This window comes from Solenopsis invicta, chromosome 12 (assembly GCF_016802725.1).
Source record: "Solenopsis invicta isolate M01_SB chromosome 12, UNIL_Sinv_3.0, whole genome shotgun sequence".
NCBI classification, from domain to species: Eukaryota; Metazoa; Arthropoda; class Insecta; order Hymenoptera; family Formicidae; genus Solenopsis; species Solenopsis invicta.
Window position 1 is genome coordinate 18,073,040 of NC_052675.1, and position 139,814 is coordinate 18,212,853.

General features: G+C 33.5%; 19 protein-coding genes across 51 annotated transcripts; 13 read left to right on the top strand and 6 right to left on the bottom strand.

Annotated features, from left to right (window-relative positions):
- The first annotated feature begins 10,801 nt into the window (after positions 1-10,801).
- LOC105195948 (surfeit locus protein 4 homolog) lies at positions 10,802-14,576 on the top strand. 2 transcript variants are annotated; one of them, XM_011161595.3, is made up of 3 exons: positions 10,802-11,026; positions 12,013-12,687; positions 13,082-14,576. In XM_011161595.3, the coding sequence occupies exons 1-3, from the start codon at positions 10,976-10,978 to the stop codon at positions 13,166-13,168; spliced, it is 813 nt and encodes a 270-aa protein (XP_011159897.1). In that variant the 5' UTR covers positions 10,802-10,975; the 3' UTR covers positions 13,169-14,576. The 2 variants fall into 2 exon arrangements, with proteins under 2 accessions (XP_011159897.1, XP_025989173.1); XM_026133388.2 differs by lacking the exon at positions 10,802-11,026 and adding an exon at positions 11,165-11,376.
- Positions 14,013-18,351, top strand: LOC105206927 (histone-lysine N-methyltransferase SMYD3). 3 transcript variants are annotated; one of them, XM_039455511.1, is made up of 6 exons: positions 14,013-14,177; positions 16,479-16,720; positions 16,794-17,098; positions 17,273-17,552; positions 17,671-17,833; positions 18,077-18,351. In XM_039455511.1, exons 1-6 carry the CDS (start codon positions 14,047-14,049, stop codon positions 18,300-18,302), a joined length of 1,347 nt encoding a protein of 448 aa, XP_039311445.1. In that variant the 5' UTR covers positions 14,013-14,046; the 3' UTR covers positions 18,303-18,351. The 3 variants fall into 3 exon arrangements, with proteins under 3 accessions (XP_039311445.1, XP_039311446.1, XP_039311447.1); XM_039455512.1 differs by lacking the exon at positions 14,013-14,177 and adding an exon at positions 15,175-16,307 and having other exon boundaries at positions 18,077-18,316; XM_039455513.1 differs by lacking the exon at positions 14,013-14,177 and adding an exon at positions 15,176-16,372 and having other exon boundaries at positions 18,077-18,316.
- A 1,116-nt stretch (positions 18,352-19,467) lies between these two features.
- On the top strand, positions 19,468-23,719 carry LOC105198537 (histone-lysine N-methyltransferase ASHR1). Of its 2 annotated transcripts, none has more exons than XM_039455514.1 (6): positions 19,468-19,611; positions 21,473-21,738; positions 21,830-22,134; positions 22,305-22,575; positions 22,704-22,878; positions 23,291-23,719. In XM_039455514.1, the coding sequence occupies exons 1-6, from the start codon at positions 19,502-19,504 to the stop codon at positions 23,496-23,498; spliced, it is 1,335 nt and encodes a 444-aa protein (XP_039311448.1). In that variant the 5' UTR covers positions 19,468-19,501; the 3' UTR covers positions 23,499-23,719. The 2 variants fall into 2 exon arrangements, with proteins under 2 accessions (XP_039311448.1, XP_039311449.1); XM_039455515.1 differs by lacking the exon at positions 19,468-19,611 and adding an exon at positions 20,055-20,161.
- Positions 23,720-24,619: 900 nt separating this feature from the next.
- Positions 24,620-33,023, top strand: LOC105198306 (histone-lysine N-methyltransferase SMYD3). Of its 2 annotated transcripts, XM_011164972.3 has the most exons (8): positions 27,774-28,617; positions 28,703-29,090; positions 29,857-30,098; positions 30,191-30,495; positions 30,663-30,942; positions 31,069-31,142; positions 31,880-32,100; positions 32,667-33,023. In XM_011164972.3, the coding sequence occupies exons 2-8, from the start codon at positions 28,981-28,983 to the stop codon at positions 32,881-32,883; spliced, it is 1,449 nt and encodes a 482-aa protein (XP_011163274.2). In that variant the 5' UTR covers positions 27,774-28,617; positions 28,703-28,980; the 3' UTR covers positions 32,884-33,023. The 2 variants fall into 2 exon arrangements, with proteins under 2 accessions (XP_039311444.1, XP_011163274.2); XM_039455510.1 differs by lacking the exons at positions 27,774-28,617; positions 28,703-29,090 and adding an exon at positions 24,620-24,758 and having other exon boundaries at positions 29,988-30,098.
- LOC105198307 lies at positions 25,910-26,721 on the top strand. Its single transcript, XM_039455516.1, has 2 exons — positions 25,910-26,125; positions 26,379-26,721. Exons 1-2 carry the CDS (start codon positions 25,980-25,982, stop codon positions 26,587-26,589), a joined length of 357 nt encoding a protein of 118 aa, XP_039311450.1. The 5' UTR covers positions 25,910-25,979; the 3' UTR covers positions 26,590-26,721.
- Positions 33,024-35,049: 2,026 nt separating the features above from the next.
- LOC105198308 (histone-lysine N-methyltransferase SMYD3) lies at positions 35,050-38,529 on the top strand. Of its 2 annotated transcripts, none has more exons than XM_011164975.3 (7): positions 35,050-35,181; positions 35,300-35,673; positions 36,550-36,794; positions 36,883-37,187; positions 37,378-37,657; positions 37,769-37,949; positions 38,177-38,529. In XM_011164975.3, the coding sequence occupies exons 2-7, from the start codon at positions 35,543-35,545 to the stop codon at positions 38,391-38,393; spliced, it is 1,359 nt and encodes a 452-aa protein (XP_011163277.2). In that variant the 5' UTR covers positions 35,050-35,181; positions 35,300-35,542; the 3' UTR covers positions 38,394-38,529. The 2 variants fall into 2 exon arrangements, with proteins under 2 accessions (XP_011163277.2, XP_011163278.2); XM_011164976.3 differs by having other exon boundaries at positions 36,553-36,794.
- Positions 38,530-39,058: 529 nt separating this feature from the next.
- On the top strand, positions 39,059-43,567 carry LOC105198309 (rab-like protein 6). 3 transcript variants are annotated; one of them, XM_039455517.1, is made up of 7 exons: positions 39,069-39,188; positions 39,369-39,538; positions 39,691-39,868; positions 39,950-40,440; positions 40,849-41,636; positions 42,037-42,538; positions 42,658-43,567. In XM_039455517.1, the coding sequence occupies exons 3-7, from the start codon at positions 39,739-39,741 to the stop codon at positions 42,850-42,852; spliced, it is 2,106 nt and encodes a 701-aa protein (XP_039311451.1). In that variant the 5' UTR covers positions 39,069-39,188; positions 39,369-39,538; positions 39,691-39,738; the 3' UTR covers positions 42,853-43,567. The 3 variants fall into 3 exon arrangements, with proteins under 3 accessions (XP_011163279.2, XP_039311451.1, XP_039311452.1); XM_011164977.3 differs by lacking the exon at positions 39,369-39,538 and having other exon boundaries at positions 39,059-39,188; XM_039455518.1 differs by lacking the exons at positions 39,069-39,188; positions 39,369-39,538 and having other exon boundaries at positions 40,005-40,440.
- A 234-nt stretch (positions 43,568-43,801) lies between these two features.
- Positions 43,802-46,478, top strand: LOC105198310 (ribonuclease H1). Of its 11 annotated transcripts, none has more exons than XM_039455519.1 (8): positions 43,804-43,875; positions 44,400-44,484; positions 44,584-44,659; positions 44,737-44,898; positions 45,023-45,209; positions 45,452-45,582; positions 45,664-45,928; positions 46,061-46,478. In XM_039455519.1, the coding sequence occupies exons 1-8, from the start codon at positions 43,819-43,821 to the stop codon at positions 46,169-46,171; spliced, it is 1,074 nt and encodes a 357-aa protein (XP_039311453.1). In that variant the 5' UTR covers positions 43,804-43,818; the 3' UTR covers positions 46,172-46,478. The 11 variants fall into 11 exon arrangements, with proteins under 11 accessions (XP_011163282.2, XP_039311453.1, XP_039311454.1 ...); XM_039455520.1 differs by having other exon boundaries at positions 44,400-44,460; XM_039455521.1 differs by having other exon boundaries at positions 43,821-43,868.
- Positions 46,479-46,794: 316 nt separating this feature from the next.
- Positions 46,795-47,404, bottom strand: LOC113004042. The gene is made up of 2 exons (XM_026136035.2): positions 47,189-47,404; positions 46,795-47,091 (listed from the first exon to the last, which is right to left on the bottom strand). The coding sequence occupies exons 1-2, from the start codon at positions 47,269-47,271 to the stop codon at positions 46,947-46,949; spliced, it is 228 nt and encodes a 75-aa protein (XP_025991820.1). The 5' UTR covers positions 47,272-47,404; the 3' UTR covers positions 46,795-46,946.
- A 126-nt stretch (positions 47,405-47,530) lies between these two features.
- Positions 47,531-49,501, top strand: LOC105198311 (ribonuclease H). Of its 2 annotated transcripts, XM_026136034.2 has the most exons (5): positions 47,586-47,694; positions 48,026-48,040; positions 48,572-48,625; positions 48,699-48,924; positions 49,165-49,501. In XM_026136034.2, the coding sequence occupies exons 3-5, from the start codon at positions 48,573-48,575 to the stop codon at positions 49,270-49,272; spliced, it is 387 nt and encodes a 128-aa protein (XP_025991819.1). In that variant the 5' UTR covers positions 47,586-47,694; positions 48,026-48,040; position 48,572; the 3' UTR covers positions 49,273-49,501. The 2 variants fall into 2 exon arrangements, with proteins under 2 accessions (XP_011163287.1, XP_025991819.1); XM_011164985.3 differs by lacking the exon at positions 48,026-48,040 and having other exon boundaries at positions 47,531-47,694.
- Positions 49,502-50,407: 906 nt separating this feature from the next.
- Positions 50,408-52,339, top strand: LOC105198312 (DNA-directed RNA polymerase II subunit RPB7). Its single transcript, XM_011164987.3, has 8 exons — positions 50,408-50,556; positions 50,639-50,748; positions 50,816-50,975; positions 51,057-51,107; positions 51,352-51,417; positions 51,490-51,561; positions 51,640-51,673; positions 51,744-52,339. The coding sequence occupies exons 1-8, from the start codon at positions 50,545-50,547 to the stop codon at positions 51,758-51,760; spliced, it is 522 nt and encodes a 173-aa protein (XP_011163289.1). The 5' UTR covers positions 50,408-50,544; the 3' UTR covers positions 51,761-52,339.
- On the bottom strand, positions 52,083-57,076 carry LOC105198313. The gene is made up of 6 exons (XM_039455527.1): positions 56,951-57,076; positions 54,783-55,003; positions 53,616-54,149; positions 53,342-53,430; positions 53,017-53,241; positions 52,083-52,735 (listed from the first exon to the last, which is right to left on the bottom strand). The coding sequence occupies exons 2-6, from the start codon at positions 54,915-54,917 to the stop codon at positions 52,552-52,554; spliced, it is 1,167 nt and encodes a 388-aa protein (XP_039311461.1). The 5' UTR covers positions 54,918-55,003; positions 56,951-57,076; the 3' UTR covers positions 52,083-52,551.
- A 269-nt stretch (positions 57,077-57,345) lies between these two features.
- On the bottom strand, positions 57,346-62,333 carry LOC105198315. Its single transcript, XM_026135991.2, has 6 exons — positions 61,998-62,333; positions 61,388-61,628; positions 60,457-60,792; positions 59,626-59,856; positions 58,992-59,251; positions 57,346-58,748 (listed from the first exon to the last, which is right to left on the bottom strand). Exons 1-6 carry the CDS (start codon positions 62,129-62,131, stop codon positions 58,193-58,195), a joined length of 1,758 nt encoding a protein of 585 aa, XP_025991776.2. The 5' UTR covers positions 62,132-62,333; the 3' UTR covers positions 57,346-58,192.
- LOC105198314 (uncharacterized protein C1orf131) lies at positions 62,297-63,807 on the top strand. Its single transcript, XM_011164989.3, has 2 exons — positions 62,297-62,630; positions 62,831-63,807. Exon 2 carries the CDS (start codon positions 62,843-62,845, stop codon positions 63,335-63,337), a length of 495 nt encoding a protein of 164 aa, XP_011163291.2. The 5' UTR covers positions 62,297-62,630; positions 62,831-62,842; the 3' UTR covers positions 63,338-63,807.
- On the bottom strand, positions 63,654-88,194 carry LOC105198318 (b(0,+)-type amino acid transporter 1). Of its 3 annotated transcripts, none has more exons than XM_011164993.3 (5): positions 87,402-88,194; positions 66,081-67,204; positions 65,633-65,846; positions 64,812-65,117; positions 63,654-64,062 (listed from the first exon to the last, which is right to left on the bottom strand). In XM_011164993.3, the coding sequence occupies exons 1-5, from the start codon at positions 87,424-87,426 to the stop codon at positions 63,998-64,000; spliced, it is 1,734 nt and encodes a 577-aa protein (XP_011163295.1). In that variant the 5' UTR covers positions 87,427-88,194; the 3' UTR covers positions 63,654-63,997. The 3 variants fall into 3 exon arrangements, with proteins under 3 accessions (XP_011163295.1, XP_011163294.1, XP_039311459.1); XM_011164992.3 differs by lacking the exon at positions 87,402-88,194 and adding an exon at positions 70,165-70,308; XM_039455525.1 differs by lacking the exons at positions 63,654-64,062; positions 64,812-65,117; positions 87,402-88,194 and adding exons at positions 65,129-65,297; positions 70,165-70,311.
- An 899-nt stretch (positions 88,195-89,093) lies between these two features.
- Positions 89,094-92,367, bottom strand: LOC105194405 (cytochrome b5). 4 transcript variants are annotated; one of them, XM_011159296.3, is made up of 5 exons: positions 92,190-92,367; positions 91,787-92,069; positions 91,492-91,620; positions 91,347-91,414; positions 89,094-89,513 (listed from the first exon to the last, which is right to left on the bottom strand). In XM_011159296.3, the coding sequence occupies exons 2-5, from the start codon at positions 91,940-91,942 to the stop codon at positions 89,432-89,434; spliced, it is 435 nt and encodes a 144-aa protein (XP_011157598.1). In that variant the 5' UTR covers positions 91,943-92,069; positions 92,190-92,367; the 3' UTR covers positions 89,094-89,431. The 4 variants fall into 4 exon arrangements, with proteins under 4 accessions (XP_011157598.1, XP_011157600.1, XP_011157599.1 ...); XM_011159298.3 differs by having other exon boundaries at positions 91,787-92,005; positions 92,190-92,330; XM_011159297.3 differs by having other exon boundaries at positions 91,787-92,005; positions 92,113-92,256.
- Positions 92,368-95,465: 3,098 nt separating this feature from the next.
- On the top strand, positions 95,466-97,995 carry LOC105198319 (torsin-like protein). Its single transcript, XM_011164995.3, has 3 exons — positions 95,466-95,984; positions 96,837-97,102; positions 97,183-97,995. Exons 1-3 carry the CDS (start codon positions 95,798-95,800, stop codon positions 97,795-97,797), a joined length of 1,068 nt encoding a protein of 355 aa, XP_011163297.1. The 5' UTR covers positions 95,466-95,797; the 3' UTR covers positions 97,798-97,995.
- LOC105198321 (protein vav) lies at positions 97,866-106,050 on the bottom strand. Of its 2 annotated transcripts, none has more exons than XM_011165004.3 (9): positions 105,817-106,050; positions 104,707-105,218; positions 104,502-104,570; positions 103,123-103,312; positions 102,406-102,768; positions 101,633-101,953; positions 101,118-101,522; positions 100,479-100,750; positions 97,866-100,235 (listed from the first exon to the last, which is right to left on the bottom strand). In XM_011165004.3, exons 2-9 carry the CDS (start codon positions 105,111-105,113, stop codon positions 99,863-99,865), a joined length of 2,400 nt encoding a protein of 799 aa, XP_011163306.2. In that variant the 5' UTR covers positions 105,114-105,218; positions 105,817-106,050; the 3' UTR covers positions 97,866-99,862. The 2 variants fall into 2 exon arrangements, with proteins under 2 accessions (XP_011163306.2, XP_039311458.1); XM_039455524.1 differs by lacking the exon at positions 105,817-106,050 and adding an exon at positions 105,764-105,782 and having other exon boundaries at positions 99,863-100,235.
- A 1,141-nt stretch (positions 106,051-107,191) lies between these two features.
- Positions 107,192-112,470, top strand: LOC105198320 (deoxyribonuclease-2-alpha). Of its 8 annotated transcripts, none has more exons than XM_011164998.3 (9): positions 107,192-107,527; positions 108,187-108,193; positions 108,516-108,901; positions 109,547-109,724; positions 110,118-110,297; positions 110,675-110,990; positions 111,481-111,586; positions 111,687-111,825; positions 112,074-112,470. In XM_011164998.3, exons 3-9 carry the CDS (start codon positions 108,804-108,806, stop codon positions 112,197-112,199), a joined length of 1,143 nt encoding a protein of 380 aa, XP_011163300.2. In that variant the 5' UTR covers positions 107,192-107,527; positions 108,187-108,193; positions 108,516-108,803; the 3' UTR covers positions 112,200-112,470. The 8 variants fall into 8 exon arrangements, with proteins under 8 accessions (XP_011163300.2, XP_011163302.2, XP_011163301.2 ...); XM_011165000.3 differs by lacking the exon at positions 108,187-108,193 and having other exon boundaries at positions 108,516-108,652; positions 108,721-108,901; XM_011164999.3 differs by lacking the exon at positions 108,187-108,193 and having other exon boundaries at positions 108,516-108,646; positions 108,721-108,901.
- The last annotated feature ends 27,344 nt before the right edge of the window (positions 112,471-139,814 follow it).

Sequence of the window (139,814 nt, forward strand, 5' to 3'; positions counted from 1 at the left end):
TTGCTTATATATGAAACAATGAATTATTAATTGATTTAATATTAATTTTTTTTCTGTTCATGCACCGATTACGCGAAACTCTCTAGGATTCTGTTCTGATTCTATTCTATCGCACTTGAGCGTCAAGTTAATCGCCTCTAATAACAGCTAATGAATCAAAGAACTAGAAAAATCGAACTGCATTTTATTTTGGTCCATCTTGCGCCTGTTGCATATCTACCCGCGAGCAGCTCTAAACTTAGGAGATTTAATTAATTTCGCAAAGTGAAAACACAAGGTTGAAAAAAGGCTGGATCAAATCGATTATGGGTGCCGAATAGCATTCGTTCTGAAGGAAGAAAAATGCGCACTAATGAAAGCAGGCACGAACACTTTTGAAAGACGCGAGTCTCGCGCGCGTTTGAAAAAGCGGTGAGTTGCAGCGACAATCTCGATTAGTTAGTTACGAGGATGTGGTCCCATCATGAATGAAAATAAATAAATGGAGAAGAACGGGAAGACAAATAAATAGAAAAGAACGAGGAACGTGAAACATGTTCCTCGTGGACTGCACTTGTAGTGCGCGCTAGTCTTGTCTATAGCGCGAGAAAAAGAGGAAATCGATTTAAGCGTTAATCGATTTTGACGCCACCGGAGTCGCGGGAGACACTATTTATGACTTCCACTTGCTTTCCATTTGCAATTAGAGCAACTCTATGCGCGACTTGCGGATGGCAGTTTCGTTGCCTGCAGATGAAGCGAAAGAATCCTGCAGATGAAGCGAAAGAATGCCGACCGGGCAAGTGAGCAGGTGCTCGAAATACAACATCGTGATACGGGCTCTCCTCTCTTCTCCTTCAGTCTTCTCTCACGCTACGAACGTTTCTTACGTTCCTCGTCCTTCTATCGCACTTTCAAACACTCTCAAACGTATCTGCCTCGTGCATCTTAGATATTTTGAGTTCGCGAACGAATGAGATAATAGAGGAAAATTGATACGTTTGAACAGTTTAAATAATATTCCGTTTGAAAAAAACGCATGTTGCTTTAAAAAAAAAACGAGTGACACGAAAAATGGCACTTTCGATAAAAAGCGTTCGATGATCGTGTACCGCTCGATGCACGACCGTTTTCAATAGATAAAGCAAAGAGAGATGAAATAATTGGCGTTTTCTGACTGTGGTGGACTTTTTAAATACAACTCCTTCACTGTTCATCTACGTATTGATAAAGAATCATGAAAAGATTCTCGATTTGAAGATAATTAGAAATAGAAAATCAAGTGGCGGCCACAATCTGCCGTAAAACTACTATTGTCGCTACGGAAGATCGCGAGACGCTATTTTGCGGAAGCGTAACAACAATGAGAACCGCAAGCTACATGCGTGCACGCATCGCGAAGCTGATTATGCGTTTGCAGCGCAAGGACACGCGATCCGGCCCCACGTCTCTTATTTTCGTGAGGGCCCGAAAAGCCGAAGCAACCGTGGGTACGCACCTGCTAAGAGGCAGGCGCAGGTGCATTTATCCGCCTTCATAAGCATTACTTAATTTTCGACGGTTACACACATAGCGCGAGTATAGTAATTGGCCCAGTACATACCTGACTCCGAAAAAGGGATAAAAGGGCGCTCGTTTTGTACGGCTACGTTCGACTTTATGTCGCGGGCGTTCTGTCGGTCCCGGTACGTTTATCGTTCATACATTTTATTTAATTTGACGTAAAACGACTAAAACACTTAATATTGAAAATCGTAAAATGATGAGAAGACGTAATAGCCAATAGTAATTGCCACTCCTGTTATAAAAGAAGACGAGGGGATCCTGGATGATCCCGCTTACCTTGATGTTACAGATATTTCACTCTCTCTCTCTCTCTCTCCTTTTTCTTTCTCTTTCTTTCCTTCTTTCTCTTGTTATAATTAATAATAGTTAATTATATCAGTTTTAATTTAATTTTTATTTTCAATTATAGTGAATATAAATATATTAAATTGTTGATATATGTGTATTTTTTTGGTATGTGTAATAAATAATTTACTTAATTAGAGGATATTGTTTATATCCAAATACGATTCGACCAAAGTAGCCTTCATTTTTTAAATGTTCGTTCGATATGCTCACAGCACATCGGCTAGATCAATTTCAACGAGCGTTTCGTTACAAAGGTTGCCCCATATTTCATTTTGAAACGGAGCATTGTGGAGTTTGAGTACTTGTTTACGCACGCATTAGCGAATTTCCCAATGGCGCATTTCGATCACATTTTGTCGCAAATGCAACAGTATTCGTTGCTTAAACAATTTTAAAACACGCGAAATTATTTGAGAGAATACGAATGACAACAAAGATGAGTTTTTGATAATTGATCCGAATGACGATCCGTGTATGACGATAAATAATATTCCAGAAATTTTCAACTTAATTTCAACAAAAGTATTTCACACAAATTCTAAATTTAAAATTTTAAAGAATTTTTTTCATTATTCTTCGTTAATTTTTTATAATATGCATAATATACACATGTAGTATACACATATGCATATACCTTTATTGTACATCAAAAAAAAAAAAAATAAAACTTACAACATATCAAATATTTTCTTTTGTTTTTTTGTCGAATAGAGTTTCAAATTTTTTCTTGAGGTCTGTACATTGTGACTTTTACCTGAGGATAGGATCTCTTTCATAATTTAACTTGGGAATTCGGCTTAACACTGTTTTAGACGGCAGATTGACCAGCGCAAAGCGCCCATCGTGCCGAGAGAAATCGCGAGGAGGAGCGCCGAGGATGAATCGAGCGAGCGAGGGACTTAGGTGCAACAGCGGCTATAAAGCAAGATTAATGAGGCGAAGTGCGCTCTGGTAGGAAGCTGTCATGGTCCTGGCGCCAGCTGACCAGACGACTCGCACAACCAGCCACGGTATCGACCACACATACACCCGTGACACCCGCACACACGTACACGCGTACGTACATCCGCGAACTGTAATCCAAATCCTCCGCTCTCTTTCACCCCGTCATCACGACAAACTCGCTCGCGTTTTGCGTCCTCCAGAAAATAGATCTCGTCAACGTAATCTAACAACAATTAATGATCCGATGTAACGACAAAAATATTAGGAAAATTAGAGGAAGATGCGATAAAAGAGCGGAGAAGAAGTATAATAATGACACAAGTGATTAATGTGAACTCCCAATGCGTATTTACGTCAAAATGAAGGACTTGAATATAAATATTGTTGTCGTGCGGCTCTATCTCCCCCCTTCCCCCCTTCCCCCCTAGAATTAAGGGATGTTAAGATCCAAATGTCATCTCACTTATTTTTCATGATAGGAAAATTATTAATTGATTACCGCAGGTAATTATAGCAGGGGGATAATAACAGAGGGGATTATTATCACCTGTCATTATCGCCCGTTAAATCGCTCATTAAAATTAACTTGCCACATAAATGAGAAGATTCATATGAAACCAGTTATCAATTAATTCGTGCCTCCTCCATTGAGAACTTCATCCCACCCATTCAATGATTTTCTCAAGCAAGGCAGACTGATTGATCTCTTTATCGGCGATGTGATCGTGACATTCAAGAACGCGGGCTATCTTTCAGATTGCGGGGAAAGAAAACCGTGGCGGTCTCTGCGGTCAGCGTGCATGCGTGTTACGTGTCTCGACGTGCAGTCTTCCGCATCTCTTCTTCCCAGGCTGCCATCGATGATCGGACCGACCATCTCGCGATGGTCGGCGTCGAGAGAGGAGTTCGGGACACCTGTCTCCGACGGTTATCCCACGTTAAGTACATAACCAGTTTCGCAACGCGAGCTCGAGAGTCCAACTATATACCGATCGATTCGCCGTACACGGACGCACGCATCGCACACGCGTAAGAATCGGACGCAGTGGACTGCTCGCACGGACGCATAAGATCGCACGATGCACGCATGGACGGATGGACGGACGGACGGAGGGGTGGACGGCCGAATTAGGCGAATGACTACGTATGCAGGAAATTGAATCGCGATAACGTACAGGGTGTCCTGAGATCGCGCGGTAGTTTCTGTTGATTAGAAATCCTTGGGTAATCTGAAGACAATCATATCACATGTTTGATAGTTTATGTGAGTTATCAAGATACTCATCGAAAAATGCAAAAAGAAATTGTATCAAACTTTTTTTTAAATCTACAATATGTATGAAATGGCTGAGTAAAAACTGAATGTATGTACTATTTTAAAATGTACTCCATTCCGATAAGTAAAATATTTTGCTTAATTATAGATAAAATGTTTTTGACTTTTTTAAAAATAGAAATAAAATAATTTATAAATAATTCAAAATTCAGTCTTGCTGGCAAATAATTAAAATCTGTGCTATAAATGTGTGCTGTGCATATTAAATGACTAATAATTAGTAAGTAATAAGAAGCGCAACATGATATTTTTATAAGCCCTTTTTCCTTGGAAAAATTTTATAAAATGTCTAGGAATTTTCGCGAATTATTGCGCTTTCTCCCAGCTGCGAACTCCTTAATCAATTTGGTGTCGATTTCTCTTTAGCGAAAGTTTAATTGGACGTCATCTTTTTCGCGTCTTCTTTATTTTCAGCATCAAGCGGCAATTAAATGGCACTTCTCAGCGTTTAAACTTCCGTTAAACTGAAGCTCATGAGAAATTGCACGAGAAAGACGACCATCGTTTATTTGCAAACTTAAAAAACTTGGCTCGTGAAAATTTCAAATTATTTACAAATTTTAGAAATAAATATACCTCGATACACAAGAGATAAATCTCGATACTCTTTTAAAAAGTAAATCTCTAAAATATATTAATAATCTAGAAAATATCAGCTTGAAATTGCTCAAAGAATAAATCAATTTATATGTACATATATTTTTTAACAAGCCAGAGAAAAAGGAAACGTACAAAATAACGATTAAAAGAAAATCGAGCAAGAATTGATGAGGGAGAGCATTTTCAAAAAAAAGAAAAAAAAATTGCGCATTCTCTATATTAAAAAACTTAAAAGGTAGCATTTAAATCAAAACAATTATTAATTTTAGATTACAATAGTTTAAAATCTTTGCAAAAAGAAATCACTTTTCCTATGACATTGAATTCTGTACAAGAAAACTGTTTCATCAATTAACATATATGTTTAACGTGTTTCATTGAACACTCAAATGCGTATTGAATTCACTAAGATACTCGATGTTGAAAAGCGCGCGCAGTGACAGATTGCGTTTTCATTCTTTATGTACCGCGGATCATTGGAGAAAATCCATCACCGTGGCGGGATACGATTTCCGAGACACCCTCTACAAGCCGTCGTATATTAGGTTCCGACCGCTACGGCCGGACGAATACAAACGCGAATACGAATGGCAAATGGCGGGTGACAAGGCATCGGCATCTGCGCTTAATTAATGCAACACCGGCCGCAACGATACGGCGAGGAGAAGCCCATGAGAATGCTGCGGAACGATCGCTATGCCCGGGGACCCGGTGAGAGCGGATCGTCGTGCCTCACGGAACGACGGAACGGCGACGAGGACGACGACGGTGCCCAAACCAGTCCAGAGTGTTCAATTATGCGCGCCATCGACCCGCACTCTCCGTCTCCGAATCGACTCGCCCGATGAAAAAGAAAACACGTCCGGGAAACCGATACCCTTTTTCCGCGTAAGCATCGATCGCGACGATAGCGAGGCATCTGTGATCGGTCTTCGTGAAAGAATAATAATAAGAGTCAAGCGGTGATTCATAGCGCTGGCCTTTTTGGAGTTAACCAGTTCCGTGAGAGCTAATGAATCTTGATTTACTAGATTTTATGTAATCTCTCTCCTTGGAGTCAATTAGATTAAATTTCATCTAGTTTAGATGAGAGATTTCTGTCCTAAGTCATTTAGATTGGTTTAATCTAATCGAAAATTTTTCATACCAAAACAAACTTGAGGAATCGTCATTTTCTATAATTTACCATTTATTCGAAATGTTTATTAAATGAAGATTTCTGTAAAGTGTAATTTGTATGTTTTAAATTAGTGCAAAATTAGGATTATTAAAATGATAAAAAAATCTAATTTAAATACACTGCAATAACTCTTCTTATCTCTACTTACTTATACTTGCAAATTAAATACTCAAGTTTGTATCGTCAGTCACATTATTCTTACCTATAACCCAACGAAAAATCGACACAATGATAAATGTCGAACTTCACCTATACACAGCCTTCGCTAAAATTATAAGGCACCTCATATTTTTCAAGTAATTTTAATTGGAAGGATTTAAACGGATAAATTCAAATGTAAATCCTTTTTTCAAGACCCTTTAAATTTACGTATAACGCCAGTAATCAATTTAAAATAATACAGATGGAAAACATTTCAGATAAATGAAAAAGGTATAGGTGTCTCATAATTTTGGCCAAGGCTGTATAAATCTTATTTCCTAATCTTTTCACACAATCCCATTCCTTCTATTTATTCTTCATTTTTCTCACCTGTTCTAAAAAAAAAAACGCTTATTTCAGTTGTCAATCAAGATTTATCCAATTACTGACGATGTCGCGGTTCATATTCTGTCGTGGCAGGCAGAGACACCGATTTCGAATAATAACGCACCGACGCGACGCACGCGCGCGTTACTGAGCATCGGTATTTCGAGATAGCTGTATAGTTCCGATTTTTTTTGCCCCCTCCCCTCGTGAGGACACCCACGAGAGGACCCCGCCGTCCGTGTCTCTGCGCGAAAGCGATCCTCTGTATGGGATGCGACAGCACGGCGCCAGACAGCCTCGCGCGCGCACACAGAGCCGCTGCTCTCAGCCGCTCGATTCCTGCTGCGACACGACGCTTCGAGGAACGAATGCGACCATGTTCTCGGTCTTCGACTTACGTAAGTCGCGATGCGACCTCAGCCGCCGCCACGAGGTCGGTGCGAAGGGATGCTCTTGCAAGCCCGCAGCAGCTTTTCAAGAAAGCGGAAGCGAGACAGACGGGGGAAGTCATCGTTGCGGGGAGCGCGATTTATTTTATCTCAGACTCAGTTTTTGCTTCTTCTCAGAATGTAAATAAGGTAATTAGAATGAAATGCGAGTGTTAATGTACACGACCATGTTATACTTTACATTATAAATCGGGAAAAAGAGGAGAAATTACCAATTTTCTCCATTTGAAAAATTGATATAAAAAACAAAAAACAAAAAACAGCGCGTCTCTAAATCTAGAGTCGATTGCTTCTACAAATGTTATATTGCTACAAAGCAAACGATACTTAATCGCTTTCTTAAAAATATTTCTCATTTTCAAAGTAATAAAATAAATTTTGTCCTGATTATTAAGATAATTAAGTGTATAACTAATAATTTGCAAATTGAATTAAGTAAAAATTATAATGAATCTCTGTGTAAGTGCTGATAAATCAGACTGGCATTCATAGTCGTCAATAATTTTTAACTTTTGATCAAAAACGTAATTAATTATAGATTTATTCATACGTTCATTCATTTTTTTTCATTCAATCAAAAATTGAACATTATTTGCAACTATAAATACCGGCTTCAGAGAAAATATAATGTAGTTGAATCGCTATTTCACTATCAATTGATAATGCACACAAATTGTTCCAGTAATTATATTACTTTGTAAAATTGGTGTCAAGTATTTAAATTTCCGAGTTGTTTATTTTTCAGCAAAATTAATCGAGTTCAAAATATCTAAAGATCTGAATAGAAATCTCTCTCAAATTAAAATTTTAGGTATTTATTCTGTACGCGACACTTACGGAAATTGATATATGCGATGCTAATCTCTAAAGTTACCTGCAAAAGTTTTTGTAAAAATTTTTGTAAAAGATTTGCTCGCTGTATCTAGGCGAGATTTTTTTCCTTCTTCGATTAAAGTTTTCATTGAGATGTTGTAAAACTTATCCGACGTACCTGCTTTGTAAGTTACAGGCGTAGGTACGCGGAAGTTCAGCAAAGTTTCCGCGTTACTAGAAAACTACCTGTGTGTGCCACTTGGAAAGCGTAGATGCAAGCGAGATCAACGGGCAGATGCTCGTCAGTTCTCTTTCCTGTCCACTCCCAAATAGGATAGGGAGTCAAGTAACTGAGTCTGTCGGCGCCTAGTCGCCTACCGGCAGCGCGGCGGCCGGCGATAGTAAACCTACTCGTCTCTATTACAACTTGATATACGCGGCGTACACACGTGGTATTTGTATTCGTATTCGCGGTAGCAGATAGCGGGTATCGCGAAGCGGCATCTCGAGCGAAAACTCGAGCTTCGTCGTTCGCAAGACAAAATGACGACGGTCGCAATTGTCGAGGAGGCTTCGTGTATTTGAGAAACGCGAAAATTTTCATCGAGCGTGAAACGTGATTCGCAGAGAAAATCTTGCGAAACTAAAGGAAATTGAAAGTTTAAGATCGAGAGCGACGAGCATAACTCTTAATCCTCGAGCAAATTTCAAGTAGAATCGTAGATGAAAAAAACATCCTTGATAAGAAAATGAATTAAAGTCTAATTTTGATATTTAATCATCTTGATATAACAATTTACGAGATAATTATTAATTCGCCAGTTTTTGCGTAATAATTATTGTACATGCATACTGTTGCTCGATTGTTTGAAGAATAGTATAAAACATAATAAAATATTTGAGTTCCAAATTTAAAAAAAAAATCGGTGCATTTTCAGAATTAAATAAAATAGTCTCTGTAAACATGTAGTTAAAAGAAAAAATGTAGTTAAAAGAAAAAAAGTTTCTATTTATTCTATACATGTATTCTATATTGAAATATAGTTCTACACTTTGAAAATTTGATAAAATATAATAGGACTTTTTTTTAACTAAATTGATGATCGAGTTGATGATGTATACAGAGACTTTTTTATTTAATGCTGAAAAAGCATCAATTCTTTTTAAAATTTAGAACACAAATATTATTATAACCCATACAGCACAGAAAGCTGCAGAAATATTGTTGCAACATTGCTGCAACGTTGTAACAATATTGTTGCAAGTTTTATGCTGTATGGGAATAATATTCTGTAATTACAAATCTATTTTTCTTCTTTCTAATCACGCAAATATTATTATAATAATATTCTGTAATTACAAATCTATCTTTCTTCTCTTTAATCACGCCAAGATTTTATATACTTTCCATTTCGCAATCGCAAGACTCTTTGTATCGTTCCAATTTCGACTCTTTGTATCGTTCCAATTTTAATATACACATATACGAAACAATATGTAAACATCGCACTTATAAATAAGATTGTGCCAAATTTCAAAATTACATATGGATTATTATATATCATTTGCATATTGTTTACATTAGGTTTACATGGATTATTTAAATATTGTTTATACGAATCTTTTTTTGTAAACAATACAAGCAATGTAAATTATTAAAAATTGAATAATACAGAAAAAAGTAAGTTATAAAATTGTTAATATATCTGTCTTAGTATTAATAAAATAAAAATATAATATTAAAATTTGTTTTAATAGAATATAATTTTCATTATCTCTGAGAAAATAATTAAGTAATCTGAATCTTCTATCCATGTATTATTGTTTACATAAATACAAAATAATTTACATAGTTTGCAATGCATATGTGTAACGTAGAATGTAGATTACTTTTAATAATTATATTTTACGCGCAATGTCCAATCCTGCTATATCTACCTAGTGCTGCCATCTAGTGCTGCGGCGATTGTTCATGCTGCGTTAACAACACTGATGGTACTGATAAAATGAGTGGTACTTACCGACGGAAGACATACGACGTTTTTATCGGCGGAAAAGACGTAGCAAAATCCATGATGGCGGAAACATTGGCGATCTTCTTGGCGACAATATGAATTTCCTGTTTTCTTCTATATCTAGCTCCGATTTCTCGCTTATCTTGCGTCGCATTTTATCGCATCGTCTGCACACAAAATGAGACAGATGTATTAGACAATTAGAAATAAAATATCGGATTTCATTAGTCTTGGCCGCCTCGGCCAGCCTCGGCATCAAGATACCTTCGACGAGATCCGTGATCTTGGAGTTTCCGCGCTGCCAAGGTCACATCGGATTCAACATGTTACGACGAACACGATGACGGTTGACAAGATACTCGCAGATACTCTCGATAAAGACGCGCGCGTAAAACAGCCGCTTCTAAACGACAGAAGACGCTGGAAACACGGAGCGAACGTGACTCTGCCAACCCGCAACTTGTCTCGCAACTGGCTACAGTGGCTACAGCGAAACTATGCGATATTGCGATTCTCGAAATATCGAAACAATTGAACGACGTGAACTCAGCCGCGAGTTTTAGCGACTTCTAGAAATTATTTCAACGGACATTAGAAGAACAAAAGAGATGTTGCGTGATTCGAGGAAGCGTTAAAATAAAATGAGAAAGAAATAAATCTCAAATAGGAGATAAAATAAATAGGATTTAGATCGCAGTTTGCTCAAAAATAGAGCTCCAAGATACAAAAGTGATATCGAGACAAGTACATACGGCAGACAATCCGCGGTCTCACGAGTCTCATGACTCGTAATTCCCAGATTCGTCGCGCGATCGACGAGGAAGCCGGCGGCAGGACTTCACGTCGCACTCGCGCGTACGACGGTTGTCGGCGCGAATCCCAGCGAATCCCAGCGAATCGAATACGCCGACAAACGGCGCCGGCTCTCACGCGACGACCACGTACACCGGAAGTGCTGCGCGCGCAGCCGATCTCCACATCACACTCTCGGGGGCGCGATCGGGCGCAAATGGGACCTCCACAGCCCCTCCACTCGTCGCTGCTCTGCGCTCCACGCTCCGCGCTGCTCCGCTCGCCCTCGTGACCGCCGAGCCGAGCCGCGCTGTGCCGCGTCGCGCTGCTCCGCGCCGTGCCGTGCCACTTGCGTGCGCGCACGTGTGTACGTTGGTGTGTGCATGGGTAGATTTTTTCGGTTTTTGAAAGACGGCGCACCACGATGGTGATCTCGCAGGAGATGCTCTCGAGGGCGGAGGAGATCGCCGACCAGGTGATGATTTTTTTTTTTTTGCGGCGCGGTTGTATCCCTCGAACCCTCCCTTGGTTGCCCTCGCTGGACGACTCGCGTGATCCCGAGGGACCCAGACGTACCATGAGAGGAAGAATGGAAGGGAGTCCGAGTCCCGCGGGAGAGCGTGCCACGCGACAGCCCGGTCCCTGTCAACGTCATCGGCTCGCGTATCTTGCCCCTGGCTCGTGTATTTTTCCACGCTTTTCGCACGCGCGCTTCCTCATCCGTTATCTTTTGTTCGCGCGGTCGCAATCGAAGATTCGCTCAGTGATCGTGTGCCGAGGTTATGAATTCCACAGGTTGTGAATTCCAATACCCCCGGGGCAAAGGTACGCGAGCCGTCGACGATCTTGGCTGCGATGAGTTCTCGCGTCTCTTTCTCAGCAGTCACCTTACTGATATACTCTCGTTCGATACTGACAGATTTTCAAGTGGATCTATTACTTTCACAGCTGCATATGTGTGCAATGATGACTCTGAGTTTTCATTGATATATCGGTCTTATCATCTGTTGTTTTGCAGTTTGCTCCATATGAAAAAATAATTGAGCATGTTTCATTCATGAAGATATTACAAACATGTAAATGAAAATATATTTTGAGTGATATTCATGTGTAATGAGACTGCAATGGACATATGGATCTTATTGCCTACACTTTCACAGACCTACTTTTCATACTTGTGCACAATAATGCATCATATTATTTTCTGATCGGCAAGTTTTAAACTGAGAAGAAAGATTTGTGCCAAACAATAAATTAAAACTTTATAGGAGAAAATGTACAACAAAATTTCTAGAGAATTTGCGATTCATAAAAATGTGACTGTTGAAATGCTAAGGGGACACTAGAAACTATATCAAAATTCTACAAATTACATCTGTTTCTTTGTAATCTTTTTATATAACTGCTTTTAAACTAGATATAATTACAGCACATACTAAAATACTTTATTTATTGTGACAGGTAATCCGTAATGGCAAGCATGTGCTTCCAACGTTGGCACGATTATGCCTGATAGCTACATTCCTAGAAGATGGTTTACGAATGTGGTTCCAATGGAGCGAACAACGAGAGTACATGGATGCTTCCTGGGGCTGTGGAAAAATTCTGGCCACCCTCTTCGTCCTCATAAATCTTGTGGGACAACTCGGTGGATGTGTCATGGTGATTGGCAGATGGCGAGTCAGCATAGCCTGTGGAGTCCTGTTCTTCATTGTAATTCTACAGACTATCGCGTACAGCATTCTTTGGGACATGCAATTTTTATTCAGGAATTTGGCGCTAATAGGAGCACTCTTATTAGTACTGGCTGAATCCAGAGTAGAGGGCAGATCGCTGTTTGCCGGCGTTCCTAGTCTTGGTGACAACAAACCCAAAAATTTGCTGCAACTAGCAGGTCGAATACTGTTGGCGTTCATGTTCATCACGCTAATTCGCTTCGAAATATCCTTCCTGCAGATCTTACAAGATATTGTTGGCAGCATCTTGATGGTGCTAGTGACAATTGGCTACAAAACTAAGCTGAGTGCATTACTACTCGTCGCTTTACTGACTGCGTTGAATTTCTACCACAATGCATGGTGGAGTATTCCTGACTACAAACCGCTCAGGGATTTCCTCAAATACGACTTCTTCCAGGTAAGTTTCTCAGCTTTTAACTAATTGCATTTAATTGTAACCAAAAAGTGTTTTTATTCCATTAACAAAATACAAATTTTTTATTTTTTATTTCTGCAAAACTTTATAATGCAAACTGAAAAAACTGAGAAAGAAAGGCTCATTATTTAAATTAAAAGAATTATTAGTTTTTATATGAGAGAGAGAAGGAAGTTACTAATTTCAAAAACTATAGAGAAAGAATTAATTTTCAATATTTTGAATGGATTTTCTAATTATAGTTTGATTTTTAAATAATTTTAATTTTTTAGTAATGTTAAATTTAATCTAGGTTTGATATAATTTCAATACTTAATTTCATCTTCTATGTAAACATTCTAGCATTCATTTCTCATGCATTTGAATTTCATTGTAGACACTATCAGTCATCGGTGGCCTTCTGATGATAGTCTCTCTAGGTCCAGGCGGTGTATCGATGGATGAGCATAAAAAAGAATGGTAGAAAATAATTCCACTTATGAATAAGAATGTATGCATCATTGGGTTGTTATTGCGCAGGCGAATCACGTCTCCCATTTTTTCCCTATATGCGCTCAAAGAAACTTTAAGCAAATTATGTTAAACAATATGAAACCCATAGATGGACCATTGGTCCAGAGCGATCATTTTTTTATGTTAACTAATCAATTAATCAAATTTTATATTTTAACACTGTGACAAAACGCTCGAAATATTTTAAGATGATCAGTAAAACTATCCATATTTTAATTTATAAAGTTGGAAAAAAAGACAAGAAAAAAAGCATTACACATACGTATATACGTGATGATATATAAAATGGTTAATGGCATTGTACATACAACGTCTGATGTGGATAATGTTGTTTTTTCATGTATTTTTAATTTACCTAATTTTAATCGCGAACTAAACTGATTGTTTTAAAATTATTTTAATACTGGATTATTTTAATACTGCTTCCACTTTTCTGTATTTAAGATTTACGAATTTCCGGGGTGAAAAAAGCCGTCGATACTAGTTCCATTGTAACCTTTTTTTTAACTTAATTAACTGTAAATAAGTGTTACAGATTTGTCTTAATTGTGAAATATAATAAGAGAAAGAGCGGGTTGTTAATGAGAAATCAGCAGGTTAAGGGTTATTATAGTTAGCTCCAATAATATGTCATGCGAAAATAAACCGATCTTAAAATAGCGCGCGTTCGAGCCTCTCTTTACATCAGCAAAACGAGAAAGAGAGAAGAAAGAGAAGGAAGGAAGACTCAGTCCTATAAAGCCAGTAGGGAAAATGCAACACCTTCTCAACGTCTTCATCGCACGAAGCTAGCCGGCGAGAGGGTAAACCTTCAAGAAGTCTGAAAAAATGAGAATCAAGAATCAAGGATATAAGCGAATACCTGTAAACAAAGGTACCTCTATTTTGTACGGGAAACCATTTGCCTATGTTGTAAGATCGGTGGTGCGCGACGAAAAATGCGACCATTGCCTACAAAGGTAAAAATTTTTTGTCATGTGTATATATATATGTGTGTATATATATATGTGTATATATATACATATATATATATATATATATATATATATATATATACATACATATATATAAAAAGATCATTTTAATAGAATTGTTTTGTCCTGTTGTTTCTTCAGTTTTAATAGGCCTTATTTTATGTTGTATTGTATCCTTGTTAAACTTTTCTTATCTATACGACGTTGAAAATTTACTGGAATCAATTCGTAACAAAATTATTGTACAATATTTTCTACGTGTATAAAATTTTATTCTATTTTATTAACAAAAATTGATCCGTCTCATTGAATAGGTGTTGAACAACGTATAAAACAAGTGTTACTGACGAAACATTAAAAAGCTGATATTCTACATATTCTGAATATAATTTTTATTATTTTTATATGGAATTACATGTAATGTATGTTGAAAAATAACCCAGAAAAAATAGTCGAAATATATAATCTATATATATATACATATATATATATATATATATATATATATATATATATATATATATATATATATATATATGTATATATATATGGAATATGTTTTCTTTTTCTTGTATAATTTTTATTTATATATACAAAGAAATAATAAGAAAAACTGAGAAATAATGGAAAGAATCATTTTTGCATTTTTTTAAAGTTTGCAGAAATTTAAAAAATTGCTCGTGAATATAATAATTATGTGAATTATACGTAGAATTATATATAGAAGAGGTATAGCACTATATTACGTTAGAAGTTTCTCAGATAACATTGTTATAATATGATCACAATTTTACTTTCGGTAAAGAAAATGCAAAAGTTATTTTCTATTTATTCTTCTCATTATTTTTTCTATACATTTAGAAAGAAATTATATAAGAGAAAGAAAAAACAGGCATATTTTTTATATGTGTGTGTATATATACTATATATATATATATATATATATATATATATATATATATAGTATATATACAACATATCTTATAAAAATGTATCCATATATATATATATGGATTATGTACGAACCATTTTTTTTTTCAGATAATCATTTAAATCTGAATTTTACATGTATGTATGTGCACACATTTCATATTAATCTGTTAATTTCTCCGCTATTGTAAAAGTTTGAATGTGAACTCAAAATTGAGTAAACGCTATTTTTTGTCAGATCAAAATTTCTAATGAATTATAATACAGTTTATTGAAAATTTAGATTTCTTTTTTACCACTTACACACACTTTCTGTGCTGGCAAATCTTTAACTTTCTTCTATTTTAACAATGTTTTAAAATATCTTAGATAAAATCTTGCCATTTTTATATTATAATATGATATACCACTTAAAACACAAGTAAACAACTTCTATTAAAACAAAGATGACAGAGATAAAAGTTTTGGGGAATGAGAGAGAGAGAGAGAAGAAAATTGTGTACAGAATTCTTTTATAAATAATGTCCCGTATTTTTTTAAATAATTTTAAATAAAATATTTTAATCACGATTGCTGGTTTAACAATATTCTGGTATTCAATTTTTTTTTAATCATTCAAATTTATTTTTTATAAATGGCGAACGTTTCTACATAAAAAACGAAACTATTCGATATAAAAATATTGCTTATAAACGATTTGATAGAAAGAAACATAGAAAATACAATTTAAAAAATCATACGAACAAATTGTTAAAAACAATGTTCTATGTAAATACGCATTTCTATTTTTATACTATTTAGGAACTTTCATAAAAAAATATATCCTGATATAATTTAAATTTATTGAAATTATGTTCCACTATACACCATGATTGAGGAAAAATATAGCAAAAAAATATAACATGTCAGGAATTTGAGGTTACGGATTACGTCGGCGTTTTGGCCCTTGCATCTCTAGTTGCTAGCGAAAGATATTTGAATCAGACAGGTCAGACTAGGTTAGATTTCACCTTAGAATCTTCACGTAATAGGAAGACCAAGTGCTTCGTACAATGTAATTTATGTCTGTGTTTACAAAATGAGCGGTGTAGTAAAAAAAGGAAGCACAATTTTTACCAGTAGACCATTCATCTTTACTCTTAGCTCAAAATATAGAACTACTCGATGTGACAATTGCTTGAAAAGGTAAATCAAGTAAAATTGTGATATTTTCCTTCTAATAAGGGAATATATACGTTCTTTTAAGATAGGTATTTAGTTTTTTGTATTATAAATCTTATTACTGTCATAATAAATACATTTGATGTATACTGCGTAAGTATTCCATAAGCGTCATCATATGATTTATCATTGCAGTGGGAAATTGTTAAAATGCTCGGGTTGTCAGTATGTATATTACTGCGACCGCAATTGTCAAAAAGAATCCTGGCCGATGCACAAAGCAGAATGTGCACGTTTAAAGAAAATATCGCCGAAAGTATTGCCAGATGCTGCCCGACTTATGGCACGTATAATTATCAAGCTGAACCAAGGTGGAGCTGACGAAGTGGGCTATTATACGGAGAAAAAATTTAGGAAATTCAAGGATCTAATGTCTCGTAAGTACCTTCCTCTATTTCCAACAAAGAAAATTACAAATATGTAATCAACACTTGTATCTTTGGACTACAGATTATTCAGATATAAAAGCTGATACGAAGCGAATGGAACATTTCACCACATTGTGTGGAGTTTTATTTCAGTTTCTTGATGAGTCACTCATGCCTAATATTGCGGAATTAATGGGTATTTTTGGCAGAATGTGCACTAATAGCTTTAACATACTGGATGTCAATATGAATACTATTGGAGTTGGCATTTATCTGGGAGCATCTGTGATGGATCACAGTTGCAAACCCAACGCGGTCGCCGTTTTCGAAGGAACCACCATCATCATCAGAACATTAAAGGATCTTCCTTGTTTGGACTGGTCACAGGCTAGTATTGACAAAGATGTAAATTTTGGTAGAAAAACATTGAACTCTTATTCTATGATTAATAAATCAATATAATTGATTCCGTTAACAACTTTTAGTGATTAAAAAAATTACATTAATTTACTTTGAAAATGCTTTTCAATTTTATAATTTAAATAATTTTATTTTGTACAGATAAGAATATCCTACATCGATTTACTTAATTCTAATAAGGACAGACGTGAGGAACTGTACAATTCGTACTATTTCTGGTGTGATTGTGAAAGATGTAAAAAAGAAGAACCAATGGCTGATGCGGCTGCTTGTCCAAACTCGTCATGCGATTCGCCATGTTCGATTGAAGCTGACAAATGCGAGATGTGCAGCGCGAGAATATCTGTAGAATTTAAGAAGACATTTCAAGAAGTTGTTGACTTTACCGCTCATCACTTGGAAAAAATGAAAACTATGGCTTGTATCCTTTTAATATTTATATAAAAAATCTGACCTTTTTATGTTAATCAATATATCGAATTTTGAAGCATTGTACAATAATAAAATATTTATTGATATTTTCCTATTATTTGCAATAGATCTTGACGTTAGCAAGATATGTTTGAAGAAGCAGAAAGGTATAATGCATAAATTTAATATTCAACATGTTCGTACTCTTGAAATGGCGCATATCGCTGCCATGAATCTGGAATGTTGGGAAGATGCAGAGATTTATGGCAAGGAACTCATCCCAGGATATTTGTTAGTGATCATTTATTTAATTTGTATAGATAACAGAATAATTCATGAAATCATTTCTTTTTTTAAATTTAAATATAAGTTTTTTATTTTTACATTCACTTATTTTATTTATTACATTATTATAAGTCATTAAAATGTATATCTGTAAGTAGCTCAGAATTAACATAAAATAATCGCGTAATAACAATTCTTCCTAATTAAAAAAAAAATTAATAATTTTAATTAACGGTATTGTTTCTTTAGATTGTATTATGGAGAAGTACATCCTTTGACAGGATTACTTTATCTCACTACAGGAAAGATACAGTTACACTTGGGAAAACCGAAAGAAGCTCTTCGTGCATTAAACAAAGCAAGCACAATATTAATGATAACGCACGGTGATAAGCACTCTTTGGTGAGGGAGGAATTGAGGCCTTTGTTTTGTCAAGCTGCAATGGAGTCTAACAGTGATACTCATGGCGCATAACGATCTTAGATTTTTGTAATTTTTAGTAATAAATTATTTTAAAAAATAATGACGTATTTTTTTTTTAATTTTTAATATATACAATTTATTATATATTTTCTATCACAAGAAAAATGATAAATGTTAAAATCTATATTTTTATATTATATGTCATAATTCTTGTTTATATATTAACTTTCGATTTGATATACACAAAACCGTACATGGAGTGGCTCCTCTTTTGTATGAACATCACCTCTACCTCTTTTTCAACAGCACCATATTCAGCGATGTCAATTCGAACACTATTTGAATCCCGCCAATTCCGCGTGCAGCACGTGATTGGCAGCATTCGCCCCACTTTTTGGCCTTCTTCGAACAATCGAGAGACTATAGAATACTGCCAGCCATCCCTTCCACTCTCTGGTTGATCAATCAAAAATATAATATTTTTAACATCAAATTAACAACATCTTATTTTCTGTATTTTCATAAGTACATGAATTATTTTATCTTTGTTGTTTGTCATTATTAAACAAGGATAAAATAATAATTCATTATTGTTAAATTACATAGTGTCGCCTGTGTCGTGTAGCTGGAAAGCACCAACAATTAGCTGTTTCGTTAAAACAGTTGAAAGTCTCATCACCGTGTTCAGTCAGTTCAGTGTGATCTCAGTTATGAGTCAGTCTCGTTGAGAGCGCAAACGTGCTTGGATGCGAGTTGACTGACAAGAGTCGTCTTAAGAAAGGGTTGCTGATGCATCAATATCGCCTTGATATTGTAAAAGTGTTTTTATTTTTGCGAACCGTTTTGCGATAGTTTTTTTTTTACTTCAAGGTAATGTTTTTTGTTTTAAAATCCTGGTATTTATGAAGTCGATTACGTGAAAGAAAGTCAAAGTTCTGTTTGAATTCAAAATAAAAATCTATAAAAGAAAATTGTTCTCAGAACAGATTTCGACCACTTTAATTGAGGGCATACCTGGATAATAACAACAGATCAGAAAGCGATTGAAAGTCATCGTGAAAACAAGAAGTATTCGTTAAATAATCGGATATATTTGGAGCCTCGTAAGCAGCCTTGTGCAATTAAAAAAAAGTAAAAGATTATTTAACCAGAGTAATTTAAGGCTGGATTTGATTACGCTTTAGATTTTTGTATATTTCGAATAGAAAGACGGAGTATTTCGTAAATTTGTCACTTGTACTACTTACAAAATGAGCGCTAAAGTAATAAAAAAAGGAACAACAATTTTAACCGAGGAACCATTCGCATTTGTTCTTAACTCGATACATAGAACTACTCGATGTGACAATTGTTTCACGAGGTATGTAATTGCGAAAAACTTGGCTTTTCATAATTTTCTATTACATCATTGTTTTATAATAATTAAAGGACAAGGTCTTCACAATTTCGCAGTTTGAAGAACTAGAAAATATATGAAATTACACATTTAAAATATTATTTAAGTACTATGATCCACTGTAGCATTTCTCCCTTTAATTATATTGTATAATTGTTTTATGTTAAATATTTTGAATCAAATTAGTTTTTTATATATTACATTACTGTCATATACATGAATTTTAGTATACATTATGCATTGCTAATACCCATGCATATATATTTAGATGGATTAAAACAGATCTAACTTTGAAAATTTTTTGTAAAAAAATAGAGAAGCGTTTATGGGGGCTTTCCAGCTACGACACAAGTCGACACTGTGTAACACAGTGTCCATTAGTGTGAGTGAGATAACTAAAATTTTCTCTCTTACACTAATAGACACTGTGTTACACAGTGTCGATTTGTGTCGTAGCTGGAAAGCACCCTATTTCATGGAAAACATATTTCTCTATTTGACATTAAAAATTTTTGTAATTGTTCAGAATACGGACTGCACCTCCAATTTTGACGAAATTAGGCTCATTCGACGCGTTTTCACTCAAAATAAACAAATTTGGCGGAAAAAGTGTCGCTCTGCTCCGCGAACTGAGATGTCAAGCGTAAAAGTTGGCGATTGTATTAGGTTAGAATACCTGTCATCTCGGCGTAATGTAGCGAACTGAGCATGTGCTGTGATAGAAATGTGCACGAAATTTGAAATGTTTCTTCATTAATAATCACTGCCACATCTACTACACTTGAATGTATTTGCCAGAACACCGTGTTGGATTAAAGACTTTATTAATTTTTGTGCAATGTAGATTTTTTTATTAAGGCATTAAAACAACTTATTTTATAAAATTAATTAATTTAATTAATAGACACATCCCACTTACAAATAGAAATCTTGAAACGAGGTCTACAGATGTACTGCTCCCTCCACATGAGTTTGCGACTTTCTACGCTAAGGGAGATCCACCCCATTTTCACCCCCACTCACCCCATCCCCCGCGCGCGCGCGGTGTAAGTGGGATGTGTCTATTAATTAAATTAATTAATTTTATAAAATGTATTCTAATTTGTACAATCACCAAGTTTAACGTTTGATATCTCGGTTCGCGGGGCAGAGCGACACTTTTGTCCGCCAGATTCGTTCATTTTGAGAGAAAACGCGTCGAATAAACCTAATTTCGTCAAAATCGGAGGTGCAGTCCGTATTCTAAACAATTACCAAAATTTTATTACAAAAATACAACATAATATCATTATTTAAGTTTCTTTGAATCATGTTCTTTAGAAACAACTTACTGATTATTGTTGCTTTCATAGGCCTTAGAAAGCATAATGATAATCTTTGTATAGTTGAAACATAGATCCAATGTTTAACATAATTATTTTTTGAAATGTTTCGGAATAAAGTAACTGGTCAAAATCAATAATGGTTTTTTAAAATAAATATTTGCGTGTTTTGGCTGCGACAAAAATTATGTACTGTTAAAAAATCCTACATCAAGCACTAATGTTTAGTGTTTAGAAAAAATAAAATTAAAAATTGATCAGTTGATGAATCGTCCTCAAGTTTTGAAAACAATTCGAATATAATTATTTTATATTATTTTTTAATAAAATTTTAATGTCAAATAGAAATAAGATAATCTATATACAATGGAATAAATATTACTTCTTTATCTCTTTCCTTTTTTTCACAAAAATTTCACAATCATGTCTTTGTTCCGGTATACATATTATGCTCCCTTAAGCATTGCATCTTATAAGTGCAATCATGTAATTTATCTTTATAGCGGAAAAGTATTGAAATGTTCGCGTTGTCAGTACGTACATTACTGCGACCGCAATTGTCAAAAAGAATCATGGCGTAATGTGCACAAAGTAGAATGTGCACGTCTGAAAAAAGTATCTTTGGAACCGTTACTAGATGATGCCCGACTTATGGCACGTATAATTATCCAACTCAATAAAGTTGGGGATGACGTACCTGGCATATTATTATCCTCATATGAATATTTCACTGCGAAAAACTTCAGGACATTTAAGGATCTAATGTCTCGTAAGTATATGCTTTCATCGTTTTCTAGAAATGGAGACAGTAAGGGAAAAAAATCAAAAATATATATTCAACATGTTTATCTGGCCTACAGATTATTCGGACATAATAGTGGACAAGAAGCGAATGGAACATTTCAACAAGATACACAAAATTTTATTCCAGTTACTCGATGAAACACTCATGCCTAATACTTCGGAGTTAATAAGTATTTATGGCAAGTTGTGTACTAACCGTTTTGGCATAGTGAATGAGTCTCTGAACGATCTTGGTATTGGCCTTTATCTGGGAGCATCTATCATGGATCACAGTTGCAAACCTAACGCAATCGCCTCTTTCAAAGGGACCACTGTCATTGTCAGAACATTAACGGATCTCCCTTCTGTGGATTGGTCACAGGCAAATATCGATAAAAATGCAAACTTTAATAATCGTAAAACAATTTATAAATTTCAAAAATTTAGTGTAATGAATCTTACGACTCTTAATATATTAATTGAGAATTAATTAAAAGTAGATTAATTTATACTTTGGAAATGCCTTACATTTTATAATTTTACTTTGCACAGATAAGAATAACGTATGTCAATTTACTTAATTCTAATAAGGACAGACGCGAGGAACTGTACAATTCGTACTATTTCTGGTGTGATTGTGAACGGTGCAAAGAAAAGGAACCAATGGCCGCTTGTCCAAATTCATCGTGCGATTGGCCATGTTCGATTGAAGATGATAAATGCGAGAAGTGCAGCGCGAGAATATCTGCAGAATTTAAGAAAAATTTTCAAGAAGTTATGGACTTTATCGAAGATTGTTTGGAAAAAATGAAAACTACGACTTGTATCCTTTTAATATTCATATTAAAAAATCGGATATTTTTTTATTCTAATCGATATATCTCAAATTTTGAAGCATTGCATTTATTCTACATAATAAAATATTTTTTGATATTTTCTTATTGGCAATAGATGTTAACGATAAGTTGTCTTTGAGTAAAAAGTGTTTGGAGAAGCAGAAGAATGTAATGCATAAATTTAATATACAACATGTCCGTACTCTCGAAAGGGCGTTTATCACAGCAACGAACCAGTTATATTGGCAAGATGTTGAATTTTATGGCAAGAAACTTGTGCCAGGATATAAGTAAGTGATGAATCATTTAATTTTTACAAATAATAAGACAATAATTTACGAAATCATTTTTTCAATTTTAAAATATTAATGTGTTATTTTTTATATTCTTTTATTTTATTCATTATAATAAATTTATAATAAATTAATAAATTTATTATATGTATAATATACATTATTCTCAGCTACATTTACAGTCATATCCCATACAGCACAAAACTTGCAACAATATTATTGCAACATTGCAGCAATGTTGCAATAATATTTCTGCATCCTTCTGAGCTGTATGGGATGTGACTATGTAAATGTAGCTGAGAATAATGTGAAGTAACTGCCAAATAGAGAGGTTTTTTCTGATTTTCTTCCTGGTTTTAATAAATAAATTATAAAATTAATAAAAGTAAAGTAATTGCTTGTGTTTTAGATTGTATTTTGGAGAAGTACACTCTGACACAGGCATGCTGTATATGTACATAGGGATGGCACAGCGACACTTAGGAAAATCGAATGAAGCGCTCGAAACATTGAACAAAGCAAAAACAGTGTTAAAGATATCGTACGGTGAGAAGAACTCTTTCGTTAGCACTCAAATGGCTACTATGGATGTTATGGAGTCATGTGCCATCAATTAAACTATTTTTTGACATATTTATTAAATAATATAACATTTGTCATAAAAATATTATTTGACACAAAGAGTACTTGCTGCAGCCGACATAGGCTTTATCTTTATATTTGATAAAAATATCTCTTACAGAACAATATAATAGAACAAAATGTTAAAAATGCAATAGAAAATATCGGATGTACAAATTGCTAGAAACAATTTAAATAAAAAATCTACAAAAGTAAATGCGTTTTTTTTTTATATTATTTAGGGCCGGTCTTACGAACTTTGATTAATTTAAAAAGTAAGTTGATTAAATTTATGAATAGCTTTAAAAGATATCGATATAATGTATTAAATGTACGTTTTTACGACATTCTTTAGATGAAGTGTTCTATATGTGTACCGATTTTGGATTTTTGTAATCTTTTGAGTAATAAACTATTTTTAAAACTCTTGACACATTTTTTTTATTTACGATATATTATTATTCTAATTCTTCAGACACAAAAATCCGAAAAAATTATATAGTAACTTTTCCATGCATTTTTTAAAAGTGTAGATATAATTTGTAAACAGGTATTACTCTAAATTAATACATATCATACATATTTATAATATCGTATTCATGAATTCATTAGCAAATTAAAACATTAATGTTAAATAATTTAAAATATTAGTGTTAAATTTTTTTATATTTGCCTTTGAGATAAAGTGAATAAAGAATAAAATCCAGCGAGCAGTGTAAGATCTTCAAAATGCGGAACAGATTTGGAAATTATAATTTAGTTTTTTGTTAAGAAAAAGAACTGATAGTGTTTCAATAAACTGATTACTATACTAAGAACTGATGATTACTATTCAATTATCTTAAGAAAAAGAACTGATAGTGTTTCAATAAACTGATTACTATACTAAGAACTGATGATTACTATTCAATTATCTGAAACATTATTCCAATTATTGATATAGTAATCAGTTAACACTTATCAGTTGTTTGTTTCCAGGAGTGTGTGTCCAAGTTTGTAACCTTCATCACGCAGGATTTATTAACGATCGATTTTCTGTGAACGATACGTTGGAAGTCGGTCGGTTGATCGGTCGAGTCGTCTACGCTTTAGAATCTTGTGTATTTGGAATAGAAAGTGTTTCGTAAATTTACTTGTGTTTAAAAAATGAGCGGCGACATAGTAAAAAAAGGAACAACAATCTTGACCGAGAAACCATTCGTCTTTGTTCTTAGCTCAAAGTATAGAACTACACGATGTGATAATTGCTTTAAGAGGTAAGTAACTACTTACAAGCAAAATTGCGAAGAACTTGGTTTTTAATGATTTTCTATTACACTGTTTTATAAGAGCAAGTTCTTCGCAAGTTATTTTTCATAGTTTAAAGAAGTGAAAAAAATAAATAAAATCACGAAATATTTGATCATCCGATGTAGCCGTTATTGGCTTTTCTCGATTTTATAATAATTACATTGTTTTACGTTGAATATTCTTAATTGAATTTTCTATATCATACATTTAATCGCTGTCGAATATATATCTATATATATCCCGGAAACCACTTTTTTATGTATATGATAAATAAAATGTAATTATGTGTAATATATATATGTATTGGATAAGGGAATTTTTGGATATATGTATATATATAAATAGAATAAATACATTTCTATATTAAATTCTATTTATTCAAACAGAAATTTAAATTTTTAACAATAAGGACTTTATTACTTTAAGGAATTTATTTTGTTATATCTCAATGTTCTTCAATCATACAAAGTAAAGTCATTTCAGTTTTAAATATTGAATTTAAAAAAGTACTAAAAGAAAAAATATGAATTCTATAACATATAATTTCTTCGTCGTAATATTAAAAAAACAATTTTGTAGTGAACTGGACTAATGCTTGTCATATTAATTAGAAATTAATCAATACATCTGCTCAAGAGTGGACTTATCTGGAATCTTATAAGAATTATCAAATAATAAAATAATCTATCAAACGTTCTAATTGTAAGATCTCCAATAGAATATAAAATCCAGATATCCCGTAATAACCAGAAATTCTGCTTGGTTTTAGTAAAACACATTCAATAATATACGTCTTGTTAATAAAATAAATTCATTTTTCTCATTGTGATTAGCCAATTTAGAACAATGTTTTTCATTGTTAATGATTTTTTATAAAAAGCTTACAAATCACAGCAATATACATAAATATGTGTGCTATATTATTGCTAATTTGTTGTCAACATTTTGTATTAACAAAAATTAGAAAAAATGATAAAAGTAATAATTTTCTCAGAAAGAGATATATAATTTAAATTTAAATAAGTAAATTCATTAAATTTTCCTGAGTTCCAATAAAATTTCCTTTTAAATTCATAATTTTCAAAGATAAAAGAGAAATTCCCTGAAAATTTCAGGTTTTTTCAGTCCTTCCCTTTTTAGATTCTAACGATAGGAATGATCTTCAACAATTGAGAGATATTTGTAAGATGTGTTTGGAGAAGCAGAAGGGTATAATGCATAAATTTAATATACAACATATCCAAACTCTCGAAATACTTTATATCGCAACATTCAACCTAGGATATTTGGAAGACGCAGAGATTTATGGCAAAGAACTTTTATCAGGATATTTGTAAGTAATGTTTAATCTTTAGAGATAATAAAACGATAATTCATGAACAAAAAATTATTTTTCAAACTCTTAAGTATTAATATAAAATCTCATTTTTATAATATCTCATTTTTATTATTATTGTGGGTATATATGACTGTAATTAAATGAAAATAATCAATGTGAAGTTATTGTTGAATAGGGATTCTTCTTGGTTTTAATAAATAAACTCTAAAAAATAAATGTTAAAGATATCAATGTTTATTTTTTTCAGATTGTATTATGGAGAAGTAGACTCTCACACAGGAATGCTATATTTGACGATGGGAATTATACAGTTGCTTTTAGGAAAATTAAAAGAAGGACTTGAAGTATTGAACAAAGCAAGCGCGATATTAATGATAATATGCGGTGATGAGAATTTTTTTTTGAAAGACGTATTGAAACCACTACTTTCTATAGCTACTATGCAGGCAAGATATTAATCATAAAAGTATTATTTAGCACTAAGATCCATTGCAGATATTGTTTATGGGACGTTATAACAAAAAAAATACAATAAAAAAATATCAAATGTGCAACTTGCTAGAAACATTTTAAATAAAAAATCTGCAAAAGTAAAATGCATTTTTTTAAATATTATTTAGAATCGGCCTTACGAACTTTAATTAACTTAAAAAATCAATTGATAAAATTATTAAATGGGTTTGAAAGATATCAATATGATGTTTAAACACGTTTTCACGTTCTTTAAATAAAGTGTTCTATATGTGTACCAATTTTGGAGTTTTGTAATTTTAGTAATAAACTATTTTTAAAACATTTAACATTTTTTTCATTTACAGCATATAATTATTCTAACTCTTTGTATACAAAAATCCGCAAAAATTAAATATTAACTTTTCCATGCTTTTTTTCAACGTATAGATATAATTTGTAAATAGGTATTTCTCTAAATTATTAAGTATTATATATATTTGTAATATCGTATCCATGATCTCATTGGTAAATTAGAACATCAGTGTTAAATCATTTAAAATATCAAAATTAAATCTTTTTATATTTGCGTTTGAGACAAAGTGAATAAAAAATAAAATCCAGCGAGTAAAGTAAAATTTTCGAAATGAGGAACAGATTCAGAGATTATTATAATGATTATTATTATAATGATTTATAGTTTTGTTATCACGCAGGATTAATCGACGATCGATTTTCTGCGAATGACACGTTGAAAAGCTAGGCATTGGTAACATTGCGGCAAGAATGATAATGCTCTTTTAATATTGATTATTGCTTACAATAATTCTCGGTTTTTAATTCCTCATCTTTAATCATCAAATTTTTCAAAACCTGAACATTTCAATACAAAAAGATATTCAACATGAAATTATTACTTTTGAAACGACATAAAAACATCATAAAGATACTAAGATGTATACCTTACTGGTGATAACTTAAAAATCTGCAAATTTAAATATGCATTTTTATTTTAATATTATTTAGAAATAACTTTCATTAAAAAATGTGTATTCTGCTATTTTGAGTTAGTTAAAATTATGAATTGTTACATCACAAACAATCTATTTAAAAAATACAAGAAACATGTTAAAAATTTGAAAATACAAAGAATGCCGGTTTTTCGCAATTTTCTTTTCCTAATAAAAACAAAATAATTCGCTTTCTTAATGAATACGATTTAAGCAATAGTTACAAAAGATGTGTAGTATGGACAAATAACGATCATGATGTAATTCAAAATCGAAACAAAGTTTCCAGAAGCAAGCTAACATTGTACGTTATTTGTCAGTGTTTTGACGTTAAAAGGCCGACAAAGTCGACAAATAATGTTAGCTTTTTACCTGGGTAATCAATGGTGTATAAGAAATTGTGATATTGATATGTATAAACAAATATAGTACGAGTAAAATGTGTTCGGTGAATTGTTATGTATCAGGTCATTTTATCCGCGTTTCACGTTTAATGGACAATAAAAATAACGCTGCATAGAAATAACAGTGTGTTCCTCGAATTTATTTGTAGAATCGAATATATGGAAAAATACTTTTGTGCAACTATTTCAAAAATTTGTTTAGGCTAAATCTCATTTGAGATATGGTTCCTTCGAAAGTTAGGTAGAGGATACGTACACATGAAAGATAACAAAGAAAAATCCTACGTTAAGCACAAGTTTTTAATATCTAGAAAAAATGTGTAAAATAACGAAGTTGATCGGTCGAGCCGTCTACAAAGCGCGTCTCATTTTACGTTTGCAAGGTTTGCAAGCATTATCTGTTTATTAAACGATAAAATAAGGATGAGATGATTCTAAACCAATGCGGACGTTAGAACTCGTCCAGCCTGGTTTGCTAAACAATTGAAGAGGACCAATAAACGTTGCTTAGCTTTCGTCAGTCTCGCTCAGTCCGCGAATGTGTTTGGATGTATCTTCTAAGAAAGAACTTACTGTTGCAATCAACCACTTTAGTACTGCAAGAGCGTTTTTGTTTTTCAAGGTAATTTCCTTTTTGTGAAGATGTCCTTGTATTTATGATGTCGACCACGCGGAAGGAAACTAATCAATTTCTGCTTGAATATTAGAGGCCAAAAACGGAAGACAACTGCTGTAAGAACAGAATTGAATCAATTTAATCGAAGGCATACCTGGATAATCGCGACAATTCAGAGATTTAGCTGAAAAACATCCTTGAAAATAAAAAGTGTCTATTAAGCAATTGGATATTGAAATCTTTGCGAGAAGTACAATTAGAAAAAAAAAATTGTTTAGCAAGTGCAACTTAAAGCTAGATTTTGTTACGCTTTAGAAACTTGTGTATTTTGAATAGAAAGTGTTTCGTAAATCTACTTATGCTTACAAAATGAGTGGCAACATAGTAAAAAAAGGAACAACGATCATGACCGCTAAACCATTCGTCTTTGTTCTTAGATCGATGTATAGAACTACACGATGTGACAATTGCTTCAAGAGGTATGTAACTACTTACAAGCAAAATTGCGAAGAACTTGGTCTTTAATGATTTTTTATTACACTGTTTTATAAAAGCAAGTTCTTCGCAAATTATTTTTTATAGTTTGAAGAAGTGGGAAAAATAAATAAAATCACGAAATATTATTTGAACATCCAATGTAGCCGTTATTGGCTTTTCTCGATTTTATAATAGTTACATTGTTTTACGTTGAATATTCTAAATTAAATTTTTTATATTATACATTTAATTGCTGTCAAATATATATCTATGTTTATCCCGGAAACCAATTTTTTATGTATATGGTAAATAAAATGTGATTATGTATATGTATAGAAAAGGAAATTTTTGTATATATATATAAATATATATATATATATAAATAGAATAAATGCATTTTTATATTAAATTTTATTTATTTAAACAGAAATTTAAATTTTTAACAATAAGAACTTCATATATTTAAAATAAACTTAAATTCTTTACGTAAAGAAAACAAAATTAATTTCACAAAATGTTCAAATAGTATTCAAATAGCATTCAAATAGTAGAACGTTCGGATAATGGAACTTTGGATTTGGAGGCTCTACCGTACTTATTTTTTAATAAAATTTAAACATCAAATAGAAGCAAGTGTTATTTCCAGAATGGAATAAACACTATTTCTCTTTATTTTTCCACAAAAATTTCACAAAGTTAAACCTGTGTCCAAATGTATGCTTTTATAAGTATCTTGTAATTGCCATCGTGTAAAATTTATATTTACAGTGGAAAAATGTTAAAGTGTTCGGGTTGTTCGTATGTACATTACTGTAACCGTAATTGTCAAAAAGAATCGTGGCCGATACACAAAGTAGAATGTGCACGTTTGAAAAAAATACCGTTGGATTTGTGGCTAGATGATGCACGAATGATGGCACGTATAATTATCAAACTCAATCAAGGTGGGGCAGATGAAGTGGGTTATTATACTGAGAAAAACTACAAGAAATTTGAGGATTTAGTGTCTCGTAAGTATGCTTTCATTCTTTTCTAAGAAAAGACACAGTAAGAAAAAAAATTATGAGTATATGTATATTCAACTTGTTTATCTGGCCTACAGATTATTCGGAAATAATAGTGGACATAGAGCGAAAGGCACATTTTGCCATGATATATAGAATTTTATACCAGTTACTCGATGAAACACTCATGCCTAATACTTCGGAGTTAATAAGCATTTATGGCAAGATGTGTACTAACCGTTTCACCATAACGGATAATTGTCTAAACAACATTGGTATTGGCCTTTATCTGGGAGCGTCTGTCATAGATCATAGTTGCAAACCCAACGCGATCGTTATTTTTGAAGGGACTACTATCGTTGTCAAAACATTAACGGACCTTCCTTCTTTGGACTGGTCACAGGCAAGCATTCGCAAAGATGCATATTTTAGTAGAAAAATATTTAACTCTTTTATTTTATGGCAATATAATTGATTCAATCTGTTGATGAATCTTAGTAGTTAAAAGGGCATCGGCATCTTTAAAATTGCTTTTCAGTTTTATAATTTATATAATTTTATTTTGCATAGATAAAAATATCATACACCAACTTACTTGAAACTAAAAAAGACATACGTGAGAAACTGTACAGTTCGTACTACTTCTGGTGTGATTGTGAAAGATGTAAAAAAGAGGAACCAATGGATGAAGCAGCCGCGTGTCCAAACTCATCGTGCGACGCACCGTGTTCGATTGAAGTTAACGAATGCGTGAAGTGCAGCACAAAAATATCTGCAGATTTTAAAAAGACATTTCGTGAAGTCGTTGACTTTACCACTTATCATTTGGAAAAAATAAAAATTATATCTTGTATCCTTTTAATATTCACTTTAGGAAAGCTAATTTTTTTAAATAGATTTATCAATTTTATAACAATGTGTATTCTATAGTATGCAATAATAGTGTTCTATGATATTTCCTTATTAATGGCAATAGCTCAATGTAGGTACTTCGACATTGCAAAAGAAGCATTTGAAAATTACCAGGCGTATCAAAAATTTTATTCCTCGGTAAGATTAGAGAATTTTTTAATACAGGTTTGAAATAAATTAATTTTATTATATCTTAATGTTCTTCAATTGTACAAAGAAAAGTCACTTCAGTTTTAAATATTAAATTTGAAAAAGTATTAAAAGAAAAAATATAAATAAAACATATGATATTGTTTGTTGTAATATAAAAAAAATTTGTTTAGTAAACTGGACTAATGCTTGTCATATTATAATAATTAGAAATCAGTCAGTACGTTTGTTCAAGAGCGGATCAATCTGCAAATCTTGTAAAAATTATTAAATAATAAAATAGTCTATCAAACGTTTTAATTATAAGATCTTCAATAAAATATAAAATCTAGATATCCTGTAATAACCAGAAATTTTGCTTGGTTTTAGTAAAATACATTTAATAATATATGTCTGGTTAATACAATAAACTCATTTTTCTCAGTGTGATTAAACACGACGCTAATTTAGAACAATGTCTTTCATTATCATTGATTTTTTATGAAAAACTTACAAATCACAGCAATGTACACAAATATGTATGCCATATTTATTACTAATTAGTTGTCAATATTTGGTTTTAACAAAAATTAGAAAAAAATGATTGAAAATTATTAATTTTGTCATAAAAAGATATTTAATTTAAATTTAAAAATAAATTCAATAAATTTTCCAGAGTTTGAATAAAATTACTTTTTAAATACATAATTTTCAAAGATAAAAGAGAAATTTCTTGAAAATTTCAGGTTTTTTCAGTCCCTTCCTTTTTGGATTCTAACAATATTAGGAATGATCTTCAACATTTGAGAGATATTTGTAAGATGTGTTTAGAGAAGCAGAAGGGTATCATGCATAAATTTAATATGCAACATATTTATATTCTCGAAGCAACTTATAACTTTGTATTCACCCTAGGGTGTTGGGAAGATGCAGAGATTTATGGCAAAGAACTTTTGTCAGGATATTTGTGAGTGATGTTTAATTTTTTTATATAAGACAATAATTTATGATAAAAAACATAAATATAAAGATTAGGTCAGAGAAACGAGCTAAATGATTTGGACATTCCAAGATTTATATTTCCAATATTTTGAAACGATGGATCGATCAAAACTATAAATTGATCAAGGTCACTTCGCAGTTATATTTCTTAAAGACTTGTATTTGATCTGATGAAAGCTAAGTATAGCCGAAACGTTCCTTATTAATTGCAATTTGCGTATTAATATGTTTTTAATTGACATCCAAATTATTTAGCTCGTTTCTCTGACCTAATCTTTATATTTATGTTTTTTAACATCAATACGAGTGTTTTTATTATTTATCACTGAATAATTTATCATCATAAAATTATTTTACTAACTTTCAAATATTAATGTAAAAATTTTATTTTTCTTGTTGGTATATGTGACTGTAATTAGATGAGACTAATTAACGTAAAATTATTGTTGAATAGGGATTCTTCATGATTTTAATAAATAAACTTGAGAAAATTAATGAAAGTTAAAGGTATTATTGTTTATTTTTTTACAGATTGTATTATGGAGAAGTATACCCTCAGACAGGAGTGCTATATTCGACGATGGGAATTACACAGTTGCATTTAGGAAAAATGAAAGAAGCACTCGCAGCACTGAACAAAGCAAGCGCGATATTAATGTTAATATTCGGTGATGACTATTTTTTTTTGAGAGACGTATTGAAACCATTGCTTTTTATAGTTACTAGGCAGGCAAGATATTCATCATAAAAATATTATTTGGTACTATGATCTATAGCAGATATTGCTTTTGGGACACTATAATAGAAAAATATGTTGAAAATATAATAGAAAATATCAAATGTACAAATTGCTAAAAACAATTAAATCAAAAATCTGCAAAAGTAAAATGCATTTTTTTAAAAATATTATTTAGGATCTGCTTTACGAACTTTAATTTACTTAAAAAATGACTTGATTAAATTTATTGAATGGCTTTGAAAGATATATCAATATGATGTTCGTACACATTCTTTAAATAAAGTGTTCTATATTTGTTCCAATTTTGGATTTTTGTAATTTTTAGTAATAATAAACTACTTTTAAAACACTTGACATTTTGTTCATTTATAGCATGTAATTATTCTAATTCTTCGGACACATAAATCCGAAAAAGTTAAATATTAACTGTTCCATGCTTTTTTTTAACGTGTAAATATAATTTGTAAATAGATGTTTCTCTAAATTATTATGCATCGTTATTCATATTTGTAATATTGTATCCATGATTTCATTGTCAAATTGAAACATCTGTGTTAATTCTTTTTATATTTGCGTTTGAGATAAAGTGAATAAAAAATAAAATACAGCGAGCAATGTAAGATTATTAAAAGTGAGGAACAGATTTGGAGATTATTATAATGATTTACAGTTTTGTTATCACGTTAGATTTATCAACGATCGATTTTCTGTAAATGATACAAAAAGTTATCAGCGTTGCTAATAACTTTGTGGCGAGAGAGATAATACTTTTTTAATCTTTATTATTGCTTACAATAATTCTCAGTTTTTAATTCCTCATCTTTAATTATTAAATTTTTCAAAACTTAAACATTTCAATACAAAAATTTCAATACATTTAACATGAAATTATTACTTTTGGAACAACATAAAAAAAATCTTGAAAATATTAAAATATATACATTAATGGAGACAGCTTAAATTAAAGATTTACAAATTAAAATATGCATTTTTATTTTGATGTTATTTAGAAATAACTTTCTTTAAGAAATGTCTTCTGCTATCTTGAATTAGTTACAATTATGAATTGTTACATCACAACCTATTAAAAAAATACAAGAGACGTTAGAAAATTGAAATTACGAAGAATGCCGGTTTTTCACAATTTTTTCGTAGTAGAAAAATATATCTGCTTTCTTAACGAATACGATTTAACCAGTATAGTTGCAAAAGTATATAGTACGGATAAACAACAATTATAATATAATTCAAAATTGAAACAAAGTTTCTAGAAGCAAGCTGACATACGTTGTTTGTCATCATTTTGACGATAGGAATTATACAGTTGCTCTTAGGAAAATTGAAAGAAGCACTCGGAGCACTGGACCAAGCAAGCGAAAGGACGACAAATAACGTCAGCTTTTTATACGTATCAATATCAGTTCTTACTGTTAATTATAATCAGCAGTAAGAACTGATATTGATACGTATGAACAATAATTATAGCACAAGTGAAATGCGTTCGGACTAATCGCGTCATACTATCCATGTTTTTCGTTTAATGAACAACAAAGATTGAATGACGCAACAACGCTGCATAGCGTTGACAGTTCCTCGAATTCATTTGTAAAATCGAGTATATGGGAAGACTATATTTTTGTGCAACTTTTTCAAAAATTTTGTTCAGGACAAACTTCATCTGAGACATTGTTCGTTGAAAGTTAGGTAAAAGATACGCACACATAAAAGACGAAGAAGAATCTTACTCTTTGAATTATTTAAAGTGGAATTTCATCTAAAAGAGTGAAATTCCACTTTAAAAGTGTGAAAATCCTGCCACTCTATCAAAACTGGCAGGATTTTCACACTTTTAGAATGGGATTCCACTCTAAAGATTTTAGAGAGTACGTTAAGCATAAGTTCTTCATATCCAGAGAAAGTGTGTAAAATATCAAGTGATCGGTCAAGCCGTCTTCAAAGCGCATTCCATTTTACGCTTGCAAAGTTCGCAAGCATTATTTGTTTCTGTTCATCAGTTGATAAAATAAGGATGAAATGATTCCAAAACCGTTGTGAGCATTAGAATGTGTCCATAGCGGTTTTGAAAATAATTGATTGAAGAGGGGCGATCAGCGTTGCTCTGAGTGGCTCATCTTAGGTGTGTGTTTCCCCTACCAATTTTCAATTTAACGCCGCTCTTTCTTTTTGATATCATTGGCTGTTTCGTTAGTCTCATCGAGTTCGCGAATGCGTTTGGACGCGTTTCTCCTAAGAGTTGCTGATGCAATCAACCACCTTGGTGCTGCAAGAGCGTTTTTATTTTTCAAGGTAATTTCTTTTTTGTGAAGATCTTACATTTATGATATATTGGTCACGCGGAAGGAAACTAATTAGATTTCTGCTTGAATATGTATATGGATCAAAAACAAAAGACGACTGCTTTCAGATTGGAATTGGATCACTTTGATCGAGTGCATTGCATGATCGCAATTTAGGGATTTAACTGAAAGCCATCTCAAATAAAAAGTGTCAGTTAAGCATTTGAACATTGAAATCTTTGCGAGAAGTACAATTAAAAAAGAAAAAATTTGTCTAGCAAGTGCAACTCGAAGCTAGATTTGATCACGCTTTAGAACTTTATGTATTTCGAATAGAACGTATTTCATAAATTTTTACTTGTGCTTATAAAATGAGTAACATGAGTAAAATGAGTAATGGCAACATAGTAAAAAAAGGAACAACGATCTTGACCGATAGACCATTCGTCTTTGTTCTTCGTTCAGCTTATAGAACTACGCGATGTGACAATTGCTTCAAGAGGTATGTAACTGCAAACAAGCAAAATTGCGAAGAACTTGACCTTTAATAGTTTTCTATCACACTATTTTATGATCATTAAAAAGCAAGTTCTTCGCAATTTTAGTTTGAAGAATTAAAAATTGTATATAAAAATTGTGTATAAAATATTGAATAATTTTTAATATGACCATTTGTTAACATTTCTCAATTTTAATTACATTCCCTTTTGTTACATATTTTTAATTAAATTAATTTTTTATATTATATATCAAATTACTTTCGAATATACATGCATTTGTTTTATTGTTTTATCATACACTACATTGCTATAATAATCATGCTCGTCTAAATGGGCTAAAACAAAACCTAACTTTGAAAAATTTTTATGGGAAAAATAGGGAAGTGTTTATTTTATGGGAAAGATAACATATTTCTCTATTTAACATTTAAATTTTATTTAAAAAAATATAAAATGGTGTTATTCAAATTTTCCTAATTTATATTTTGTAAAAACAAAACTTCATTACTGTGATCATTACTGCTTCCATAGGACTGAGAAAATATGATAATCTTTGTAAAATTGAAACGTACATCTGATGTTTGCTATTTTTTTAAATATTTCTATTGAACAAAATATCAAAATAAAAAGTAGTATAAGTTTTTTATTATAAATTTTGTTCGTTTAGCCATGCTACTAAAATCTAAGAATTGTCAAAAATCTTACATTAAGCACAAATTTGTAGTATCTAGAATGAGCAATATCAAAAGTCCATTGACAGAGCAATCTTCAAAATACAATGTTATAGTGTTACCATTTTATATTAAAAAAAAAAAAAAGAGCGAGAGAGAGAGAGAGAGAAATTTACCTTGTAAATACCATTGTGTAATTTATCTTAGCAGTGAGAAATTGTTAAGGTGTTCAAGTTGTCAATATGTATATTACTGCAACCGTAAGTGTCAGAAACAATCGTGGCGAATACACAAGCTAGAATGTGTATGTTTGAAAAAAACATTACCAGGAATGTTGCCAGATTCTGTCCGACTCGTGGCACGTATAATTATCAAGCTCAAACAAGGTGGGGCTAACGAAATGGACTATTACACTAAGAAAAACTACAGAAAATTTGCGGATCTTTCGTCTCGTAAGTACACTTTTACACATTTCTAAAAAAAGAAGACATTACGAAAAAAATCACAATTACACATTTAACTTGTTTATTTGGTCTACAGATTATTCGGACATGAAAGTGGACGCGAAGCATATGCCACCTTTCATTGCATTGTGCGCGATTTTAATCGAGTTTCTCGATGAAACACTCATGCCTAGTATTGCAGAATTGATAAGTATTTATGGCAAGATGAATACTAATCGTCTCGAAATACAGGACGAATTGCTGAAAGTCGTTGGATTTGGCATTTATTTGGGAGCATCCGTAGTGGGTCACAGTTGCAAACCCAATGCAGTCGCCACTTTTGAAGGAACTACTGTCATTATCCGAACATTAACGGATCTTCCTTGCTTGGACTGGTCACAGGTATTGACAAAAATGCAATTTTTAATAATCGAAAAACAGCTCTTATGATTTAAAAAATATTTTGTTATCTTTAACTATTTCATTATTATTCTTAAAAATTCAGTGTAATGAATTCTACTGACTCTTGATCATTAAAAGTAACAATTTTACTTAGGACATGCCTTACATTTGATAATTTTATTTTGTACAGATAAAAATCTCGTACATCGACTTAATTCAATCTAAAAAGGACAGACGCGAGAAACTGTACAATTCGTATCATTTCTGGTGTGATTGCGAAAGATGTAAAGAAGAAGAATCACTGACCGAAGCAGCCGCCTGTCCAAATTCATCATGTGATTCGCCGTGTTCGATCGATGCTGACAAATGCGAGAAGTGCAATACGAAAATATCTGTAAAATTTAAGGAGACGTTTCAGGAAATTGTTGACTTTACCAATCATGATTTTGAAAATATAATATTTATTGCTTGTATCCTTTTCATATTCATATTAAGAAAGTTAACTTTTTTTTTGTCTTAATGTATCAATTTTTGTAACAATGCATGTAAGATTCTATGATGTTTCTTTAAAATGTCAATAGTTCTTCGCGATTTGAATACATTCTCTTGGATTAAGAGGTTTTTGGAGAAACAGAAAAATGTAATGTATAAATTTAATGTACACCATATTTGTACTCTCGAAAAAATTTATATTGCATCAGTGAACTTGGAGTATTGGAAAGAAGTAGAGTTTTACAGCAAGCAACTCGAGGCAGGATATTTGTGAGTGAAATTATACAGATAACGGGACAATTCATGAAATCATTTTTCCAACTTAGTCTTATTTTTTATATTTTATTTATTATAACATTATAAGTCATTATATGTAACTGTAATTAGCTCGGAATAATCTGTGAGAAATAATTGCCGAATAAAAATTTTTTCCGATTTAAAAAAAAAAGCTATAAGATTATTAATTTTAATTGAAAATATTGCCCGTTTTTTTTCAGATTCTACTATGGGGAAGCGTACCCTCAGTTAGGAATGCTGTATCTTACGCTAGGAAGTGCACTGTTGAACTTGGGAAAACCGAGAGAAGCTCTTAGAACATTGAACAAAGCAAACACAGTATTAATGATAACGCACGGTAATAAGCATTTGTTAGTGAGAGAAGTATTGAAACCATTGCTTTGTAATGCTATTTTGTTGTCAAGATTTTCGTCATAAAAATATTGCTTATTGGACGTTGTAATAGAAGTGTTAAAAATGCAATAGAAAGTGCTAGATGATGTGCATATGTTACTATTGAAACTGTTTAAATCAAAGATCTGTAAAAATAAAATGTTTTTCTTTTTTTATTTTATTTGGAGCCGGCCTTACCAACTTTAAAAAACTTAATCGGCCGATTAAATTTTATTTGTTCCGAAAAATATCCATAATTTAAGATATTCATCTAATTGTAAGCACATTTCCATATTCTTTAGATAAAGTGTTTCGTGTGTGTGTAACGATTTTGTATTTTTGAAATTTTTATTAATAAAGTTTTTAAAATGTATTTTTGAATTTTCACGTATATTGGTCTAATTGATTATTCTAAATTCCTCGGACATAAAAATTCAAAAAATTAATTTTTTAAATGTTTTTTTCAAACATAAATATTTGTAAAAAAATTTTTGTAAATTATGTATTATATATTATTTGTAATATCTGTCTATGATTCGATATTTGATTGGCAAATTGGAATGCAACATCTTCAAAATAAAATATTGATTTGGATGAGATCAATGATTTATGGTTTTGTTATCTTGCGGGATTTATCGACGATCGATTTTTTATGAGTGGCACGTTGAAGGCGGTCGTCGGCGCTGCCAACTTTGCGGCGTCGAGAGAGAGAGAGAGAGAGAAAGAGAGAAAAAGAGAGAACCAGCTGCTTTATATGACAGCTGTCTCACAGCGGAGTCGTATTCAACAGCAAAAGATCCGGCTTCGTTCACGCTTCGTTCGAAGCGTGCGACACATGTGGTGAGCGCAATTTCACGCGAATTTCCGACGAATCCTCGGGATGATTTTGACCGCACGTTGCGTGATTTATCGAGCTCTCCCGACGAAAAAAATTCCGTTTGGGTTAGAGTCGGTTTCGTTCGCGCGAGGATGCGTGGGTTTTAATTACTCCGATGCTTGTACTTATCCCCTCCGTTTCAGAAGGATACGATATGTTTCGCAGTAACGACGTGGATAGAATTCGTCAGTGCTATAATAATCCTCATATGAAGCATTTAAGTTGTTTATCATCGTTATCACTCGCAATATGTTCTCAGTTTGCGTCGTAAACCACGAAGTGTTTTCTGATAATTCGTCACGAAAATTATACAGTCTGCATCTTTTGCTCAGTAAAAAATATATGATATATTTATGTTACTATTTCTTATGTTTTACAAGTATTTTTGGTGTTATTTTTGCAAAATTTTTTACTTTTATTTTTGTATATTTTCTACAGGTGTTCATAGCAAACTCTCTTTTTCAGGCATCAAAGTTAATTTCATAAACTAATGCTTCTTTGAGGAAAGATCGCATGATGTTTAATGCTATTAAGAGACTAACTGGAAAATCCGATGGGGTCGGCAATGCATCTCCCAGACCAGCCCATCAATCCATGCCGACGAATCTTCAACGGAAGTTTGCCAAAGGGGTGCAATATAACAGTAAGTACATTGCACATACCTTAGATGTAGATGATTGAGTAGAACACCAGTTGTAATGCAAACTTTACACATTATTTTTAGTGAAAATAATAATAAAAGGAGACAGGAATGTAGGAAAGACATGTTTATTCCATAGACTGCAGGGCCAAAAGTTTATCGAAGAGTATATACCTACGGAAGAGATTCAGGTGGCGAGTATACAGTGGAATTACAAGGCCACCGACGATGTGGTCAAAGTAGAGGTATGGGATGTCGTAGATCGTGGCAGACGCCGACGAAAGTTGGAAGGTCTGAAAATGGACAATGTTCCAACTAACGCGGAGAATGCTGTGGAGGAGCCTGCTCTGGACGCTGAATTCCTTGATGTTTATAAAGGCACTAACGGTGTCATTATCGTCATGGACATCACGAAGAACTGGACGTTCGACTATGTCCAGCGTGAGCTGCCGAAGATACCTAGCCATATACCTGTCATTGTTCTCGGCAATCACTGTGACATGTCACATCACAGAACCATCACCGCGGATCACGTGACGTACTTCATAGATTCGCTGCAAGAAAGATTAGCACAAGTAATTGAAACGATTGTTAACATTATGATTATTGCAAGTTTTGTTATCAACATATTTTCTTATAGTAAATTTAAAAAGGTCAAAATTAATTTGTCTAGCAAGAATTTAATTAAAATCTTTTTTAATTTCTAAAATTCTTTTTTAATTTCTAAAATTAAGAAATTAATTATTAATTCCATTCTTTGTCTCAATCTAACAGTTCTTAATATTTTAATAATACTAGAGCTTTCTGCACATAATTCCAGAAAGTTAAAATTTTTTAGTGAAGTAAAATCTGTATTTTATTAGTAAAATATTTTATTAAACCAACTTCTCGAAAATAACCTTTATAATTCATATCATAGTACTCGTAGCTCCAACTAAAAACAAAAACTTCTCTCAATTTAGAATTTAAATAAATTGTTGCAGGTGAGATACGCAGAGTCATCGATGCGAAATGGCTTTGGCCTAAAATTGCTGCATAAATTTTTTAATCTACCGTTTCTCCAGCTGCAACGTGAGACACTGTTGAAGCAGCTTGAAACTAACGAAGAGGAGACGCGTCTGACTATTCAAGAGCTCGATCTCTTCCAGGACAGCGACGATGCCGATTACAACAAATTCCTAGATAATCTCGTGAATCGTAGAAGAGCCCTCGCCGACTCAGTGTCCGCCAGCAATCTAGTCTCAAATGTTCCGTCATCTATGAGTAATTATCACCTTGCCTCCTCTAGCACAAATGCTATCGGAGAGGTCAAAAGATCGATCTCGATGCCTGGTCCGATCGGCGGTGGAACTCCAATACCAGTGAAAAATTTGGAAATAAAATCCTTACCGAGGAAAGACAACTCGACGGCAAGTACATCGGACAACGTACCCAATTCTAAAACGCAGATTGCAACGTCATCCATTACGCAAAATTCCGCTGCTAAAATAGAAGCGGCTAAACCAGCTGAATCTATCAATAATGAGGGAAAAGATTCGATCAATCGATCATCGTCACTCATGTCTAAAATCTTTGGCCATAAGAAGGAAGACGAGACAGATGGGTCAAAACTGCCAAATAAAAGTGTTAGTTTGAAAGAACCGTTGACTAGTGTTGAAGACTTCGTACCCGATGGAATGCTGGACAAATCGTTTTTAGAAAGCCCGAACTCTAATTCTCTCACTCCAGAGCCAGATCTTGCGCCAACTCAAGAAGACGCAGAATCTGAGAGGTGAGTAAAGAATTTTCTAAACTTGAACTTATACTTCTAGGAAACGTAAGTAGAAGGTAGACTAAAAAATAATATATACAATATTATACTTTGGCTTACAAATTACTTGTGATTTTGTTTAAATTTATTTTAATAGCTAGAGATATTAAAACTTATGTAAATTATTACATTACTGTTCCTTAAAATCTATAGTTTTTTTTTCTTTACCTTCTTTTTTTATTTTTTTGTATTTATCAATGATTACTTTTTATTGTCTTGCAAAGTTTTTTCAGTAATAAAATTCTCTAAAATTCTTTAATATATTGTTACAATTAATACAACTTTAATATTAAAAATTATTTTCCATTTTATAATATATTATCATAATATTAAAGTAACATAATATAATATTTTTACGCAGTGACATGGAGACTGGCAATCCTCTGGTAGCTGGTTACGAGGATGATTTGTCATCGATCGAAGAAGTAGCTTCTCCTGAACAGCCAAAATTAGCAGAAAATCCTCTGTCCAAACAGAAACACAAATTAGAACCATTAGCAGGTCCAGAGATAAATATCGAGAAACCAAAACAAGTCACGAAACGCGATTCTGTTTCTTCTATAGAGCAAGAATTGCGTAACTCCAACGAATATGAATCGAACGAACAATCAGACATAAACTCGGACGCTTTTGATAGTTGGTTGCGACGAGATTCGAAATGGCGACAAAGTCCTGAAGGTGGTGAAGACGTGAGCAGCACCAGTATGAGGAAAGATAGACTGGAATTGAGCGACAAGAGTCTGGACGTTAGCGTGACAAGTTCTAATGTTCACTTAGAGCTACTTGATGACACTAGCATGCGCCACGTAAGCTCTAATGCCAGTAGTCCGGTGATGAAGGAGAAAAAGAAACACAAAGAAAAGGTAATTGTTTCGTATAAGCAGTAAAAGAAAATTTTTATTTGATTAGTTGAGTGCGTGTATTCTTCTCAATTTTGCAATTATCATGACTGATTTTGAATCATATTTTTTTACCACTTTAGGGAGATGAAAAAGAGAAGAGGAAAAAAAAGAAATCGAAAGATAAGGATAAGGAAAAAACAGAGAAGACTGAAAAGAAAAAGAAACGGTCATCGCATCGCTCGAAGGATGAAAATCGAGAGCGTGACGAACTTGAGGAGTTTTTGAACGGTTCGGTTACGAGAATCGGCGTTGATGTGGCCTACGAGGCGATTTAGCGTTCTGGAAATATTATCGATAATGACTTTTAAGTTACGCATCTTCCAAAAAAAGGACTTCGCTCTCTTCGATGTAATGTATGTTACGCTCCCCCTCGAAACAGTGGAGAAAGATTATTTTTCCCGGAAAAGAAATAATGCGTTTCGGGATTGTGCTGTTAACCTGCGAGAGAATATACTCATTTTCCGCGAATTCGGCGAGACGCCCGTTTTACGAGCCGCATTTCAGCCGGATTCGGCATTTCAGTCTGCCATGATAAAAATTTTATCGAGGGATATGTTTCAGCGGTCAAATCTGCACTTATTTATATTGCATTTCCGATTTTGGATATTTGACGATTTTTAATAAGCATTTAAAAGACCATGTACATGGCGATGAGTTTGTTGTATGAATGAATGTAATAGAAGAATATATTATACCTACGTGATATGACGACTATGTGACATTACAATGGCATACTTATGAAATTATTTATTATATTTTCTATTTTTAATATCTGTGTTCACTTAAAGTAAGATTCATATGTATATTTATCGTTGATATCATTTATAAATTTTCTCTTTAGCTTAACGCATGCTCTGTCCTTGTTGAATATAATTCTTTTAAAGAAGTTATTCTATATAAGAATGTTACGTTATTGTTGTATTTTTCATAATGGTGTATAGCATTGTACGATCATTGCAGCTTCATGTTAATAAATGTATATAAAATAAATTTTTTGTCTATTTTTTTAGTTTATACAATGTATTATCAACAAACATGTATATAAAATTGTTTTTAAAAAATAAAAATCAAATACATAAAACATTTAAAACTAAAATGAGAGAAATGCATTTGTCCTTTACAGCTGAATTTCTTGTATTATTTCTTTTCTCTTTTCATCTTTTTCTCTTTAAAATAGTGCAACCTTTGACTATACAATAGTCAAAGAGTGCAACTACGAGGAACAAACCTCTCACTTGTTCATGATAGAAATTCTACCATGCTGTTACTCTCACTCAAATGTGATCGTTTGGTTAAGTGTAATCATAACCTTCACATTTTCAAATTTGTCCTTTTTATTATTTTCTGCATGTGAGATAGTTGTTATTAAAGTTCTTATAATAAGAATTCTAGTTGTTATATGCTGATAGTAAAAAAGATAAAGTGCGTAAATTATAACTAAAACGGTTTATTATAACCTTTAGTTCAGTGCACGTAGGTGCACGTCTGGTAGTAAATTTGACATAGACGAGTTGTAAATTTATACATAATCAAAAATACGAACCAAAAAACTTAAAGTAAATCATAAAAATAATATTAAATTGCAAAATCCTACAAATTAATTTTATTAGTATTTCATTTAAAAATTACGATTATGTAAATTAGTTTTTAATAATATTGTAATGGTTGCTTATTCTATTATAAAAAAATAAATGTTCATGAAAATAAGTGCCTCATAATTTTAAAGATTTATCTTAATTATTCTTCTTCATTGTTTACTGATTATTTATACTTAGTTATTTTTGTGTAATAATAGAAAAATATTTAAATATTATTTATATAGGAACTATTAGTAAAAAGCTGTTCTAAAAGATTACTTGACTTTTCATCAGAAGATTCAGGAAGTAAATACATTAATATTAACACTGGTAGTAAAAATGGGAACATTAATCAACAAAGATATAATTTTTTAGACTAAAAATTATCTGTATTGAATAAATTGATGAAATTAAATTTTGTATCTATAGCAAGGCATTATTTCTTAAGCAAAATGCCTTACTATGCAGTAGCCAGGGGTCTAAAACCTGGAATTTATGCCACTTGGTAAGGCAATTAATTTAATGACTTGATCTAATGATTATGTGTCAGCAAAAATAAATAAGAGCTTTTGTTTTTAATAGGGATGAATGCAAGAGTCAAGTTCATAAATTTCCTGGAGCGATATATAAAAAATTTATAACAGAAAGAGAGGCTGAAAACTTCATAAAAGAACGTTCCTCTTCAATTAAAGGTACAAATTCTACTAGAATCCTTGCTTCATCGAAAATTGTTAAATCCGTGAGGTAAATATCATAGATAAAAGACAGAAGTAAAATATATGTATGTGTGTGTGTGTGTGTGTAGAATTATTACATTTTATTATATCATAAAATTCAAGCCAAGCATTAAAGTTAATATTTTATTTAGCTCTCAAGCCCTGCCAGAACAATTGTTTGCACTTGGTGGAAAGCAGTCTGCAATCACTCATACAAAACCATTATTATTTTCAAAAAGAACTTTATCGACAAGTAATGATAATGAACAACCAAGTAAGAAGAGGAAAATAGCAGACATTTCAGATAATTGCCTCGAATCAGCTCAGTATCTTGATCAGGTTTGAAACAAATAAAATGCTTCTCACAAGAAGCATATGAAACTAGAAAGTCAAACCAATTGATCCATTTGTTCTATTTATTATTTTATTAAATATATAACTAGTTAATAATTTTATCAATTTTTTTCATTTCATGGAGTTGATGGGTTTGATTACTATGATTTTTGAGATTTGTGTGTTAGTTTAAAAATAAGAATAAATTGTACTGTAAAGATACATTGTATAAATTTGACATTCTGTAGGATGACAAAACGAATTTTATTGTGGATGAAGAGGGTTACGTGAATGTTTTCACGGATGGCGCATGCAGTTCAAATGGGTACAAGAATGCGCGAGCTGGTATTGGTGTTTGGTTCAAAGACAATCATCCCTTGTATGCTTTATTTTCTCAGTCTCATTAATTGTGTATCAGAATTTAATAAACCTATGCGTAATACAGTTATAATTTTCATAGAAATGTATCCAAACCAGTGGAAGGACGATGTACCAACAACATGGCAGAAATCCAAGCTGTCACAGTTGCTGCAAGACAGGCAAAGAAAGCAGGAATCAAGAAGCTAAAAATCAACACAGATTCCAAATTCCTTATTTCCTGCATCACAAAGTGGATGCCAAACTGGAAGAAAAAAGGGTGGATCACAGCAAACAACAAACCAGTTATAAACAAAACAGAGCTGCTAGAAATGGAGAGAGAACTGGAGTCTTTGACCATTGCTTGGGTAAGCAATTTTTTAAAGTTTTTTAAAAATATAATTTAATGTTATATATAATATACATTTATAAATGTTTATAAGTAATGTAATATAAATATACACCATTGTGAAAGTATATATAAAATGTCTATTTTCCAGAATCATGTAAATGGACATGTAGGAATTTATGGTAATGAAATGGCAGACAAGCTGGCAAAAGAAGGCTGCTTGCAATGTCAAAGTCAAGATAACAAAATTAATAATAATTAAAAATAAAAGTATTTCCTAAATTAAGGAGTGTCCCATTTGACCATGTTGCAATTGGCAGCTACTTATAGCGAAACTTTTCTCTTAGAACAGTTTATCAAAATATTTTATATTAAATTAGCCAATTAGCAACATTATTAATTGGGTGTCATCCTTAAATTACTTATTTTATTTTTGTGTACACACACCCATATATATGTAAACTTTTCTATAGAAAATATTGTATAGGTATTTATTATAAAATTAATGTAACGTATATAATATGTACTTTCTTTCTATTGAATAGACTATTATGAAAAATATAACACAATCATGGATACAAAAATTACTGAAGTTTTACATACATACATATATATATATATATATATATATATATATATATTAAACTGATTCATAAAAGCTATAATTATTAATTTATACAGAAATCAATCGAGTTCAACACTAGAATTTCACTGTTTTTGTTCAGTGGATTTGTAAATGATAATGGTTATAATTCTCTATAAATTAGTCTGGTTATATTTTTATAAACAGATTTTTGTAACATCAAAATTATAATTGCTGTTAAATTATTTAAAAAAAAAAGGAGCTATATGCTGTTATGTAAATATAAAAATATTAAGCAAATATAAATGCAAAAATACTGAAATATTATTGTTAAATTAAATTTACATAAATTGTTACATAATTTACATGTTAATCTATTTACATAAATACATTCCTTTGGTGTTGTAATAAAGGATATCAATTGTTAAATCAGTGTGAACTTGATAAACAAATATTATTTTTGTGTAGATGAAGCAGAAGCATTTGCATCCTCGTTCGTTGTCTGCTGGCTTAGCGATTTTGATCTTGTTGAGATTTGTTTAAGAAGAGTGTAAATGTCCTCCGGAGACACTTGTAACGCTAATAATTCCAACACGATGCTATAACAAAGAGAATTGTATTATAATAAAATTGAAAGTTAGGTTATGTTTCGTGAGCAAAATTCGATTTTCAATAAATCGTCGCAGAGTGTTTTACCGTAAAACGCCGGGTACCGTAGAGATTCCCGTTATTTCGGCCAGTTCAATCAGTTCCTGCTGATGCGATTGCGAAAATGCCATTTTTCGCAAAATTCGTGAATTGTGCAAATTGTAAGACTTTCAGATTTGCCGCGGGAAATTACTTACAGGAAATAAGCTCGAAATTCAGGATAGGCCCTAAGCAACTGTAGCATTTAAAGATGATTGGTTGGATCCAAAAGTAAAAACCAATTATTTTCAACTGAACAGCACGTCAGGCACCCAATGAAATTTTTCAAACGGTCACGTGCTACGTAAATACTGGGAATCACAGATTTCAAATTTCTATAAAAAATGTTATGTATACATCTACATATCAGCTATATACATCGTGTGTAACGTTTAATCACAAAGAGGAAAAGCGCCATTTGTGTAAGAAGTCCTCTGACCAACGTGATTCAGATGTTTGCACGGCAGACAGAAGGCTGAAGAACGTTAATTGTGTGATAATTGCTAATTGATTAAGTAAGTGGTTTAACAAACGTCACTTTTCGTTCACGAAAAGATAGAATGATTAGAAAGAAAATCGATCCTAGATAACCATATTTTGATTAAATTGAACTGACGAGGACTTGCTTGTCCATGGTCCGTTGCTCTTCTGTCGTAAAATAAATCTTCGTATATGCATGAAATGTTGTAATTGGGATTGCAATTTAGAGAAATATCGCGGAATTGTTAGTCAATATTAACTCGACGATAGTAATGATGAAGGGATAGTTGAGACTAGGTTAAAAATTAATATTATCTTGACATATGTCTTCTTTTATAACTGTATTCTGATGGCTACGTCTTCGAGATCGTAATTATAGACGTAAGTATAAAATAAGAATTTTTGAATGATTTTATATTTGCTAGATGAAGAAAAGAAAAGAAAATATGCAATTTTCATTATTTGGAATTTTCTTCATTTTTGATGTTATCTACCGCCTTCTCCCCCCCCCCCCATTTCTACTTATGATTGTGTTTCTTCTGATTTAATATCATTAAAATAATGAAATAAAAGAAATTTTTTAATGAAAAAAATATAATTGGCATTTTTCTCTTCTTTGATACTAATAACAATCTTTTTTTTTATAATTATGTGCCTTCTGATTTAATACCACATCTTCAAGACTATAATTATACTAATATAGAAAAATAAGAACTGAACAATTAAAATTGTATTCATAAGATGAGAAAAAAGGAAAACGAAAAGAAAATTAATTGACTTTTTTTTCTTTGATTCTATTTTTGATTTTTTTTTTATAATTTTGAGTTAATAGTATAATTATCAAAAAATAATAGTCATAATAGTTATTGTAAAAAAGTTGAGTTTAAATTCTTAAATTTATTTTCTTAATAGAATGCCTTATTACGGAGTAGCCATTGGTCGTAATACTGGAGTGTATGACAATTGGTAAGGAAATTACGAAATAATTAAAACTAAATTATTTCTGATTAGAGTCTAAATGAATGCTTTCTGTTACAAGGGAGGATTGCAGAGACCAAGTAGATGGATACTCGCATAACAAGTATAAGAAGTTTGATACGCCGGATCAAGCTTGGGACTTTGTTGATCAACATTCTTCAAGAAGCGATACTCGACAAACTTATGATTCTAACACTAAAACTGTAGCTTGTCGAAGTAATGACAACCAAATTGCATTAAGAGGAGGTCATATGGAAGCTAATAGCTATCAACGTACTGATTATACGGTATACAGTAAAAAATATTTTTAGTAACATATGCATGTACTTAAATATTAAATAAAATAGATATTTTTATTTTCATAATTATACAATTTGATAAAATATATATTTCTTACATTTTATGTATCAATTTTAGAAGCATATTTGAAATTTTCCAACATTCTTAAACTTAATTCTTTAACGCTATTTCAACATTTCCATTTTTTTCCATGTCCTTTTTTTATAATGATTTTTGTTGATTTACAGACTGGTAGAAACACCACCATCGTGCGCCAACGTTCTTACGCGAGTGGTAGGGATGGAAACGGCTATTTTGTTGAGAAATCTATACGTACTTACTGGCGCAATTGTTAAAAAAAAATATCAGAAAAGAATCTTCCTTTTTCTATATATTGAAGAATTAACTGTGTAACACTTAAGACGTGCATTGAAGAAGTTATATAAGTTTATGAAGTTATAATTGGTTGGAATATATACGTTATCCATTATATGCAAAAGTTACTGATAATTAACCAACTTTACATATCTTATTACTTTTTTTTTTTTAAGCATGTCATGATGAATAAATATTACTGAAATACTATAATTAACTTATTTTCCAGTCCTTGAAGAATTATGATCTTTGATTTAATTAAAATAATTTTTATGAGTAGAATTTGTAAACAAGTTAATATTATCCCTGCTTTCGAAAATTTAGTGAAATTATTGTTTGGAATTTTTTCGTCCTGTAATGAATGATTCTTACAGATTCGCTTGTCTTTAAGTTCCCTTGAGATCAAATTCATGTATTTTTGTTTTTTTATTTCTATTTGATATTTTTCTAGTCAAGGTTATTAGTATTATGTATTGTACGAAGTGGCAAGAATCTGAGAATTGAATATGAATCTTACGTGACAGGTATGATCACCTCAATACCGAGATTTTTTAGCATTTTTAGCGGAATACGGAACATTTGTATGAAATTTCTAAGGGCCACTTGCACCAACGCCGATTAACTTAATCGCTGATTAGTCTATCGGAATTGACCAATCGTATTTGTCGTTAAGTAAAAACGACAAATGCGATTGGTCAATTCCGATAGACTAATCAGCGATTAAGTTAATCGACGTTGGTGAAAGTGGCCCTAAAAGTACAAAAGTCCAGTTCTTTTGCGAACTTCTATGTATGTATGTATGTACATACGTCTGAATTTTTAGGATGTGTACTGGTTTTTCTGTTAAAAAATATGAGTTTACAAAAAGGCCTCTTTGAAATAGAATTTTTTAGTTAATAATAGAAATAAAATTTATTTTTCTTTGTATTCATGTGAACATGAAGGATGCTTGAAGAAAACGAAGCGGTTAGCATTCAGTGAACTGGTTGTTATTGGTGTATTCTTTTGGATCATCCAATCAAACCTTTTAGTTTTAGAAGAATACACCAATAACAGTAAACGCTCACTCAACTGTTAAGTTTGCTGAATAGGGAATTTAGTTCCGTAGAAATTTCTCTTTTCGTCATGTGGTGCCGGAATGTTTACTAACGATTGTATTTTCTAACCTGTATAGATTTGTTTACTGTAACTTTTATCTACCGGTAGAAGGTAGTAAAATATTGTTTAATTCTATTATTTAATACTTAAACATCATGTTTTACCATGTAAGTTAACTTTTATTTATTTATTCTGTATTATTAACTCAATAAAAAAACAATTGTTCGTTAATTTCTTAAATTAATACAGATTTCGTTGGAGCATGAGATTCTATTACATCCTCGGTATTTCGGCCCGCAATTACTTGACACCGTAAAGCAGAAGCTCTACACAGAGGTGGAAGGCACTTGCACAGGAAAGTGAGTATCATGCTTATATTTTAATATCTGGAAATTCTCCGAGATCTTTAATTACTTGTTTGTTCAGATATGGCTTTGTTGTCGCAGTCACAACGATTGACAATATCGGAGCTGGTATTATACAACCTGGACAGGGTTTTGTAGTATATCCTGTTAAGTATAAAGCGATCGTATTTAGGCCATTCAAAGGTGAAGTGCTGGACGCGATAGTGACTCAAGTGAATAAGGTACGAATTATTTTCTGTGGATTGATTTGAGTATTGATAATTGTCAAACAACTCAATGTTCCATATCTTTTACATTTGTAGGTTGGAATGTTTGCTGAAATAGGTCCACTTTCATGCTTTATATCTCATCATGTGAGTAATAATGATAATTGTAAAATTATAAATTAAATATTAGAATGATATGTAAATAACACAAAAAATATTTTTTTTTCTTTCAAAAGAAGTTATTTTTTGGTCAAAGTAGATCTTTGAGTTTAATATTTTCATATTAATTATTAAATACATTTTTAATTATGAAAGTAAAATGGTACAAATTTGATAACTAAATTAGAATAATATATGAATAAATTATTAATATAAATCTAAATTTTTATAGTCAATTCCAGAAGATATGCAGTTTTGCCCAAATGTGAATCCAGCTTGTTACAAATCGAAAGAAGAAGTAAGTTATGCTGTAAAATATTGTGTATGTTGCAACAAAAATTTCATAATTATAAATTTGGATGTCTTTCAGGATGTAGTTATCCAAGCGGATGACGAAATTAGACTGAAAATTGTGGGAACAAGAGTCGACGCTACAGGAATTGTTAGTATTAAGTTAATAATGAAAGTTATTTTATCACTTCACATTAATTTACATATTAAATTACTTATTTTTTTCCAGTTTGCTATTGGCACGTTAATGGACGATTACTTAGGTAATAACATTTTTTTTAACGCTATTATTTACAATGCATTTAAATGCAACATTATTCTTTCTTTTTCCAGGTCTTGTATGCAATTAGTGTATTTACAGTATATCTAAATTTTAGTAATTTAACATGAATAATTTTCTATTCCGGAAACAAGTGTCTTAAAATACTTTCTACTTTATAAGCAGTATAAGATCAAGCATATTATTTATCCAAAAAGATATAATAATAATAAAAGTCATTCAAATAATGTAAATAACCATATATGGATGGAACGATAATAATTTAGATATTCTATCTTTATAATTACATCAAAATAATAATAATAGTATAATAAATTGAATAGGAATTAAACATTGAAAGAATTCATAGGAATTAAACAGTATTTATAAAATAAAATTAAGTACGAAATATATTTACGAAACATTACTTTAATGGTATCTTATGTGTTATTAACAATCCACAGAGGCGAAGCAAATTGATGCTATGATATACAGAGTGCTTCACTAACTCTGTTAAATAGTTCTCATTTTCCAACATTTTTCAAATATACTGCAATATAAATTATCATATTTTACAGAAATATTCTAATGCAAAATTAGCATTGCTACCATTCTGACAATTAAAAAACCAGGTAGTTTGTAATTATATAAAGATACTGTTTAGGTAATGCACATCATTTTAATTCATATCTCTTATTTACTACCGACCATCATTTCGTGACGATGCATTTGTAACGATATGGATACACATCAGCAACATTCGACAACATTGACTTGTGGAAAAAAGCACAACTATTCGTTGTGACGATTTGGATCGATTTTGAATAAAATTTTATAATTCTAGCAATGATTTACTTCAACTGATGAATCTTAAGGCAATGCTCAATTCAAGGAATCCTCATTGCTACCAAACAAACTTGCGAGACCTGTGAATAGTGCTAATTTTGGTGCAATGCGCAGATCTTTTTTCGTGACTGTATCTTGATCAGGCATCATCTTGTCTGTAATATGCTTATAAATTTTCCCATCGGCATTAACATAAAAAGTGGAGAAGCCATCGTACCATCTGAAAAGATTATATATATTAATGTTTTGTTCCCATATTAATGGGAATTTGTTCCCATATATTAGTGTTTTGTTCCATAATTAGTTTCCATAAGCAAAGTTAATTGAAACAAATTTAAATTATTTAATTTTTTTTCAATAAAAAAACACTAAAATAAAAATACAAAAACGAAGTTCTTTTCAAATAATAAAAAATTTTGATTTTAAGTGATTATAAAAATAATTTTTTTATTACAACTGTGTTGCTATTAATACAAGTGTCTATAGCACATTCTTACTTACACTTCTTGGTTAGTGCTTATGGCATCTTGTATCTTCCAAACTTTATACTTCCAAAACATAGAGAATACCTTCCAGCCTGTAACCCCTCGTATACGCCAACGAACTTGCACTGTATCGTTTTCAGGGTGCATTGTGATCTTTATGATATCGAATTTAACGTGCGCAAACTTTATATGACCAATTATCCTTAATAATATTACCTGTTTCGCATAATTCATAAGACCCCTGTAATATTTTTTTTTTTAATTTTTAACACATCATAAGGAAATATAAACATTTAATGTGTGAAATTCTCAAGTGTTTTAAATACTGAAAAATAATTTACCTTGTTGTTACTCCTCTAAAATTGTTGATGAAAATTAGATCCTTGGTATATATTGAAAAATTCAGAGGTTTTACAAACAGCTTTGGTAACTGCAAACATTTCAATCAAGAAAAAATTGTCTGGTGCGAGAGGACTGTTTATACTAGACAATTATGCTTAGGGTGTTTCAGAATTATTGTACTTTGTTTCTGAAAGCACATGATTTTAGATTCTAAGAATCTAATTTACAAAAAGTGCAATAATTCTGATCTATCTTATAAATTATGCGACATACATCTTGACTAAGACAATCAACTATGGATTGCAGTTGTTCTTGCGATGGTTTACCCTCGTTACCCTTTTCTTGTGGTGATGATTGTTGCAGGCTTGTTTTTAGATTGCTCGTGTCGTCGGAGATAAATAAGATATTTTTATCAATATTTGTTTCTTGATTACTGCAGAAGCTTTCTAAAGGAATCATTCTATTATTATCTAGAAATGAATTATTATCATTTCTTATAACACTTTGTGCTTGAAATATTTTAATATTGTCTGGTGCAATTCCTATGGGAGCCACATGTTTCTTGTTTTTCAAGAGGGCAACACTGAGCCTTTGTGACTTAGGTAGCCTGTGTGGATTCTGGACCCAATACATTGTTGTGCTCTTGCTCTCGCCATCAACATATCGCCTGGCCAGCTTTTCATTCCATCGATTGTGAACATCAAGATAAGCTAGCGATAAATTTGGAGGAAAGGTACATCCTGCAAAAGGTACTGATTTGGCTGAGGTATTTGCTCTTACAGACAGTGTTCTCTGTGTACCCAAGAACTGAAAATTTACAGATACATTAAGTCAGTAACTACAATATACAGCTATAAGCTATAAGAACATAAAAATTGGCAATTATTCTTATTAGTAATAAATATAATAAAAATGATTAAAATTGTGGTATAATTGTTTTTACTTTCAAATTTAGAATGCAATTTAGTTTGTCATTTAGTCTTGGTCATCTGTCAGAAGCTTAGCACCATAAATTTGCAAGTCGTTACCTATTGTATTTTTATTAAAGAAAATTTTGCTCCGAATATCTCTAATTGAAAGAAAGAATGCGTAATATTTCTGGGACATCCTGTACATCGCGCATCAACAAACAATCCAGCGTGTACAGGCATTTTAATTTTTTACAATGTGACATGCAACGTCTGTCATTAGATCACTCTTCGATCGTCATGACTCAACCAGGAACCGGAGATTCGAGTTTCACGCAGCGCTGTTGTGAAAATCGTAGCGGAAGTTCGCATTTCGAACTCGGTGAATTTAACGTCGTTTGCTAATAGTCACGCGATTATGTAAGCATTTGGAGGTTAGGACGGTCAGACACCGCGTATTCGTCGCAACGCTGGATACCGGGGTTTGCGGGGTTGCGCAGTATCCACGAGTCGAACGAAATCAACGACGCACCTGCTTCAAAAAGGCAGACGATTCTATGTTCTTCTGCAGCTGAGTACGGTCGAGCTTCGACGGCGGTTTACGACCGCCACCGCCGCTGACGAGCGACGACAGCCGGCCGGGCAGCGTGCGAAAGCACATGGACATGTTGCGCGATCGCACACGATGACGGCTCGCCGTTCAGATCGACATCCTCTGTGACGGACCGCAAAAACACACGGTGCGCCACTAGCCTACTACGCGCTCAGGGGTTACAAACTCCTATGCTTTTTTCGGTACCAGTGTTTGCAGCGCCATCACTTTTTGACACCCTCACAGACGAGAACTAAATTTTATTGTGTGAGTGTTCCGCCATATTGATATACACATACAAACTGAAAGTAGGTGAGGATGGTGAATAAATTGAGGCATTTTTTCTTTTATTAAAAATATTTGCTATTAATATTTATTTACAAATTAGAATACATTGAAAATAAGAATAAGAATATTTATTATAACGTATAATAGATACAATACACAATTATAATATAATATACAATATACAATTTATATTTTATATTTGTCAAATATTTGTATGTTCTTTTTCGTATTGTTTTTCCATTTTATATTGTATTGTATAGTATAAAATTTTTGATTAACAAATTAATTCGGTGTTCAAAATTGTATGTGATGGACATAATAAAAATTTAAATATAAAATTATAAGATGAACGGGATCTACGATAAATGCCCAAACAGAATATCTTATCCTGAATTGTATATCGTCTTGCCTATAACACAAATAAAAAACCAAAAACTAAGCATATGTATTATAAATATTGTGAAAGTAAAAAAATTGCTAAATATATACGCTGCATTTCTAATATTGTGAAAGTAAGAAAGTTGCAAAATATATATACTGTATTCTTTCATGATAAATGCATACTGCATACAAGTATTTCTCACAATTACTATTTAAACATTATATTTATATAAATTATGCCAATATACGTAAAATTTAAATACAATAATATAATTTAAACAGGCACCAAAGCACTTATCAGGGCATTATCCGAGAAAATTTATATATATATATATATATATATATATATATATATATATATGTATATATGTATAATTATATGTATAATATAAATTTTTTTACGGGTTTTTCACAATTATTAGGAAACAATTAACATTGGTTTATAATAGTTGTTAGCGTAAGAAATTGGCCAATCATAATAGATTTATAAAAATATACTCGATTATGATTAACCAATTTTTACTGTTATGGCTATTATAAACCAACTGTTATTCATATGTTAGGATTAAGAATTACCTGTGGTGGAACATCATTATTTCTCAACATCATATTGATGAAGTCCTCTCGTATTTTTGTAGTTTTATCCTCCTTGCCCTTACATTTTCTTCTATTTAATATCAAATTCTTGTAATTGTCTCTTGTTGTATGCTTTGTTCTTGATGCTGTATAGTATTCTTAAATTGTGTTGTACATGCCTCTGTTGTTATGAAAGGAACAGCAGTCCGATTTAGTCTTCGATATTTGGAAGTCCCAGTATAATCACTTTCTTTAAAGTGTTCATAACAAATTCTAAGCTTACTAATTTCATTTTCTTTGTAGGGTTTCAAAATTAAACTTTTTAACCACTTTTCACGCATGTGTACATTTGTTGGAAATACATGCGATGGCATATTTTTCTTTTATGTACAATTGAGTACACAACATGCTCTAACCATTCTGGTACACTTATTCTTTAATCTATAAACAGAAAAAAAACATCGGATATAAACATTACATTTAATTTATCCAAAGTATTTATCCAAATGCAATTGATACTTACAGACGCAAACCTAATTTAATAACGAGAAATACGTGATCTTCTTCTTCTTTCTTTTTATTGATATCCGTCCCCAATAATTCAACAGCATAACTGGACCAATACAGAAACAATAACTGGAATAATAAAACACCGAAATCCGATTGTGATGCACACAACAAACACAAAAATGTTAACGGATTAAAGCGTTCGAACTCCTAGTGCTCCTAGGCTGCCAATATGGCGGAACACTCACACAATAAAATTTAGTTCTCGTCTGTGAGGGTGTCAAAAAGTGATGGCGCTGCAAACACTGGTACCGAGGAAAGCATAGGAGTTTGTAACCACACGGTGCGCCACTAGCCTACTACGCGCTATGAAACTTACGCGCGTGCTTTTCAACGCGGTCCGCCGCGGTGTCGTTCTCTCCGGTTCCGGAACGTTCCTGCGCACTTCGCGAGATAGCGCTTCGCAAGGTAGCGCCAAAAAATATATTTTTTAAAAATTGCTCGAAACTCGTGATATACAATAAGCTTTTTCTTTTTAGCTATACTGGCTGTACTTGTTCATAATTTATCTTATTCCCTTCGCGTCAGAAGAAAGATGAACTTTGAACTAGTGTAACTAGTTCAGCTAACAAGAACAAGCCTATAACTTTTCATCATAAAATTACCTGTATTTTTTACGTTTTATTTCTTGTCTATTAATTATACGTAGTCAATATTTATATTTATATATATATATTTATACTTATATGTATATTTTTAATACATTTTATTTATTTTATATATTTTTTATATATTTCTAATATATACATACATAAACATACCTATAAACATTAAAGCTTTTATCTATAAATATTTCTAATGAAATAAAATAATTTATGTAATAAAATCAAACTATAATGCGTACATTGTCATGTATTTTTAATATAAAGAAAATGTATGATAATAAAACTCAATGCTTAAAATTTTTATATTTCTTAATTCCAACATATTTAAAATTATTAATAATTTTGCATGTATCGACAAGCAACATTCTAATCTTTAATTTTATCTTTCATTATTTCCTAATATAATATACTTTTGCAAGAACCTATTATGAAAACTTTATTCTCAACAAAAACTTCATTCTCATTAATATATGTACTACATGTACATAGATAAATCATCCTTGACTCAATTAACTTACACTTATTTTTTAAATAAATACTTAATAAATATCTTTCTCGTTAAATTCTAAAATCAACTAAATTTTATACATATCTGTACTAAGTTTAAATGCTTATATCACTCATTTCAGATCTTAAATCCAAGCTTTATAAATTTTATCTCTCCTAAAAAATTCTTCCTAAAAGATCTTTCAAAAAGATAACAGACTTATTAACAAATTCAACACTTACTTTCTAATGCCTAATTTAATATCTGTCTTATCGCTCAACAAAAAAAAGGTATATCCATTCTATAATACATCTTTACATTTTTTTTATCTTTTTCATTTTCAGCTGTTCTATGTTTATAAGATCTGCTTCAAAATATGAGATTATGACTTTTCACGTTAATCTACCAAACAAATGTTTCTAGGTATACTACACTATCTGCTACAATTATTCACCGAGATTCATTTTCTGTTTAATTTCCAATGCAAGTTTGTAGCCGAGTTCCGGTCGTCGGTCTCTTCCCTCCACCATAGCTTTGATCTGGCTGGAGTTTACTATCACGCCGTTGCTAGCTATTACGGTGGCTTTGGTTTTTTCAATGTCGACGAGATCTACGCCGCGACTGCAATCGTCGATCAATATAGTGCGGTAACCGCTTGTGAGCGCATCCACTGCAGTAGCACCCACGCAAACGTCGTAAGCCAGTCCGCAGATGTAAATATCAGTGGCGCCTTTTTCCTGCAGCTGCGACGATAGCGTGGTCTCGGTGAGCTTCTTGTTGTCCCAGAAGACCGAGTAGGAGTCGACCTCTGGGTTTGTGCCCTTGTAAATCTTAATCGCGTTGTCGAGGATCTTCAGATCTTTGTGAAGCTCGGCACCCCAAGAATCCTGCACGCAGTGACGCGGCCACAAACGTTGCTTCTGCAACGGTGGACCTCGGAACGTTACAGTGTCGTATACTCGTGCCGCTTCCTTTGAAATATTGCTGCTGATGTCTACCTCCCTAATAATAGCAAATGAATCAACCACTTTGTTTTCGCTTCTTTTTTTTCTTTGCTGACACTTACTTCGTATCTCTTTTATGTCAAAAAATAGAAATTTTATTACCTTAATAAAAAGTTGAACATAGAACTTAGAACATTTTAAACTTAAATTTATATTTATATATCTTTAACTTATATGAATTATTTCTTATAAAACATGAGATTTTTTTTATTTTTGTATTTTATAATATGTTGATAATTACCTCAAGTGCAAATTATCAATAAAGGATACGTGATCCACGGGATGCCAGTCCAAGGAATAAAACACCGAGTCAAACGGCACAGTTTCCAGCAATCGATTAATTGGTTCGATTACTATTGGTTCGATTACTTCCGTACCGTCGTGTTGCGCGGCGCAGTGTTTTATGTTCAAGGAACCTGTTATAAAGTCATTTTGCACATCCACAATTAGGAAGGCGCTTTTGGGACGCGTACATATTTTGATCCATCGATTCCAGCAGACCTACAAGTTGTATCAATAGAAACAATATTAAATAAGTAATAAAAAAATATCCAATTTATTAAAATTTTCATGATTTAATTAAATAATTCATTTCAAAAAGGGTATTATTTCAAAATATTTAAATATAAAATTAGTTGCGTTAATATTATTATTAGACATTTACCTTTCCAAATAAAATAGTAAAGATAAAATTGTTAGAAAAATGGCGTGTTAAGTTCCTAACAATATAACAATATTTCTATTATTTCAAAAGAAAGCTTAAAATTAAATAATTTTCTACATTTTATATTTAACACATTTGCGTGCGCTCTCTTTCTCTCTCTCAAACAATTAACTTAATTCTATTAATAATATTCTAAATATCCTTTACGTACCTCGAATTCTTCTCTGTCAATCACGCCATCGCCTTTAAGATCAAAGATCGAGTACACCTCACGCAATTGATCTTCCTCGAGGCCGTAAATTTTGCCGCGGTCATTTCGAAACAACGCGCGGCATATAAGATCGAATTCCGAGATCGACAGGAATCCGTCGCAGTCTTTATCAAAGGCATTGAAACATGCGTCCATGTCTCTCGCTACTTGCCGACTACCTGTTTCCAAGTTCTACTTGTTTAATCAATACTCAGATTAGCGTCCGTCTGATCACTTTACACCTGGACCGGCTCAACCAAATATAGATCTATTGATGAAAATACTGCAGTATTTTATATATAATACTTAACGTTGTTACTGCAATATGTTACAATCTAGCCCCACTCGATTCCTTTGAAGAGTGTTTCGCAAAAATGTTCCGTAAATACTAACGTAAATGTTACCGTCATTTAAATCGATTTATTGTCAAACGGTTTGATATATTACAAGATTATATAGAAAATTTTTTTATTTATCCTATATTTTACATTTCAAGATTGAAAATAGAAAGGATTAATTTAATTCGTTTACTGCATTTAAATTTAAGCTTTAGCTTCTTAATTATATCGTCCCGAATTACAGTATTATCTTTTCATTTAGACTGCAACGTTACACAGACCGCGCAAGTCTCTGATGCGTCAACAGCGACACGTCAACCATTGGTTCGGGCTCCAACAGTTCATGTACTTCATACTTAGAGGACTCTTCATAAGCGTACGTCACTGACGTATCGGATAATAGCATGTTGCATTGCGCCAGAATTAAGATGCAATTACGCAACCGTGTGCAAACGTTGCGGTTCTCCACTGGAATCTTCGACAGATCCTCCGTGAAACCACCCTCGGATTTATCGACGTTTTGAATATTTGCGCCGATCCACACATAGCCGTTGTAGCCAAGTATTAGAATGGCGCCGCTTTCTAGAGTATGATAATGCGTTTTCTTGCGTTGGATCAACATCGGCGGTACCTTCAACATTATCCCCTGCGACAGTTTGCCATATTTCAACACTCGCGCGTGTAGAGAAAGCGAGCCATCGGCGAAGATCGATTGCACCTCCGCGCATATCAGGTCTCCCTCCTGCAAATACCTACGCATCGTCTGCTCATCTTCGGCGGATCTTCTTCTCTGTGAATTTCAAGAGCAATCCAATACAATATGTATTAGGAACTATTAAATCTTTTTTATTAATTTTATAAATACAAACTAGTATTTTTTAAATAGGAACTGTATAGAAAGTTTAATTTATTACAGGGACATTTGATATGTCTGATAGCAGTATATCTTGGATGAAAAGTATTCAAATATGTTGAAAAGAGAAATGATAATATTCAGATTTTGTTTTCTCTGAATTCTAAATCAATTCTAAAATTATCTTGAATTAGATGTGCAAATTATTTAAATATAAATGAAATCAGTCAAATTCAGATTGAAAATTTATATGATTCAAATTTGAGTTGTTCAAAAATTTTGAATCAAGAGGTTCAAATATAAATTATATATCAATTATATATCAGTGAAGTGATTCAATGTCAAAAAAACTTGATTCATACATCTCTAACTTTGAACTTTGGAAAATAAAATTTATCTTAATATCAAGAGTATCTATAATTTACATGTATTGAAGTAATAACTTATCTTAAAGGAAAAAAAATTTAACTTTCAAAATATTTGTACTAATATTTAAAAATAAATAAAAATGTTCTATTCATATGTATCTTACCAATTCACCACCAGGCAAATTAACACTAGACAATAATAGAACTGCATCAAGCTTGGCATTTACATCAACCTTCCAACGCTTTTGCTGTACTTCTGTTATCCTTCCTACGATAAGATCACCAATTTCCCCATTGTAACGAGCTTTTAATGGCCTGATCGATATAAGTTTGTTCACCTTCTCCAGGATACCAGCGACTGATGCACGCAATGTTTTATCCTCATCGACATAGGTTCCATGACCTCTGATTAAACAATATTAAAGTTTTAATTAAACAATCAGTTCTATTTCACATGTTGAAATTTTTATTATTAAATTCATTTGGAAAAATATATAATTAAACTTTTATGCAAAATTATCATACTTATATAGTATACTTATTTTACTTTTAGATTAATTTAATATTATAATTTAATATAATTAATATTATTAATTATATGTAGAATCACAAATGTTATTTTTGCATGTTTGATGCATTTAATAATACCGGTCACCGATGACCGGAATAACATTACTGAAAGTGCTAGTCACAAGTGATCGGTATGACATTCAACGTGTTAATTGAATAATCAGTTCCCGCAATTGTGTTATGTAAAACCGAAGACTTTGCTACCTTAAGAAATCCGGCTGACTTGATATCTCCTCGCCGGGAGTGTAGAGTCGCGGCTGGACGCCGTCGTTCGTTATTAGATTGAAGTCTACCCTGTTTACCGCCAGACGTGCGTTAATGGGCGGATACTGAGCCATTGAATAATAATATTGACAAAATTCGATTTCCTGATTGTGCTCTCACCTTCCGACGACTCGATTTCTTTTGGTTAAGTGTCACCGGGTCGTAAATATGCTGTCGATATACATATCATGCACCACGTGTGTAGTGTAAACCAATATTCATTCGGGCAATCAAGTCGGACTGACTCGGACTTCCACTCGACTTCTTTCCGAACTGCACCTTAGTTACACTTCTTGCACTGTTCGTCTTTTCTTTTACAGTTAAAAAGAATTCAGATTTGGTAGCGAATCAAGTCAACAAATTAAATAACTACGCTATTAATTTCTTACACGATTAACATTTTCTTCTTTTCTCTCGGCGTTGAAAAAAAAGCGAGGAAAAAAACTGTATACACGTTTTTGTAGTTTTGCGTTATATTCCATGTGAACGTAGCATAACAGATTTTGGACAAGCTCGCGAGTGGCGTGCTATGGCATGTCAACTTCGCTAATGTGATTATAGTAATAGTTTAATGTAAGTTAAATATTTATGATAATTACATAGCTATTTATAAATGCAAATTTATTTTTTATTTTCAAAATATTTAAAACGTTTATTTTTCAATTTATTCTTAAATTACCTTTAAAGTTATATAGTTTTTCTAACCTGTTAACAAAGGTTAGATTGGAGAACAAATAAAGTGCGCTGTCTTTTAAATATTAATTTTTCTTCAGTGCGAGGAAAAGATGGAAGACTTTGTACCAACGCGTGGGTCCCAAGTCAAGAAATCTGCGACGAGTAATTATATCTCTGTGAATTACGTGGCACCAAAAAAGAAGTCAACGTCTGTAGATAACGCTGATAACGAGAATAAATCGTCAATTAAACAAACGCCAGCCGAGCTAAAGGAACAGCAAGAAAAAGAGATGAAGAAATTGCGATACGAGATTATTAAATTCGGTATGTCCGGTTTTGAAAAGCCAAAGGCGAAGAGAGCGAAAGTCGAGCTCGCTATTAGCCTAGGTGCAAAACCTCCCAAGAACAGGAGAATGAATTACAATAAATTAAAGATGCGTCAGACGACAAAGAAGGAAAAAAAGAAGGAAGAGGAGGGACATAAGTCTGGATTGAGCAATAGTTTACGTAAACCTAAGTCCAAGAAAACACGAAAGAAAGATGGTGATATTCTACGAGTTTATGGTAAGGTACCAAAGGGTGTCTTGGCCAAGCAGAAGAGTTGAATTTATTAGTAGAAAGTTCTGTAGCAGTTTCTAAAACATGAAATTTTGCCCATGTTGCTAGAGTTAAAAGAAAGATGTTTGGAATAAATAATCTTGTAAAAAATGTTAATTAAAAATAAAAGCTATATATTTGTAAATTTTATTTTTATTAATTGAATATCTGATTAGAACTTTTTAATTCAATTAGATAATATTATTCCTGAAATGTAGCAAAGAATTAATGAAAAAAAAACCTATATACAAATTAAAAATAGTGTATAACAACTTGTTTGGTAGTCTGGAAAGGGATCAGCATGTGCAAAGAAAAAGACCTAAATTTGTAACTGCAAACATTTAAAATATTTTTTTGTTGATTCATCGCTTTCTCATTACAACATCAACTATCTATTGTCTAACAATAATATCTCTTCTGCATATTGTATACTATGTATGAAGAATAACAAGTAATAAAATAATATATTTTTATATAATATATATGCCTTTTTTTATATGGATTAATTTTTGGGCCAGCCTTGAGCTTTGTAGTACATATAGAATATAACGCTCTTGTCTGCATGTATTTAAAATAGGGTGTATTCAAATATGCATACAGTTCACACAATGCCATAATGGAATGATTCGGCATTTTGGAGAACTGTAAGTTGATCTCTCGAAATGAAATCAGTCGAAGGCAACCGCCGTTGGAGCCACCTCTAGTAACATCTGCAGGAAGGCATTGACACCTTCTGCAATCAGAAAACAAATAAAAATGTTCAATAAAATTTATACTCAAGAAATATAGTGAAATATTTAAAAATTTATAATCAGGAGTACAGTATAATAAAAGCATTAAAAAAAGAACAAAAAGGCGATTAAATTTCAATAATTTTTGTTTTAGAGATTTGGTAAATTTTTGCTTTACAATCTTTACGTTTTTGAAAAAAATTTAAAAGAGTTCTGAGAACCTTATTTTTAAATATAAAGAAGAGACTTGTGAAAATGTAAAAATAAATGTAAAAGCGGCAAATACGAGTCAGGCGCGATAGACTTTATTTGCGCACCATCTACCGCGCCTGACTCGTATTTGCCGCTTTTACATTTATTTTTACTTATTTTCAAACTTTTTGAAATTTTAAATTGCATTCTTATCATTATTAATCTTTTTAAGACTACATATATTTCAAAATTTAATCTCAAATTTGAAATTTAATTCTAAGTTCTTAATTTCTTTAATTTAAATTTCAGGTTTTTTGAAATAAATGTTAATAGGTTTCAGGGTTTTTGATCATTAATAAGGGACTTGGGGAGTTCCAGTTTTTGCTTTCTCTCTTTATTAGCAAAATATGTAATTTATTTCTTTTTTTTGGGTATAAATATATATTTCTTATCACATCACGATTGATAATAACTGATACAGGACACTGTGAAATTTCCAATCGTTCGTTAGTTGTTAAGTCAGTCTTTATTTTGGCAGTGTGACGGCGTATATACCCACCCATGAATTTGGGCACATATCCAAACTTTACGAACGGGAGGTAGACGAGCATGCCCGCACCAATAAAGCCAGCCGCGTACAGGTACTCGATCTGGGGCTTGTCAATAATCGGCGCCACTATGAGATATGCGGAGATGACGAGCACAAGCACAGGTATCACTAGCGGGCATTTGTACGGTCGCGGATGGTTGGGTCTGGTCCTCCGCATCACCAGCAAGGCGACCATCGAGCCGCCGTAGAATATCCATGCGGTGAATGAGAAGAAGTCGATCAGAGAGTCGATGTTACCGGAGAGAACCATCGCGCCTGCGAAATCAGTAATTTGGCTTACAACATAGATACCTTGAAGCCGACACAGTCCATATAGCAACGATCTCGCCTTGGAAGTAGAACGTAGTAGTATATGTTATATAAAACAAAATCTCAAATAAGCCGGAAGAAGGTCCACAGTACAACTCGAAAATTTTTAGGTCTTCTAGAAGATATCTAAAAGACGAGCCAAAACTTTACATCTAAAAAATATTTAAGACTTCTTTGCATCCATATAGATTAACTTTAATCGCTTTAACTTACTTTTTTTTTAATTCCGAAAATAAGTTAAAACGAGATTAAAATTAATCTATGTTGGCGCAAATAGGCCCAAGAGGCAATTTTTAAAATTTAGAGCGATTGTGAAATCAAATCCCGAGTGAACAAATATAAACATACAAACACGAATAAATGTAAACGAACAATTTTGGCTTCGGTGCGATAGTGCTCGTCGAAGCAAATTGCCCGCGTTTGTTCGCGTTCGTTCGTTTGGTCTAGATTGAATTTGATACCTGCTACGAGGGAATGGAAGATGAGGCCTGGGGCAGGAGTAAAGCGTCGCACGTGCACGTAGCTTAAGCAGTCGAGCAGATGACCCTCTCGCGACGCAGCGAAGCAGAGCCTGCCCGCGGCGAATAGGGTGCCGTTAGCGGACCCGAAAGTACTGATCGCTACAGAGAGTGGCATGAACCATGCCATCACGCCCAGAATCCGATTACCGAACGTCTGCAAAAGAACATCCTTGATCATAATCAAATATAGAAATAAATTGATCGGAGCAAAGTAGCGATCCATATTCTCCCGAGATTCTCCGATAACTTCTGCGTGCTCTTCTCGCGCTACTTTGCTTCTATTTATCAGGTATATGCGTTTCTTTTAAAAAAGATTTTATCCTATATATTTCTCCTGAGAGAAGCAATGTATTTTCTAAACTGGCGAACTCTCGTCGATCATGCTTACCACTGCCACTGCCTCGCTCTCGATCATTTCTGACGGTGACATGACCGCCAGGTAGGATATGTTGATGAGCGCGTAGCAGAGCGTGACGAGCGGTATACCGATCATAATGGACCTGGGTAGATTCTTGGAAGGGTTTTTGATCTCTTCGGTCACGTAATTGAGATTGTTCCAGCCATCGTATGCCCAGAGGCCGGTGTAGAAAGCGGTGGCGAGGCGACCGATGTTGATGGTGCTGCCGTCGATGGTATCGAACGCCGTTTGCAAATGCTGCGTGTTACCTTGTATCAATTTGTACGAGCCGCCGATTATTACCACGAGTATGGCCATCAGTTTGGCGGCAGTGAAAGCGTTCTGCACGCCGGTAGCCAGATTGACGCTGTAACAGTTGATCAAAAGTATCAGAACGATCGCCAGCAGAGCAACGATCTTGACCACCTGATCGGGCGGCTCGCAGTCGACGGTGAACGCCTCAACGGTGTACTGGGCGAACGACAGGCAGATGATCGCCATCTGCGACGGCTTGAGCACCAGGGTGGACACCCAGGAGAAAAGGAAGGCAGGCGGAGCGCCGAACGCGTCCATGAAGTACGCGTACTCGGCACCGCTGCTCGTATTCATGGTGCCCAGCTCGGCGTAGGCGAGGGCACCGCAGAGACTCAGCAGACCGCACGCGGTCCACACGACGAAACTGATGCCGACGCTGCCGGTACGCAACAGCAGACCCGACGGTGACACGAAGATCCCGGAGCCGATCATCGTGCCGACGATTAGAGCCACCCCACTGACGAGTCCCACCCGTCTCTTGAGGTGAACAGCGTCGTTCGCCTCTGCATCCGTCCCCTCCAGCCCTCCGCTCCCTCCACCCCCGTCTTCGTCATCCCCCACACCCCCAGATTGGCCTTCTTTTTGTTGCTGCTGCTGTTGCTGTTGACGCTGTTGCTGTTGAGGATGGTGTAACGACGATCTGCCGTTGCTGCTGCCGTTGACCAATTTGCCAGATCGGCAGACCAATCCTCCGCTAGTGTCACCGGTGCCACCTCCCAACCAACCCCCCGATTGTAGTTGCTGTTGCTGCAGTTGTGGCTGACCGCCGTTGCTCGTCTGCGGATCATGTCCCACGGTAGCTGTGAAAAAAACATCTTATTAGTTTGGTACTTTACATATGTCGTTGACAGACTGAATACATTAAAAATTAATATGAGTTTTCGAAGAGATAAACAAGGTTGTCATAATGAAACAGTTATATTTGAAAATTATCATGCATTATTTTTTTATTAAAAAAAATATATATTAAAAATTTGATAAAATGTATATTAATGTTTGAAAAATATCTACACGAAAAAATAATTATTCTGAAGTACCTAAAAACTTAAATACAGATTTGTGAAAATAATTTTGTTGGACAAAATAATGTATAATAATATATGTAGGACGTTCGAGTATAATGAGCAATGACGCAAAGTCATTGAGATTTTAACTTGAGTGCCCTACATAATTATTTTAACAAAAAAATTATTTTTTAGATCTAGCCAATTAAATTTATTAATGCTTTTGCAAAAATGCGTTTCGCGTACTAAAACGTGAATGTTACTAATTAAACATTACACCTAATAATTACAGATTTGTAAATTAGATCCATTGTGCACGTCACTTTGATTAGTCCCACAATTTCTTTAATCGAAGCTGCAAAAAAGCTTGTCCATATCAAGCATCTAAAAAAAACTATATTCGATCGGATAGGAATAATTATGTTCTTGCATAATTATCCGATGAATAATAAGATCTCATTATTTCCTCGATAGATAGATTATTTCATTAGTAACGTTTAAAAGGCGTTCTTCAGTTTTCCATTTTGAAAGCGTCTTTCTGTTATCCAATTATACTTCTTTAGTGCGAATTATGTTAAAAAAGTCAAAGAACCGAGCGACAGTGGTGAATTTTTCATGAATAATATATCGATTCTGTCGCAGTTTCAAATAACAAAGTAGCAAACTTTTCCACTTCTTGAAATAGCAACGGATCAATCCCATATATAGCACACCTTATCCGAGCAATGTCCTGAACTCATCCTTCGGACGTTCGAACGTCCTTATACGATGTTCTGTGGATGCCTTTAGGACATTCCTCGGAGGTCTGTGCCGCATGGGATTACACGTGCCTTATGAAGTAACAAATTTATTCAGAACCTATTCGCAATTACAAACGACCGTTTCAACTTAAATAAAGATATGTCAATTTTCTGAAGGATTCTGATCTAAAGAATAAAGACTGATAATAATAACTTCCATAAAGGAGAGAGAATTGGAAGAATATCAAACATCGCAATAACGTCTACGATATTTATTTCCATTTATTTACCTTCTTTGAAGTCAACAGTCTGACCAGTCTTTTCCTATTTTCTGTAATCTGATATAATATAAATAACCCATAAGGGGACGAATCATATTGATCATATTCACTTGATCGATTTCCTGGTTAATGCTATTTGAATTGTCCTTCACAGAGAAATCAATTTAATTACTTCATAATTTATTTTGGCTACGAAGCTGAATATAATTCTACTCCAAGAGATTGAGATTTAGAATCCTTTTCCATAAAATCTAAAACTTGGACAGGTAACGAATCGAAATAATAGAAGCGACTCGCTGAATCCAGGTCACCTGGCTGATCGCTCGCAAAAGTACCTCTTTTGCTTCCACTCAACGAAATTCCAAGGAGAAACATCATTTGAGAAACATTGCGGCGGGATATCGCAATTTAGCACTTCGTAGTGTGATCGATCGTGCCGAATGAGTACTATAGAAGTTTGACGAATAAACTGCGGATCGATGGGAACTATCGCGCGGAAGCTCAGGCGAGTCTATAGTTTTTGCACGCCAATAATTCGTCGCTCGTGTTTCTATTCACGTGCGCTTCGCACGTTTGCGAAAGGGAAGTAGGAGAAAGAGAAAGAGAACGCAGAAAGCTGCGAAACCGAATGGACTTCGTCCATATTCGATTTGTGCCGGTTCCTAAGTTTAGAAGTCAGTCACTCGGCGAGAGAGAGTAGGATCGGGCCACGTGGTCTCTGCCCTCGTCCGCGTAACTCGTGCGCGCGGCGGAGTATCATTGCGGACGCGCCGGGCTCGAAATAATTCTGGATTTCGCCGCTTCTTACATAAACGCGACAACTGTTACGCGACAGAGTCGCTTCCGATACTGCTCGATGGAAGAAGGAGACTAACCGCGAACGGCGTGCGTAAACTTTTGACGAGAACAAAATGACGTCGGGTGAACGTAATTGTTATGTATTAATCTACCGCACTTAATTGTTCTCATCGATGTATTAACTTTCTGGGGATGACGGTGAATTTACTGAACCTACCATTATTCACAAATCTTGAATTGTTATTATTAAAATAAACTTAGTATTCATGAAATTAATTATTGCCTGCCTTTTAATCAACATAAATTAAATAGATTTTACGAATCCAGCATATCTGTAACTGTGTTATAGATTTTGACGTCAGCTCCGGAATGTTAAAATATACAATGAGAAAAAGATATTTACATTTGTTAAATATAAGTTCATTTCTCTGAAATAAATCTTTATTTAAATACGGCAAAGTAAAATATTTAAAGCAAATAAACTAATTAATAAGAAAAATGAGATGCATTTCATAGAAATATTCTACCATTACAGTCAAATTTTTTTATATCAAATAAGTTTCAAAAAAACATCATATTTAAATAATATTTACTTGCAAATATTTCTATTTTTTTTCACTAAGTACACTCTACACTGAGAAAAATATTTAAAAATCAATTTATTTGCTGGATGTTTATTTCACTACACTAATGTTTATTTCACTACACTAAATTCTTATTTAAATACAGTAAAATAAGTTTTATTTCCAGCAAATAAAACTGATTATCAAAAAAAAAATATTTCACAGGTTTTTTTTACAATAAATATCGAAAAAAACATCACAAATAACATTTGCTTCTGAATATTTTGTCTTTTTTTCTCAATGTATAAGTACTTCGTTGCAGATATTTTACATTCAAATTTACAATTAACGCGCTCGTAGAAGATTCGTCATACCGGGTGTCGAGAACGAGCAGATCGTCGAACGCAGCAGACACTTATTCGAGGGCGCGACGAGGAGACCGACCGGTCCGTACCGCATCCCTCTTGTTTACTGTGGGGTGGCGAACTGCCGCGCGCCATTGGCCCGCGGCGCCGGCGGCCACGTGATCACTCGCCGCTAGCCAACCCCGAGTACTCTCACACCACGTGACGGTGATAATCATATTATTATCACGCAGTCGCCGCATCGCGACCGTAATAGTTCGCGTGGCGAATTGCCAGGAACGACGCCACGCCGCCACCACCGTCGCCGTCGCCGTCGCCGTCGCCGTCGCCGCCGGCTCCTCTTTCGTCGACGATAAATAATCGGATGAAAAATGCGCGCGAAACTCGCCGGCCTAGCGGCGCGGGAATTTCAAAGCGCGAAGCGGGGGAGGGTGCTCGTCCCCCTTCTCAAGGTGACCCCGCTCCATGCTATCGATCTCATCGGATGCGCACTTACATACCCCGCGTCGCTCCGTTTCGACGTTGCTCATGAAAATCGAACTATCCATTGGGGAACAAATTACAAGCAAATAAAATAACGTATATAAAAATCCTTAGAAAAGAGTAATTTTATTCGAATAATTTTGTATTCGCGAATAAATACGTAATTCAATCGATGATAAATGTGTCCGATAGAAATACGATTTTTAGATGGTGTTACATCTTTAGAAAACCGTAATTTTACGGGCAAATAAAATAACATTAGAAATCCTTAAAGAACAGTAATTTTATTCGAGAGATTTTGTATTCGCAAATACACGCGCAATTCAATGTCCGCTAGAAATGCGTCTTTTCATTTAAAAATAACTTTAGCACTTTAAAAAACACACTGAGAGAAAAAAGTCGAAATATTAACAAGCAAATATATTTGTGATGTCTTTTTCGATATTTATTGGTTACAAAAAATTTTATTATGTGATGACGAAATATTTCTGTGTAATATATCATTTTTCTTGTTAATTGGTTTATGCTGAAAATTAAATTTTATTTTATTGTATTTAAATGAAAATTTATTTCAGTGAAATTATATTCCACAAATAAATTTTCAAGTAATTTTTTCTCGGTATATTGACTTTATTCGAGAGATTTTCAATTCGCAAATAAATTCGTGATTTAATCGATAATAAACGTGTTTAATAGAAATATAGGTTTTCATTTTAAGCTAATGTTAGATCTTTAGAGAACAATAATTTTATTCGAAAGGTTTTGAATTCGCAAATAAATGCGTAAGTTAATCGTTGTTATCGATATAGTAAACGTATTCAATAGAAGTATGTGTTTTTATTTTAATGTTTGTTTTCAAAGTTAAAAAATTCAGTGTCAAAAATAAATTTGATTTTCTGGGATATTTTGTGTTTTTGGTAAGCGTGAATTTAAACGCATAATCGATATTCATTAACATAACAGGAATTTTTAAATTATATAATTTAAGAATGTTATTTTCTCGTAAAAAGCAGGGATAAATCATCAGAATTATTAAGAGAATCACTGTCAAGGATCGTAAAGTTTCTACTTTGACCCCTCGCGTGTATTTTTGAGCGACGGCTTGGTTCCTCTCACTTCTTCCTTTGACTTGATTATTTCGTATGACAGCTGCGCGTTTTGGTAGTATAGCCAAAAACATGGAACAGGGACGGCCACTCATGCCAACAAAACAATATTTTCATTGTTTAGGATATTACACGCTTGTATGACTATGCACGGATAACCGAATTCGTGAATTGCGCGATATCGCGAAACGTGCGTAATCATTGACCATAAAATCGATAGTTGTCGATGTAATGTCGGTTACCGCGCTATTAAAGCACGCTTATCGTAATTGACCACATGGATGGCTCTGCAGAAAATTACGAATTCGGTACAAAATTGATGTTGACCTCTCTCTCACGTGCCAAAATTTTATGCCAAAAAGCTTTTCCATTTGAATTCATTGCATTTCGAACGCTGTGTGCCATGACAATTAAATTGTATAGAATATAGATTCTGCTCAACATTTTTCTTGCAAATTTAAATAAAGGTTTGTTATTTGTCTTTATAAAAAATTAAGGGAATACGTATACAAAGTTACAGTAATATGATTAATTATAAAAACAAGTAAAAACTATAAAAAGTATAATTTATTTTATGAGAAAAAAACAAAGAGAGAGAGAGAGAGAGAGAGAGAGAGAGAGAGAAAGAGATTTCAAAGAAAAATGATCGTTTACGGTCTTGCAGAATTTCTTGAAAAGATTAAACTTAATGTACGGTAATTCTTTTAAAACACCGAGCGATGACATTTTATCAATCTTAAGGAAATTAGTTTCATTTAAAAAACGAATCGAATAAAATAGCGTTATCCCCTCTATTTCGTGTCGACAGATAAACATAGTTATTGGGAAAAGGTACAGATGACCTTACTAAAAGAAGATCATTGTACAGCACATAACTTGAAGACTGTACTGTGTGAAAAGAATAACAAGAATCACTATATAATTACTAAAATTTTTAGACTTAATAATGATACTTAATAATTTATTGCTAAAAAAGAAATGTAAATATGTAATTACATTAATTAGTAGATGTAATATTAACATTTAGCTAGATAAGCAAAGAATATCTTGTACATTATAAATGATTAAGTTATCAGCACCATAGAGAACAGATTATGAACAGATAGATTGTCTTAATAATTTTATGTAATTTTTATAATTTGCATTTAACTAATTTTAAATTAATGAGTAAGTCCTTATACAAATTTTTTGTCGAGCAGATGATAAGAAAATGAGTTGAAACTCTAATTGTTTAGATTATGTTATCCATTAAACAATAATCGATTAAGCATCCATTAGTCTTAGACAGTTATTGTTACTGAGCGTCGCAAAGATTATTGAGATTCCTTGAATTCCTACTGAGCGACCTTCAATCTAACGAATGTGTCTGAAGAGATAATTGAAAAAAAGAAATGTAATTTTTAAGGATCATAATCTACAGATCTGCTGGCAAAAGAACAATGACATTTTCGAGGTCAATTTAATAAAACAAGGTTGAGATCGTGAAAAATAATAGAACTGAACACGAGAAATAATTGCTATACAAACACACGTAGAGCCAAATCGCAAGATACATAGATCGTAATTTCTATACATGTAAGTTTGAATAAATTGCTTAAATTTTATATAATTTATTTCCTGTGAAATAATATAGTTTAGAAATAGTATAGTTTGTAATAGTTAAGTTGGGCTTTAAGCTACAGAGACTCGGAATATTTTTTTCCCAAAAATTTTTTATTGTTGCTTAACTTAATTGTCCTTTGTGTAAAATAAAAATTAAAAGAATTAAAAGAATAAATAAATATTAAATTGCAGAATGTGAGTTTAGTTTCTACATCAATGATGTCATTAATTGCGTCCTCTAGTAATTAACATTGCAGCAACTTGTGGCGAAAACGTGTACATTCTCATATATTATCACTCCAATTAATTAAATATTAATTATAGAGTGATAATGTATAGAATTTTTAATTAAGTTTTATTTTCGGAGCTGTCAGATTACTTTGATTAAAATCAACATAGGACAAGAAAATTTCAAGAGAAAATCCATTACATTATTGAGAGAATTATTACGTGTTAACGTGCATGTATTTGCTTGCACGTGCGAATGCGTAGTTTTTAACAGTTGAGTTCGAGTTAAATTACGCAATTAATTTAACAGTTTTTTCCCTAAATGAATTTTTTCAACAAAACTGGAGATTGGAATAACGCTCCCTATTCAGCCATGTAACCTAATCTACTTCTTGTTAAAAGATTAAGTAGTAACAGTGCGAAATTAATCAGACATAGCTATTTTAATTTACAGTTACAAATCGTTCCAGTTCATATATTGAAATATTATCCAATTCTTTCAACAATTTAATAATTAATCATTACATCACTATATCACTATATATATACAAATTTGACGGTTTCTTTTTAAATAAATTTAATTACAATGTAAAAAAGCGTTGCATTTGATGAGCGTTGCGATTCTTTCGCTGAAAACGCTGCGTTAACAATAACGTTCGATTTTACTTCTAACGCATTGTAACTGTAAATAATCCCTTTTGGCCGACTTGAGCTGTCTCATACTTTCGTCAGTATTTTTTAGTTGGCATTGTGAACTGATTTACTCATCGCATCGTCTCATAATTCATCCACCACGTACGTCGTTGCACCACTCGTCGAAACTTAGCTAAATCCTATTGTTACAACTGTCAACTCGTAACAGTGATGTTTTTGTATACAAAATGAGGTTGTGATGTATAACGACACAAACACATAAATACTAAATATAAGAGGTCGGGACGTGATGATAAAACTGGTATTGGCGAGAGATCATTTCACGCTCGTGTTTAAATAAGCTTATTTACTGTGTTACTGATCATTATATACGGACAGAACGGTTTTCCTGAAGTATCTAAATATTTAGCTAAATATAGATCTGACAAATAACTTTGTCGGGGCATCAAAATAATTATGAAGGGCACTTAAGCATGAGCAATGCCGCGAATAATTTTGACATTTCTAGCTACCAGTTTAAGCTACACAATTATTTTGAGGATCCTATAAATTATTTTCAGAATTTGTATCTAGCTAAATTTTAAATACTTTAGCAAAACTGTTCTTTCCGTGTATATTTTTAAAAATTATTTATATACAGGGTGATTCAAAACAACCCATGTGTCCCTGTAAAGACGTGTTCTTGAATAAATTCTGAGACGATTTTGCCTGTACGAAAATTTTATCCGACGCTTACTTTTTGAATAATAAGAGGATAAAGTTAGCGAATCACGGGCCGTACACACGTGGTAGACAAAGGCGGCGCAACTCAACGTCCGACGCGGGCGCTTACCTGTGTCGAACGGTGAGTTGCGCCGCCTTTGTCTATCATGTGTACACGGCCCGTGATTCGCTAACTTTATCCTCTTATTATTCAAAAAGTAAGCGTCGGACAAAATTTTCGTACAGGAAAAATCGTCTCAGAATTTATTCAAGAACACGTCTTTACAGGGACACATGGGTCGTTCTGAATCACCCTGTATAATAATTAATAAGAGAAATGTAGAAAAGCAAAATCTTTGATTAAAAAAAAAAACTACATATGTATTGCATGATTTATTTTCAGTAAAAGAAATTGTTTTTTTTTAACAATTTAGATAATTCAATAACTTAAACAATTAAAAAAAGATGCAACGTCCATTAAGCGCAGATATTCATCAAGAACATAGTACGTTATCGGATTTCTGTTAAACTGATTAACTCCTGTACAGCGACGCGACAATTTTCGACTCTATGAGATTTATTGTGTGAGATTTATCGCGGTGATAAAATGGAAATTGCGTCGCGACTCCTTTTGCGTGACACAGCCGCGTAATCCGGTCTCATTTAAAACCGATCGCGACCGATATTCCGACGTGCCGTTTAACGACGTAATTGCCGATGACGCGAGGAAACGCGTGCGCAAGCGCGTTTCTAATGACTCTAAACTACGACGATGATAACGACGACGACGACGAAAAATGAAGACGATAAAGGCGCAGAGCGAGGCAAAGACCTGTGATTCACTCTCGATTCTTCGTCTCTTAGCGTGGCTAATTGGGCTGGGTCATATTACAAAATTCCGCGAACTGTCAACACGACACGACTACAGCAAAGTGACCGATCGGATGGCATTCATCAACACGTGTCAGAGTTGATAATCGTTGTCGTCGACGCATGGCGCGCCGACATACACGGGGTGTCGCGAAAGACGGCCGATGGAATAAAGAATTATAAGATAGATAATAGCTGAGCTTAAACTGATGAGAAATATGAATATAATCTTGGGAATTTAAAAGCTTGCACCGAGAAAAAAATTGATTGAAAAACTAAAATTTTTAGTCCAATTTTGTACAACTAAACAATGGATTCAACAATTATTTAGTTTAGCACAAAAAAATATAGTTTATTCATGTCAACCGTTATTATTTTTTAAATCAAGAATTAAACCAACTCAATTTTCGGTTGAACGTATCGGACTAAATATTTTAGTTTTCCAACAAATTTTTTTCTTAATGTAGATGTCACTCAAGATGTCCAGGAGGATATTTCTTAAAGCAAGTAATTAATAAATGCGTCTCTGAAAATATTCAATATTAATTCTTAATGATGAATACTTTATTTTAAATCGGAACAAAACTAATTTATTTTGATGTCAATCTTCACAATCTTTGAAGCATTACAGTTAAATATTATGATCAATTTATAATTAAAAATTTTTTCACATTTAAAAAGATAATTAGAAGGCTCTGTATAATTGATAAATAAAAAAATAGTAAGAGCCTAGTTACGTAAGCAATCAATTTTTCAATTACGGGTCAGTCAAACTTGTTCGAAAAATGGACAGTTTTATTAATAATAAATATGCATGTCAATCCGAAAAATTGAAATGTTCCTGAGTGGTCGAATAAATAAAACCAGTGAAAAATATATATCCATCTAATGTGATTTACGAATTTTCGAGCAATTTTACTTGACTTCATATCTGACAAGAAGACTCCTGTTTTCGAAGTAAAGCGTTTATTGTTAATGAAGCTATCCGGTCAGATGATGGATTGACTGGTTAAGAAGATTCGTTGCGTCTCGTTAACTACGTATTAGCTGTTATTGCCCGTTTGTACTTATAGATCACACATTTGCATTGTTTTAGACAGTTTCGATTAGAGATAGGATCAATTTTCAGCTGGACAGCGTTGTATATATTTCATTATGTGCTCCATCGCATCTAGGGAGATACATGACACTGAGAATTATAACAACGCCCATTTCGCAACATTAACGCGCTGTCGCGTTAACAATCATAACCATTCAATGTAAAGTGTCGCAATGATCTCATTGTATCTGATTCGAGACGCGTGCGGAATGAACGAACGAATGAGCGTTTTCCATCCGCGGAGGTGCCGGAAAGCGAATTACTGTATTGCGTTTCATGGACGAGGTCGCGTTGATCGTAAGAATCCCATCGAGCTCGTTGTTGAAGTCATGTCATTGCGTCGAAGTAGGAATAACGTAAAAAAAAGTAATAACTCTCTTGAACTATGTTTCAAGGACAAAGAGAAAAAAACAAAACATTTTTTCTGTATTTTCTTAGTTATATACATTCTAATTGTATTTATAATTTAATTTTTCTAAAGCGTTACTTGTTCACGAAAAACACTATTTTTGGCGGAAAAGTGACGCTTCAGAAAAATTAAAGTTATAAATGTAATTAAAAAAATATAGAATAAAATGTTGTATTTTTTTTAATACGTTATACATGTACAAATTCATTTTGATATTAAAATAGCTATATACGTAATATATTTTATAAAAGATTAAAACACTTCAATTTAAATCTTAATCTTGACTTTATGAGAATTAAAACAGGATTTATTACTCTTAAAATTAATACAAGTTATATTATAAAAAGTAATCTCCCAGTTTTTAGATTTCAATTTTTAACAAATATATCTATTCTCTAATTTTTTTTTAAATACTTTTAGTTAAGAGAAAATAAGGACACTTCTGGGACACCTCGTACGTAACAAGAATAAGTCATTTCCAGTTTTAATTCTCGGCAGACTTTTTTATTGCGACGCGCGAGATCTCTCTGTTTTAGAGGCCACTTCCTATTTGGGTCGCTTTTTGCAATGCAATTTTTTGTTCAATAATTCAAGTGGAAATGAGTACTGGAATAACGAAGAAAAATAGTCAAAATGATTGAAATGACGGTGTCCTTTGTAACACAATTTTTGTGTTGGTGAAACCGTAAAAACAAATTGAAATTTGTAAAAAAACCAGTATAAATAAAAAAATCTGAAACAATCCTATATTTATTTAAAAAAAAAGATTAAACAAATGTATGCATATATCACGTGTCACGTCTTTTTAATCTTTATTTTAAACTCTAACGTGTTTATTCGAGTCGTTTTTTTTAGAGAAATTTATAATTCTCCCTCACACATATTTTCTCTCTCTGCACAGAATTTTCTTTCAACAAGTTTCCACACTTGGCTTTAATAAATTTTTCTACGAGAAACAAATTTACAGTTACCATATTTTGAAATGCCTCGCTTCTCACGCTAAGTTGAAAAAATGCAATTAATTTCCTTTTAAAAGAATCTACTAGGAACATTAAAAACAAATTTTTTGTCGTTTGCAGAACAATCACTTTGGCTCTTTGAGGCGAAAACGTTTATGCACTAAAATTACGTTCGTTCAGAAAGTAAACTTACTTGAATATTCGAGGTAATTGCTGTCAAATTATGATTATCATAATGTATTCCTTAAGAGCTTGTTATTCTTGCGTTACGTATTGAATACCGCAAGACTTAATCCTTTCAATAGTCGAGAAAACGTACGTCATTACAGGCAAATATTGTCTCTCAAGAAGACTTTGCTTAAATGTCAGAAAGTTGTTTCAACTTATGTAATATGAATATTTCCAATTATATGCACCAATCAGTTAAAATGTATAGCATTGCACATTGCGCTTACAATTTCATACGTGTTATACTCATTAATTTTTTCCTACAAGCCTCGTCATATAATTACACTTCATAATTCTATAGATATGAATAATTTTACGTTCTGAATTGTATGCCTAGTATAATTTAAGAAATACATTTTTTCAAAGAGACTACATATCAATATTAACATTCTAATGTGTATATACAATTTTATATTATTTTATGTATGTGTATATGTATGAATAATTTTTTATATTATATGTATATAATTTAAATAAGATTTTTTTATCAATAAGAGAGATATTTTTTAAAGCTCGCGTAATTTAAATGTAATTTGAATTTCTTGAAAGTCTTATGATTGATATTTCATTAAATTGCACTCGTAACTGAATGCATTTCAGGAATGTACGTATATTACGTTAACCGTGGAAATTGTGAAGTTATTGATAGAGAGAAATTGCATTCAAACCCAAATGAAAAAGAACGGACGTGGGCGAATTGAAACTTCGGCGTTGGTAACTTTTATCGAGAGTCGATAGTATCAGAGTACGGTTCGGTATTCTTGGGTTGATATTTTCTAAACACCGATTTGGGAATGCAATTTCTCAGGGTCGCCTTCATTTTACGATTCAACGCGCTGTTTTAATAACGCGGTTGACGCGCATGTTGGTCGCATTGTTCGCCTCCACATTATTCGTTTCGCCTTCTATCGATCGACACGCATGAACGATCGTATAATTCGTTCCGTACGACAGTTCAGAATTTTCTATTCAGTTTCTGGTTGTGCGACGCAAAACTATAGCATTGCGAAAAATTGGAACTTTTAAAATTGCAGGGAGACGCTTCATTAAGAAATCACGATGGCATTTCTATGTACGAGATGTCCTAGGATGAAGATGAAATACCTAGTGTTGTCCCGTGAGAAGCTTAGAATGAATTTTCCATTAGCGAAGAAATGTCAGAAAAAAGCGAGACGGCTCATCAATTTTCATAATCTTTTACATTTCAACATTTATTCATGTATAATTCTAGTTCTGAAGTTTTAAAATCTTATTTAAATTGAAACTAATATAAAAATGTATATGAGGTAATTATTGTTACACAATAGCTAGTAGTAAAGTAAATTATAATTATTATAAAGTAAAATTATTATAGTTGATTACTCAAGAAAACAGAATAGAACATTAAATAGAATTTAATAATCTACATATTACTTATATGCGCGCTCTCTTATTTCACACAATTATAATACATATTATTATAAAAGCTGTAATATAGAATGTTTCTATTTTGCTTCTATTTGTTTATAAGTATTCATTTTGTTTTAGATAAATAACATTTTCTAATTAATCCGCTGTAAACATGATATTTTCTTATTTTTTTCTTGAAAATTACTTGATTGTTTAGTGATAAAAATTTTTCCGAGTTCAAAGAAGTCAACTTTTATAAACTAATGTCATTATATTATTTTTTTTTAAGTATATGCCCTTAAATATTATAGCCTGAAAGGATTTTCTTATCCATTTATATAAAAGTTATAAATATTTAAGCAATATCATGTTTTCCCAAAACTCTTATTCCAATTTAAATCTGTAAAAAATAAATATAATACAATATGACTTTTATGTAAAAACTTATTAAAGGTTTAATAAATACACTAGAATTTTTTCAGATTTTTATATAATTTGGAACAATAAAAAAATTTACTTTGTCCCTCAAAGTCTCTCATTGCACTCTACGGAGTCAAAATTTTATGTTGCCGGTGGAGGATCGATAATTCGATTACGATTTCAAAATCTCCGTCAAAGCTCTTTCCAAACGTATTACGAATCCCTCCCATTTAATCGAATCACTTTGTCATTTAGGCCCTTATTAGGACGACTTATGCAACACGAGATCAAATGTGGAGGTGGCTCTATGTGGGAGTTGCGTCATCTCGTGTAACCAGAGAAACGCCAGGGGAAGAGAGAAAGAGAATTCTGGAGCACGCGATGCTTTCCGTCCGACCGAAACGCGATTCGTTTCAAAAATATCTATGCTTCGTTCACGTGTCAGTAACATTGAGCACGAATGAGGTGAAATCGATTTGCTTGATCCTTCGTTGCTTACGAAATTATGTAGACATTACGTTACAAATGTGCTAACGCAGCGAACCGAATAATACGTGTGACTGATCATTGCGTACAAATGGTTATAACAAATATATATTGTTATAACAAATATACATTGAAAAGTTTAATTATTTATTTCATAACATCATATTTTATTTCAATATTTTATCATAAATTAACTTTCTATAAAAAATAATATTAATATACAAATTACGTATAAAAGTTCATAATAGAATTACTTTATTAATTATTTCTTTGTAAATTATCTTTTAAAATTAGTTAATATAAAGTAACTTTTTCTTTCTCGCAACAATTACCAGGAACTTCCAATGTTTCGTTAGTTTACTTAATTTATACTTTACAACTTGTGTTTCACAATTTATGAATATTTTATCGAGATAATACGAATAGTTCTTTTGCTAGTGTAATAACAGAGATACGTGTCTTTAAAGTTAAACGTTAAATTGAACTGCTTGAGTCTCATCTGGCAAATCACATGAATAAAATTCACGTGATTAGCGTGACCTGGTACTAAATAGTGTCGCGACGATGCAGCTCAATGACTTCTCTGACGTTATATATATATGATATATATGATATATATACACACACATACACACATATATATATATATATGTATATATGTATATATACATACAACATATATGTATATTAAGCAAACTAACAAAATATTGAAAGTTCCTGATAATTATTACGAGAAAGGAGAAGTTAATATTTATATTATTTTATATTAACTAATTTTAAAAGATAAGTAATTTTATTACGTATTTTTAAACAAACATAATTATATTGATATTAAGTATCTTTCATAAAAAGGTATCTTTCATAAAATTCAAGATAAAACATTAATAATAAAATAAATAATTAAAAAATAAAATCTTAAAAAAGATATGTATGTATAATATATAGATTCACACACTCTATGTATATCGTGTGTATGTAAAGTATATTCTCTCTCTCTCTCTCTCTCTTTATACAAATATCTTTTTTCTATAAATTTATTTTCGTATTCTTTTTAAAATTTAATTCAGCAATATGTCACATCTTGCTTTATAAATAAGCTCAATCACGAGCTTATTTTTAACGATTCAAAATGAACATACAGCGTGCTAAAGTGGCCATAAATAGATGGACACAAGAAATAGACTTTTCAACGAACTCGAGTCGATAAGAGATGAGAGAGAAAAAGAGAAAGAGGAAACAGCAACGAGAGAAGCCGCGACGTTCCGTTTAAGCCAATTCATTCCGTGCACGCAAACTCATGCACGAGCCGCTTTTCATCAATGAACGCTGAAGTAACGCACGATAGTCGACAGCATTCTATACCTCTCGTTGGGAGAAAAGATCTAAGCAAGGCTTTTGCTCATAATGAGTACAGTCGGAGGCAAAACTGCTTTTTATACAAGGTGCTAAAAAGCAAGGTGTTAAACAATTGTAACGATGGATAATATAACATGTGTGTGTATGTATAAAATATATAAATTTGAATTTATATGTATATATATTTTTTTTTTATACTAGATCATTCATTTCGTTGAAATTATAGCGAATTGCCTTCTATACGTTAATTTTAAAAATTATCATTGAAAAAACTTATTAATCTTTAAGCAATAAATTTGAGTATTTTTAAGAAAATTTTACTTATGTCAATATTTTTTATATAAGCATTATTTAACATATTTTAATAAAATGAAAAAAAAGTTACATATTTTACTTATTTCTAACAGGTAACAAAATTAATCTATTTCATTCAAGAAACAATATTAAAATTGACAGATGAGACAGATATTATGATGTTAATGTTGCAATAGGGTTTAAAAAATTTACTCTACTTTTTGATCTTATTCATTGAAGTAAAATGTCGTCTAGTATAGTAAAAAGAGGCGTCGCATAATTTTCTTTTTAAAATGTAAAATAATTTCGGACTAAATTTTAGTGTCAAATGAGATTTTCTTAGCGTTTTACCTTTTAGACCAAACGAGATCGAATATTGTCAGCGTTGATAAAACTTGTGAGTCGTTCGCCAGCGGTTGAGCAATATTCGCGTTAATCGAGATTGGAACGTTCCCGTGACGAAAGTTACGAGATATAGGTGGGAAAGTACATTAACGTTACCGGGAAAGTACTTTGTTTTGACGTAGGAAAAGGAGAACATTGTGACATCGCAAATCTATTCTTGGTGTGTAAGAGGTCACGCGGATAAAACGAGTCTTTACGCCATAACGAAGTAAAGTAAACTTGCAAAACTTATTATAGACGTGCGATATTCTCTAACAAAATCAATTTCTTTGTCATTTTTATTGGCTTTTACCGATTAAAAAAAGAACGTCGCATACGAGAGACAGTCAATGAGAGAAAGAGAAAGAAGAAAGAAAAAAATAGAATGTGTTATCTGGATTAGAATTTTACATACATAAAATGACGTAAGACAAATAAGAAATTATATTTCAAGACGCGGAAATGTCATTGCTTCACATGTGCAAGTATCTATAAATTTCAAGTAATCATAGTGTACAAGATTAAATAATATAATTTTATCAATGATGTACAAGATTAAACACTATAATTTTATCGATGAACCTATCTTAGAGGATACATAAAAGACTATCCCTCCAGGCATACTAGTGAATGGATGAAACTCGATAACATCGCAATCGCTTCACTGATGGCGATTAATCACGAATTAGCGGCTGTCATCTATTCAAGTAGATGCTCCGTTTTATCGCGCGTTAAGTATTTTGCAACAATTCCGCCTCAACAATGTGAGAAAGCTGTCGATATTCGAAGCAAAGATCGTTATCGGTTATATGCAGTGGTATTCTCAAAGTGGATGCACGCGCTCGATCTCGAGTTATCATAGAATCGATCGCGTTTCGACGCTCGATTTCAACCCGTCTGATCATAACGCCCTGTTTCTATTGTATTTAACCATAATTGGTATAGTCATTGATTTATAAATTATTATTATACTAATATATTATATTAATATTACACGGTAATATTATTATAATATAATTATTATAATATTATTATAATATAATAATAAAATACAAATAAACAAATAAAATGATCCAGAAAGTCCACTCTAAATTTTAAGTTAAAATAACTCTTATTTTAAATTATTTTAACTTAATATCCCAAACTTTCCCAGACTTTCTGGGACATACAGAAAATGTTAAATTAGCATTTTATTTTTACTGTGTATACATTATAATTATTATATCGTACAAAACTTTATAAGATATTTATTATTAATTTTTATTCAAAGTTTATCGTTTCTGTTTTTTGTAAATATATTAATAACCGATACTGCAATCATCTAAAATCTCACGTCACTTTCAACAAATCGCAGAGTATGACATTCGAGTGACATCGAATCATTTATCATCGTGAGACGATGTCGCAAAAGAGTCAGAGTACTGACGGTCGCACGAGAAATGCCTCTCGGACAGTCGCTCGTAAAATGTATTTTGAGATGCAATCAACTCCTATCCAATATTTGAAAAGAATTACTGTTTAATTGCGTATGATACACACATCATTTATATTTACATTACAACTTTTAAACTTTTTCATTAATAATTTATCGAATAAAATGTTTGAAATGGGAACGATATTAATAGCAAATATAGCTTTATCATGTAATATTAATTAAAGAAAAAATGTATTTATATAAATTCAGTGATTATATTAAAACAACAAAATTCCATTAATTCATTGAACAAACTATAATAAAAAACTATTTTTTTTATTAATATAAGTAATAAGCCCGCTTCAGTTTTAATTATCTTTTGCTATTATTAACTGTCGTTATCATTAATAATTCAAGTTGTTGCAATTATTGTGATGACTGTGTCCTCCGCTAGGTATAAGTTCGAAATTTAAACGCAGGATTATGCAACATGCAGTTTCACGTAGTCGCACCTAAAAATGATCGACGGTTGCGAATTCACCGAGAATCACACCTAGCAGAACTCGTTTTTCATTGACAATGGGAATACGAGCTAGGCTCGATGGCGAGATGTTTATAATTAGCAAACATCTCGGGATTTGAGCGATCGAGAGAGTAACCACTGGACATATCTTGGCACACTGCTACGCTCAACCACGAGGAGACGCGACCAACAGGTTTTTCGTAGCTTGTTAACTCATCCGAGTACATTCGTGACGCGAGATATTCGTTTTCGTGACGCGAGATATTCGTTGCCTTCAATTGCGGGCACACCGGGTGTTCCGAAATTATTTATTACCCTGCCAAGTGGTTAAAGGCATAAAAGGAAAGACTCACGACCGTTTCCATCAATGCAGAATAACTTTGATCTCGGTTTAATTAACTTTTAATCTTTTTCTAGTTCTAAGAATTAGAACAAGATAAAGGGTAAGTTAAACCGAGATCAAAGTTAATTTACATCGGTGGAAGTGGACATTAGGTTCTCACTGAATTCCTATTGCTATCATGAATTCGTAATAGTTTCTATCAGAGCCCTCAACGATCTTTTCACGCGAGGAAAACATTAAATCATAAATCTCTTTCTAAAATGAAAAATTTAAATACATGTTTCACAGGACAACGATATTAAAATTATACTTTTCATTTTTACAAGAGCATGCTATCCGTTTATGCTATCGCCTTTCATCGATTACACCTCGAAAGAAACCGTCTTCGTAACGTCCACGTGTCTCGCTGGCCTTCAACTACTCCTCATGTTTCATAATTAATAAGAGTACGTCTAATATCTTTTAATGTTAGCTGTAGCCGTAAAACGTCATCGATACTCGATATCAACGTCAGCAGCGTTGAGAGCAATTGTTTACTCTGCGTGCTCTCTCTCTCTCTCTCTCTCTCTCTCGAAATAAACTATAGTGAGAGAATATAGATACTCTCAAATGATAGGGCTACTTTATTAACATTCACTATTTTTCCTTCTATATAATTACCCCGTGCACTTCTGTCGCCCTTTCCTTTCCCTTTCCACTGCTAATAAGCTAGATTATATTCGCAGAATGACGTCTATGTCTAATCTAGTATGTCGAATACGTATGGCGCGCAGTATGTTCTGTATACATACACAATTCGACGTGAAATTGTTTTTCATTACGATAACAAGATTCTCAAGATATTTTGAACCTAATAGAATATTCTTGTAAGGGTATTTTCGTTTTCCAGCTCTATTTTTAGCTAAAGGAAGAGAACTCAGCCGCGCGATTGTTATCGGGTTCTAAATACGACGGACAACACTTGCTCGTTTTATTTGATTTATTTATTATCTCATTTTTGCCGACGCGCGAGGCTTTAATTTTTCTTTCTTGTAGAACTTGTTTTTTTTAAACGAATTTTCCTAATGGAAGCTTTTTTCCGCTGAAAAAAAGAGTGCGCGTGAACGCGGGCTAATTTTGTGCTTTTTTCGTTTTCAAACGATAAATTGTCGATCGAAAATTCGTATATAACTAATCATTTTATTTATATATTATATATATTATTAAGATAAACTTATATCAACGGAGATATTAAAAAATTTCTAACAAAAATGTGCGAAAAGCGCGTTATTCGATTAATAAGTTAGTATCGTAGTTCAATCGTATTTCCCCAAAATTCAGGCACAAGGTAAACTATAAAGTTTCAAGCAAAATTAAAAAATATTATAAACAATTGGCAATTAACGTAACGTTTTGTTTAAATAGTATCAAAAAATTTCTATTAATATACATAAATTTCTCATCAATTCATTAATCACAATTCGTTTCTTGCTTCTTTTTTTAGAAACAATACTTTAAACGATACACGCAACGCGCGGACGAAGATAACTTGATCGTATTAAAAATTTTATTGCTCCTAACGTTCCAGCGGTTTTCCTCTAAACGATCATTAATATGATCATGTGCGAGAAGCGCGCCAGTATTGTATATATATATATTCCATTACAAACAAACAAACAAACAAACGTGGGCGTAGACTCGCGTGTAGACCGGCGAGATATGTGACTGTTAATCGCGAGGTTTGCGGCGCAATGATCTAATCTACATCTCTCTAGAAATTTATATTACTGATTAATTTTACTTTCACACGGAATTATCTTTGCGATCGCAAAATCCTCAAGTTCTCACTCAGAACAAAAGCAATATAAAAACCCTATGAATAAATATAAACCCAATGAATAGATAAAGACAAGTTTTTTAATTCATCGATTAATCACTCGCATCATGCAAATGCAGTTTTTACAAAGTTGCATTTGCACACATAACGCGATCAGTTGATGAATTTATTTCTTATATGTGTGTATCGAGGGAGGTCCGATCGCATCGCACTCTCTCACTCTTACTCAGGTGGACGAGCATGTATGAGCAAGAGGAGAAAATTTATTTAATACAATTCCGTTTTAAAAATCTTTTGTACAAAGATCAGTCTGTTAATTAGCCGGATGGTTCGTCTGGACATTAGAAAACGGAATTGCAGAGCCGGTTAAACCGCCGGTTAAAAGGATTACAGCGACGGTTTCGGTGCGACCGGCATCCCTGTCATTAGCGGCGGTTTTCCGCTTAGAAGGAGGTTGCACCTCCGGCGATTACGCGCTTACCTCGTTTGAGGGGCGCGACATGCATGACTCTTGGAGGGACCGATAAGAAGGGCGGACCGTGAGACCGCCTCTCATGACACCACGCCGCTACTTTTCAATGTAACCACCGCCGTTCGCGCCTTCTCGCAGCTGCTGTCCTCGCGTCTTTCGTCCACGTCTTCGTCTACTCGCAACCTCTTCCTCTCCCCGTCCGACCACTGTCCTCCACTTCCGGGACCGGCCGCTGCTGTCTCCTCTTACCACCCTATCAGCGCGCTCGCTCCTTTCCCTCTGTTGCGTGCTATTCTCGATCTCTCGTCGGCTCTCCTCTCGTTTCTCGTTCGACCGAGTGGCGACGACGTCGTACACTCTGTCCGCTGAATTTACTTATTCGCGATGTGTCTCCTCTTTCTCTCTCTCTCTCTCTTTTTTAATTAATTGTCGATGCCTCTGTCAAAGCGATGCTCCACGATGCTCCCTCACCAAGCTTTCGCGCTTTACTGGGCGTTCGTCGGTGGCGAGGTCTCAACCGAAGCCACCGCTGGTGAGGGAGTTGAGAGACGCGAGGGTAGAGAGACGTGAGGGCGAAGCGAGGAGAACCGGCGCGGCGCGGTGCGCGCGTCGGAGAATTCGCTCGATACCGACGACGGAGCGACGCCACCGTGAATCCTTACTCCGGAATGGTGCGAATCATCCATTGGTTATCCCGCGCTCATCACGCGGCTCCTGCGTGTGGGAATACGCAGGACGTCTGCACGCCGCCGTTTAATTTCAACGCCGCTTCGTCGAACTCGCCTTGTGCGTTTGGATTTAGATAAACGCTTGCACATCTTTGTAACAGAATTTCAATTTTTGAATATATAACGTAGGTAATATATATATATATATATATATATATATAATTTTTTAAATAAAAATTTACATAATATATTCTTATTAAAAAAAGAACGATTTAATTAATTCTAATATTAATGTATTTTCCTTCTCTGGATGGCACATCTATTTAAGAATGACACGGTTGAGTAATTTTACAATTAGTTAATTTATAAATATAAAAATGTACATAATACATATTTTGTAAATTAAGAATTTATATATTTAATACAAATTTATATATATTTTTTTATTAAAACAAGAACAATTTTATCAATTTTAATATTATGTTTTCGTTTTCTGATACCATCTACTTAAAAATGACGCGATCGATTGATATTAGCAAGTACAGAGTCGATCCAGGTTGAGATAATTAAGTACTGAATCCTAGGATTCAATACTTAATAATTTTGTATAACATCATTATCTTTTGTCCAAATTATTTTTATTAATTCAAACTTTGCTACACGCGTTATTATTTACCAGTTTTTTCGAAATACACCATACGTTTATTGATAAATAAAGTAAAATAAAAAATTGGTAGAAAAACCAAGTAAATTTGATTGTATACAAATTCATTATTATATAAAATAATATTTTCAATATATATATATATATATATATTTCAAGCCTCTGTTTCTGCTTATTAGTGTCATGGTCGACGCAACCTTCTCGATTAATTTGCTGCAAGATACAGAAATAACATGAATAATCACAATCGTTCTTCTGTACAGTTTGATTGACGATAAAATTACTTCGATTTTGTCCTCTTGAAGTCATCTTTTTTTCGTTTAAGGATTTAAGGACAGGGTTTACTCCTTTGTTCCGGGGGAGTCCTTCTTTCTAAGGAATTAAATTAGTTTATTTCGTTAATTTGGAAAATGACGTCGTATATGAACGCTACATGTACATATGCATATATATATCGTGTATAACAGCATACACATAAATATATAAATGCGCGTTATTTGTATTATATTGTATAATACATCCTCCAACGTTTCATCTCTATCTCACTCTCGCTTTTCAGACCCTAGGCCAGAAAATACGTTATTTGGTTTATAGCAAACAACAGTGCGCGACATACATTCGGAAAAAATATATAACAATTGTTTATCAATACATATGTATATATATATATGTATTAACAAGTAAATAACATGAAAAAAAGGAATGTTTCAATGTGCGCTGATAAAGGTGCGATAGACGATGGTCGCGAGCAGCCCAACAGCGATTGGAATCAACCAGGACCACCAAGAACTGCAATTTTCAATCATCACATCACGTTGCAGCATCGGCTGTTTACATATAATAATTCTTAAAAAAAAAGAACTTTCTGTCTGCTTTCATGAAGTGGATAGTATGAACACGTTCACATTTGATTTTATTCATGCAAATGTTCAAATTATCAAACTGGTGTATTTTATTTATAATTAATAATATAAGCTTAGCGAGTTTCGATAAGTTTGAAAAAAAAAACTTATTGAAATAAGAAGAAAGTAAGCGTACCATTAAATTATTTGTATAAAATAGCTATAGGTTTAGAAAATTGCACTTACAAGTCTTGTAAGTGCTGTCTTATTCACAAATAAAGTTTCTTCAAATATAAAACTAGATTTTCTAACGTAATCTGAATATTAATATTATAAATAAAATATTAGCGCTATTACAACTACTCTTCAAGTATAGAATTTTTAAATAATAAAGGTATGCAAATTGAACATTTGCGAGGTTAAATTGAATCTTTGATAGCACATTCGAAATTGAATTGAATTAAATCTGAATTTTTCATACTGAATCGAATGAAATTTTTTTGATTCAAATATGAATTGAATTTTATCAAATTTTCCCAAATTTATATTACATATTAATTTAAATGTATTTTCAATAAGACAGATTCTTTTTCATAAACAAGAAAATTAATTGCAAGAATTTTAAACAGTAATTACAAAAAATAATGTGCTAAGCAAACATTTTTAATAGATATTAGACAATACGTATGAGAGTACTATATTGATAAATTAGTATTGAAAATATACAAATTATAATGTTACTATTAAAGTGACTGTACTTTAGGGCATTTCATTAGGAAAATATAATGAAACAATTTTTAATTTTGTTTTACAGTTTAGAAAATCATGAAAAAATTTATAAATTATTAAAATAAATTTATAAAAAGATTTATTGTGTACATAAATTTTGAAATAATCTATAACATTTGGAAATAATAAAACAGTTTTGGAAATTGATGTTCAGACACAAGAAATGGTATGCACTAATGCAAGATTGGTTGCGCAAAAGATATAAATGAAACAATCAAGATAATTTATTTGAAATCAAATTATAGATGATTTGAAATTCTCAAACTATTCAAATTTGAACCTTTCAGATTCGAAAACAAATCTATTCAAATTCACACTATTCACACCTTTAATAGCAAATTTGTTTGAACTGGTATGTGCTATATATTAAAAGCACCATACACACAAATCATTGTAATGTTATGTTTAATATATTATACAAAATGAAAAGTTAAGTAAAAAGTGCAAATTAAACCATGAAATCTCTAATTTACGTTATTGTGTTATTTGTTAAATATATATTTTATTATTTAAGGTATTTGTACTTTACTTTTACACTTAGATTAGATTAGTGAAATAAGCAGGAGTAAAGTCCAATCAAATTCATTATGAGCAAGAAAATATATTCTTATTACATAAACAAGTCAATTAAAGACTTTAGTGATAAAATATATTGTATTGATAAAGTATGAAATACCCAGCTTTCACACAACAACAGTATAAGCGCAAAAATATTAAAATCAGATAACGTCAGATAAAGTATTTATGATAGCATCTTCATTTTTCTATATTCATACTATCTCTATGGAATCAGAATTAAAGAAAGTTGAGAAGAGAAAAGAGTTACTCATGTTAATGGAAAATTTAGGAAAGTTTATGAAACTGAAATAGTGTAAAAAAAAATAGCTTTCTAGAACAGTGATAAATATGGTTATTCTGAAATGTTAGAATTGTTTATAAAATCATCAAGTTCTTAAAATAATATAATATAAAAATGGAAATAATAACTCACCTGGAATTGTCCCCCTCATTTTTATTAGACCAGTCTGTAGGCTTTCCACTACCGTGCATCCTATCTTCCTAAAATTCATATAAATAATCAATAAACAATATAAAATATAAGGAACAGATTGACATGAAATTAAATTGATTCTTACTTCTACCAGTTCACCAATTTTGTACTTCTTCATCATTTCCCTGGCATCAGTAGAATGTCCAATATCTTCAAAAGCGTCTGTAGCATCACGTCCATTTTGCTCCAGGAGCACCTCTTCACCACCTGGATGCTATCAAACAAAATTAATATATCGGATTAGTTCTAATAAAAACAGCAAATTTGTTGGACATACATATTTTGGATAAGAAAGACTAAGATTTAATTTTTTACAAATTCAACAAAGATAAATCGATATCTAAATCTCTTTTTTTTCGTGAAAAGGGAAAATTAGCAACCTCATTCAAGAATTTGGTGACATCATAGATATTGTTGTGAATAATGATCCATGTATCCTTAGTTTCAACATGTTTCGCTACTTCATCTCGCGTAAATTGTTGGCTGGCTGAAGAGGAGGCGGCGGCGGTGTCACTTTTAACATTTTTAGTTGCCATCTCGTTGGGATTTTAATTTTTCCTTTAATCTGTTTCGTCGATGGAATTCGTGATCTTCGTTCTCTAAACAATTAGTAACGTCTATTCAGGTCTGTTGACTCAGCGTTTTTCACTCGGTTTCACTGATCTATGCGTCAAATATTAACTGATATTAACTAACGACTACTGACGGAAAATTAGACTTCGGTCACTATATAATCAGCGTTTTCAATAATCTCAGTCGACGCCAGTGATTTCCTGTTATTACCAGTTGACTTGTGCACTTGTGCTGACTCGCGTTGACTTGCGTCCGGAATGTCCGGATTTACTGGAAAAGGCAAACGGAAACTTGTACGATTTTTCAAGCTGTTCCGGATGGATTGGTTTGCGAAGGCACCGCGCCGCTCGGAGGCCTCTACATTCCTAGAGTCCCTAGAAGTAGAGAGTCTGGACATCTGCCCCTAAAATGTCGGTGATTAATATGGGTGCTTTCCAACAAGAGACACAGGCGACACTCCGTTTGTTTTCTGTTCCTGAACTCTCTAAATAAGTGTACACTTAAAATGAAATAGATAGATGTTTTAAAGTTAGCGAAAGCAAGAAGGAACGTTCCAGTGCAGTCTAGTGCAGGAATAGAAAACAAGCCTACTGTGTAACACAGTGTCTACATTGGTGCTTTCCAACTATGACACAGAGAGACACAGAGCGACACTGCAAAACCTGCAAAACCTGCAAAACACAGCTCAATCTTAAGTTTGGCCGTGTCAGCCAACACATCGGGCAAATAAATTATTTTTTCAATTGTGGTACTGGTACATTTTAGTCATGTTCAGTTATGTTTTGTCGCCTTAACATACAAAATTAAAATTATAGTTTGAACTTTTCGTTTCTTTACATACTACATTTTTAAATTAGCACAATGGACTTATATTTTTACTAAAAATGTTTCGTGTTCGAAAATAACGTACCAGACCCAGAATTCTTAGATGGTAATCAATATTCATTATTTTTATTTAAAGAATTGTAAGCCTAAGAAACAATGCATTCGTTGATTATTCATTATTCATGCGTATTTCATCAGATTAATTTGCATGTTTATTCTTTTGTCGGCATTGTAAAGAAGTTATTCCTACGTTGGATAATGTAAAATTCCTTCTTTAACGGGTCTGGATTTTCTACGGATAGATTTCTGATTCAATTCAAATCTGTGTTTTTTACTAAGTCAGTCTTTTACGCACTCTAGTGACCGTGTTTGGTAACTTATCTGTTCCAATTAGACTAGAGTCTAAAAATAGAGATATCTCTATAAAAATAAAGAGAGAAGCGACATCGAACCCCCACCACAACTTTCAGTATCCAATTGAGTCCTCCACCACTATTTTGGGACCGCTCTAACGTCATCAAACACCATTCGTATCATTCTACAAACAGCTGTGGTCACAATATGGCTGCTCGCTTAGCCAATCAAGTATCAATCAGATTACCAATCAGAGCTTCGGACATCAATGTCGCTTCTCTCTTTATATAGGACTCTAAATTAGACTACACAACTGTGTTACACTGGCTGTATTCCGATATTAACTGCCAGTACTGAAAATGTATAGTATATGTGACGTGAACTATAAATTTTCAGTACTGCCAGTAAAAACGGAACACAGCCACTGTGTCTCTGCTGTGGCCCAGTTTCACAACTTTGGGTTTAACCCGAGCTTAGTTGAACTACCGTCAAGTTTAACGCCACGGTTAAACTTCTATCGCGTTTCACAACCAGATTTTAACTCTAGGTTACGTAAACCTATAATCTATGCGAAGAAACTTCAACAGACTTATCTTTCTTCTAGAACAAGTAGTGTGATTGGTTGTTACCGAAGAGTAGGGAATGAGATATTACAGGTTCTATACACCAAGGTAAAAAATAATGAACAAATTTAAAAGTTTTAAGGTTTTCTTCTTACATGTTTCCAAATCAGTTTGAACTAAACAATTAAATTCAATTGTTACTGTAAAAATTTACACTTTATTAAGTACATTAAACATTGGAACACTAATTAGAAAAAAATTTCTCATAAAATAAAGAACAACAGATTAGAATAAAAGACAAAATTGAGTTTTGAAAAAAATAAATAAATCTAAAAGACAGCCACTCGAAATAAAAAAAAATTGTTCTTTGGAAAAACACATATATGGTCATCGTAATTATAGTATGTAATCTATAAGTACTAATTTAATAATATTACAAAACTATTTTTACTGTTCTGTTTTATGAGAAATTTCTTCTTTGATTTCTCTTAAGACTGCAGTAACAGATTCCTTGGTTAAGCGAAATCGAGCATAAAAATCAATGTCATCAAATTCTTCAAAATATGACGGTCGTCTTCTAATTATTCTCGGGCGTCGATTTATTATTTGCACAAAATCTTCATCGTCAGATGACGATAACATATATTCCAGAGCCATATCTTGCAACATAACCTTTTTACAATTCCGTGGAGATATCAGCCATGAAGTACAATTTTCGAAAGATTACTGAAAGCAGTGGCGCTGCAGTATTAAACCTCGGTTATCTACCTTAAACGCCCGAATTTCGCCGTTCAACTTTAACCGCAGTTTAACAACGTTAACCGAGGTTTAAGACAGTTGTGGGACACAATATTTACCGTAAACCAAGTTTAAAGGTTTAAACTCCGGTTAAACTAAGTTGTGAAACTGTGTGTGACACTGTGTCACACTGTGGCACTCAGTGATGGGATATGGAAAGATATTCACTAAGAAGGGAATTTTTGTGCGCATGCGTGAGATGACGTAGATAGTAATTTTCAGTGACGGATTTGGGAGCAACATGGGGTACCTACAGGGAGCTCTGTCATGCGCACAAGACCGCTTACTACTATGTTTACGAGTTTTCCCGCGTTTATACCGCGTCTTGTCCCTTTTGGAGTGAGGATCAGAAGATTATCGCTTCTAAAGGGACCTTGCGAAGATTTTTTCCTCCTCCGTAAAAAAAAAAAAAAAAAATTGTTGCAATATATTTGTATTATGTATTTGTATTTATTCATATTATTTTTTAAGCAGCATTTTATTTAAATAAAAAAATTGAATAAAAACTTTTTCTACAATTTACTTAATATTTCTTCCTTTTACCAATATAAGGGCCCTTATAGTACCACTAAAACTGTACGTCGATGAGGGTATGTAGCATTGCTTGAATGCGCGTGCGCGAGAAAGATCTTTCCATATCCCATCACTGGTGGCACTCTTGTTGGAAAGCACCCTATGTCAGTGTATGTATGTACGTGAGCTTTATGTGTGTGTATGTTTATCATTGTGTGCACTTGAATGTGTTGTATGCTGTTATCGCATTGGCTAAAGAAGATTAAATAGGGATCCGTATTGGTGCTGCCATTTTAGGTGCACAATCACGTGCATCCAATCACGGAACCCCGAGACGTCCAGACTCTCTACTTCTAGGGACTCTAACCCGGCCCGCCTGGCAGCACTGAGCTGCATAAGGAAATTGTTTGGTTCATTTCTTAACCAATGAGCATCCGTAACATCTCGAGTATAACGAACAAACTATTAAACTGAACAAGTATTAAACCGATCTCCGTCCAAATCTCTTTATTTAATTCGTAACTTGTTGAATTATATGATATATTCCACATCATATCGACGAATGTGGGCACTTCCGTTTTTCAAGACAGATCCAGCTAAATGTAAAGGAGAAAAGCGATACTGAGCCATATTGAGCGATACCAGTTTGTGATACAACATAACGTGACATGCTACCGGGAATCTGTCGTATGAGCGATGTTGGTCTGTAGTGAGGAAGATTGTAAACAAAGGAAAGAAAAAAGGAAAAGTACCCGGTAGCCAAACATGAACATCGTCGATCGAATTCTAGTGCCTTTGTTCATTTTTACGTTCCTCGCATCCGTACGATGCGAATTAATAACGCTTGGTATTGCTGGTGCTTTAAGCGGTTTAGGTTATTACGCGTACGACAAGTACAAATGCGCGTACCAAGAATGTTGTACGGACGAGTACATTCATCCTGATTTAGATAGTGAGTGTGAATCTATAATTTTGAATTTCTGTTCTCAACAAAAAAGAAACCCTTAGTTTTTTTATTAAATTTATTATGGACTTATTTTCTCTAATATTCTATCATAATTATATGATCATGAAATTTTATTAAATCATCAATGTAATCTTACTTTGATATTTATTTTATTATCAATTTATGTGAGAAATATTGTAATTTAATTATATTAAAAAGATTTTTTTATTTGTTAATTTAATAACAGTTGTAATGTTTTTTTTTTATAAAGCTTTAGTTTTGAAGATCAATATCCATTTTATAAATATAAGAACATTTCTGATTTATCTGTAATGAGTCCTACATGGTCAATAATACTAATCAGTAATATTAGTCATCAGAATCTAACATACAGGCATTTATATTTTTACAACTTATGATTATTTTTGTAATTGTTATCCATGATTGTGGAACCTGCATCCTTTTCAGGCAGTCAGTATTACTGTCAATACAGTGTATCCTTAAATAGTAATACTAATGCTCAAGAATTAAGAAATTTAGATCACTATCAATATTCTACATCAGTCCAACAGTATTAATCACACACAATCAATATTGTCAGTATTTATTGATACTGATAGTATTATTAACCATGTAAGGTTCCTATAAAATTCAGTAGCCTATATTCAAAACACACTTATAAATATGTCAGCATATTTTTTGTCATTCTTTATCATTCATTAGACATAAAACAAGGATGGGATGACAAAAAAGTAAGCTATATCTTTATAAGTAGGTTTTGAATATAGATCAATGTCTTTATGTATCTTCTGTATGCCATATTAAGATAGAAATGTTAAATAATTATTAAAATTAAAGGATTAGAATACATGCTTACTGCTAAATTATTTGGGCAAGACATTGCTCGTGAAACGATCATAAATGCATTGCGGGGCCACTATGAAAGTCATAATTCACCCAAGGCATTGGTCATGAGCTTTCATGGTACACCAGGAACTGGCAAGAACTATGTGGTACAGATGATAGCCAAAGCTTTTTATAAAAATGGTATGCAGAGCAAGTATTTTCACTTTTTCAATGGCCGTAATGATTTTCCTCTGCAACGAAAATTAGATGAGTATAAGGTACATGTAAATATTTATAATTCATTATTCATTATAATTCTAAATAAAGAAAGTAAAGTAATAAATAAATTCTTTTCTAGGAAAATTTGTACAAAGTTATCTCCATTGCTCTACAACAGTGTGATAGGTCGATGTTTGTATTTGATGAAGTGGACAAAATGCCAGAGGATTTACTAAACGTTCTGGTTCCCTTTCTCGACTACAACAGCTATCACAAATCTACCAAGCACAGTGAATCCATGTATCAGAATAAAGCTGTTTTTATATTTCTCTCGAACACTGGCAGCGCACAGATAGTACAATATCTCACAAACATGTGGGAGAGAGGCAGGAACCGAGAGGACGCGCGATTGCAAGATTTCGAGAAATTGGTAGCAGAGGGGGCGTTCAATGAGAAGGGTGGTTTCCATCACAGTGACACTATACAGGCCAGCGTAATTGATCATTACGTGCCCTTTTTGCCTCTTGAGGAGGTGCACGTTAGAAAGTGTTTGGCAAGGTCTTTCGTTGAGCGAGGGTTTAGTCCAAAGGAGGAGATGATAGAGGAGGCGCTATCACACTTGACTTTTGGCCCTGAGCCGCATAATCTGTACTCGATGGCTGGCTGTAAGAGGATAGAGCAGAAAGTTGCTTCTATTGTATATCGTAAACAAAATGTGGAGTCTAAGGCTATTGAGAAAGACAGATTGACATAATTTAGAATGCTCGAACTGTTAATAAAAATAATATCAACGAAACATTCTCTATTATATAAGCATTTGTATAACATCTCGATAAGATCCTTTATTGATAGAATTTCTTATTGGCACACTCAGAAAAATACGTCTAACAATTAAAAAAATAGTAAAATTAATTTGTCATACTTACAATAAAATATATATGAAAAAGATAAATATATATATTATGTATATATATTTTTGTATCTATATATAGTTGTTCGATAATCAGTAATATAACTAGTAAAAAGAGAATAATTTCTCAATTTTTTTGAATAAATTTCTCAATTTATCATTTCTGTTACTTGGAATAACAATATATCTAGCTAATTTCATAAACTGTTAATGAAATTTGGTGTATTTCCCTCCTGGACTTTTGAACTTATTGTTAGTACCTAAATATTACTATTCTACCCACTGGACAGAGTTTTGATTGGCACTAATTGAGCTTATGATGGATTAAGATTTTTAGGCAGCTTTTCTTTCATGGACTTGTAACTTGTTACTCCAAGCAACAATTAGAAGAGATCATAAAGAAATTTACATATAATTACATTTCATTTTATCTAAATATGTACATTTTAAAAGTCAGTTAAAAGGGACATCAATAATTAATAGAAAAGTGTGTGATGTAAAGATATAATATTATCAATAACATTAAACTTGTAGAACCAATGATATTTTTTTTAGACATATTTAACAATGCAAAAACATGCGAATACAATACATATACACACAGATTAATCGTATTCTATAATGAGAAATTGTTCTCTTTGTTCTTCAATTACCGAACACCCTGTATACAATTTGTGTACGCATTTATTCGCAATTATAATTAGATATACCTTTTATTAATTGTACATACATATAGGATTGTGCACAATTAATGTCTGGCAATTGACTCTGAAGTTTAATCATAAAGAAGAAAGTTGCTGGCAAGATATATACAGTATGCCCATAAAAAATAAAAGAGATCGTTAACATATTCGAAAATTTACTTTTTATTAAAGTTGAAGTGGATAACTACGCATCTATTAAAAATATGTTAATTTGAATTCTTTGGTATAATCTTTCTCTTCTTTTAATTTTCCTTAAGAAAAATAATTAATTTTCAAAGAAAATAATCGAGCTCCTATTTTTGGGGGAAAAGGCATTTTTGTATACACACATATTTTTCTAAATGTATTTTCTAAATGTATTTTCAAACAAACAACTTTAGTCTTTATGACATCATCGCCTAACAATAATTAGGAATGCCGCGTCGCAGTAAAAAATACATGTATATGAAATTATTGTTTTCATAATTCTATACAGTGGCTAAAAATATTTATCTAAGTTGTCTAAGTGTAGCGCCGGGCATACAACGATCTGTATAACACGTTCGAATCTTATTAAACACAAAAGAACAGTAGCATCAGAGTTGCGCATGTGACGCGCAAGTTATGCATACATTTACTTACGTTTTGTTTATACAACGCAAAAAATGCCTCGTGAATAAACTCATCTTCTCATACTTCCCTATTGAGGTATGCGTCAATAGAATTACCATGATTGCACCGTAAGATAATTAACACGGCGTTTATCGGCTATTTCGAAAAAGTCAACAAATTAGGTCGTTGCGTATAAAATGTCGGTTCTATAACTGCTAAAAAAAATTATTAAAAAATATAACAATGTGATATAAATTATATTCTATTATAAAATCTTATTTTATACATTTTACCCTATATAACATTCCTCGTCCCTTAAGATGTAATAAACCTTATGTCATTAGAAGATCAAGATGTCTTTTCCTAAATGTAAAATTTATATTACAAACGTCACATGATTAAAAAAAATAAATAAAATACGCATTTTTTAATAGAAATATTTCACAAATCATCAATTTACTTTAAAATTTTATATTTACAAGCATGCAATTTTGTAAAAGAATCGTATCATTTTATCACAATACGTAATATACAATTATTGAAAGACATCTAATTGAAAACTTGGAAATCCGATATATTATATGCAACGATATAATAATTTGTCTTTAATAATCCTATTCTTCCTCCACATATTCTTTAGGAAAGAATCCTACTTTATCACCTATTTTACCCTTCCACCATCCTTTGGCATCACCTTCCTTGCTCAGCACCACGACTCGACAACCACGTCGTAGGCTCAATTGATTGCCTTCGCAGCCACGGAAATCAAACAACGCCCTGGCCAAGACACGCCGGTACGGCCATAATAGGCGCTGGTCCAGTTTTTCAAAGTTCTCTGAAAGCGACGCTCCTTCGTAGTACTCGACCAACTCAACGACGCTTTTAAAGAACCGGGACTCGCTGAGATAGTATAGATCAGCACCATCCACATCACGCTTGAATACTCCACGCTTGAATACTCGGATATGTTTCACTGTTCCTTCCGCTCTGAAAAGTGTAATTATAATTTTATCAGTATCTAATGAAAAGCTTTAGCAAATAGAAATAATTAGAAAAACAGAATCTATAAGTTTAACTTTAAATATTATATATAATATACATATTAATAAAAATGTAAAAATTTATTAAATATAAATGAGTTAGATATTTTTTTCTCCAATATAATATGGAAATGGACATAAAATGCAATAGAATTTTCCTAGAATAAAAGAATTTTTTATTCAAGCTTACTTAATACTAAGAGCATAATTGGTTTCATGTTTGAGACGAGGTTGTCCAGCCGGACGAACGCGTAGCATGTAGGTGCCATCTTCGCGGGATTCCAGTTTGTTAGAAGCTGCATCTCTGCCCATCTCCCCAACGAACCATAGTTTCACGGTGAGCGCGCGTTCGCAGGGTAGCGGCGGTGGTGGTGTCGGCGACGGCGGCATAGGCATACAGCGACCTGAGTGCGCGATGCACTGTTTGTGCACGGCAAGGCGACATGTCTCACACTTATAGCCCTACATGATATAATATTCAATTAAAAACTTGTACTTTGGATTTCCTGAGATATTCCGAGAGAGATCAAAAAATACAATTGCAAATTTAGGAAATGACTATTCATGTTTATATTTTTGTAATTTTTTTTCGATAAAAGTTTATTAAGTAGCGTGATACTGCAGATGACCCAATGCGAGAATCAAAACATAATCAAAATATAAAATTTTATATTTGATTAATAATATATGCTATTATCTAATATCTAGCGTACAACTCTTTTAGTTCCTTGTCTTTGAATTTTTGAAATTTATTTCTTAGAGCCTTATAAATATTTTTGTTTGTGATTGTTTGTACAAATGTTAAACATTTCACAAATTAATCATTTACCTGGAATATACGACCCTTAAGGAATTTTCCACATCGTTGACAGCTCTTAGGAACATCAAATGTCGTCAATTTGAATTTATGATTAGTATTACGACAGGCTGCGGGATTAACATTATCTATCGCGTCCTGTAATGCCTTCATCCATATCTGCTTTTGTTCTTCTGTTCTCGCGTATAAAGTGTATGCCGTGTACGCCTGCTTATGTACAAGTAACCACTGGTAGGACCAACGCGAATCTCTACCCAAAGTTCGTCGTCCTATGTGGTCTTCCAGTCTGTAATCGTCTAATCGTAGAGTTTCTCGGTAACAGTATTGGTCTCCTCTGCCAGCTTTGCAAATCAATACCACTTGTTCGAATACGAATGCATAACGGGCCTTTATCCGTTGATCGCCATGAGCTTTCACCTATAAAAAATTGAATTAGTCACGATTCAATCGTACGATGCTAATCTTAGAATCTGTTGTAGCATTTTCTTAGAAACTAAACATTTATTTTAAGCTGATATTGAACAAACCTTGAGCTCGCCGTCACGAAGTAATCGGCCGAAATCCTTCAGCTGCGTATCCTCAGGCACATCCCAATCGATTATTGATGCTTGAATGTCATTTATGATGTCCAATGTATCAGAATCGCGTTTTACTTCATTTATATACTGAGCGACATCGACCATCACTTCCCTCGCCTTTGTCAACGCACGGCAGTCTTCTATCCATTCACGAGGAGTTTCTTCTACCAACTTATCCAATAGCAAGTGATACTTGAGTACTCTTTGCATCGGCACAGACAGTATATCGCGCAGCTTAAATTTACCGTTGTTAGCTTCTTGTTGGCACCTCTGTAATAAATATCAATGTTAAAAAGCCACTCAAATCTATTACTCTTTTTAATTGATGGTGTATTTTATAGGCAGAACTTTCTAGAGATTTTAGATACATTTAAATTAAGAAAATAGCTAACCGATCGGAAGCGAATCTTAGTGTTCAATAATAATTTCCTAGGTGAAGTTATATACATTTACTGTTATTCAAAAACTAAAAAATTTGTTGCAAAAAATTCTTAAAAGAATAGGATCGTAGAAATGCCCATAAACATCAAACAATATTAAATTAATTAACAATTTAATTTCATGATAGATAGTAGATTGTCATATTTTGAATATTATACAGCGGAGTATTAAATAAATTTGGCACAATTTTGACTTTTTTTCTCTGTAAAAGATTGAATGTAAAACATAAAGTTTTTAGTTTGCTCTTGATCATTTAATTATTTTGCAGTTATAAAACTTACAATAACTTCTTGATTGACTATTTCGTTACGCGCGCAGCATTCCTGAAGAGTATTTTGTGCTAGAGTTAGATTTGCGCAATAATCGCCATAAATAAGGAACTTCTCCCGCCATTCCAGGAAAACTTGAGCGAGCGCAGCACCATTTCGCGCTTTGCGTAGTTGACTGTGGAAACCCACATGAATCTCCGAAAGCTCTTTGATACCGAAGAATATGCGGGCAGAATCCTCGGGTCGGAGTAACGATGACAGAGGTCGGGCAAAATGTCTAAGTAGGCTACTGAGAACCTCTGTGTAATTTCGCTCGGTCTCCACGAGCTCTTGGATCACGTAATCCCTTTTCTCACCTCCAGAAATGGCACTGCTCTGTTGTACGGAAATTATCTCGATAAAGAGAAACGTTTTTGTGCAAATTACAAAATAGTATGCAAGGTGTGAAGCGCAGCGCATGGTGGATAACAAAATTAATCGTACATAAATGCGCTAATAATAATAATAAAAAAAAAGAATTCACTCGATTTTCCTTCTCAATAGTGAGATTAAACATTTAATACATTCATGCAATCTTTCTGTATTTTAATAGACTGTTTCTGATTAGCTCTTCCTCAAGTTTTTTTTAAATAATGGCCAAAGAAAAACAAAGATGCACTTTATACAGTTATATAGTATAAAAAACTTGTTAGTCAACTGAATAGAAATTAAGGACAAAAAAATGATGACCTGCGCAACTGATGGAGGAGACGGTAAATGTAGACTACAGAGGTCCTGGTAGATCTCTTCACTTTGCGCGTGGCTGCAAAAAGCTCCGTACCCGTCCTCCTCGCCAACCGGATCCTCATTATCCCCCCCGCCGCCCGTTTCGTCGCCCTCCCGTCTCCTAAACCTCCTGCGGCGACCCTCATCTTCGCGGCTTTATAAAAACACGAAAAAAATATGGCCATGCACTATGACATGCATACTGATGGGAATTGCTAAGTTCTCGGCGAAATCAAATCATAATATAGCACAGTTACAAGGTCTGCCAGTGATGACAACTGCAATCGATATGTATCTTCAGCATGAAGAGCGAAACAGTGCCATCATTGTATCACGTTGACAGTATATATACTTTGATGCATCAAATGATGATGTAATTTGATAATATATAATATACGCGTGTATAGATCAATTATATATTTTTTTCTTTTTTATTTTTTAAAATATTATTTCAGAATCTTTATGCTTCATAAAAGTCCTGAAATAGAACCTCTTCCACACAAAAACATCTATGTATAAAAACGTACATATACATAAACGTACCATGCACCACACAATAAAAATAATTTTTTTTTCTTAAGATGAATGTAACTTGTAATTGATTTTCACATAATAAATTTATTGTATAAATAAGACAAAAATTTGATTTAAAGAAAGTATTGGAATAATTTTTACGTTAAAATGAAAACGCGTGCGGAATCGAAAGAAGCTTGAGCTAAAAACACAATTATCTGAGCAATAGGTTTTAAATCACAGCACATCTTGTTTGTGTATACAAGAACGTTTCAATTCGTGCTTTGAATCGTTTATTATTTATAGAATGAAGAGGCCTGAGATACATTTGCAAAAGAAAGATACAATGATGGCTAATATTCTTTCAGAATAATGTTTTTAGGATTGTTAGGTCATAAAATGACGTATACCTCCTCCACGGAAGGCCAGTTACGTTGAGAATTGCTCGAGAAGCAGAGCAATTCCTGATAAACCCGAGACTCATCTATGTCCACAGCCCTAGTTTTTATGGTAAACGCCACCAATCCATGTGTGGCGCTAAACCAATTAATATAAAAATTACTAAACTTTCTGCAGTTATTTTTGAAGGCTGAACAATATATAATTACTTCTTTTATTCTTTACTTCTGATCATTATTTAAAAAGCCATACACGCATTTGTACAACGTGTACAGCTTTTAAGGAAAATAGAAATTTTATTTTAAAAGAGACAAACCTTTATCTACAAGATCAAGATGTAAAGATATAAATTTTAAAATTCAATATTTAATTAATTGTAGATATTTCTAAGTAACCAAAATATAATTATTGTGTTAGCAAAAGATTCTTACCCTGCACCAGCACTTTGTAAATCTTTATAAATATCCTCTTGTGATCTGCCATGACCAACAAAGAATCCACTGTAATAAATAAAATACATTTCCTTATTATTTCTTATCTATCTTATAATTATTAATCTATTTTGTAATTGTAACAAATTGACGGTAATTCAAATTTCTATGTGATGAAGAATACAGAAATCAACAAGCTACTTACGGTATACCCTTTCGCCTCAGTCGTGGACAATTGGACAAGGCGGAGAGTGTGCAGAGAACGCGATGGAAGTTAGATAAGTCGAATAGCATAAACGGCTCAAAGAGCTCCGAGTCGGAGAGGCCAAAGACACTCGAGCATACCGATAAGAACACTTTTATGTTGCGCAAGCATAGAAACTGTGCCATTTGTGGCTTTTGATTCACATCCTTCATGTCTATGCATCCAGAATCCACAATGTTCAATAGATTGCACAGCAACACACCATCCCGTAATGTATAGGCCAAGTCAAATGCAGTTGCCTGTGGCCAGTTGGCCTTGTGATCCGCTCGCAATGCACCACATCTGGTCAACCAGCTGGCACACTCGTGCCATCCTTTACCAGCATCCCCGCTCTCTGCCCTATTCATTTTGATACGATTTCTTGTTCAATTGTTAAGACACTGAAGGCACATTTGTAATTTTGCAGTTATTTCTCGCATCAAGTTCCAAAGTTCAAGTCATCAAGCTGCTACCTGTTAAATAGAAGTAACAGATTATTAAAAAGAACACAAAAAATTTTTCAGTATTTATTGTACCAAAAAATTAAAAGATAATGAGATTGAGAAGCTTCAATAAATTTAGATTTAAGTATTAGCACGAGTTTTTCATGATACTTAATATATGTGACAATTTCATAAAATTTAAGGTATTAATGCAAAATAGTCATATTATTAAAGATACATTGAATATTATTATATTAGAATAATAAGAGATATATAAATGAAATATTCTTTTATTCATATGTATACTCTTTGATATATACTGTAATAATTAAGACAGTACATTCTATGCCAGATAAATATAAATATATATAGTAACATATATTCATATTTTAGTAATAACCAGTAATAATTAGCAATAATCTTGAAAAAGAGAGCAAAGTTGTGCCAACGTTTAAGATTTTATCCTTCTAAAAGTCGCATTCCGTATCACGAGAAAAAGAGCGAGCGAGCACTAGAATTCTTCTAAGAAATAAACTGCGGTTGGAGATCGATCCGTGAGATTAAATCGCGTGTACCGTGCGTGATCGTTATCGCCTCTCAATCTCCCATTTATCGCAAGTGGACTGACCGACGATTCTAAGCAGTGCGTCTGTCGCTCGCTCGAGGAAGGGCCGCCTCGGGACACCGGGACGGAAGTCATCTGTGCAGCTCGTTATTGTCCGGGGGCCAGCGAAACTCGGTGCAACTCAGTGGGCACGGTGCCCACGGTGGACTCGCTGCACCGTGGTGGATGGTGCCATCGGCTATCACGGCATCCTCCTCTTCTGCGAGAAGGGGGAAAGACCGTACATGCACACGCACACACGGATGCAAGTAAAGAAAACGGAGGAAAGACGAGTGAAACACGCCGGACACGCTCACTCGCGAAGCGTGCGTATCCTAGTGCACGCTGCACACCGCGCGTTGCCCGATCATCCTCGTATGGGCGCTTATCGCGTTTACGCTCGCATCGCGTTGTCTCAGCACGGCAAACTCGCGTCCGCCATACCCTGTACCCACGGCACGAATTGACTGCGACCAGCAGCGACCAGCAACGAACAGTGCGACCGACGAATCCGACAATACCAGACAATACTTGCTGTTCCGATCCGAGCGCTGAATATTTTACAGGACCGGCCGCAGGCGCTCGGGAGCCTCGCGCGTGCACCGGATGCGAATCTTTGCAGTTTCGGCGCGATAAATTTTCGCTCCACGAAAATAATTAAGAGGACACCACGAATAATTGTACGAGTAGAAGAGATTGTAGAGATTAATATGTATAATTTTATAAAATGTATAATTTTAAATTGATCAAATTTCGATATCTTTGTTTACATATATATTGCACAACACATTTTTTTTTTAATTTTTTCTGGAATTCTTAATGTTTATATATGATATATTATATAATCTGTAACCTAAATACACACACATCGAATTAATTTTGACTGTTTAAAACTATACATTTATACTGTACTCTTTTGTGTATGATGAGTTTCTAAAGACTTCAATTGACAAGAAATATTAAACTCAATTTAATTGGCAAAATTACTTAAAGCAAAATTTCGAACTATATAATTCATTGTTTCTAATGTATTTTTTCATATGTTATATGACAAAAATTATTGTATCCATATTATAAAATTATATACATATAGTTATTAATAAAATAGCTTGATAAGTTATTGATTAAATTATTCGGTGTTTCGTCGACTTAAAGCGGATGTTTCCTTAAATCCTTATCATTTTATTCACTTGAATGAATAGTATAGTCGATTACTCGAATTCCTTGCATTGCATAGTTTTGCGCTATCAAGTTCAAAGCAGTTTATATTCATTATCTTTATCATTATTTATTATTATTTATTAAAACATTTACAGGCAGGATTCACTTTGGCGCTCACAGTGCTTATAATTAAGTATCATATGATTTTTAAATATATTTAGCGAACAAGAACGTCTGTTCCTTTTGAACCTCACGCACGATTCGTCTTTTCTTTCTTTTTTTGCAACATGAAAAGAAAAAGAGAAAAAGTGAATCATTCGATAAAAAAGATGAACAAGCCTGGATGCATTGTCCAGTTGCATCGTCCAGTTGCATCGTGCGCGTGGAAGGAACCATGCAACCGTGTGACGTCATCAGTGTCTTTACAGTCGCTTTTCTTTCTTGTGCCTTCGCGTCTTGCAGTGTTCTCGGTGGTTCTCGGGGCTCTTGTCACGTTCACGCCGTTAGCAAATGTCTTTCCAGCAACAATATCGATATCATCAGTCGAAGAGGCAGATCGTAGGAAAGGATGTAGGTAAATATGTTTTCCATAGATGCACGCGTTCTCATTTCGATATTAATGAAATTCTCACGCGGCGCTGCTGCCTTCTCAAAGGTTATCGCGTGAACATAGGCGCAGACCGTGTACGGGGGCGATGCGCAACATCGCTCTGACGTTATCTACGTGTGGAGGCGGCGGTATCGCTTTGTTCTCTTCAAATATTTCACGTTTTACTCTGTTATATCACGATTTAAAACGTTTAATTTGGTTTAGCTTTTTATTTGGAAAATGGCAATGCAAATAATTTTTAATATACGAGCGTGAAAGAGATTTTCGACCATTTTTTATTGAATTAAATGATGGAAAAACCAATTTATTGTCAAAAATTCAAGAAAGAAACAAATCACACTTTTCTATTAATTCCAAATGAACTTTGTGTTAACAAGTAATGAAAAATAAATTTTGAAAAATAGTTTAACTGTGGATATTTGTATGAACAATCTATTTCCATTTGTAACAAAAACTTAATAAAACGTTATTCGTTTTTTCAATTTATAAAAATTTTTTCTGAAATATTTATTATTTAATAAAAATTTGGAAATATATAATAAATGTTATTTTATGGACTGAAAATATTCTATCGAAGATAGTCGAAATTGAAAAATATAGACCATTATTTTCTCTTATTACAGATATCATGTAACAAATGCCTTTTATAGCGATGATCAATATGTTTATATTTGTGAAGAATTACAAGCGACTTCTCATCAATTTAACTGGACGCTATATTTCTTTTCTTACGACTTCCGGAAATTGCTTGAACAAATGGTTTTGACACGAAATAGCAATTTATTATCTCGAACACTCTATTTGTATTATACTTTTTTACTGCACAACTGCATTTTTATCGTTATACAAACAATTATGGAATGATAACGATTATAAAAAAGACATTATTTTCAATGCAAATGCCAATGTTATTGTAACTGCAAATGTACACATAAATTCACATGTGTTTCAGAAGGTGCTCCCGTAGGAATATGCCACGTTCGCTTCAATGAGCTGAAAGTAATACAGACCGAACTGTTCATCGGTGCGATTCCAACTCGTAATTTGTTGCTATGATGTAATCGGTCCACAAGCATAGTGGGGATATAAGTACAGTAAAACATGTCTTTGTCGATGCTTTTAAATTGACGCCGTTTTATGCCATAATTGTCTGTTAGTTCAGAGAGAAAGAACAGCGGATCGTGATCTGGTGTGCTTGCGCTCGCTATAGATTTTCGTTAAATTTGGATCATATAATTCAATGATGTTTTCACTATTGTGCATAAGCATTTTATTGCTTGCTTGCGATGCGGCAAATCCTCCTCGGTGCAGGGATGAGAATAATCGAGTCGTTGATTGGTGAGCGCTTTATTGTATCATGTACACGCTTATGTTTTCACTGCTTCACAAATTGTGATAATTTTCATAGATTTAATAATTATTTAAAAATAAAATCAATTGTCTATAGTTGTTACAGTTTGCTGAAAAAAAAAAGTTTAGATCTAAATAAAGTGCTATAAAATTTATAATATTAGAACGTAACAGCGCGCGTCTTCTTTTTTCTTTAAATTTAATAAATATTTATATTATAAATAATTATATTAACCATTTATGCAATTATATTTATATTAATTAAACAATTAAACAATTAAATTAATAAATTTACAACCAATCGAAAACGCAAAACATAGGCTTCAAATTAGATGACGTGCTAATTTTTAAGAAGGATGTAATTAAAGTTTACATTCACATTAATTATTTATAATTATTTCATTTAATAATTGAATGTAAATTAATTCTTACATTTATTTTTCAAAATATTTTCGAAAAATATAAACAGTCATTATTTTTACCAAGTTTATAATTTATTTCAAATTAAAATAATTATGTAATGCTTTTGTATCGTTTATCAATATTGCAATTAATATTGCGTTTTCCTCAGAACATGTTATGCTTCCGCTAACTTTGATAACTTTATCAACAATTATAGCAACGCTATTTCAGGTATGTACTTTATAAGTTGCCGAAGATACAGGAAAGTAGCAATCCTATAATGAAAAGTGGATTAGCGTATTTATATATGACTAGCAATACAGTCGATAAAGGTTGGCAGTTGTCTACGAAAAAAATCAGCGCGAAGAATTCTACACCGGGGAATACTTTAACACCTTTATACAATGACGTAAGAGCAAATAGATTAGCGTACAAATACGTTTATTTATTTATTTAAATGTGTTTAGTACATAAATTTACGCTGGTCAACTATCAGTTCCGCTGCTTACTAGGCGCATAGATGATAAAATTTCATTTTTTTTCTATTAAAACAGTTTTAACCCTAAAGTGCCACTCATATTTTTCTTATATTATATTATCCTGCAAGAAAATTCACCAAAGTAGTTTTTAATTAATTAATAAATTTTTTCTTTGAATTAATAGTAAATTTATTACAACTGACAGTGTTTGTAAGAATTTTTCTTCTTTAAAGTTATAAAAGAATACAAAACTTCTAATTTTCCAGAATATAATTTTTTAAAGAACATGTACATAATTTATTTATATGATTGCGCACGTTTAGTCAGAGGCATCAAAGACTCTCTGGACCATGTACAACGACGATCCGCCTAATAGACCTAGCAATGCAAAAAATGGCCACACGAAAGGTGTTGTATTGGTGAACGAAAAGCAAGGTTTCTGGTTAATACACAGCGTTCCGAATTATCCACCCATACCCAACAGTGGTAACGATTCAAGACGGGTATGCACAAAAGCGTTTCTAATATATCGAATATCGATAATTCCTCTTTCTGATACTCTATATTTTTTTCCATAAATGCTCGACAATTGATCATTTTATTAATAGGCAAAGTCGTTAGATAAATGAACTAGATAACGATCCTCCATTGATTAATGTCATTTTTTTTAAGGGTAGCTTTTTCATGAATTTTCTACAGTCTCTTTAAAACTGTTAGTTAATCTTCTTTTTTTAACATTTTCATTATAATCATTAATTTAATAATTGAAAATAATATTTTTTATTGAAACTGGCTTATTTTACTTATTTACTGATTATGAAGCTTTTATGATACTTTAAGAAATCTTTAGATGGATACCTTTTAACTAAAATATTCTCAGGGACAACACGCGGAAGAAGAAAATTCAGGAAACTCTGAATATGATTACCCGACATCTGGAATGAATTTCGGACAAAGCTTTCTGTGTATCTCTGTAGACGGAGATCAATTTGACAATATCGGTAAACAGTTAATGATCAATCAAATAGTAGTATATAGAAACAATATCCCTTCATTCGCCACAAAGTATCCGGTGCTCTCGGACGCGGCTAAACAAAAGCGTAACAGAAAAGGACCTTTCACCAGCAAAAAGCTCTTAAAATCATCTGGCGGCGTCGAATTCACATCGTTTGCCAAGAGCGATAGGTGGGACAAAGGTAAACATTTTTGGCACTTTTGTGTATCGATATATTGCGTAAAATAATTTAGAGCGAGATACCATATCTTTAAAGTAAACATCGAGATTTCTTAAAATCTATCTTAATATAATATTTGTATATCATTTTCGTTGAACAAATTTTTTACAAGTCTTGTTATGTACTTTTTACATATATTTAGCAAGTTACACATTTTGTAATAGATACTGTATTGTACTAGGGAGAGATACGTAATAATATATATATATATATATAATATTATACTAACTCTAATGCAATGTCATTGAATTAAGGAGCATTTGGTGTTTATATATGTTTACTAAATTTTAAAAATCTCTACCTTTAATTTAAATTATTTTGCAATTAGTAGAATAAATATGTCTCTTTTTCTATATATATATATATATATATATATATATATATATATATATATTAATATATATATTAATATCTTTTACAAAATCCTATCGATAACTAATGTGTTCTATAGATTTATATGAAGATTTCGTTGCGCCTACGTTGCAAACCGATTTATTTGCCGAAACGTGGTTAAACGGACGAGGTAGACTACCATCGGACTGCGAACAAGTGAAAAAGTAATGTCACATATTTCGTTTTAACACTGTTTAATAAATTTTAATTAAATTCTATCTATCTAATTTAATTTATTTAATTAAATTTTCATTGTTTTTGTAGAGTGTACAACGTCGAATCCATTGAGGTGCCCACGATTGATGTTGGTTTTACGAGCAGCCGCGATCATTCAAAGTGGGCAGTGGCTGTTGAAGGTAAAGCTAACCGAAGTTGGGTCTGCGTTGGTGATATCAACCGAGCGGTAAGTACAAAGTATTTAAGATTTATAAAAAAAATTATAAACTAAAATCAATAAAATTAACTGATAAAAAAGAAAAATGTATTAAAATTTATTAAATAAAATAATAACAAAAAAATTTAATTAATTCTATCAATTATGTTTTTTTGAGTAATAAAGATTTTTATGATTTATAACTGTCAATATTTTTTTTATGTCTTCAAAGCTGATCTAATATGATAAAAAAAAGCGTACAATTGAATATTTTGTAGGATACTCAATATACACGTGGTGGTGGAACTGTCTGTTTCAACAATCCAAAAGTATGGAAAAATTATCGGAAATCAGTGAATGATGTCGAACCATGTCCTAAGCAGTATAAGGCAGTTAGAGTTTAATTTTGTTAACAACTTGGCTCAGAGAATAATGAGAGATTTAATTTCCTGATAGATCTAAATTTTATTCTTATTACGTATTCAGTATATAATTGAAGTATAATGAATTATATTATAATATAATGTGCATTATAGAAATATTGCACATAATAATGAAAAAAAAAATTAAAAATAATGCAATAATTAACATACTGCACGAAATAATATTTTTCCACAGAATACCAGCTATATGTTTGAAATGGCAGAATAAATGCAATATATATTTATAAAAATATGTTTTGTGTTAATTTCCTTAAAATCTTATTGATATGTTACCGACGATATGAACTCGATGCAAGATTATTACATTTCACACGAGAGGTCTCGTCATTGCTACATACGGAATACGGTTGTGAAATATAAAAGAGAATTCATGTAAAATAAAGTGCAATAAATATATATAGAAATAAAATGTGTGCCAAAATTTAAAAAATTGATATAAATGATTTCTAAAATGTAATATCATGATTATTTGAGAGAGTTAACACATATTCACTTTTTATTATAAGTGGTTCTGTTTTTAATTTTTTAAATAACTTTAGACTAGTTTAATAATACAAAAATAATACAAAAATGTCTAATTAGTATTCTTTAAGTAATTTATTATTACTATTATTTTAATAATTAAGTAAATCTAATAAAAAAAGTTTTTTGTTTCGAAAAAATTACTTTCCACCTAAAGAAGGATAAAAATACACTATGTTCATGATTCTCTATGTCCTACACATTTTTATTATGCATTAACTACAATCTTGAAGAAAGATGTCCTGTCGGATCTTCACTACTTTAGAAAAATAAGGACGGACGATGGAGCGGGATCAGGGTAGTTCTTAAATTGGATTTTATGAAAAGCCGGGGCAAGTGGAAGGGGAAGCGATGCTTCTCATCCTCGTACCTCATTCTTTTCGCAGTTGTGCTTATTGTCTAGTCGAGGAAATTGTAGAGTAGCCCGACTAAGCCTGGGCCGTTAATGAGAGAGAAAAAGAGAGGTGAGAGACGCGGCGGGTGAAGAGAGTGAAATACGATTCGCTCACTAATGAAAACTGTAGGAAATCGAGCGAACTTTGGCGGCCGCCGCTACTTATCGTCCGACAACTTCGGGGTTTCATCCCTGCGATCGGCAGAAATTTTTCCGTCCAAAGTTATCGCGCGGACTTTATCCCGCAGCAAGATGGATTTTTACCTCTAAGCGCTTTACGACTTTCTTCGACTTTAGCCGAAAGCTGCTTCGCTGCCCTTTCTCTCCCCCCCTCTCCCTCTCGATTCCTGTTGCATGACGGTGCTTGGTGATCCAAGTTATAAGATGTATTCGATTGGCGCAGAGAGAAAGAAAATTTACGGTTTCGCTGTCAAATTTCGTTATATAGACTATTCGAATAAAGTTACTGATCCGAGTTACTTTAAGGATTGGAAAGCTTCTCTTTTTGACTTTGTTTTTTTTCTTTTTTTAATAAAAGAGAATATTCTGAAGCCAATAATGAGATTATTTTGATTAAGAAGAAATCAGTTTAAAAGGTATTCCCGTTCCATAAAACGATGATAATCTTCTTAAATTATTTTAAAATAAGCAGCTTAGAAATCGCCGTTTCAGGCTATTTAAAGATTCCGTTCTGTTATACCGCTACAAGATTATTAAAAATAAAAAATAAAAACATATTGAGAACTCGTTTAAACGTAATTCGTCATTTAATTTCCAATCACCTCTGTAACAATATTTGCTCGTCGCAATTCGCATTTGCCTTCCCGATCCACGTAGGCGCACGTGATTCGCAAAATACTGGCAATAACGGATGATAAATCACAACAGCGACAGCGGATTCTCTTTCTTCGCTCGTCGAAGCCAACGTGCCGTCTGAATACTGCAACTATGGACCAACCCCGTCCCGAGGAATTGGCCCGAGCGGTGTTCGTTGCCAGCTGCCGGCTCAGAACCCTCTTAATCCCCTTATCCTGACGACAGCCAGCTTGTTTTTCCGAGTACTAACTAGGAGCTTCCAGATGCCCTCGAAACTTCCTTTCCGCCCGCTTTCCGCCTCGGCGACTCGTTGTTTTGCTGTTCGGCTAACACTCAAACTCGAGACGTTTGCTCCCGCTTAAGCAGACATCGATTAGGCACGTAAGGGATTCAACTACGTCGATGGGATTACTAATCTTCCATCTATGTAACCCAATTAATGTTGTAAATGGTTTCGTTGCTAAATCGCTCGATAAACATTTCTCCGTGGGAATAATAGCTGTTGTACTACATTGCATTGAAGCGTCCAAATCTCTTCTACTGGTTACTTAACAATTATATAGCTTTACGTATAATAAAGCAGCATCGCGGTAAAGAAGTAGATTTGGGCGTGCGGTTAAGGGTTTTGCGTACTCCGGATCTCGAAACATCGCGCGGCAAGACGACGACGACGACGACGACGATGACGGGGCAACATTGCGACGTTCTGGCGATATTTCAGCATTAAAGGCCGGTCTGTTCCGCATGCTAAAACCCTCGAGCTGTGCACCGGCTAAATGTACGCGCTGCCGGCTCCGTTACATGCATAGACCCATCTTTTCTCGCGTGTGTGCTTAAGCTTTCGTGCAACGCGTGCGCATATCGCAGGATGTTTTGTCTCTGACGAAGGATGTTTTGTCTCCCGATGACAGACTCTCTTCCGCCATTCGAGAAACAATTCTTTTCGATACGGAGATGTCAGAGCACCTGCAGCTTTTTTCACAATATTTGAGCAATTGAGAATAACGAGTATGACGGACGAATCGAGTTATAAAGAGGATGAGAGGTTTACATTATATTTTCAGATTAACAACTTTATATATCACGCTGTGATTTTACGTAGACAGTCTAGTTTAAAATTATTATTCTTAGATTAATTTTAAGTGGAATTTAAGAGTTTTCTTTTATAAGCTTACGTAACGTTAAAGATAAAAATAATTGTGGCGAATAATTTTTTTTACGAAGGAATAAAGATTTCCACGTCGGCTGAAATAATATGAATATAATGTGCCTTCTATACTATACTTGAGTTTACATTTTAGACACTGCATATTAGTTCCTCCCATAAATATAGAGAGAACTAAAAGTACTAATCAATAATATAATTATAATAAATATAAGAAATATCATGGCCTATAAAACATTCAATCGATTAATAAGTGTTCTTTTATACTTCTAATTATCAGCATTGATGTGAAGAGTACTTTATTTTTCAGAAATTTAGATAATTTTGATATTGAAAAATTCAAGAAGGAAAAATTAAAAAAAAAAGAGCTTTATTCCTTACATTAAAAAATTTTTTCATCATTGAATACATATCCCATTTTTATATATACTTTTAAAATGTTTAGCTCGAAAATGTAATTTAAATGCAAGAGGAAATATTGAGTCTCCTTATCCATTAAAACTATGATATATGAAAGAAAAGAGGATACGCATCAAGGAAAAAAGGATTTGTGGGGTCAGCTTTCCGCGTACGGGATGTACGCCATACGGTACACGGTATCCTATCCACTTGTACGCTCCGTTGAAGCAGAAGGGATATATGTATGTATCGCGGTGGATTGCCCTGTGCGAGGCTTAATATTGCCTTATACGTATTCATATCGTGTGCTGAGGGGTTCGGGTCCTTTTAGGTGGAAACGAGCTTATGTCCCGCGTCCCGCGGATGTAAACGGTACACGCGAACTCTCCGATGGAAAATTGCAAACAGCTCGACAGATTGGAAAGCTGTGTAAACGAAGGTAACGCGTATGACGGCGCAACTCAGATTTGCTTGCCTGTCGATCGCAAAGTGCCATAACCGGCACGACGGCTGATCCGCGTTAATTCCGCAATATTAATATAAACGCATAAAATATGCGGTACCCATAGTGTACACGCTATTAACGTTGCGTTAAGTTAGAAGGGTGCGTGAATTTCCCTCGATGCCCTCCATCAAACGTCCCATGCAAAACGTTAACAGCGTTTTGCTTTAAAAACTCAAAATCGAACGTTACAAATTAAATTTTCGTAAAAAAAACGCAGCAGAGCAAAATTAACGATCATTAAAAAATATCTTCGAATGATAAAAATAATTCAACGGCAATACAATATGTATCAAATAACAATGGTTTTCAGCCAATGCTGATAGGATAATTCTCAATTTGGGTTTAAAAATAGATTCGAGAAGAGGTGTTTTTATATGCTCGGCTCTCAGATTTCATTAAATTCGTTGAACGATCTCGCGCGCACAGGCTGGCGTATCCGGTATGCACAAACGAAACGGTTCGAGCAACATCGGGGACTACATCGGACGAAGGGCACAGACGCGTTTAACTTTCGCCCGACCCCTTTCAAGCGAACGTTTCCAGGCAGATGGATGCTCATTATGTAAATTATATGCAACGCGAATGTATGGGTGACGCGAGTTGAAGTTACGGCGGCGCTGCATTTCCTCGTGTTTAGGATGTGGATCATGTGGATGAGCGCGGTGTATGCGTGCCGGCCCCGTTATGACGCATTATAGCGTCCCGGCGCCAACTTTAGTACAGCCTTATACGTATTCATACCGCAGCACGCCGACGAACCGTCCGGGAACGTCCGGGAACGTCCGGGAAACATCTCTCTTCGTTCGTGCGCCGCGCCGACGGGTTACGTTTGCGGACGGGATAAAATGAGCTGCCAAACTTACACCCTGCACCCATTTTCGCGCAAACCTCGTTTCACCGATACGAATAAACGAGCGAGTGTGGAATTCATCCCAGCCTGGCCCAGTCGCGCGAGTCCTAGCAGGTGCGGTCGGATGAGAGATGACGACGCGTTGATGGGACAGTGATGGCCGGGGGCGATTAAAGCGTCCTTCCCGGAGCTCACGTAAAACTAAGACGTAAATAGACGTGATGTGTTTAAAGCAAGTAAAAAAAAAAGTTACATTTTCACATTCCGTCTTTTCTAGAACAATTCCGCACTAAATAAAATGGTATAAAATTTATACGAAAATATAATTTTGTCATCCGTGTTCTTCGAAGCTTTTAGAGGTCCGCTGGAGGTTCTTTATTGTCAATGCGTCAATTATTCGAAAATTATAGGGGTCTCGACATTATCGATACGTTGAAAAAGCGTTCGTTTATCAATACAATAATCGTAGCAATCGTATTCCTTACATAATCGCAGTAAGATATCCGTTTTCCGTCGAAGACGCCGAGGTCGAAGGTGACGTCGCGTGCACCGTTCTCGGCTGAAGTTACGTAAACGGAACGGAACGGTGCGACCGAAGTTTGATATTCATGCCGCACTGGATAACGCCCTAATCGAGCCTTTGCGTCGTGCTTTGGGGTCACCGGCGAAGTCCGACCGGGTAACGACGACAAAATCGCCCCGTGTGCACGCCGCCGTCCAGAGCAACTTCCGGGAGCGGTGCTTCGATTAACAGCGAAGACTATTACCGCGAGCAAGTTTAAGACTGAGTTTGGTTAAGCTCAGATTACGTGAAAGGACAGAGATATATACGCATACGGGGAATCCCTTTACGAGGATTAGAGTGATTCTCAACGGCTCCGTTTCCCGTTGTTCTGCGGGAACTGTCACCGGCATAAGGTTACGGATAGCTTCGTTGATAATTTATCTTACTCTCTCTCTCTTTTTCTGATAGATTTGCGTAATATATAATCTTATATTATGTATAAAAAATATATAATAAATCTATAACAAATGCCATGTACGCGTGTGGCGTGCGAAAAGAATTTAGAAATAGGAGAAAATGGGTAAGACGGTGTAGTTAAGGTTTGATGAATAAAAGCTAGGTTTTTGTAATCAGCAAACTATCTTTACTTTTTAAATATTCTTTGGATGTTAATCTTACTATCATGTAACTACCGTCAAATAAAATCTTTAGAAAATTATAAACTTTATTTTAAAAAAATCAAAGATAGGTATTCCTCCTCATCTTGCGAGTGGAGTATCCCCCGCGAGCAAGATAGGATACACTTTAAAAGTATATTATAATTTAGTATTAATGTCACAAGTGAGTGGGTAATTTTCAACGATCGAGGGATCACATCTAACGCGTAAGTTCGATTGTGATTCTTCTGTTTTATCTCGCCACCCTGTCTTGCTCCACCATCCCCTGCTTTCGCTGCGATGCTTTTCTAATTAGAAATTTATTTTTGACTTTTCCATACAAAGATTTATTCGCATATTAAATTCTTTTACGTGTATGTAATATCCGGTATACTTGATATTTGATTAAACGTTGACATAAAATTTTCTGACACGCGCGCTCGATTGTCGATATTTACTAAAAAAAAAATGTATTTTTGATTTCTCATTCGAGAAATGACGTTTACCTCGAGCTGTTATTCTCTTAGCCATGTAGAACGTCATTCTACAACGTTCATTCTACAACGTTCATTCTGCCACGTATTCATTGTAAAACGGATTACACACACTCTGTATAATCTTGACTGACGCACCTGACTTGATGCGACGCAAACGCTGAAGTTGCGGCAGCTAGAGACTGATCCCGCTGTCCCGTCGAAAGAGAGGGAGAGAGAGAAAGAGCGAGACACAGAGAGAGAGGAAAAGGGGTGAGTTTACGCCATTCTCAAGGTAAATACACGGAACCTGACCAACACTAACGAGGTTACACCGCCGATGACGCGGTTGGGAGTGAATTGAAAGTTTCCGGTATCTGTCGGCGGGCAATTCATTCGCGCGATGTAATCGCTCGGCGTGAGCCGGGATAACCGCTACAGCGAATTCCGTTGTCAGTTATCGCCCCCGAGCCAATTACGCCGAGTTCCGTCACTCAACGGCAACTCGCCCGTGCATTCATCTTCCGGTTTGCGCGCGCGTTAAATCCCCTTCTTTAAACAAGACTACAGAGGCAGCGGCAATGCCGGAGAGGAGAAATTTAATCTGGAAATATTTCCTTAAAAAGAAAGGGAACAAGTGAAGTTTCTAGAGTATAATAGTACTTAGTCGCGAAAAGAGACGCATAAAGATATATAAAATATCTCGCTCTTATATCTGTAATATAATACGAGAATCATTTCTATTAATGCACAATTTACACTGAGAAAAAAAATTTGTTAAAAAAGTAAAATATTTAGTCCGATACGATGAAAATATAAATATTAGATTGATTCAACAGTTATTTGGTTACGCAAAAAAAGGTATTAGTTTATTCGTATCAACTATTAAAATTTTTTAACCAAGACTCAATTAAACCAACTCAATATTTAGTTGCGCGTCTCGAACTAAATATTTTAAATTCTTTTTCTCAGTGTACCTTTCTATTAGTATGCTACATAGCTAGTATTTTTTTCATAGATATCTTTTATCGATCGCGTATGTGTTTATATCGAGTACACAGTACGAGATACAGACGGTTGTAGTCTATGCGTGTTTTGAAATTCAATAGCCGTTCTATATCTTTCAAACGGGAATTCGCCGTTTAATCAATGGAAAGACGCAGATTCGACAGGATTTAGCGTTTTACGAGTAATCTCTATAAAATCGCGTCTACATCGTATTATCGTTTACTTTGACCCAGATTTACGTTCACGGGGAAAACGGGTGCGCGTCGGTACTCAGAAAGTTTTCGGGCATCAGCTCGCTGCCTCGCAGCTAGCGGCGGCGCGATGAAGAGTTACGGCGCCCTTTTAATGGCGCGCTCGTGACTCACATCCTTCAGGAGTTTTCTCCTTCGCGGGCTCCAAGCGGGAGACTTTACCTGACCGGAAGTTGTGCGAAGTCTCTCTCTCTTTTAAACGCTATCTTGCCGATGTTAAGACGTGAATTACGAGACACGAAACGCGCGCGGCGCGACTGCATTTAAATTGTAAGTAGCGCAACCCACGATGCAGGGCGACAGCCTGCGTCATTGTCCCGGCGAAAGTTGACGGAAGTTAACTTCGACTTCTGCGAATGATGGAGACGAGGAGGAAGTGTGGGAGATTTCTGCAGCGTGACGCAAAGATGACGGTGTCTGCCTGTAAGATGTCGGAGGTATTTTGCAGGGAGTTGCGAAACTCGTGAAAATGATGAAGTCTGGATGTTAGTCAAGAATTTGAATGAAACGGAAGATGAAGATCAAGGTTGCATAAGTGGAAGGTGAAGTAAAAAATAATAATGGGAAATATCTCGAACGTTCATTATCCGTATTATTAACAATTTTGTAGCAATAATTACTTGTTGTTTTTTTTTGCTTAAACTATTGAAGTTGAAAAATATTGAAGTTGAATCCAAGTAGAAAAAAAAAATAATATAAATATATATAATATAAAGAGAATAAATATAAAACTCTGAACCCATAATAAAGAATTCTGAAATATAAAAATCTGAAAAAAAAATGATTGGCAAGTGTTTTACACACGAAATATACACACATATATACAGATAGTTTTAAGAGATTTAAAAATTGAAAAATCCAAATCCTCTACGGAAAAAAATGTAATTATTAATTAATGATGCATTTTATGAATGGAACTGTACTTCTTATTCATACGGGAATTCTGATACATTAAATATTAAAAATTGACTATAATGAATTTAGTAACTAATGAATAAAATAATGTAAATTAATAATGCATGAGACATTTTTGGATAAGGCTAATAAATCTCGGATAGAATTGCAAATTTAATTTTCCTCATTCACCAATGGTTAAACGTAATCTAAATCCCTTTAATCCGGGTCTAATTGCATCTTATTTGAGTCTTCCCTAGTAAAATTAGCCGATATCCCGTCCTTCTCGTAATGCGATCAGCGTATTCCAAATAACCACTTTAAGATTATCGAACTTGAACCCGAACATCGAAGGGTTCTTCATCGTGAACTTATCGACTAGCGGAAGAGGAGAGTCGTTGACTCATAACTACCCATCCCGTTACTTCCACATTTCCGGTTCTCGGAAATTCCCTAAGGCTAATGGCGGTTTAATTCGTTCTGCGACGAGCGAACCGTCGCGCTTTAAAGACGGAGCATCATTCCGGATAATTGAGAGCGCAAGAAGAGGTATCTATCCTGAGCTTTTTGACTAAAGAAAGAACAAAGGAGCAATATTCATCATCCGCAAATAGCTCCGATCTATTAATGTTGCCTGCTGTTTTCGCCGGAAGACGTACTTACGCATCCAAATTTGTGCGATGCACGCGTTTATTATTTAATTATCTTGCATTAAAGCCCACAAGAAGCGTTACTTATAGACATTCTTGTGGAAAATTAGATTATTCCCAAAATAAATTAAATTTTTAATGTTACTGGGCCATTATAAAGTTATCTACTATTATTTGCTTTAATTATTCAACAATTCGTTATTTTAATCAAGGAATAATTCGAGCGGTTAGCGAAAACGTGAATGATATTTATCGAAAGGACTGTTGAATAGACGGGACGAGAATAGAGATAACCAGTCGGGCGAAAAGACACAATCTATTTGAATGTTACAGCTTATCAAACGTGACTGGGGAGAAAGAGAAAGAGAGAGAGAGAGAGAGAGAGAGAGTACACGCGCAGAACGATGCAGGTCATCGGAGCGCCGCAACAATTACCGTTTTGCAGTCGCAGTGATAGAGGTGCGGTTACAGTCAGACGTGACTGTACAATAGGTCGCATTGACAGTATACCAGTGTACGTGCACTTATCGCGCTCCCTCTATAGGCTTTAGCGTCGTCATTATCGGTTTACGTGGTCATGATGTGTTCTACACATACCGTGAATACGAACAATAGTTACCGAAATCAGTTCCGTCATTAATTTGACTAGTATTGACCAAGAGTCCACCCGAAATGTCGCGCGCACACATTTCGTACATTTCGTAGATTAAGTTAATTAATCTTTCTATCTATATTATGAACTCCGTACTCGCTGGGGAGTGTGAGCGTGCTTCTAACTCGAGTAGGTGGCCAAGAGGAGAGAAGGGATGAAGAGAATAGACGAAGGTATACGGTTAAAGATGCGTTGGTGGGTGTAGACAAAGGTACTCGCGTTAGACAAAGCCTAACGAAGCTCCTATTCACAGCAACAGTAGGCCGCGCGCGCGTTTCTACGACTTCGCTTCCATTATATTTATCGTGGCGCGGCGGTGCGGCGGCGCCGAGTGAATTTCATCCATCAGCACAGGAATTCCAGCCTCTCGGTTGCCGCTGCTGAGTTCTCCGAGAGCATCTCTGCAGTTTCGGCATTCAGCGCGGTAGACGTTTCTTATTTATTTGCTTATTCTTTTTATTCTTTCTACATAGTAAACGTCCCTTTTGTGTTTTGCCCTTGCGCAAATCGCGCCTCTCACGCGCCAGCAGTTTCTTTGCACGGCTTTATCGCGACAATTCTGCATGCAGTTTTTATGTGTTTGAGTACGCGCGCTACGTCCTTCTAACGCCAGTGGTTTATCCAATGGAGCAACCAAAGTGGAGGAAGAAACGTGAGAATTAACTAGACTCTCAGAGATTTTTGTTTTAGAAGACATTTTGAAATGGCTTGGTAACAACTATGGGATTGAAAAAAGTTATGTGCTGATTTAGCATAGAAATGTTAATTTAGATAAGAAAGTTTTGGAAAAATAATTACGAGTCTCATTTTTGACAGAAATGAGTGATACCAATGTCTAACTGTATTACGATTTTAAGGACAATCGGTAATGATAAATGTCTCGCTGCTTCTGTCGTTTTGTCTTTTATTCGAATTGCGATAATAAAAATTTATGACGCATTACATCATATTTCCAATACCTAATACAAGAAGATAAAAAAGTGTCGTTATATCAAATACAATTTATCAAACAAAAATTTTATTTATTATTTAAATTTTTCTTAACCTAACTCATCATCCACGACGCGCAGAGAGATGTGATTATAACTATTTATTATTTAATTTACTTGATGAAAAATGACGCCACAGTAACTTGCACAAGTGTTCGAGTCAGTTACCTCTCGTTCGCCATGTACATCCGCATCAATTGTACCTCGACACAATTTTTATTTCTCCAGTTGGTTCTTTCTTCCCATAGGGTTCTTCAAGTTTTACTTGCTCTTAAATCTATCGGTAGCCGATGGCGTTCGAGCAAGGGAGAGAGAACGAGGAATGGGAGGGAAGCGGGACAGGGATATGTTAGCGCGGATCTGCGGTCGGGATAAGCGTGTCCCCGACGTAATAAAACTCCTGAGGGAGGAGCAGCCAGTGGCTTCGTAGTCGAAACTTTTCTACAAAGAAGAAGAATCAATCGGGCAGCGGCGACCGGGTTCTCCGTTCTCTTTCGCCTCCTTCGCGTTGCGGTTACGCGGAAAACTTACAGACGGACGAGCTCGCAGCGAAGTTTGTTTTTCCGCCAGGCAGAAACTTGCGCATTTATCTACTTCCCGATGGCGAGGCCCCGCCATAAAATCACACCTTTGCAAAAGGATATTTCACGATACGGCACGCAAACGCTTCGGCAATCTTCGGCATGTACTCGACTGGCGGAAAATATCGATTAAACTGATAGCGATACGTTTATATTTTATTGATGAATCAGATTTTAAGCAAACGAATCGATTGAATGATATTCAAATGAAATCATAAATTTTCATGATTTTATTTCCGAATCCGTACAAATGTACGTACGCTATTTTTACCGTAAAAAATTTATCTGAAAGAAATCTATTTAGAATTATTATTTTTCCTTTTTTTTTAATTATGGAATACTACTGCAAATTTTTCATTCAAGTGCTAATTCAATAAAGTCCAAATTTAATAAAGTTTTTGTTATTAAAACTTTAATAACTGAAAGGTAACCTAACTATGTTATAAAATAATTTGGGTACATTTTATTAAATTTTTATTAAGATTTAGTCAAATTTTTAAAAGTATAGTAACATTTTTCTTTAGGCCATGTTGTCTCACGACTGCCATAATTTTGAGGATAAATTCTAAAAGAAATTTTTTTCTGTGTGGAATGCTATTCTTCTTACATTAGTATGAATTATTCTTCTCACATATTACTTGAATACCATTGCATAAATTCGAGGGAAAAGTAAATTCTCTCTGCAGAATTAATATTCGTCTCTCTTTGAAATAAAGTGATTTAATAATTACTAATTTACTAGTTCGAATCTTTATCTTCACTCTCGTTATTTGTCATCTTGCACTTTAAGCATCCATCATTAACAAAAAAACAAAGGGGAAAAATGGAACAGAAAGCAAAAATAAAAATCCGGTTAAAATGTGGGAGCTCGTGATGCGTCGCTATCGCGTTCGCGCTTTTACAACGAAATCAGGTCGTGTGATTTGACGATCTAACGAACTGTGGTACGTGGGATCAGGGTTAGTCGGCACCGGTGCGCGTTTTACAGAACGATACCGTCGCGGTTTTTGCCCGTCAGGGCGGGGACAGGGGGCGGTAAGGGTATTGAGACGCGACCAGGTCAGTCACGAAACTCTGGCTACGGCTTCTTGCTTCGAGGGAACTTGCACGTCCTCTCGCTTCCGACTTTATCTACTGCTCCCCTGCTCGATTCCTTGTCCCTCTCTAGCTCGACGTACTGCAGGAAGTCGAGTTGTGTGACCGGAATCGTAATATTTCGAGACGTTGCTTCGACGTTTTCCACAAGGTTGACCCCCGAACTCGTATACTCCCTTCTCCTCCTTAACACATTGTTGTTACGGACTTCCACCTTATATAGACTTTGCAGCTTATTCTTCCCCACTTTTTCCTCGTCGTCGCAATACTTTTATTCTTTCCTCAGAGTGCCTCGAGACTTTGTAGTTGGGAAAATGAGAGAGTGCTACGAGCTGGAAAGGGGAGGGTACAGCGGAAGGAAGACGTTGTCGACAAATTCGAAAGTCGACCCGATTCCGACACATGTAAAAGTTGCGAATTTCGATCCGCCTCGTCGTTGTCATTGCATCCGCCTTTCGCCGTACCCCTTGTTCCCAGGAAGTTCATCTCACGGAGTTGCCTCGTGGAATTCTTGAAGGAAACGGAAAAGGAACACGGGCGAACAGGATAATGTCGTTTCTGCCATGAAGTCGAATTCGAAACTGAATCAGAAGCAAGAGTTGCACATTTGCCGATATCGCACTGAATACCCGTCAATAATTCCTGCTATGTACTAGTCCGGATAAATGTCAATTTTAGAAATTACACGAATTACACGAAATTAGATTGTGGAGCGCGTGTCTCGAATTAACTGCAAAACGAAAATAAATGTTTTGAAGAGAGTAACAAACAGATTTTAAATTTTTTCAAATTGTCGTCAGATAATGAAATTACAGCGATATTACGGATTTATATTAATAACATTTTCGATGAAAAGTAAATGGGAAAGAAGAATTAATCGTGCATTCAATGAAACTTGTAAAAAAAAAAGACAAGATTGTAATTTTTAATTCATTAATCTTCTAGCGTACCCAAATTTAAAATAACGTTCCTTAATTCCTAATATAAAAACGGAAGTTTTTTTACTACATATTTCCGTCAAAGATTGGGATTATGTACGAACTTAGCTGTTGATTAATGTTGGAATTTCATCGGATCAAGTTTGCTTGTAAAACGTGATGCAGATAATAACCGAGCGGGTGCTGGGACTACTTGCAGACATCAATCAAAAATTTAGCGTCGCCCGAAGTAATCAGAAACTAATGCTTTACTTTGTCAATTAGCTTGCTTAAGCATGCGAGGAATTCCTATCTCGAGCCAGTAATAAATCGCTCGGAGAACGTTAAACTTCCCTAAGGTACCGGTGAACGTCGAATTACAACACTCTTCTGCTTTTCGTAAAGTAGAATCAGAAGGCGGAAGAATTTTCAATACCTTTCATAATTTTTCTTTACAATAAGAAAGACAAAGTATGTAAAGAATAGATTCTTATTTTTTATAAAGACAGTGTAAAAATTTTTTATAAAAAAATATAATTATTTCAAAAGTTTTCTCTTTAATAAAAATGGAAATATGGGCACAATTGAACAAATTCTTTCTCCACAATTTTTTGTTATCACAATTTCGTTTTATTATTAAGAAACTTAACAGTCTTACACGAGGGCAAAATTGTCAAATGCGTACTACTTAAAATATTTTTGATCGCTACTTTATTATTATATATATTTCTTATTTGATATTTTTATTGGAAATTGTAGCTTGATGTTTCAGATACTTATTATTATAACGTTTAACTTTACATCAATAATAAATTAATTTATTATAAATTTTTGTATTAAAATATGAGTTAAAATAATTAAAAATATAAGAAATCTTTACTCTATATTTATTTACATTTGTCATTCATTTTTGTCATTAAATATTGCTTATATCAAGTAAAAACATATAAAACATTGAGGATGTACGATTTAAGCAACTAGGACGCATTCAGCAACTTTCCTCTACATATATGTCAACAATTAAATTTTAATTTGAAAAAATCAAATCAAATTTGCTCGAAGTTAAAGATAAAAGATAACAACATTAACAGTCGTGTTACGTATAACACTATGCGTTAAATACGATGTACAAAGTATAACGAACTACACTAAGCTAAATAGACACGTCACATTTATGCGGCACATTAAGAGTTAAATGATCCGAGAAACGCCGTTGCATACGAGAGTAATATGGCTATTATAATTAGCGACTGTAAAACCGATCGTTATTCCGCTTTACACGGCGCTAAATAAACCGAATGCGAGCGCGAGAGCGTTCTGCTATCGTAATAATGGTAATAAATACCCAGCGATAAATAGGGGGAGCGAGGGGAAACGGAGTCGGCGGAGCCCTTTGTGTCATCCAAGTGCGCGTGGGGAATGCGGCGCACTAATTAACAGCTCGTTAAACGGAAGGGGATTAAATTCGTCACCGCCGCGCACCGTTCGGATACTCTTCTTGCATAAGAACGCAAGAGACAGTTAGACGGCGCTCGCAGAAAGTAGAAAAATATCGTCATTTGCGCGCGCGAGCGCGCGTTTCATCCCGATAAAAAACGCAACATTTTTCTCATCAAGCTATACGCTCGTTGGCTTTAATGGCTTTCTAATCGAGAAATCTACGTATGTAATGTAGCATGTAATATAATAATAATGCACACTAATTGTAATCCGCGAAACTGAAATTGGCGATAATTTGGGTGGAACATATTTGCTTAAATTTGGAATTAATAAAATCTTTTTTATTTGAGAAGAAAGATTGGTGCGAATATCAAAATAATTTAAATTTTTGTTATTTTGTAAATTTATACCATTGAAAAAAATATATATTCTATTTCAACAATTTTTTCTGTCTTTATTGGCAAGTAGGCTGTAATAAAAATTAAAAGTTTCAGTAAATTATTATTCAATAAAATCACTTTTTCTTTTTTTATGTTTTAACGAGATGCATTATTAATTTACAAAATACATCATTAATTCAAAATAATTATTTTATTGATGTACCACATAGCTTAATTAAAAGATTTATTATTTTATTAATTATTAGCAACATGTATTTTATTCTTGTTTCATTATATGTCTTTCTCTTCTTAACATTAACAAAATATATAAATTTATCGGTATCAAACCAGTTTATGTAAACCAGATACCATTAAACTAATATCTCCCTACAACCAATTCACTATTTCTCACGAAAAGCCGAGCTCAATAACACCAATCGACAAAGTCGGGGAAGAGAAATCTCGCGCCTCTTTCCAATTTCCTTGGCGAGCGGAGGAAAATTGATAATAAGGAACGTTGCCATTAAGCAGCGTGGAAACTACGTTTCGAGCTCGATGGGATTGATTCGTGAGTGTTCCCGAGAAATGGTCCGGCTGTTGCTGAGGACGACCGAAAGGAGAAGAGCTCGGGGAAGAAAGAGAGACGAGCGGCGCGGGCTGACAAATGCAAGGGAATGGCTCTGTCCCCGAGAGTGTCTGGCAAGCTCTAGTCCCAAGTAATCGAGCGCGTGATCAATGGGCTTAAGTCCTCCTCGGTGGTGGTGCGAGTTGAAAGGCGGACGGACGGAAAGACGACGGCAAGTGGAAAATCAGGGTAAAACGAGACGAGCGGGACGGCGCGGAGAGAAGCGGAGGGACGCCGAGACCGGGAGGTGTTTCTCATCGACAAGTTCCTCGTCTATCGCCAACAAGATCGTCCGGAATTATTGCGACTACGGGAAATTGATTTACAGCCACACCGAACGCGAAATTGCGTTTCCGATTCGAAAGTGAAAAACACGTTTGACGTTGCAAAGTGCGTGGCTTATCTTGATATGACTTTACAGTTTGCAACGGTGAATTTGACGTTATATCATCATGGGATTTATGATTTTGCACGGTAAACACGCAGCCGCGTTCACAGTGGATACGCGTGGCGTGCACGGAAAGAGACACGCCGACAAATATTGCCATGGAAGGGCACTCGGTGTTGGTCTTTTTGGCATGACATAAAGACAAATATTACGATTGGTGCTTCTCCGCTATCATATTTTCAAAGTCAGAGACTAAAATAACACGGAGCAGAAATAAACTTCCCATGCAAGTACAAACTGAAATTGTATTAAATTAAAATATAAAATGGAATTGATAATTAAGTATCGTGACAAAAAGATCAATAAATATTTTACGATGGTATCGGCATAGATATAAATTTTTGATTAAAATTTTAGAACCGATATCATGGTTATTACCGTGAAATACCAAATGATTCGAAAATTATATGAAATAATAATATATAATTACTTTTGCAAGTGACAAATGAAATGATAAATAATAATTTATTCCCGATCGTCCGATACCAGGTCTCCTCCCCCTCCTCCTCCTCGCAGATTCATTTGTTGCACTCGTAGTACACAACATTCGCAAAAATACCGAATCGCTCGGTGCAAGGTGCATTCGGATTTTACAATCATCATTAAAGAGATCATTATCTCGCTCAAATATAATTATTGCGATAAAGTAATACTTTATAATTTCCATCTTCTGTCGCTTTGATTTTTGAAACAAACCGAATATGTTGCACGAAATATTTGCTCTGGTAAAAAATAATCAATAAATTTACATACATATGTTGATCACAAATGTTAATTAATCGCACGTGCTGGTAGACGGCTAATTGTTCGTAGGAAATAATTGCTTTTGGATAATACGGTGATATGAGAAGCTGTTTGCGCTATTACCTGCCTCGAGTCTCAACGAATAACAATACAGCATGCGGTGGCATTTGAGTATAAGACTGCGCATTACCAAACATCAAGGTTACATTTCAACTTGTCTCGCGAAATGTTTAATATTATTTTTATTAATTAAAAAAGTATGCTTTATTTTATGGTTTATTATAATATATTATAATATTAATCAATTTACTAATTATAAAGAAAATATACATCAACTTTTTGGAATAAGTGGAATATCTATGTGGAAGTTCTATATAAAAGATAAATTTCATTTTTGTGACTGGTTGAAATAAACATTTTATTCTTAAATTTATTTCATTATCTCCATAAATAGAATTTATAAAAAATAAAATAAGTTAGATGGGTCTTATTCGGCTCGAGTACCTTAAATTTTTATTATTTTATAGATCTATATGTAATCTCTCTTTTTGTATTCTTGTATTATTTTGCTTGATCTTAGAATTTATCCTAAAACGTCAATAAACGCTCAATATACCTCTCTATACTGAATATTTTATTATTTGCGTTTTAAAATAATTTCGATAAGTGAGTTGTGCGTACATTCTGTGGATTCAGCGTTACTTAAAATAATGATTAATTCTATTCGAATAAAAAAAAAATGTTTTAATGTGGAAATGCTAATTGACGAGAGAATTTGCTTCAATGGTATAATATAAACGTGGCATTATTAACAATATATTTTAATTACGTGTAAATTCCTTTTTTTGGTAATAATAATTAAAATCATTAATTAAAATTAAAGTAGTTAAAATGTGTGATTATTTAATTATAATTTAATTTTGTTAAAAAAATTAATTTAAACGTTATTTGAAGATATTTTAGTTTAAATATTTAAAAATTAAATTATTAAATTCATATATCATGCAGCATTATTTTTCGAAGCATACAGAAATATCTTATTAAATCTATGTTAATTGTTAATTTTTAATTTTAATAAATTAAGATCTGTTGTTAGATTTGAAGATTTCTTTTGCATAAATAATTGTTCTCTCTTCAAGTCAGATAAATATTACAAAATTCAAAAACTGATTAATATACGTAGAGGTAATATAATATAATCTCAATAACTGATTATCATTATTGAATGGCGAACTGTCTCAAAACAAATTTTCACTAAATTCCTTAATTGTATCGCAATTTGCAAATATAAATGAACATCAGTAACACAGAGATTAAATTGACTCTCGAGTGTTTTATTTATTGTATAAATTATATGATATCTCAAGATTATTTTCACTCTAAGCTTTTTAGCAGAAATATATTTATGTGCGCTATAAATATGCGCTTTAATGTTGCATGATGCTCTGCAACTCCAATAATTCGTCGAGACGTCATGCGGTTTAATTAAGTGTGCACGCAAAAAAGCGAGCCGTCGCAAAAATTTCACGTTTGTCGCATCGTTCTTTCGTCGGTGGATTCTTTGATTAATAGGGTGCGACCGTGTGACTAGAGGGTTAAGGAATCCCATATTTTTTTGTCGTGATCGCTCATAAAAACTCCCGTCTAGATAAGTAATACCGTCATTTAGAAGTGTGAGTTATGGGTTGTCAACTAATAGCAATTAACTGTAAAAGAGATTCTCGTATTATACATAATTAAATATAACAAAAAATAATATATAAAAATTTGCAAAAAGTTTAAAGAATTTTAGACAAAAAAAGAAAACAGTTACATAGCTAAGTTTTATGCTGAATAATTCACTTTTGCAATATTAAAATATACACAACAATCGTAATTTATATAAAAATAGTAAATGTGTCTCTCTAAACTGAAATGTGAAATCAAATACATATGTATTATATATAAAGATTAATTTTAGATAGAAAAGTAGTTATCAAAGACTATTTCTTTTTAATCTCAAATGATTTCCTCCTTTGAAAGAGAATGTATTGATTTGTGTGAGAAGAATCACTATGAAATATTATTAGTACTAGTGTGGCGAACGTGTGAATTGAAATTTGGACACACAATAAAAGGGTTAAGTACATAAAGGGATTGGCGAAATGTTGGCCACTACTGTTGGAAGTTCTTCCCTGTCCAGAAATGGTTTCAGAGAAATGGGCCAATTACACGCTGCAAATAAATCTACGGGGCTTTTCGGGTCGGTACATGACTGTTGTGAGACAGAGGCGAAACGGAACTTGCGAGCAAGAGGCAAAGAGATATAAAGAAGAGTATAAAGAGACAAAGAGGAAGAGAGAGAGAAGAGAGAGAGCGATAAAAAGCGAGTGAGAGAAAGAGAGAGAGAGAGAGAGAGAGAGAGAGAGAGAGAGAGAGAGATAAAAAGAGAGAGAGAGAAAGAGAGAGAGAGAGAGAGAGAGAGAGAGAGATAGACATAGTTGTGAAAAGAGGGATAAAGAGGGTGATGGGGCGTGCAAGGGTTGGCGGTCTCCATTGTACACCTCGACAAATTTTGTTGGACAATGGGAAGGGTTGATTTGGCACCCGTGAATGTATATTACATTAGCACTCACTACACTTTGGGATTTGAGCTAACAAGATTTTGCCACCCTCGCTGCCCATTTTTTCTTTCCTTCCGTACACGTACGTGTATAGGTGTAGACGATCTCGCCTCATAGATATAAATGGAACGTTCTCATGATTTTTCGAAATGACGAACGGTAATAAGTATTGATCGTCTCTTCTTTAAAATGTATAATTAAATTCTTACGAAAATACGTGCACGGCAGGCATAATATACAAGAATAATGTACAAGGGAATGTTCCATTTATATCTATGAAGCGAGGTCGTTTATATTTATTGATTACAACTGTTTTCAGTGAATAAACAGTTTGATAAAAATAATTAAAATTTAAACATTAAATTAGTTGTCTTTGTAAATAATATAAAATTTATTGTTTGAGAAACTAAAATATACTCCAACAAACAGTAAGCTCCATCAACATTCACATATTAATCACACTCTAAGAAAGATATATTACTTTAATATTCGAGAAAAATTAAAAGTAATCAAAATCATGAATTAATTACATGTATTCTTTAATATTGCGTACGTTAATATAAATATTATTTGCCACGTTACTTACACTTAGAAATTAAAAAGAATAATACAGAGCACATAAAAATCGATGTTACATTACGTTGCCAAGATGCTGAAAAAATGCGCGAGCGACGCATTTAGCATTCCGATGAATAAAGCGAACAGCGATTGTTGGGCATTTATTCGTGAGTCTGTGTATGTGCTTTGGAGTCTAATTGTCTCAAGCGCTTTTAACCTTAATCAGCGTCTCGAATTGAACGATTCGAGGAGCCGTTGCTGCCAGCAAGCCGTGAAAGTGGAAACAGACGACAGGCACAAGCACATAGATACGCACGATACTACGGGGGTGATGGTGGTAGAATGTATACCCACTACCCCGCACACCGGTCGGTATTTACAAGAGGAATCTGGAGCAGGCAAACTCGAATCACTTCGTTCTCGCTCCCGTCTTTCTCTCTTTCGACGAGCGGATGTACATGAGGGGGAGAAGACGAGGAGCTTTTGTACGCCGTTTGCGGGGGAGATGGAAGCGTTGAGGGATGCATTAGCGGTCGGAAAAGGTAGGGCTGGAAAGAGAAAGAGGGCGAACTATGACGAAGAAACTCTCCGAAGTAAGATGGCGGTGAAGTAATAAAGATGCGAAAAAGAAAAGGAAAATAATTGAAATAAGACTTGTATAATGTGATAATGATGTTAATGAGTGTATGAGAACTCAAGTCTTTAACATGTGCAAATATTTATGAAATATATATATATATAAGATGATTAAATATTTGCAAGACATTTATATAAAAAGATTATTTTCATAGAAAACATTAAATTTTTCTATTAATTAATCTTTGAAATTATATTTTCTGTAAAGATATTTGTAAAAATTACGAAATAAAAAGAAAATATTCATTTTTAACAATTTTTTATTGTAAAAAATTAAAAAAAATAATAAGAAAAATATAAGTTAACATTTATATTATATTTTAAAAATAGAACGTATTATATACTCGTATAGTTTTTTTCTGTAGAAAGAGAAAGAAATGAAAATTTTCTCAAGCAGATACTGAGTTATTTCGAACAATTAAATTTAATAATTCATGTAATATTCTGAATGAAAAATATAAAAATGAAAGTCTTATTATATCATCAATGTTTTTCTTTAAAATAAATTATAAGCAAGATTATTTAAATTTTAATACGTGAATGATATTTCAAATTTCATAAATTTCTTAAAAAATTGGATTTTGCACTTCTACATCTTTTAGTTTTTCTCATCATACAATAATCATCAATTATCTCTTATCGAATAATAAGCATTCGCTAAAGAAAATGACATTGCAGAACGCCAGTAATACAGGAGATAGGTTTGTTTGACAGACAAAATGCGAATTGAATCTCGGGTCATAGAAAAAGAGCAGAGGGAAGAAGAGGAAGGAGGAGAGAGGAAGAGAGAATAGAGACAACTTAATGCATCGTGATGGTTTCATCTGTGCCACCGCAGGCAATCGGCAACCAACGGTACAAACCACTTACTGGTTTTAAGTGGTGGTTCCGCCCTACGAGTCTTCGCTGTCTGCCCGAGTGAAGAAGAGGACGAGAAGGGGAAGCGGAAGAAGGAGGGTTGGCACGCGGAAACGAGCGTGGCGCAAGAAGGAACCGAGCGATTGCTGGATGGAGCGAAACAAAAACAATCGCAACGCAGTGAATGCAGTTCGGCTGCAGTCAGACTCGCCGTCGTGTAAATGGCGCTCGACGACTACTCGCGATAGCTAGTAGTCCTTCCTTGAGAACGCGAATGGACGTTAATGGAGGGATAAGTTTCGCTCCATTGGAGTCCCGGTAATCGACACTAGTGCGATCTTGATGGAATCGTCTCTTATTTGTCGTAATTATTGTGCTTGATGTAACTGAGAAGTAATTTGATGCAATTGAGAAGTATTTTATCCAACGAAGTAACAAAGAGGATATTGTCACGCGCTGAAAAAAAGAAACGACTAAAAGAAAGTTATAGATGCATGAACTTTCAATTTATTTTTTAGTTGTCTTTGAATATTGAAAATTCAATAAGGACAAACTGTCCATTTTTCTTAGCGCGTGTGACAAACTTCTTATTTCAGCAGATGAAATAACTGTCAGTTACATCGAATTACATCTCAGTTACACCGAGCACAATAATTACGATAAATAAAACACGATTGCATTAATACTCTCCGCGGCTGTTATTTTTTTTTTAAATAATGTTCCGTCCTCGTAATTGTCCATATCATATTCATTTAGCTTGTATAACATTTAAAATCAAATAGGCAATGTATCGAAGCTTTTAAAAGAATTAAAATAGAATTTTGTTTTTAAAAGAATAATTATGAAGTTAAAAGAATGGTGTCAAATTGCATAATTGTGTTTCCTTTGTATTGGAAAAATTGAAAAGCTTTTAAAAAGGTGTTTGGATGTGAAATTCAATTATTTTATCATAACATTTCCGTATAATTGTAAAAATACCTTTTGTTTCAAAATGTTATTATTCAACGTTACAAATTCAATTTGAATTGTCGAATAAAATTTCTACCTGGTACTTTTACTTTTTGTCACGTGTTCAATCATAGTACGTCATTTCTTTGGAGCGAGGAGAACCAATCTCATTCTGTGGCTTGGAAGTAGAAGAAAGGAAATGTTGTATGTATAGATACAAGATATATATAGATACAAGATATTTTCCCCCTTTTATCTTCAAGTTCCGGGATTACATTGGCTTTTCTTGTTCCAAAAAGTATCGAATAGGTTGTACTAGCTGGAAGTAAAGATCTCAAGATTTAATTCCTAAAGCAATCTAAAATTTCATTGTACGTTGTATGCCATAAATATTAATATAATCTATATTACCGATTTTAAATGTACAAACATTATTTATATAGACATTATTTTCCATCACTCCTCCCCCCGCTCCTCCTAATTCACATTAGATTAGAATTAAAAAATAGCAAAATATTATCTTAAAGTTTTTTATAATCTCAAGATAATTCGGAAATAAATCCTTGGATAATTATTAATAACATTACTTGGCACTAGTACTTAACATTTGATACTATATTGCTATTGTACTACTACATTATATGAAAATGTTAAAACACGACGTAACAGTGGCGCATTAAAAGCTTCCTGTTCTCCTCGCATTTTGATTTATCATATTCTTCTGACGTTCAGTATCTGTCTGGTTAAACCCCTTCTTGTCCAGTGGTTTGTTCGCTCCCGGCAGTGTCCTGTCTACGGGGAGATGTTGGCGGAAGAGTGAGGGCCGTAGCATGACGGCCGGAGAAATGTAAGATAGATACATGTACGGCGGAAAGCCGGAAGGAAAAGAGGTCTAGAGGTCTGTGAGGGCCGGGAATGTGTAGGCGGGGATAACCCAGGAGGATTTAGTAGCATGATATCATAACCAACAGTGATTTCCCGCTAAAGCCGGGGCGATGCTATTCCAAAGGACCCCCGGGAAAAGCGCTCGGCCGCCTTCCGCTCGAGCATCGCCATTACGACCGGTTATGTATGAAATGCGGGATTACGTGTTTCTCGCTCCCGACTTTTGCCCCTTAATTCGCTGATAACAGCTTTTACAAAGTGATAATGTTAGCCGCAGTTATTGTTCGTGTGGCTCGACAAAATGTTTCAAGTTTTCTTAACGTCTAGAAAAGCGTTTCTACCCTATTGTGATATGCGTATCATTAGATAGAGATATCATGTATGGTCATTACATCAATATTTGAACAGAGATTTAGATTTTTATGTATTTTATAGAGACGATATAACTGTAAGTTTTTTTTCGATGACTCGTAGTTTTTCCAATTGTTTAATTGATGTAATTATTATATTTATATGTATACATACATAGATGCGTATTTTATAATATTATTTAATATATTTAAAGTAAAAATTTTAGTATATAAGATGTGCTTTTAATACGTTTAGTTATAGGATCTCTTTAATTCAAAACTTTTCCGGAGAGTACAGCACGCTGCATGTAACTTTGTAACTTCCGGTCTTCCGAGCTTTTCTGTGAAAAGATGCAGTACAACAGTGGTCTGACCTACTTCTTTAAAAGAAAATTAATCTTGCATTTGAGAAATTTAAATTTAATAAACAAAAATAGAGAAACCTATTTACTAATTTTTTTGTATTAATTGCTTTGTGTTTCGTTATGTTAAAATTGTTAAGTTGAGAAAATATTTATTTAATTTTATATATATATAAATATAAATATTTTTATCGTTTTTCAAGTAAGGTTTAAAAAAAATACGAATATCGCTATTACACCAAATCTTTCGATTTATCTCAAATATTTATTCCGTGTCGGAGATTCCTTTTACTTCCTTGTCTTCTTCGAATCTCTCTCTTTCTCTCTCTACTTCTCTTTCTTCTATGTGAAAAGTCGGTCTCACGTATGATCGAGTGTGTCGCGTGCTTCTCGGTTAACAACTGTCGTCGAGTCCGTCTGGTCGAGCTCCATAGGCTCCATAGACGAAGCGACGGGCAAGACCTCGACGTACGTGCCGGATGGAGGATCCTCGACTTCAAGTGGGTCTCTCTTCAGCGTCTCCAGTACAAGCAAACCAGTCTCTTGTAAAAAGGGGTTGACGAACCGGCCGACCGACCGACCGACCGACCGCCTTGCTTCCGCGAAATATCCAGAGATTCGGATTTACGTATATGCCACTTAGAATTTCTTAGAATTTCTCATCATTAAAATCTTTACATCCATATCTTCATTAATTTTTCTTCTTTGTTTTTTAAATACTGATATAATGAATAATTGAATTCCAGTTCTTTCTTGGAAAAATCTAAAAAAGTTTAGATAAAGAGAGAGAGAGAAAAAGAAAAAGAAATTGACATTTAAAATAATACAAATTAAAGTAAAACCTTTAAAAATATACTTTTAGAAATATATAACACAGCTTCATGTAAAACATGAGGATCTATAAATTTTATAATTATATTTAAGATTGAAAATTGTGCGGAACTTCTCACATTTCTCTGTTTATATGTATCGAATGAAGCCTGTCGACGTTGCAAGGTTCATAATCACGAGAAAATCGACACGGTGAATTTTTGCGACCTGGTTGCCTCTATCGAGGCTTGGGTCAACGAATAAACGACCGCGATATTGTACGCGCCACGGCCACGCGATCCACATAACCCACTCTCGATCTACCCGCCGCTATCGTTGCATACACCCGGTAGATTGCAGAGTGTCCCGCGGCTTGTAAATAATGGCCGAGCTGTCAGGCGCCGAATATCTCAGCGATTGTACGCGTAAAACGCGTGTGAATGTGCATGCGTATAATGCACAATCGTGTATGCTTGTGCATTTGTGCCATTGGTATATTGGCTGAAAGAATATTCGGCCCTAGAGGCATTCTGTAACGGGAAAAATCCGGGATGTTTTGTAACAATTCGTTTAAAGTCTAAAAATTATAATTACCCGGAAAACCTTAACAGAAAAAAAATTATAAAACTAGAAATTGTAGTGTAAAGTATATAGAGTTTCCTAATATAAATTTCCAGTTTGCAAATTTTTATTAATATTTAAGAAATGTATTGTATGCATTTCTTGTTGCATACAAAATTTGTTTTATATTCTTATTTAATTTAGTTGGTTAACATGCTTTCTATCCAATTTTTAGTCAATATTATAAAAAAATAGTCAGTATTTTTAATTTTTAAAATATATTTTTATGATATTTTTTATTTATCGTGGTTGATATACTTAATGATCGAAATTTTTCGCAAAGTATCTCGAGGCTTATCCGAACATTTCATTTAGTTATGACCGCGATACTTTTTTGCCCACTTAAATGTCGGCGGGATAACGGCGAGGAAAAAAACGGCGCGGGTCTCGCACCGAAATCAGTCGTTCGATAAATCCTGTTTTCAGGATTTACTCGCGATTCGGTTGGTAGCTGGTACATCCAAAATGCTCCATTTGCAGCACTGTAAATTCCATGTAGACCGATTTTTTTCATTCCATTCGCCCCTATCTCGCTATCTCACTTTTACGCCACCGCATCCCGGCCGCACTCTCGTTGCAGTATTTAATCCGTGCAGTTTATCAGCAAACCACAGCGAGAGGAGAGTCTCGATACACCCTGGAATTAATTCGCGAGATTCTCCTCTCGCTCTCTCTCTCTCTCTTGCGCGCGCGCGTTTTCCGTTCCCAGCTTTTTTTATCCTCGCGGTAGCACAATGGCGTGTCGATCGGCCGGCGCTCGTCGATCATTCGGGATTAATGGACGCGCGTGGCGCACGATTTTTTCTTACGCTTTTCGTTGGTATCGCGCGTGTTGAATGCAAGAAAAATAGCTCGCCATGAAACCGGAAGGATCGAAGAGCTGAAAATCTCGCGGATGAGCAGATTACTTACTGCTTAGAAAAAAATTTCATTTTACGGCGAACTATAAATATTAAGAATTCAGTTTGCGATGGGAATAATCAGGAAAAAATAGTACAACGTTATTCTACATAATTTGTTACACTCGCTATCATTTACAGATTTTAAAAAAAAATTTTGAGATAAATTTCTCTTAGTAATTCTGATTAATTTTTAAATATTCTTTGTATAAAATTTCCAATTACAATCTCAGTAAAACTCATTTAAAAATAATTAATAATGTTTTGTTTCTCATTTACGCAATCCTGGAAAAGCAGAATTTTTATAATTTATAAATTTTTAATTAAGTTTCTGGAAAGAACGGTTTTGTTATCTAAAGTATTTAATTAAATATAGATTTAAAAATAATTTTATTGGGCTATTAAAATGATTATATAAGATGCTTAAACTTGATGCTGGAATGTCAAAACTTTTTACAGCATTGCTCGTTATGATTGAATATCCTTCATAATCATTTTAATGGCTCAACAAAATTATTTTTAATTCTTTATCCAATTAAAGTTTTGAATACTTTAGCAAAGCTATATATAAGCAAAGCTATATATAGCAAAACTATGTCAACAGTTATCGGTGAATTATGTTGGATGTATCGATTTTTGTAACTGTAAACATACTTTTAAAAATTATTATTTCTATTTTTTAACGTGTTATCATATAGAAAAAATTGTTTTATATTTTAACAAATTTGTTAATCGATATACAAATTAATGAAGTTTAAAAAAAATTGGATATTGATATTAAACGCATTTTGGATCAATAGAGGCAATGTTCATACTGTTACAAGGCGTTATCTCACGTAAACGGGTAATTATAATCATCACAGTAACAGGATGATAATAGGGGGTAATGAGCAATAACGTTACATTAAAGATAGAATTCTATATGTATTACCGCATGATTGCATATACAGATTATTGATGAATGTAAATTACGATTACATGGGGGTTAAGATTAATTCAGATTTGAAATCGAGAGATTGTATTATTCATTTTCATAAAAATAGAAAGTCAAAGTATCCGTAGATTAACAAATAGAAAGTAATCTCGG

Bases quoted from the DNA above. Each gene is read 5' to 3' on its own strand.
- LOC105198313 (XM_039455527.1), bottom strand. From the start codon at position 54,917: ATGTCCATGTGCTTTCGCACGCTGCCCGGCCGGCTGTCGTCGCTCGTC. The intron at 54,150-54,782 runs GTGCGTCGTTGA...GTAAATTTTCAG, and splicing joins CGTCTGCCTTTTTGAAGCAG to TTCTTGGGTACACAGAGAAC. The intron at 53,431-53,615 runs GTATGTCGCATA...AAATGTTTGCAG, and splicing joins TTGATTGTCTTAGTCAAGAT to TTACCAAAGCTGTTTGTAAA.
- LOC105198311 (XM_011164985.3), top strand. From the start codon at position 48,573: ATGCCTTATTACGGAGTAGCCATTGGTCGTAATACTGGAGTGTATGAC. The intron at 48,626-48,698 runs GTAAGGAAATTA...TTCTGTTACAAG, and splicing joins ACTGGAGTGTATGACAATTG to GGAGGATTGCAGAGACCAAG. The intron at 48,925-49,164 runs GTATACAGTAAA...GTTGATTTACAG, and splicing joins ATCAACGTACTGATTATACG to ACTGGTAGAAACACCACCAT.
- LOC105198320 (XM_011164998.3), top strand. From the start codon at position 108,804: ATGATGTTTTCACTATTGTGCATAAGCATTTTATTGCTTGCTTGCGAT. The intron at 110,991-111,480 runs GTAAACATTTTT...TGTGTTCTATAG, and splicing joins GAGCGATAGGTGGGACAAAG to ATTTATATGAAGATTTCGTT. The intron at 111,587-111,686 runs GTAATGTCACAT...TTGTTTTTGTAG, and splicing joins GACTGCGAACAAGTGAAAAA to AGTGTACAACGTCGAATCCA.
- LOC105194405 (XM_011159296.3), bottom strand. From the start codon at position 91,942: ATGGCAACTAAAAATGTTAAAAGTGACACCGCCGCCGCCTCCTCTTCA. The intron at 91,415-91,491 runs GTAAGAATCAAT...TATGAATTTTAG, and splicing joins AAATTGGTGAACTGGTAGAA to GAAGATAGGATGCACGGTAG. The intron at 89,514-91,346 runs GTGAGTTATTAT...TGAAAATTGCAG, and splicing joins AATGAGGGGGACAATTCCAG to TTCTTGGTGGTCCTGGTTGA.
- LOC105198321 (XM_011165004.3), bottom strand. From the start codon at position 105,113: ATGAATAGGGCAGAGAGCGGGGATGCTGGTAAAGGATGGCACGAGTGT. The intron at 103,313-104,501 runs GTAAGAATCTTT...GTTTTTATAAAG, and splicing joins TTACAAAGTGCTGGTGCAGG to CCGCGAAGATGAGGGTCGCC. The intron at 100,751-101,117 runs GTAAATGATTAA...TATATCATGTAG, and splicing joins TTAAGGGTCGTATATTCCAG to GGCTATAAGTGTGAGACATG.
- LOC105198314 (XM_011164989.3), top strand. From the start codon at position 62,843: ATGGAAGACTTTGTACCAACGCGTGGGTCCCAAGTCAAGAAATCTGCG.
- LOC105198315 (XM_026135991.2), bottom strand. From the start codon at position 62,131: ATGGCTCAGTATCCGCCCATTAACGCACGTCTGGCGGTAAACAGGGTA. The intron at 61,629-61,997 runs GTAGCAAAGTCT...TTGTTTAATCAG, and splicing joins AGTCAGCCGGATTTCTTAAG to AGGTCATGGAACCTATGTCG. The intron at 59,252-59,625 runs GTACGTAAAGGA...TACAACTTGTAG, and splicing joins TTGACAGAGAAGAATTCGAG to GTCTGCTGGAATCGATGGAT.
- LOC105198307 (XM_039455516.1), top strand. From the start codon at position 25,980: ATGTGTTTGGAGAAGCAGAAGGGTATAATGCATAAATTTAATATACAA. The intron at 26,126-26,378 runs GTAAGTAATGTT...TATTTTTTTCAG, and splicing joins GAACTTTTATCAGGATATTT to ATTGTATTATGGAGAAGTAG.
- LOC105198318 (XM_011164992.3), bottom strand. From the start codon at position 70,249: ATGCGGTACGGACCGGTCGGTCTCCTCGTCGCGCCCTCGAATAAGTGT. The intron at 67,205-70,164 runs GTATGACGAATC...TTTTTTTCACAG, and splicing joins CTGCTCGTTCTCGACACCCG to CTACCGTGGGACATGATCCG. The intron at 65,847-66,080 runs GTAAGCATGATC...GTTCTTTTGCAG, and splicing joins AGAGCGAGGCAGTGGCAGTG to ACGTTCGGTAATCGGATTCT.
- LOC105198309 (XM_011164977.3), top strand. From the start codon at position 39,739: ATGATGTTTAATGCTATTAAGAGACTAACTGGAAAATCCGATGGGGTC. The intron at 39,869-39,949 runs GTAAGTACATTG...CATTATTTTTAG, and splicing joins CAAAGGGGTGCAATATAACA to TGAAAATAATAATAAAAGGA. The intron at 40,441-40,848 runs GTAATTGAAACG...AAATTGTTGCAG, and splicing joins TGCAAGAAAGATTAGCACAA to GTGAGATACGCAGAGTCATC.
- LOC105198308 (XM_011164975.3), top strand. From the start codon at position 35,543: ATGAGTAACATGAGTAAAATGAGTAATGGCAACATAGTAAAAAAAGGA. The intron at 35,674-36,549 runs GTATGTAACTGC...AATTTATCTTAG, and splicing joins TGTGACAATTGCTTCAAGAG to CAGTGAGAAATTGTTAAGGT. The intron at 36,795-36,882 runs GTAAGTACACTT...TTTGGTCTACAG, and splicing joins ATTTGCGGATCTTTCGTCTC to ATTATTCGGACATGAAAGTG.
- LOC105198537 (XM_039455514.1), top strand. From the start codon at position 19,502: ATGAGCGCTAAAGTAATAAAAAAAGGAACAACAATTTTAACCGAGGAA. The intron at 19,612-21,472 runs GTATGTAATTGC...TTATCTTTATAG, and splicing joins TGTGACAATTGTTTCACGAG to CGGAAAAGTATTGAAATGTT. The intron at 22,135-22,304 runs GCAAATATCGAT...TACTTTGCACAG, and splicing joins CTTCTGTGGATTGGTCACAG to ATAAGAATAACGTATGTCAA.
- LOC105206927 (XM_039455511.1), top strand. From the start codon at position 14,047: ATGAGAATCAAGAATCAAGGATATAAGCGAATACCTGTAAACAAAGGT. The intron at 14,178-16,478 runs GTAAAAATTTTT...TTATCATTGCAG, and splicing joins TGCGACCATTGCCTACAAAG to TGGGAAATTGTTAAAATGCT. The intron at 17,834-18,076 runs GTTAGTGATCAT...TTGTTTCTTTAG, and splicing joins GAACTCATCCCAGGATATTT to ATTGTATTATGGAGAAGTAC.
- LOC105198312 (XM_011164987.3), top strand. The intron at 50,976-51,056 runs GTACGAATTATT...TTACATTTGTAG, and splicing joins TAGTGACTCAAGTGAATAAG to GTTGGAATGTTTGCTGAAAT. The intron at 51,418-51,489 runs GTAAGTTATGCT...GATGTCTTTCAG, and splicing joins GTTACAAATCGAAAGAAGAA to GATGTAGTTATCCAAGCGGA.
- LOC105198306 (XM_011164972.3), top strand. From the start codon at position 28,981: ATGAGTGGCAACATAGTAAAAAAAGGAACAACGATCATGACCGCTAAA. The intron at 30,943-31,068 runs GTATCCTTTTAA...TAATGGCAATAG, and splicing joins AAAAATAAAAATTATATCTT to CTCAATGTAGGTACTTCGAC. The intron at 32,101-32,666 runs GTGAGTGATGTT...ATTTTTTTACAG, and splicing joins GAACTTTTGTCAGGATATTT to ATTGTATTATGGAGAAGTAT.
- LOC113004042 (XM_026136035.2), bottom strand. From the start codon at position 47,271: ATGGCATTTTCGCAATCGCATCAGCAGGAACTGATTGAACTGGCCGAA. The intron at 47,092-47,188 runs GTAAAACACTCT...TCTTTGTTATAG, and splicing joins ACGGTACCCGGCGTTTTACG to CATCGTGTTGGAATTATTAG.
- LOC105198310 (XM_039455519.1), top strand. From the start codon at position 43,819: ATGATAGAAATTCTACCATGCTGTTACTCTCACTCAAATGTGATCGTT. The intron at 43,876-44,399 runs GTAATCATAACC...TTATTTATATAG, and splicing joins ATGTGATCGTTTGGTTAAGT to GAACTATTAGTAAAAAGCTG. The intron at 45,210-45,451 runs GTTTGAAACAAA...GACATTCTGTAG, and splicing joins CAGCTCAGTATCTTGATCAG to GATGACAAAACGAATTTTAT.
- LOC105195948 (XM_011161595.3), top strand. From the start codon at position 10,976: ATGGTGATCTCGCAGGAGATGCTCTCGAGGGCGGAGGAGATCGCCGAC. The intron at 11,027-12,012 runs GTGATGATTTTT...TTATTGTGACAG, and splicing joins CGGAGGAGATCGCCGACCAG to GTAATCCGTAATGGCAAGCA. The intron at 12,688-13,081 runs GTAAGTTTCTCA...ATTTCATTGTAG, and splicing joins TCAAATACGACTTCTTCCAG to ACACTATCAGTCATCGGTGG.
- LOC105198319 (XM_011164995.3), top strand. From the start codon at position 95,798: ATGAACATCGTCGATCGAATTCTAGTGCCTTTGTTCATTTTTACGTTC. The intron at 95,985-96,836 runs GTGAGTGTGAAT...TTAAAATTAAAG, and splicing joins CATTCATCCTGATTTAGATA to GATTAGAATACATGCTTACT. The intron at 97,103-97,182 runs GTACATGTAAAT...ATTCTTTTCTAG, and splicing joins GAAAATTAGATGAGTATAAG to GAAAATTTGTACAAAGTTAT.